Source organism: Psittacula echo (assembly GCF_963264785.1).
Source record: "Psittacula echo genome assembly, chromosome: 1".
NCBI classification, from domain to species: Eukaryota; Metazoa; Chordata; class Aves; order Psittaciformes; family Psittacidae; genus Psittacula; species Psittacula echo.
The window spans coordinates 119,069,808-119,213,986 of record NC_137735.1 but is presented as its reverse complement, the minus strand read 5'-3'; positions in this window follow the sequence as shown (position 1 = coordinate 119,213,986).

The window sequence follows — 144,179 nt, the reverse complement described above, 5'->3', positions numbered from 1 at the left end:
GCTGCTCCGGTCAGTTGAGCTGCCAGCTCCTGGGCAAGTCCTGTTGAGGACTTGAGGTTCCCTCGGTGGCTCTTGCCACTCTGATTTGAGGCTCTTGGACTATCCAGGTCATTTGATATCCTTTTCAATAAGACATATGGAAACAGTTCAGAATATATAATTTTGTATTATTCACAGGATTCTTATATGTTCTGGTTTTTTTTCCCATTAATTCTTAATATTCACTCACTTCACCAATGAACACCTTACTATTCACTTTTCCTCCCTCTATTATATCCTTATAAAGCAAACATGATAGTCTCTTACCCAATGTTATCAAACTGTAAATAGAGATGCTCTGCTCAGTCTTCTCTGCTCATATGACACTGCTCTTGTTCAGGTGATGCCTCCATTCTTCCTACCTATTTTACACGCTGTTTCTCCAGAGTTCTGCTCAGCTGAATTTTTTATCATGCACACTTTACATGGTCTCTCTGTTTTCTTACCAATATAGGAGTCTAACAAGCCATTCCTGTGATGAGCAGGGGATATAAACTAAAAAGAGAGTCCACAAGGGAAAGTCCTGATGAGTGAGATTCTACTGCTGCCTGAACTAACCTAGAAAAATGCATTCAGACAAGCAAAGAAGATAAAACACATCTGATTTGTTCCAGGATGAAGTGGCACTAAATGGCTTTGCATTAGCTGAAACAGAACAGCGCTGAAGCTGCTGAGAATGAAGTAGGGTGATTGGGTAAAGAAACTGAAACTGATGAGGTGAAAGACAAAATCAACAAGGGTTTCATTTTGTCCTGGGTTCAGCATTAGCAGTCATTTTTATTCCTTCTTAGTAGCTGGTGCAGCGCTGTGTTTTTGACTTTCGGCCTGGGAGCAGCACTGATAACACCGATGTTTTTAGTTGCTGCTCAGTAATGTTTACCCTGACCAAGGACTTTATGAGTCTCATGCTCTGCCAGGGAGGAGGGGAAGCCGGGAGGAAGCAGGGACAGGACACCTGACCCAAACTAGCCAAAGAGGTATTCCATACCGCAGCACGTCATGCCCAGGATGTAAATTGAGGGTTACTCAGAAGGGCTAGTTAACTGCTCCGTTGGGCTACGTATCGACGGGTGGTATTGTATCCTCTTCCCTTGTTATTTCCCTTATCATTACTGCTGGTAGCAGTAGTGGATTTGTGTTATACCTTAGTTACTGGGCTGTTCTTATCTCAACCTGTTGGAGTTACATTCTTTCGATTCTCCTCCCAGTCCCTCCAGGAGCCGGGGGGCGGGGGGGTGGGGGTGTTGCCAGGGAAGAAAGAGAGGGGAGTGATCGAGAGGGCTGCGTGGCTGACTTACAGCCTGGGTTAAACCACGACACATTTAGAGCTTCTTCTGAGAGCCACCAGGAACTTATTGTTTAACAAGAAGAATTATTAAAGACTCATGTCTTCATTTTCCATAATGTAGAGTTGTTATACCTTTAGGAAGATTAAGTGAAAGACTGACTGTTGCATGTTTTGCTGAATAGTATCATCTGTGAAACATGACCACAATCACATTCAGGTTTTTGATGTAATATGACCAGTTGAAATATAGGATGACTGACCTGGCCTGTTTTGACAGCTCATGAAAATTGGCAGCATCATCAATGTGCTTATATATGTTAAATAGCACTAAAATAGGGGCAATTAGATGAAGTTTTCAACAACTGAAACATGCAGTGATTCTGTTCTCACTTTGTTTCTGCAAGGCACATGAAAGCTTTGTGCTTTCTTCTAGGTGGCTAAATGCTAAACCAAAAGAAGTTTTAGTAATTTCCATATCGTGTTTTGCTGCAACACTGACTTTATAAACCCAGTACACATTAATACAGTGGCATAATTTTTAATTTGGAATTGTTTGAGAGCTTGCTCACATCCACAAGGGAAAAATTCTGATGACAGCACCTATACGGACTAATAGAAATCTAGACTAGTAGCCTGCCTTTGTAAAGCAGCTAAATCATTCATGGACAAACTGTAACTTGGGGTTTTTTTTTGTCTGCATACAGAGATATCAATTGAAACTGTCTAAAATATTTCACAATATTTCATAAAACATTAGGTTCTACGTTAAGAAGGTAACATAAGTTACAACAAGTAATAATGCAAACTGAAACATAGGTAAATGAAGTGGCAACAACCAAGAAAACTCAGCATCAAGAAATACAAAAGGGACAGTAAAATCTTGGACAAATTATATTATTCAAATGTATCTTGGTTGAAGAATAACAACTTTCTAAGATTGCCATGTTTTAGTTATTACAGACGAATATTCATATATACAATAAAACATGGTGTTGAGCTTTGAACCATATTCCCCTGGTCTGACCTATTAAATCTGAAATTTCAACATGTAGGTATGAATTGTAAATCAAAAGTAGTCTTGAAAATTGAATTAATTTTTGTCCTTGGAAAACTTACTGTCTCTTTGTTTTTCTTGGAACACAAAACTATAGAAAATTCATAGGCAAAGTTTTTCTGCCACTTTCATGGTCATTGTACTGCATATATGATTTGTCTTATGCACCATTTGGATAGTATTAGTACAATTTCCTGCATTTTTCATTCAAGATTTCCTACAAATTTCTTTTAAACTTGCCTTTTCTGAAATACGTAGTTGCTTTAGGATATACTTCCTGAACAACTTTTTAGCCTCAGATTACAAAGAGAAGGCAGGTCAACAGTTTTAAAGTTAGGCATGTTTCCGTTCAGATTTGAGCTGGGGAGAAAATGTAAGTGTGTTTTCTATTTTTAGCTTGCAACTAAAGATGATCATGTCTCAGGGTGTTGTGCATTTGAAAAACCTTTATCATCAAATGGTTGCTTTCTGGCAGGTGTAGTTGCTATGAGAAAGGTTATTTTATTGGGAAAAAAATCACAAACAAATTCTATAGCACATAGCTCAAAAGATAATTGTGCTAACTTTTTTCATAAAACATACCCAAAAGAGGAGAAATTTTCACTGACAGATTTTTCTCAGAAGAATTTTTTTGGAGTTTGACTACCTTAGATAATGAAATCATGGAGTAACCTTGAAAAGTAGTAGTAAGAAGCTGGTATTGCTTCTTGGTTAACTCATACAGGTCAATAAAAGGCAAAGATTTTTTTACTAAGTCTGTGTTGCTCATATTCAGTTTGGACTATTTATCTTTTTTTGCAAAGAAACCTTTTCCTAATTTTGTTCTCTTGACCAATGCAGTACCAAAGTAATACTTTTAATGTCATTTTTTTGAAGTGGTAGAAAATATGCAGAGCACAGTCAATGTGTATCATTTAGAAAATAATCTGAGCTTAGTAATATGTTAGCAAATATTTGGATGTTACAGTTTAATATCTCCATAAATGTGTCAGCTGAAAGTAAAACTGCATTAATATACTGCTGCATTGTAAGGACAATGAAACTTAATCCATCTTCATTTTCATTGTCCAAATGTGCAATTAAACCCTGCCGATGTGTTAAATATAAAGCTGCTTTTTTGCTTCAATGTGAGGTTGATTGTTACATGGAAACAGCCTAATTTGAGTTTAAATGAGAAATCAAATTGATTAGCATATAATTAGAGATAAACAAGCAGGCTCATATAAAAATCTAACCTCATGCTAGCATTGTCTGTTCAGTTAAGTAGGGCTCAAACTGAGCTTTCCATTTATAAACATAAATTGGACTTGGAAAGCTCAAAATTGCTCTGTCTCCTGGCTTTCAGTGATATGATTCAACATATTTGATACTCTGTCATTGTGTACTGACATTTAGAACACTAAATACGAATATGTACTGCGACAAAGTCTACTGAACTTTACATTTGTGATTCAAATTAAAGCTTTTTTTCTAGTGTTTAAAAAGAAAAACCTTGATGGCTTAATGAATAAAATGCTGATCTTTCTCAGTCCACCTTCTAGGCAATGAGCCCAAGTGCGGTTTGTGGTTAATCTTACAGAAGCAGAACACTCAGCAATCAGCGATCACTGTTCAAAGACTTGAAGAGTGTTTACAGTGTCATTCTAAAACTATATTAATGGATTGTAAATATTTTCAACTATATGACCATATATACAACATAATTTTTAAAGTGTAAACTTAAGTGTGTTGAAAAAGAACTCGTAAGATGTTGGACTTTAATTGGAGCCTTTTTTCTAACTGGACTTCACCGAAGTATAAATCAATGTAACAGATATCTCCCATTCAGACAAAGCTAGAAATAGAGAAATGGATTTTAAACTGTTGCAAAGACTGATCTTGCTTGGTGTTCTAAATGCATTCAGTTTTATATTTGTGACTTGCTTTGGAAAAGACTTGTTAAAAGTGTCTTTGCAGGTTTTCTTATATGAACAGCATGAAAAACAATGGCAAAAAAGGCAACTGTATCTTGGGCTTCGTTAAAAGAAGCATGACCTGCAAGCTGAGGGAGGTGATTCTCTCCCTCTGCTCCACTCCTGCGAGACCCCACCTGGAGTACTATCTTCAGGTCTGGGGCCCCCAACATAAGAAAGACTCTGACCTGTTGGAGCAAGTCCAGACGAAGCCACAAAGATGATCAGAGGGCTAAAGCACCTCTCCTATGTAGACAGTCTGAGGAATTTGGGTTTGTTCAGCCTGGAGAAGAGAAAGATCTGGGAGACCTTACAGCAGCCTTCCAATACCTGAAGGGGACCTACAAATCTGGAGAGGGACTTCTTACAAAAGTATGTAGTGACAAGAGGGAATGGCTTTAAGCTAAAAGAGGGTAGATTTAGATTAGTTATTATGAAAAAATCTTTACTGTGGGCGTGGTGAGGCACTGGAACAGGTTGCCCAGAAAAGCTGTGTCTGCCCCATCCATGGAAGTCTTCAAGGCCAGGGTGAACACAGCTTTGAACAACCTGGTTTAGTAGAAGGTAGCCCTGCCTGTGGCAGAGGTGTTGGAACCAGATGATCTTTAAGATCCATTCCAAATCAAGCTATTCCATGGTTCTATGATGATGAAATCAAAATATTAAAAAAAAATTTAAAAAATTTACTTCTGCTTACCTGAGTCCCTCTAGAATTTGCAATCCTATACTCACGAATTACAGAGACTGATGAAATATTCAGTATTTTAACTGGGCCATTTTTATTGCTTGGAATTAAGCTAATCCTTCTTATTACACTGTCCTGGGTTCAGCAGTAGCAGTCAGTTTTTCTCCTTCTTAGTAGCTGTTGCAGCACTATGTTTCTGACTTTTGGCCTGGGAACAGCTGATAACACAGATGTTTAGACTGACCAAGGACTTTGTGAGTCTCATGCTCTGCCAGGGAGGAGGAGGGGCCGGGAGGAAGCAGGGACAGGACGCCTGACCCAAACTAGCCAAAGAGGTATTCCATACCACAGCACGTCATGCCCAGGATGTAAAACTGAGAGTTCCCGGAAGGGCTGGAGATCACTGCCGGGTGGGGGTGAGGTACCGGTTGGTGAGCGGTTGTATTCTCTTGCTTGTTATTTCCTTTATCATTATTATTGGTGGTAGCAGCAGTGGTTTGTGTTATACCTTAGTTACTAAACTGTTCTTATCTCAGCCCGTGGGAGTTGCATTCTTTTGATTCTCCTCCCTGTCCCTCCAGAAGCGGAGGGAAGAAAGGTGGGGGGGGAAGTGGACTGCGTGGTTCTGATTTACGGTCTGGGCTTAAACCACAACATACACTAATAATTGGGAAGGGGTATTAATTAAGTTGTGTTTTTCCTTGAAGATGTGTCAGCGTTTACAGCATGTTACTGTTGCTAACCTCGTGCATATCATTTCGCTTTTGTTTTTCATTGAAGCAACTGAAGGATATATATCTGCAGCTTGATATGTCAAGCAACTAGCAATAGTACACTGGGTTAATACTCAAGATGGAGAGTCACATTGTCATATATAGCAACTTAAAGAGATACTGAGTATACATGGACCATTTCTATTACAGGCATTTTACTTGCAAAACACCATAATGTTATTCTTACTCATAGTCAAACTTCTTGCTTGGAAATTGTGTTGAAATTGTAATTCTTTCAGATAAAGAAATAGAAGTACAAGAATATTCTTCAAACCTCTATGCATAAATTCAAAATTAAGATCTCATCCTTGGAAGGTTTTGGAGAGGGGAAAATATATGCCTCACGATTGATTTAAATGAAAATGTAAGACTGTATTTCCAGAAAGATTTTTTTTTATTCAAGAAAGATTGCATCCAACTCTTTCTTGTTTTTTTGCAACAGATTGTTCTGCATTTCCATAAAGCATTTATTTTTCAGTGCCCCAGCAGACTGCCTGGAGATCTTATGCAGTCTCCACCTTTAGGGGTTTTCAACATTCTAAGGTTCTTTCCAGCTTGATTTATCTTCTGCTTTTATGAGGAGAGCAATGGAAATATAAACATAAAGCACCTCGCTCCTAGAACTGCAAATTTATCTGTCAAATAGATCCGTCAATGTGTGGATTCTTCATGCTCTCAGAACAAGAGAGATTTTTAATTAATATTTCTGTAAAATTGCAAATAAACATGTTGGAAGAATTCTCTGCTAATCAAAGAATGACCTGAGAAGGATGGGATACACCATTAATGGTGGGGAAAAAAACTACTCAAACGTCTGCCAGATTTTTAAAAATACCTGTTAAATGTGTGACAAAAATTGTTATCTGGAGTTTCATGTTTAATTGGACAAATGCTTTTCAGCATGGTGAGGTAGATTTGACATCTCCTTTCTTGATCACTTAGACAATTGTGGTGGTACTGTCTATCATAACCAGGCAGCCTGACCTTTTAAGTCAGCTAAAAAGGCCAAACAACCTAGATTCACTGCTGCACCCTTTGGAAATGACAGTAAATTTGCTGTGAGATCTCAAAGCTGAGCCTGCATTTGAACTGAAAAATGCTTGCCTTTTACTACTTTTCACAGTAATAAAAAGAAAGCCATTCCCTTGTCTTTCAATTATATTTCCAAAGGTTCAAAGATGAAGACTTTGCAAGGTCTGTATAAATTCATATCTATGTAGCAAAGAGTGGAGCAATAAAAAGATTTTATCTATTCAGCACACAGTGCAGGCAGGACTAGCAAATGAAGCAATCAAAATATTACCCAGTTGTCGCAGACATGTTCTTACCTTTCTCCATCTTTTTCCTCACTAACGGCATGCTTTTTAAAATATGAGAGGATGGATGGAAGCATTTTTCTGTTACCTGAAGATGTAAGTTGAAGATACAGATATGAAATTGCTGAATACGGAATTTTTATTTTTTTTTTTAAACTTGACCTAATGTAGAATTATTTACCTCTAAAACTTAGTATTTGATGTGAGATCCTTATTTGGGGGGATTGGAGAGAAAGGTAAGAAAACAAGGAAGCAACCTCTTTGACAAAACTGAGAGGCTATTTCTATCTTTCAAAAAAATAAAGATGGAAGAGATTTATACCTGTAACTGGTATAAATACTAAAGAGATGATTCCTGCTGGAAGAAGTGGATGATGACCTCAAAATTAGACAGAATGACCTTTCTGAATTGTTTTCAACATCTGTTACTTGATATTCCATTTCAGTATTCCATTTCTTTCTATGTTTTATTAAAAAAAAAAAAAAAAAAAAAAAAAAGCCAGCAAGTGGAGGTCCAAGTGAGCAGGGAAATACAAAATAGTTGCAATTTTCAGTACAACAATCAAACTGACAGTCTGGAGAGAAAAAAAAGTAGCCTGTGTGGAACAGGAAATGAAATAAGAAAAGATGTCCTTTGTGAAACTGCTCTTTCTTTCTCAGTCACTAAAGAAGTTTTTGAAAAGGCTGATAATACAGTGGAAAAAAGCTATTTTGTCTGAAACAGGTGAAAATCTTCTTTCATTAGGAGAATAAATACTCTGAAAACAGTAGAATAATTTATGAGTTTTGCCCATTGCCTTCAAAAGCAGCTTAGATTCTAAGGGAGTAAAAATTGCTATGCAACACAAAAGGATAACCAAGCAAAAGATCTATATACAAAGTACTGCAGGACAGCTTTCTATCTCAGAGAAAAGAATCTACCATAGGTCTTAAGAGCAGTATCGCTAAATAAGCACAGGGTCACACTTGTGCTAATAAACCCTACCAAGCTCAGCCTGGTCACACCCCCCTGACTACAGAGCTGTCAAAGGTGGTGTTAGTGCATTCGTTCTATGATATGATGCTCATGTAACTAAAATGTTATTTGGATTTCTTCTGCTTCAAGCCCTGAAATACAGACATAATTTCCTCTTTATTTCTTTTGTAGGTAAAGCTTTGTAATTGAAAATTCACTTACACAGCTTCAAGACCCAGACATCTAAAAATCTTCAAAATGAAATAAATTTCCTAGTTATCTGATAATTATGTGTGCTTAAAAATATTCTGTGCTGTAGATATATATTATCTATTGTTGCTGAATGGAAAAATGCTATAAATGACTATTTAGTTATTATAAGAGCTTATTTTTCCCTAGTAATTAATAATTTAGCAGAGCACATGATGGAAGGTACTTTTTCCCCATAGTCTTGACTTTAACTAATACTTATCGTAGTAGCTGGCTTTTAGTATAGAGATGCTGCGTACACAAGTTCTCCGCAAAACATGTACTTTAAAAATCCTGATTTTTATTTCATAAAAATCATTGACCTCTGTAAGACACAATACTTGCTGATAAAAGCAATGAAGCAGTGTATCTACACATTCAGTAACAATATCTCAATTTAATTTTCCTGAGATACAGGAGTCACACAACATTGCTGTAGGTCATTCAAAGCTGTGTAACCCTTGATGATATAAAGCACTGATCTCTCAGTTTTGATGTGTATTTCTGCCATGAGGCAGAGGTTAAAGCAATGCAAGGACAGATAATATTCTCATTATATTTCAGTGCAGTAACATAAAGAATGAGCCAATGTTGATTAAAAAATAGAAGGCAAAGGCTTTAAAATTACTTTTTGGGAGGAGTTTTGTTGCTTTTTCATTTGTATTTGGGTTGGTTTGGTTTGTGCTTCCTTGAAATTTATGTTGTGATTGTCAAGGAATAAATGACAGTTAAGAAATCAGTTATTTCAGAGAAAAGTGATTACCTACGTTTCTTAGGTGATTTTGAGTCCTTTTCCTCCTCATCCCACCTACAGTTTTCTGTTTCAACAGAAGATATTGTCAAAGGATGCAGTGCTCAAGAGATTATATATTGGTTGAATTCTGTTGTATTTCAAACAATTGTTATTGAATTGAGAAAAAGCAAAACAAACCAACTGCTGTCATGTCTCTGCATTTCATCAGCTACTTTGTATTACCAGAACAGAAACCAGACATGTTATCACTTTGTTCTGCAAGTCCAGTTTGCACTGACAGAATAATATAATTGTAAAATGCTTGTCACTGGGATGAAGTATTCAAGATATAATAGCTGAATAAAAATTCAGCACTTCTACACTTATGACAGATGATTCATTGCTGCTTAGGAAAGCACTTACAGTATCTTTGTAGCCTAAAAATAATCTGTTCCTGAAATACTGCCCTGACATTCAGCATTTCCTCTTCTTCCTTAACTTCTTGTGCAGCCTTTGATATCTCTTCGTTGAAAGCAAGTGCAGAGAATAAAGAAGTAGAGCAGTGAAAAGTCTCCAGACAAGTCTCCATACCAGTCATCACTGGCACATTGTGTTATTATTATAGCCCTTACACTCAATTGTTTGAAACCATGCAATTTCTGTGTGCTCATTTACAGACAGCTGTGCTCTAGGATATTTACCTAAGTCTATCATGCAGGTATAATTCTTAGTCACACAAGAATAAAGGCAAATAAGATATTAAAATTTCCATGAATTGCCAAAAAACTTTTGACTAGGAAAATTAATGAGCATGGCACACAAAAAGTGTGAAAATCCATGAATACCTAAAATAAGTTGCTTAAAGGCAAGAAACAGGTGGTAGGAGTGTATTTTGAGTCTTCCTACAGTCAACAAAGAAACATCACCAGAGCTCTGCAGCAGTCTGAGCTGGGATTTGTACTAATAGACAGAGCCACATGTAACACAGCAAAACAGACCGAGGAGTGAAGTCAGCTACTGAGTCTATCTCACATCAAAGATAAAGGCAGACTTTGAAGACTTGTAGAAGCATCTCAGAAGATTGACTGATGGAGCAATAAAATGTCACATGAAGCTTAAGGTAGACAAACATAAGATGACTTATATAGAATAATCACAGCTTCATGTATTATCTTCATGAGAGATGCTGAAACGACTTTTATAAACCAAGCGAACAAACTTGGCAGGGAGGGAAATGGAAGTGGTGCTGGTGACAGGCAGTTCCATGAAACCACCATATCAATGGCAGAGACATTTCTAACATTGATTTGCTTTGTTATTCGAAACGAAAGACAGGTCAAAGAAAAACTTCATTATTCCACTGTACAGATCCATGAGTTGCTCCTACCTTGATCACTGTGTGCGGTTATTCTCCCTCATCTAAATAAAAATATAGCATGACTTCACATAAATTGTTCAAAGAAGGCAACAAAGATGATAAAAAGCATGGAACACCCTCCATATATTGTAAAAGTTAGTTGTCAAGGACTATTTATCTTGGAAAAGATATTACTTACAGGGGATGTGATAGAAGCTTAGAAAACACAAAAAGCACGACACGGGTGACTAAAGGCAGACTGCTCATTGTGAATTACTATCAAAAGCTTTGTGACATCCATTTGTTAGGAAAAATCATTGTTACTACTTGAGAAGTTAAAAAACATACTTTGCAGTTAAATATTATCAATCTGTTGTTTTCCTCTGTGTAATCACACCACTTCTTATGCATCCTTCCATATTGAAAACTCTGTTTAAGTTTTCTTACATAGTGCTTCTTTAATTCATACCCAGAAGGAAAGTTTAGGAATTGTTCACCACAAAAATGGACATATAATTACAGCATGTAATCAGAAATCAGTCAGAGAGCCAAGAATCAGAAAAGGATGTCAGAAGTCAGGTAAATTCTATGCTAGTATTTTTAAGATGATTGCTAAACTTTATGTATTCTCCTGGAAAAATGTTGTACATAACATGTTTAACCACTTGCGTGGGAGAAGGTTGTACTGGACAGAAAAATCTTCCTTAAGAAATTTTGAGGGGAAAGAAAATCAGACTTTGCGTACCGTATATTTCAGAGACAACTGGAAGTTTCCAGTCAAGATATTTAGGAAGAAAAGTAGTTTTTCCAGTAGTTAATTTAAATTCAAGTTGTTTTTTTCCCTAGTAGACTTTTCTGCCTGTCTGTACTGGAGGCCTCACCATAGCCAGATCTGGAGTCATATTTTCCTGTATGATATATAGGATTAAAATTATTTTTGAAGGCTTTCAAAAGGATACATTACATACATGAAAGAGGAGCAAATAGGTGGGAAATACAGGCATAACTTGAAAAGTTTATGAATCTTTTGTTTTCTATTTATTATTCTTAAATCACTTTATGTACCTCAGTAGCATGTTACACATACCATGTCCTACAGAAAACTGTATCCTATCATATTTTTTCATTCTATATTTATTAAAATATTACAGGCAGCTGCTGCACATTGAAGCCTGAAAGTTACAATTTTATTTTCTGTTTACCATGTCTTCAAGATTAGGCTCTGTACAGAGATAGGTACAGAAACCTGTAATTTATGACTCCCACTGCAGTTTAGGCAGGAGATAACTTCCGAACAGATCAGTGTTGTCAGAATTTCAGCTATCTGTTCATGCTCTGCAGCAGAAAATTAGATGTATATAGGATTTTGCTAGGAGAAACTTGCCTGCCCAAGGAATTGAGTTTCACACTAGACAAGGATTCTGAGGATCTACATTTTTAGATTTTATTGCCTAAATCCTTTTATAAATCAAACCTTCTTGCACGGCCATAGTGTCACTGGGATTACAGAAAAATTATATCAAGTAAAACTTCTTTAATTTTTCAAATTCCAAAGTAAGTATACACCTAAATATGAAAGGAGACCTCACCAAAGGGGTTTTCTTTAAACAGACAAGTGACAATAATTGGCAGCAGACTGTATTTGCTATACTAACTCTTGGCAGATTTTTTTTCTTTTTCATTTTATGGCTCAGCCTAAGAGATAATCCTGGAAAGGATTTTGTCTTACTTAGCAATTATGGCAAGAAATGATATAAGGTCTGCTGTAAAAATGCCAAAAAATGCAATATTTTGTCTCTGAGACAGCATACTGATCTGCATGTTAAGACAAAATGCTGTTTTTTCTCTATGGCTCAGACTTAAAGCTGTATTTTAAAGGACGTTAGAGTAACCACAACTCTCTATAAAGAAGCACACAAAAAAGATAAATGTAAAGAAACAGTGACAGGTTTTACTAGAAAAAAAACAACGACAAAGTCTGTGACTTTTTATAAGATACATCTTATTACAATTCGATTCAAATTGGTTATTGCTATTCATCTTTAAGAATACTTTTTGAAACCTTTCTTGTTTAAAAAGCCTGAAGGATGAAAAGACAATATGACTGCCATACCTGACAAGCCACCAAGTTATTTAATATTCTGGAAGAGATACACAGCAGTTATGAAAATGTATGTACCTTTCGTTTACTTTCCAGGAATGAACTGAAATTTGTCTGCAATCACATCTAAAATGCTCTCTCCTGAAAAGAAACAAGAATCTCTCAGCTTCTTCTGAAACACATGTATACAAAAGTATTATTTTGTAGTTATGATAACCTACTATAAGATGCTGGGAACCCCAGGTCACTTCCCTCTCACTTCACACTGAAATAGCTGAGCCACTTTAATGTTAGCATCCTCCAGAGATGAGGTTCACAAGAATTTTTATCAATTTTTACCAGTACAGTATATTCAACTCTTCTATCAAACACAAATAGAGCAGGAGCCTTAGGAAGGTAATAATTTTTACTGTTCTTAAGCACATCACTGAAGTGAATGGGAAATAATGAAACAGTAAGAAAATAAACTCTATACTGTTAGAGGCTTGAGATTCTAAACACTGTGGCTTGTCATTATTCTTGCAAGGACACTTTAATTAGCAGAGTTTGTCAAATGGAAGGTGTGATAGTGTGCATTTCTGTTTGATTAGGTTTCTTTTTAATTTCTTAAGAGAATAAAAAAGAGATTGCAAAGGGATGACAGTCCTTAGATGTGCTTAATAAAGGCTACATAAGGCAGATGCACTGTTGAATCAGTGAATGAAAATTTGTCTATAAATGGCAAAGTCAGAACTGCAAAAAATTGTGTTATTCTGTTAATTTAAAACCTAAATTCTTTAAGAGAAATCATTGCAACAGCAAGTGGCTGACCTTAAGTAAATAATTCCACATGTTCTGAACGTGAGCTGGCAGTGTGTGCTTGCGACCCAGAAGGCCAACCGTATACTGGGCTACATCAAAAGGAGAGTGACCAGTAGGTCAAAGGAGGTGATCCTGCCCCTCGCTCTGCTCTCATGAGACCACACTTGGAGTACTGTGTGCAGTTCTGGTGTCCTCAACATAAGAAGGATATGGAACTGTTGGAACAAGTCCAGAGGAGAGCCACGAGGATGACCAGGGGACTGGAGCACCTCCTGTATGAAGACAGGCTGAGAAAGTTGGGTCTGTTGAGCCTGGAGAAGAGAAGGCTGCATAGCAGCCTTCCAGTATCTGAAGGGGGCCTATAAGGGTGCTGGAGGTGAACTCTTGATCAGGAACTGTATTGACAAGGGGGAATGACTTTAAGTTAAAAGAGAGTAGATTTGTATTAGATATCACAAAGAAATTCTTTGGGTGGTGAAGCTCTGGCACAGATTACAAAATAAAGTGGTAAATGCTTCATCTTTGGTGGTGTTCAAGGCCAGGTTGGACAGGACCTTTGGCAACATGGTCTAGTCTGAGGTGCCCCTGCCCATAGTAGGGAGGTTGGAACTAGATAATCTTAAGGCCCTTTCCAGCCCCAACCATTCTATGATTCTATGATTCTTAATTCCCTCGCTAGCTTTCAGTGAGGATAATATAGATTTTTATTAACAGAGATATTGCGGGGAAAAAAAAAACCACCTTATTTTAGATATTAGTGCTGGAAAAGCTCAATAGTTATTCAATAAAGCACTGTAAGGCAAACAAACCCATTTAATAAATGCTGCTCTGTTCTCATTAAATATTCTAACAGTGTTCAATGATTATTTGTGTGTGGGTAATCCAAAAATAATCTCTGGTGCATAGGGTGTTTTTTTAATATATTTCTTAATTAAATTCTTTAATAATAATTAGAAATAAGAAAATAAAATTATCCATATATGTTAACAGAGTTATTTCTGAGTTGCACTGTACAAATTTGCTTTTTTAACTTTTAAAAGGTAGATTTGTCTGTTAGCAATATCAAATAGCTATGGTACAAAAATAAAATTAAATCCATAACTGTTGAAATAGTTGAAAAAGCATTTAAAAAAATCAGTCCAAACAGCCATATTTACTACAGAAGAAACAGAGAAGAAATCAAAATGCCAGAGGTTTAAGTCTAGCCAGTTTTACTCTAAGGGACAAGAGCAAGAATAATAATCCACAAATACTGAAAAGAAGTTAATGTACTAAAAGAAATTGTTCAGCTCAGTTCAACCTAAAGTTACAAAACCTGAATAATACGTATAACTAAATAACTATATAAATGCTGTCCCTACACACACCAGTTATATACCTACATATTTACATACTGATATTTTGCATGTATCCCAGCATTTGCTTTATTTACATGTACATATAAACATATGGTGGATTAAAAGAAAGCCAAGACAAAAAAGTTTCCTTTATGGGGTAATGGAAGCAGAAAATCAAATATGAAGGCAATGGAATAAATACAAGATGAACTTAGATATTCTGGATTTTAATCAAAACCAGAAAACCGCTCAGTGATAATTTTAGAATCACATTATCCTTCTGTCTTTCTTATACTCTTATCTTACAATATAGAGCATTATGGAAACATAAAGAGGTGCAGTGAGTCAAAAATCTGTATCGCATTTGCCCACCTATTTGATGATTCAGAGAAGTCTACTGATTCCAGCATTTTCATTTATTTTAGCCTTTGTGAACCACATAAGCATTTTTCTTGATCATGCTGACGTGTCTATTATTTGGTGTTGTTATCAGATATGTACTTCTACATCTCATAACAGCCTCCCCATATATAGAAGTGGAAAATACTTGAAATCTTTATATAAATTCAGCAAAATGAATGTCAATTAACATAAGTAATTGATCACAACTTTAAGGATCAACCTCTCATGCCTCTAGGAGACAAGAGCATGAAAACAGCCATCATTACTGCTGCTCAGCTCTTTCCTTCATAAACAGCACAACACATTACAGAGGAACAGCAAGAACAAAGATATGTCACGACGCTTGTGAGTTAGTCAAGACAGTTATGTTCAGAACCTCAAAGACCACATGAGGAAAAGTAAAATTTACAGTATCATTAGGAAATAGACTGGAAAATGGAGGAAATAAAGTACATTAATGTTCAACGTAAGTTGCCAGTGTTCAGACATGATAAGATGTTTTAAGGGTCAGCCATACATGGCAAATATGGGCCCTAAGAGGAACCACTTAGGTAGACCTATACCTAATAGAAGTTAAAGTTTTGCAGACTGAGTTGCTCCTTATTTTATCTCCATTTCCCTTCATTGGGAGATAGTTGGATCTTCTAAAGAGCTGAATTCCATTCAGAAACTGACACCACAGTTTCATCATCAGCTAGATAACTGTTCACAGTATGTGACTGATCTTCAGTAGTCTTAAGCAAGTCAACTCACTGGCCTTTAAAATTAAAGCAAGCAACATTGAATATCTGTGCTCTCAAACCTGTTCATGTGCAGTTTTCCTTTTGCTTAGATGCAATACTCCATTGCTGAGATTTAAACCCCAGCCGGCAGCTAAGCCCCACATAGCCACTCACTTACTGCCCCACTGCAGGATGGGGGAGAGAATTGGAAGAGTACAACTTAGAAAAATTGTGGGTCGAGAAAAAATAGTTTAATAGCTAAAGCTAAAACTTAACACACAAGTAAAGCAATATAAGGAATTCATTCACTACTTCCAGTCGGCTGGCAGGTATTTGTCCATCTTAGGAAAGCTGAGCTCCATTATACAAAATGGTTACTTGGAAAGACTAACACCTTAGTGCTGAATATCCTCTCTCTCCTTCCTCTTACCCCCCCTTTTATTGTGGACCATGATACCATATAGTATGGAATATCCCTTTGATCAGCTGGGGATAGCTGTCCTGACTATGTCACATCCCAACTTCTTGTGCACCCCCAGCCTGAAGGGGTGGTGTGAGGAGCAAAAGAGGCCTTGACTATGTGTGAGCACTACTCAGTAATAGCTAAAACATCCTTGTATTATCAACCCTGTTTCCAACAAAAAAACCAAATGCGTAGTCCCATACTAGTAACTATGAAGGTAATTAACTCTACCTCAGCCAAAGCCAGTACATCCACCTGAGTCCCTATCATGATCTGACTTGTGAGAAACTGAACAGATGCAATTTATAAATTGTCTGCAAAGATCTAAGATAGAATAAACTTATGACTGAGTTTTACATTTTTCAACAGGTGATTCCAATCCCACTGAGGTCAGTGCAAGAAGTGATTTATTGAGAGGTGCAGTCATTGTTATTTGGCATTTTGCAAGATCTAGTATGATGCTGATTTCATATATTAATACAACTCCAAATAATCACAGAGCTTTGTGGTACTATTAATTCTCTGCTTTATTTTAAGCGGATTAAGAAGGAAAGAAAAGCAGCTTGGAAACAGGCTAGATTCCATTTGTCATTTAATGCTTTTTGACTAATTTCTCCTGTTTGGTTAAGAAAGAAATACATTAGATCTTGACATAGATTATCTTCATTTTAATTAATACTGTCACCCAATCAAATGGCAAGGAAGTCAGGATGTACATGTGGAAGACAGTATGAAATATGAAATCAGAAAATATTTTCCTGGAGGTAGACTGTGCAATGTTGCACAATCATAAAATAAAACCTCCAAATAATTTACTCACATAACAGACTAATTCCAATCTCTCCTTTTCCCATCTTTCTTCCAGTTTTTCTTGCTAAATGTTAATTTCTTTTGGAAAAAAAATAAAAAAAAAGAATGTAGGATACTAAATTAGTAATGTGACTGTTGCTAATATGTAATTCTTTTAAACAAATACAAATATCATTTGCAGCAATAATAATGGTTGTGGGTTTGTAAACAGGAGAATTTCAATCACCAAGACACATCTGGATGCATTTGAAACCTAGAGAGCAACACAAGCCAAGAGAAGAGCTGAGTTTCGTTATTTTTAAAGGTAAGCCAGACATATAGTTAAACAGTTTTACCTTATCAGAATTTATATAAATTTAATATCAGTGCCCTTTAATATTTCAATTTGGTTGCCAACAAAATCTTTTATAAAAAGATCTAATTTATTACCAATATATTACCTAGACAAAAATAGCAGCCATTTTATGCCTTGAACATGTTTGTACATTTTATTGATGCAGGAAGCAGGGAATAAGGGTCTGTTATTACTGCAAGGAAATGGGAAGAATCTTTTCCTGGTTTGTTTTTTTTTTTTTCCCCCAGAGCTATTTTGGATCCTAAAAGCTCAAACTGTCAACATAACACCAGAATTGGTTATAGAAGTTCATTTTAATATGATACGTAAAAGGACTGCTCTGTTGTAACAGTATCTGTCCTCCAATGCCTCTGTATTTTTTGCCTTATAATCAGCAATGTACCTACAAGGCAAATTTTTATGACATTTCTGGATCTTTAAAGAGAGAATAAATGCATCAACACTTATTACCATATAATATGGTTAAACAATAATGTCTGCATGTCAGCACTGAACCATTACCTTGTTGAAAATACTGCAATGGGAACATACATGTGACATCAAACTTGTAATTTTTTTATTTGATTTGGCAGTTAGCGAAGATTAATTGCCATAACCAGAGAAACTCACTTGAAAATACACTGTTTTGTATCTGCAAAATCTGACTAAGTTATATTTGATTTCTAACAGAGATATGAATATTTGCAGCAGGTTTTAAAAAATTTAATTGCATCAAGACTCATATGTCGATTTTGGAAGAATATAATTTTAGTTTTTCACACTAATATGCAATTTGAAAGTCATTTAGTAGTAGTATATAATAGAAGTTATAAGTTATGCTTAAATTTAGCCTATTAGAAAAATAAATATGATTTGTTTATTTATAAATATTAGTAATTTCTGCACAAAGAAAAAAATTAAAGTACCGTTTACTTGGCTGCTGAATATAAGTAATTGTATTTTTGATTGGTACATGAGGGATTCTACCTTCCTAATGAAGAATTTAAATAATTATAAATTCCTAGTCACACACAGATATTTACAACCAAAATTGTGATAGAGAGAAACCAAGGGCAAGAGACAAATTATAAATTAGAACAATGAAGAAGGAATAACTTTTATAACCTTGAATTTACATATCATTTAGATACTCAAAGTGTTTGGTTTATTTCAGAGGTTTATGATGTCTTTGCTTTTGTTACAAACTTATTTTTGTCTACAAATAAAATTTAGATAGCAGACAATATTGAAGGTGACAGAAAAAATTACACTTGATGGCATTTTCTATTCTTTAGGAATTCAAAAACGCTCATATTTTTAAGTGTCAGAGAAATCATGTACTCTAGCTTTACTCCTGTTTCAGACAAGTAGTCTAGGATAAAAAAGCCCACCAGGGAACTTGTGAAGAGAATACTTTAAGCTGTTAGAATGCCTAAACTTAAGTTCTCGGCTGACGCTCAACAATATGAATTTAAAGGCAAAAGTATAGGCAAAAGACAAAACTAATTTAGTGTACAAATCTCTTAGGTATGGCACATTTTTTAATACTGAAACATATAATTTTCTCACACACTTACATTTCCTATGATTTTTAATTACAACATTCTGATTGTAACACAAATGATGAAATCTTCTGTTATTATTAAATGTGTTTAACATTATTGATTAAATCCCTGATCTTTTTCACATACTGTTAGTGAGGTAAAATTTTAAAACACACTAGATGACACAATATGATGAAAAAGGTGTATAGGTGTTCATGATTCATGTATAGGTTAAAGCACTAACACAAACTTCTTTTTTTTTTAATAGAAACTGAAGGGTAAGGACTGTTGAAAGCCAGAATGAATTGGGCATTTTGTGATATTTCAAGCATATTAAAAATGGTACCTTAGTTAGAAAAACAAAAAGAAGAAGAAAGAAACATGGCTACTATTAAGTGAGGATCTCACAGGACAATATAAAAACATATGCATTGTTATGGTGTTGACCAAATTTCTGATTCCATGTCCCCAGTTCTGCCCCAAAACATGCTTCCTATTTTGAGTACAACACATTTTTTAGGTAAATTTCGTCGTATTGTGGATACCTAACACCCTCTATGCAGTTTGACTCAGTCTAAACATTAATCCTTTCTGAATAAAACTCTATTTGCAGTGAAAGCCTATATCAGGAAAAGCCTGCAGTAAATTGTCTGGTGCTCAACAAGAGGAAAAGTTAACAGCATGCTAAACTTTTTGTTCAGCACTTCAAATCATCAGCCAAGCAGAACTTTTGAGAACAAATATGATATTACAGAGAAAATATTGCATGAGTCAGACACTTTTCTGGCGTATTGTCCTTTTCTATGACTTTCGGCCTCAAATAAAGAATGCAGATCAGTGCAGACAACTTTGATGCAGTTATAAACTTTGAGTACTTCTGGCCATCTAGTGGGGTATTTCCTTTCAATTTTGCTCTTAATAGAAAAAAAAGACATAGACACCAGTGAATATACTTGATCATTTCCAGCTGTGAAAACAACGTTTCTGCTACTTACTACTGGTTCAGCATTTTCCAATCTGCGTGACTACCAACAGTATCCGTCAGTCAAACCAAAATCATAATTCAAAAGAATGCAATCAGTGAACGAGTTAGTTCTTATTCATCAGTGATGATGTTCCTTTAGGTGTCTTTGGGTACATTAATAGGATCCAGTCAAAAAGAGAAAGCAGTATGAGAACTGCTAGAGATGAACTAGAAGTATTTGGGGTGCAAAATAATTGTTGGAAACTTCTAACTACAGAAGAAGAGCACAAATTGTAAGTTTTGTTCATGAAGAACTCTTAACTAACTCTCATTAATACACCTAGAACTAGCCAAACATAATCCTAAACAAAGAAATGCATATGAACTCATTTTTATGCTGAAACTATAGTTTAACCAAGGCCTTTAACTTAATGATGAAGCTAACTTTGAATAAGTTAAGGTCACAGATACATAAATTCTGTTAAAATTAGAAGTGACAGCTAAGTTTTTCTAAAAATCTTTCATTTCTGTATATGTCTACAATTTGTAACAAAAGTTCTGTATTCGTGGTTTAGTTTTCATTTATTTTCCCGGTGTGCATACTGCCTATGAATTTTAACACTTACAATAATCTTTAGATCATTGATTTCTCAGCCAGCTGATGTAATGCAACCTGTATTATTGGCAGTCAAAAGTACAAAGTGTATTCATATCTTCGTTTCTGGCACACCACTTTCAAGAGGTGTCCCAAGAAAGGAAGACTGTCCATCATGACTCACTAGTGACACAAAAACACTGAGAAACAAAATATATCACTTTCACTGCTTTGTTCATTGTCCAATTACAGCAAAGCAATTATTATTTAGCATCTGAGCATTGCAGAAGAGGTCTGAACAACCTATTAGCAATCAGAAAATTATCATAACAGATGGCATCAATGTAGCCAGTCTATTGACAAGTTATTTTTACCAGTACAGCTTCCCAAAGGCAAAAATCCCAGTTGAGAATATCCAAGAGGTTTTACATTCAGCTGATATGGAGCTGTGGTTAAAACTTCAGTTTATCTGCTGAATTAATTTAAAAAAAAAAATCAAAAAAAATAAACCCCACCACGTTTTTAGGAATATGTAAATATTAGTAAAGTTACTAAAAAAGTACTATGAAAGCAATCTGTGAAGAAAACCTGGGTTTCTGTTAAAAACAGAAGCTTTCTAAGTGAGTAGGGATTCCATTTGAGATGACAGCAACTAAATGTCAGTGTTAACATACAAGCTAGGTGTGTAAATTCTCATTATGATTAGTGGCAAGCTCACTCCGAATAGATACATATTAGTATTGACCAGAGATCAACTGAGTACCTAAGGTGTCAGTCTAGAACTGAATTCCACCCACAGTAATAATAAAATTAATATGATTTTGGTTTTCATTAATATGAACCTCTAAAAAAAATCAGATGAAATACTTAAGAGGTATTACCTCCTTCCTTTAAAACATAGCAATTAGCATACAGAGTTCATAGAATCATAGAAAAATTAGGTTTGGAAAGGACCTTAACATCATCTAGTTCCAACCCCCCTGACATGGGCAGGGACACCTCACACTAAACCATGTCACCCAAGGCTCTGTCCAATCTGGCCTTGAACACCACCAGAGATGGTGCATTCACAACTTCCCTGGGCAACACATTCCAATGCCCTACCATCCTCAGAATAAAGAACATCTTCTTTATATCCAATCTAAACTTCCCCTGTTTTCGTTTGAACCCGTTACCCTTTCTCCTATCACTGCAGTCCCTAATGAATAGTCTCCCCCCCAACATCTCTACAGCCCCCTTCAGATACTGGAAGGCTGCTATGAGGTCTCTGCACAGCCTTCTTTTCTCCAGGCTGAACAGCCCCAACTTTCTCAACCTATCTTCATACAGGAGGTGCTCCAATCCCCTGATCATCCTCGTGGCCCTCTATTACTTGAATTCACACTACAGGTTGAAAAATGCATCATATAGCCATTGCATAGCATTTACTTATGTCAACTCTGACCCTAACTCACAGCAAGTATTTAACTTAACCTTACATAATACTTACAGAAAAATGATTATATAACACCAGAAAATATTTGGTAAACTATGTAAAGACATATATATTGCTGCTCTATAAAAGATCACATAGAGTGCTTACAATAATCATACTCTCATATAAATGACCATAAAACAGACCTACTTGACCTACAGAGATAAAAGGTCTCAGAATTTAAACTATCATTTTCAAAATTATAGTTTAAAAATCCACTAAATTAATATGAAAAACTTAATCTTATTCCCTTAGAACCAACCATACTTTATTAAATTTTATTTAGTGATTTTTAAACACGAAACATGTAAAGCACTGTAATAAATATAGCACAGAAGGCCTGAGGCTGGTAGCATCACTATGATTGAAATTAAATGGTATCATCCCAATGTAAGATTTTATTGCCAAGCACTTATACTTTGCCAGACTGCCAGTACTTGAACTGAATTTTCACACAGTACTTAGCTACTTCAGTACACAGTTATATTTATGTCTTCTTGTTTTAACATTTTCCTAAGGTGAGGTGAAAAAAAAATTTTTTTAGAAGTCCTTCAATTTTTACTCAAAATGTCACAGCATTGCTGTGAATCAAGGAAAAAATGTTAAATCTTTCAAGAAGTTTGGCTTTTTAATTAGAAGGGTTGTTTTGCCACATCTCTTGATATTTTTTCCATCTTTTCCTAGTTACTTCAAGTAATCCAGTTTGAATTCCTCACAGCAGAATCAACAGCGTTAAAATCTCTCGTGTGTCTTCCTCTTGAAAACAATTAAGCTACACCTTCAAAAAAATTCAGATGTAATTACTGATACACAGTGAATTAACAGGAAAAAAAACTTGAAAAACAGTATTATATTCAGCAGAAAGAATATCATGATTAAGATCTCTCCATTTCCGACAAATGCACTATTGAAAATGTCTACAAAGATGTGTCTGCCACACAAAAGGTTCATTCTTTATAGTAGAAACAGAGAAAATAAGATTAATTATAATAAGTCTATAAAAAACCTTATTAAATTATACAGACTAACCTCAAACTATTTCTTTGACACAGACCTCAATTCACACTTAAAATGTAGATATGTATGATAAAGAGATTCTAATCTCTTTAGCATACAAATAAGTTGGTCGAAGTCAATCTGTCTTTGATGCAACGGTTGTAATTTCTAAAAAGAGCTTAACCACTGCTTATGTATTATTCTTGAAAGAAAAAGTAATTGTGTGCATTTAAATATAACATTTCATTATTATGAGTTGTAACACCGACATAGACAAATCAGAAAAATTGGATAACTTGTTCTTATAGAACTATTTAATTTAAATGAATCCTCCAATCACTTTCTTTTATCCTTTTTGACTCAGAGTATGCTGCTACTGAAAACTATGAATTCCTCATCCCGTATTCTTTTGTACCCTATTTTTAATAACATTTCTCACCTTATTTTTAATAACATTTTCCTTACGGCAAAACGAAAGTACTAGTTTGTTAGATGAATATCTTACTTCCAACCTTGAAGAAATTCCAGGATCACCTATTTGTTTCTATAGTTTTAGTCCTGTAATAGATTCTGGAAATCTAGGTGACATTTTTTATATTTTGTAGTTGCATTTTGTGCATTTTGTTGTTGTAGACTTACAGAAGTCTTTTGTTCATTTGTCAGTGACACCAATTCTGTCACAACTTTGAATAGTTCATCAGATAACTTGAATTCTAAAATTGTATTAGATATTAAGGGACAATATAAAAAAATAAACAAATATCACCTTCTCTTGCCCAGCAAATTCATTCACAGGTTTACTTATGCGATATTCCTATCCTGTGTGACACAGTGTCACTGTGTCAGCTGACGACCTTGGATACTGTGATTTTTTTTATACTACATAACACATAGGTTGTTCTTGTTATCATATGCCTCCAAAAAGAAATTGCATCTGTCAAATCCATCTCTAAGCTTTGCAATGACATTATGACAATACACTGCTATTAGAACATCTTGTCATAAAGCTCTGCTGAGTGGTAATTTGTACAGCAATAACCCTATGTCACAGACCATTTCTGAGTGAGCCGTGAATATACAGTTGCATTTAAAGGAGAAAGATGTTACACTTATATTTTTCACTCCTTACTGTTCCTCTTTCTTCTCTACCCTTCCACCACATATGCACATTTAGATTAAATCAACAGCCCCCAATTGACAAAAACAGACGTTTCTAGAAATATTTCAAAAGTGTCTGAACAGTATGTAAGTATATCAAATCAGGACTTCACAGATTACTGTCTCACAATCACAGAGAAAAAGAAAATGTCTGTTGTAAGTTGTTTACTAAATGGGATTTAGGGATACAACAGAAATCATATACCTTTATCTTTCAAATTTTCCCAAGTGACTACATATACATCCATGGTCGTGCTTGCGAAACTCTAGCACAGAAATGCAGAGATCAGTCTCTAAAACAAGTTTAGTGACACTGGAACACACAGACCAGGAGGGTCCTCATTGGACTAACGGTTCCATGCATGTTTTTCTTTGGTAGGGGTATTGCATTCACTACTTCCTTAAAACTCCCTTTGGCTGTCTCAAAAGCTATAAATATGTGATATAATCTCTAGTGAAAGCACAATTTTTTCCTAGGTGGCAGTTCTGGTTCTTAACCACCTGCCCAGAATTGTGATCAGTCTGGTTCAAGAGAATGGTTGCTTTTCTTCTAAAAGTCTACTCTACATAAAATATGAATGTCATAGTCCCATTAACCCTCCTGACCTTTCAAGCATTTCTTTATTGTTACTTACTGTATCCATTGATTCAGAAACAGGTTAACACAGAACAGACACATATTTTGAAACTGAGGTTAAACAGGTACTAAGTTATTATTTTAACTTGATATTGCTGAGCATTCAGGTATAGAAAGGAAAAGACTCAAGACTATATTATTTGGGTTATTTCCACTCCAAATGTTCTTGAAATGAAATCAAATTGTCCACATTCGTTTCATTCTCTTATTCTCCCAGACAAAACATTTCAGCAAAATCTGTGCAATCTTGGTTTTGTTATAAAAGAATTAAGATTGAAAGGGTGCAGTCACTTTGGCTGACTACGAGCAAAGTGAACAAAAAGGTTTCAATTTGGAAAGAAAAACTTGCAACTGATACATGCTAAATATCCATTTCCATATGGAGATTACAATTTTAAGAAAACCAGTGACCGTAAAAAAAACCCAGCAAGATATACTCCTTATAACTTCTTTAATGAAAGCATACTATGGCCAGCTGCAAGTATTGTCTCTTGTTTCTAAATACTTTCACATTGATTTTGATATATGTCACACTGCATTCTACACTAAAAATCCTGCAGTCATTCTCTTTTGCAGAGGGAAGCTCTTGGATCAGATTCCAGCCTCAGATTATAGTAAAATTGATTTCAGAAGTATATTTTTCCTGCTTAATTTCATCCATTGCATATATTCTCCACACGAAAGCAAGTTATTGCTGATTCTCTGAAAATTTCAAAATTCCACTTGGTAAGAAAATGGTTTGAAGTGTTTATTTAAAGTAGGCAAATATTGTGACAGCCCGTTTTTCAGCAGACTTAATTCAGTCCCTGTACACATGGTCTACTCATCCTTCCAGGACTCCTTCTTTCATACCTATGGTCTTTAATTCAAGCCATATATATCTTCTTTAAAGATTTATTCAAATTAATATACAGAAAAGGCTAAGAAAGCTTAGCCCACATAGGTGGACATATATATTCACATGCTTTCAGCCAGGCAAATTCAACCCATGTAGCTCAGAAGCTGTGCAGCTGCAGTAGCACTGTTCTTGAGCTAACCATACTATGCCTCTCAGCAGAAGAATGACAGTCTATCTTTTAAGTGGAGGATAAATGAATAAGACTTGTTTTGCCTAGCAAAATGAACAGCAAGAGAGAATATGACTACTATCTCTAAACATACTGGGGGGTAAACACTGGAAAGAAATTAGTTATTTAAGCCGAAGGGCACTGTTGGCACAGGAGCAAGTGAGAAACTCACCATGAACACATTCAAGATGCATATCAGAAGATTTATATCCACTAGATGATGAAGTTTTTTATTTGCTTTCCAGCAGTGCAGCCCACTAATAGTTTTTCTAGTTTATCATGGGAATTCATAAGTTTACAAAAGATCCCATGAGTTAGTTACTCATTGTAGCAGTGGTTGGATTGAATGATTCTTTGAGCTCTTTGCTCTCATATTCAGTTGACAGATCTGAATATTTCCGTATTTCCCATATTCTTACATGTTGTTTTGCAATTAGCATGCCTTCTTATTTTCATACGATCAATTTAACTTTGAAAAAAGACCAGAAGCTGAGACAGTGTAACTGTATTCTCCATCCCCTTCCTAAGGAACTGTCTGTCTAAGCTTTCTAAATCTCAACTCCTTCAGATTACCCTTGCAATTTGGACTAAAAAATGTATCATTTAATCAAGATAACATTGCACTGCAGAAGCCAGAATATTATTTAGCCATACGCTTATTGGCCAAGTTCAACTGCACTCATAATTAAAGCAAATGTGGAAAAATGCTGGATCATCAAACTCTTGACTACAAAACCAATGCAGCATTTAATAAAATGAATCATGACCAAAGAAACCCTTCCAATTTGCACTTAAATATTCCCCAGAATCTTGGCACCTATAGCTTTATTCAGTGGATAGAGAGGCGCTACTTAAGATGTAACTTATTATTAATCTTTAGATTAGTTTGACTAAGTGGAAATACCTGCAAAGCATAACGTGAACCAAGGGAGATGGTTCCCAGGGGGGTTTTACAGCCAAAAGGAAAAAAAAAAAAGAGTTTTTTTCAGAGAAGACTTCAGATCAGGAGTGTAACTTAGGTGTCCTGAAATGCACTTTGAAGAGTCATCTGATCCATGAAACACTTGAGGATCATTAGATCATTAATAATTCCTGACTATCAAATCAAACCACTTTCATAGTCTTAATCCAGCTCATTTCTTTTGGTCATCTTTTCCTTTCACCTGATGCTAGATCTGGCATTTTCTAATTTTTCATATAATTCAAGTACTGCTTACGCAGGAGTCTTCCATAGTTCTGTCATGATTTAAGCCCAGCTGGCAACTAAGTCCCACACAGCTGCTTGCTCACTTCCCCCCTACCCCCTCCTCAGTGGGATAGGGGAGAGAATCAAGAAGTGTGAAAGTGAGAAAACTCCTGGGTTCATGTAAAGGCAGTTTAATAGGTAAAGCAAGAGCTGCGCACACCATCACTCTGAACATTGTGTATCCCCCAACCCCTTCCTTCTTCTTTCCCTAGTTTTATATGCTGAGCATGATGCCATATGGTATGGAATATCCTTTCGATCAGTTGGAGTCAGCTGTCCTGGCTATGTCCCCTCCCACCTTCCCAACTCTTTGTGCACTCCCAGCCTACTCATTAGTAGACCAGTCGCAAGCCCATAATGCCAAAGTGCAGACTGCTACACTGACAACTAGGAGGCACAGTTATAGCAAAAGTAAGTTTTGTTTTCTATTGTCCAAGGATGGAATACTCCCAGTACACCTGGAACACATATTTCCTCTAGCATACATATAGGTCCCTTTGAGTATGTTCAAATCACAATGTTCTTCCCAAATGTAACAAATTGAAACAGATTTTTCAAGGTTTTGGTAGAAAATTTCTAGATTTATTTATATTTTGGCTCTTTATCAAAAACTTGGTGTACTTTCTTTAAATTTATCCTGAGAAACCAGTCAGTTGAACACAACAAAATAATTATCCAGATTATTATTAATAATATGTTCAGGTTTTCATAACTTATTTCAAATAATTACAGTTTAGTAAATTTTTATAACCTTAACCTTATAATTCAAAGTGAAGAACAATATTAATAAAATATTACTAACTGGACCATCCAGCTATTTTTTTACACTGAACTTCAGTAGCAAAAATTATTTTTTACATATGAGATATGTAAAATAAGCAAAACTGCTTTGATCAACTTCAGCACCCACAGAACTGTCTTCTTAAGTTAACTTGTACAGTCTTTTTAATTTTTTGCCAGATAAAAGACAAAGAAGATCTACGTGTTATTAGCCTGTTTTCATTTGTGATGTTTTCTTAATAAGATTCCCATTTGTCTACATGGGTAAATACTTGTTCCACAAAATAGTAATTCTATGGCTATACAAGGTTCAAGAACTTCAAATTAATTTTCAAGCTATACATCAATTTATTGCTTCAAAAGTACTTGAAGTATTGAATTTCAAGGTAATTTTGTTCCAAAATGCACTAAGCTGTCATATAAAGCCATGCAGCATGACGTAATGCAAAACTTCAATTGCATTGAAAGTATAAGAATGTAAAATAATGTCTGCATTTTAGCTATTGTTTAGACTGGTTTTCTCCCTATTCTTTAGAGCAGTACACCTGAAAACTGTCTTACTTGGATTAAAAGTATTTAAAAACATAACCTAAACCAGATGGCAGTGAAAATGACTGAAAAACAGGAGAAAGCTGTGAACTGCAAGTTTCACCAATAGACTGTATCAATCACAAAGACATTGCCAATTATTCACTTTAACAGCCAATGTCCATTTGGCATTTTTTTCCAAACAGATTTTAATTAGAACATTACCACATTGGAGACTACACATATTAAGACAGGAGAGGAGACTCAGCCCATCCGGTGTTCTTGCCTCACCTGCCAAAAATCAGTCAGAAAAATCTGTCCTTTCCCCTCCTGATTTGTAGCAACATGGCTCAATTTCTGTTTTTCTCTGAGTTCTTCCTTCAGTTTTGTCCTGGGTTCAGCAGTAGCAGTCAGTTTTTCTCCTTCTTAGTAGCTGTTGCAGCACTGTGTTTTTGACTTTTGGCCTGGGAAGAGCTGATAACACAGATGTTTAGACTGACCAAGGACTTTGTGAGTCTCATGCTCTGCCAGGGAGGAGGAGAAGCCGGGAGGAAGCAGGGACAGGACACCTGACCCAAACTAGCTGAAGAGGTATTCCGTACCACAGCACGTCATGCCCAGGGATGTAACTGGGAGCTACCCGGAAGGGCACGTCCTCTTTTCTGTCGGGCTCTCTTTTCCGGCGGGCGGTATCGTATTCTCTTCCCTTGTTATTTCTCTTATCATTATTATTATTGGTGGCAGCAGTAGTGATTTGTGTTATACCTGAGTTACTGAACTGTTTTTATCTCAACCCGTGGGAGTTACATTCTTTCGATTCTCCTCCCCATCCCTCTGGGGGGGTGGGGGGAGAAGTAGACTGCGTGGTTCTAATTTACAGCCGGGGCTTAAACCATGACAAGTTTCAATCTATTTCAACTATTGACTTTTGGGTTTGAGGAAAAATTTAAATGAAGTTTGGCTTAGACCAGCATGGTCAAGTCTTGGCCAGAAGAATGGTTGCTGGTCTTGACTTTAGTTGGAATACAGCTTCACAGAAATGGAAGTACAGCTTCACAGAATGGTAAATTATCAATATGAGAAGTTTGACAGAAACTGATAGTATTTTAGGGACACTGACAGAGAATGATGATCCTGTTATTCCGAAAGCCTCCAGATTAGTGACAGGAAGAGAAATCAGAAAGCTTAGGTCAATTAACAATGCAGTTCTAATTTAAACCACAATAATAAGATCATTTGCATATATTGTTTATCAGCAATGAACATCTTAACATATTAAGCAATGCACATAAGTAATTTTGCAAATATATAAATAAAATGCAAAAGATACATTTAAAGGAACAGTTCTCTCAGATCTCTGCCAAGACTGCTGTTTCTAGTCCCCATAATATCCCTACTCCTGCCAGGACATGCTAAAATTAACAAGGTGAACAATTGATTTGAGTTTAGCAATATGGCCTCTACATGAAAGCTACGTGATTTCTGCTTGAGTGATCTCCTGACTGTGATTAAAGTTAACATGAGTCAATTGAGCTCTATGTTGTTTTATTTAGTGAGACAAGTGATACCACAGGCAGCAATCCTGAATTTTGACACTCAGAATCACTGATTTTTACAATAGTTGTGGAATCCTGTTTGGATTGAGCCAAAAGAGTATATTTTTTGCTATATACATTGCTGTATATTCTGCGTGTATCATTGTGTTTCTCTTTATTATCATCTAAACTTATTCTGTGCTTTTCTCTGTGCTGCTTTTGAAGTCTTTTTAAAGAAGAGTTTTACTCTTGATCTCCAACCCTAATCTCTGGGCAGTCTAACCCAAATTTCATGGGCTGCTTCGAAATGTGTTCTACTGTTTCCTGGGGCAAGGTATGAAAAGGGTCTCCTCAATAATGGACAAGCTACTCTTTAGCTCACTAAGAACACCAGTTGTGTGAAGCCGCTAGTAGTAATACCTGCCTGAATTGTCACATCTTGTATACGAACTGCCAAAAGCAAGATACTACTAGGAAATCTGAAGGAACCAAAAAATAACTACTGAACTCAGTGTCTATCCTATACGCTTTAAAGGATTTGGGTGGAAGAGAAAACTCAGTGTATGCTGAACATGATAGTGGGCATAATCTCATCCACATATATCTTAACTGATTGTAAGTGAATCATGTATATGACAAAAAGATGCATGTTTCTTCAATTCTGTAAGCTGAAATTTGAGTTGTATGTGCTGACACAAGAAAAGACACATTATTTCCTCATCTTGTCAGAGAAGAGAAACAAATAAATGTTAGGTACAAAACCAATATAAATCATATGTTACCCACACTTGAGACATCAAGATATAGAATTCTGTTTGTATAGAGGTCTGAGATACCAAGTTATGAATGACCTATGGAGCTGGAACATGCTTTTGACCTGCAATATGTCTGAGGTAATTAACTTCTAAAATATTTGATAATCTGGTGCTTCAATATTTTAAATATATGCATTCTTCTGAGTCAGTCAAAAAGGTGATTTTTTTAATACACAAGTAAAAAAAGAGCAAGTGAGCATTACTGCTGACATGTAATACAAAACTGGGCCTCAGGGATATTTTACTATTTTTTTATTTTTAAGTGGCCTCATAATTCAGGCAATTAAATTAGATTTGACTCAGGATGATGGATAGAGTGGATTTATTGGCTGTTCTGACTGACAACATAAGTCTTATTCCATTACTGAGGAATATTTTTTTTGTTGTTTTAAGGGCAGAATATCTATCAACATGTGACAGAAGGCTTACTAATGAAATGTGTTGTGTCATCAATGTCAGTAACTGCCTATTAGAATCTCTGAGATGTGTGATCATTTTGACTGTCTTCAAATTAATAACATGCTGTTTGTCGTCTTGATGGACTCTCAATTAGCATAAGAGATTCACTGAATTTTGCTCCTCTTGAGTGATATTAGGATATCTTAATTAAGAAGGAATATTGGAATTATTAACGCCAGACACTGTTAAAATCTGATACTTTCAGATTCTTCGAGTCAGTTTAGGATTCATGTGTCCTTCACGGCAGAAAATTAATGTTAAAATTGAACTTTGGCCCCTGAAAATCTTATTGTAGACACAGACGAGTAATAGGAAAAATCTCATCTAGAAGTGCCCAGGTAAACATACAATATGGCTATTAACTTCAAGAAAATCTTCCATTTAACCTGAATGTATAAATTAACAACTTGCACATGGAGTGATGATGCCCTATTTGTTTTTTAGAGCAAATTAGAGGAGATGAAATGTTCATTAAGGAAGTGGAATTGCTGCAAGCCATAAGTAAGCACCAAAAATTAATCCCTTAAACTTGTTTATGTTGTATGTCACATACACAAGGCCATATTTTTAGATTTTTCTATTCTAGAGGATGTTTACATTCCTACCTAACAAGGAGAACATATAATCTTCCCATTACTGATTTAGATGGTTTTGTTACAATGTTTATACATATGCAACAACATCAACATCCACATCATTTGTGTAGATGAGAACTCACAGTGCAGTTAGTTCTTCATATATTTGTGAAAATAGTTTTTTTCAATGTGCAATAATACAAACAATTTGATGTATATTTAGATTATGTTCTGCTTTAAAAATATCTAGCAGATCTGGATGTTATTGCCTAGAATGTGGATGACTCCTTGTTGCAAGATATTTATGTCCTCTACAGAGATCTCCAGCTCCCAACATCACCCCCAAATGGATTGCTCAAATAAGCAGCCTAGGCTTAAGCGTGGCTTTTGCTGCTGGGAAGGAGACTAAAGTTTCAATCTTCTCTGGTATTAGCTACTGAGGAATCATGGGGTTTGGCATTGTGTTCAAGCCTGTCTAGTCTATGAGGAATTTGCTCAAGATCATCCATCGAGTGTCTTGCTTAAAAGTGAAGATATTTTTATATTGAGAAGCAAAGATACTTAAAGCCACAAGCCTCAAATTAGGAGATATTCTAATTAAGGCATTAATGGGAGATTATACGCTGACATTGCAAAGCAATATAGCTGAACTCTTCAAGGAGATAAGCAAACCTTTAACAGTATTGGGCCATAATTATTCCAATAAATACAACTTTAAGTATGGGATTTAGAACTGGCTTTTTGCATTTACACTTAGACCTGCATGATGAATTAGATGAAGGGTCTGCTATGATTTGTGTGTAGTTGTTATTTTGACAGACCTTGCGCTTCTTTCTTATCCAAGCAGAAAAGCAATTGGATATCTGTTCTGTAGAGATAACCAGTTATTACAAGCAGATATTCCATGAATACTCTCTATATTACACACACACACACACAGAAAAAAAAAAAAAAGTTATCTTATTTATATGGAAATATTTAAGGACAACTCTGTGAGCAGAATTTAGAGAAATATGCCACCTGTCAGACAAGAGTCATTCTGTTTTAGGAACAGAATACCTAGACATCACCCTGTTCTAGTTTAAATATAATAGTTATATATCTTTGGATGCCTGGATTTGAACAAAGGTCAGTTATTTTGTTCGCTTGTTTAAAACAAAAGGAAAAAAGATACACGCAAAATTTCTAAAACAGGTTGGTGGTTTCTTTTTTTCCTTTTCTGATGATGCAGGACAGACATAGCATAGAGTGCTGAAGTCACAAATATCATCTGCTGCAATGCTTCTTGTGAAAGGAGTACCAAGACAGGATGTGCATAAAGGAGCTAAGAAACGGATGCCATGTCATCCACTTTTGTTGAGACTAGCACATCCATGTCAAGTGTATTTGAGTTACTGAATCTCTTTTTTTTTTAAGCATGTACTTTTTTCCAAACATGCCTTTCCTGTCTCTAAAAACCTAATTTAAAATTGTTTGTCTTAACTCAAGCAGTTTATTCATTCCTAGGTATATTTATATATTTATTACACAATTATCTGAGTTTCCTACAGCATTAACTTTAACAACTTATAAATCACTTCTCAGGAGATCATTTAAAAATTTAATGAAGGTGATTGCTGCATGTAAAGGATACTGAACAGCAATTATGCTTTAGAAGAGATGCATGTACTTATGATATGGAAATTCAGCTATGAAACTTACCTGTCTTCTATTTTAATTTTTGTTTTCATTGAAAATTGACCTTTATATTCACAGAAAAACGAGCTTTTAAAAATTGTGGTAAAAAGAAAAGAAAAAATTTAGAAACCAAATTTTTAAAAAAACCTATTTCATCACGCATGCACATTCCATTGGAGAAAAAAAAAATAAATCTGTAGATAGTTTAAACACATTTTATGGATGTAAATTCTCATGTGTGAAAGCTATAGCATGCAAGAATTTATATTCAAATACACATTACAGTGAAACCATGTCATGATAAAGCATAGAATAAAAAAAATTAATGAAGTCCATTTTCTTGAAGGTCCTCAGGCAGGCCATCAGGCCCAGTTACAAACTTTCTGCTTAGAAAGGGGAAGGAATTTCTTGCTCAGCCAATGTGACTGTGGTGGTTTACAATGCCCCAGAGGGGGCTTATGGAGAAAGGTAGCAGGCAGTCATTAGAAAGAGTAATGGAGCTAAGCTTACACAGCCTTGACTGATGAGGAAGGTGCCTTTACCATAGACTTTCCCTGGCTCTTCCAAACAGCTTTGTTTTGCCCTTCATTCAGGTCAGCTATTAAGCCACAGGCTGTGACAACAAATCTGTAAGGATCTGCAGGTCCCCAGAGGACAGCATTTTTCACAGATAATGTTAGCATATTGAAGGTCATTACATGCATCTGAAACCGAGATGACTCATGTAGACTATTTAAAAAATCTTCTTGTCTTCTGGTTGTCATCCCTCTCCAGTTCTATTATATTTCAGAAAGAAAAATTAAAGCAAAACTTCATAATGTCCTCTCAGATTCTTTCAAAATATTGAAAATCTTTATCATCTAGCAATTTGAAAAGTAGTTACATATCTATTTATTATACTAACACTCTTAAGTAGACCACAGAGACCACTCCTTTGTGGAGAGGATACAGCTAACAAACTGAAGCACCAACTGCTAGTTTTCCACAAAAACCAGGTGTTCCCCCACTGTTCTGAGAATTTCAGAGTTTCTTGATCTCACTTATAAACTTGCAACTTCTGCTATGCTATAATTTCTCATACATCTGTGAAAACGCCAGCCATATAAGTGCAAGAGGGCAATATGCTTTGGAAAGATTCCCTGTGGATCCATCACTCTAACTTAGTAGCATTCTAACCTCGCAAAAGGACATGAAAAAGTAATGTGGAATGGCTGCACCTTCATTTTGTAACCTGAGGGCTTGTGTAATATTTTAACAGCAGGTTGCTGGAACTATTTGTTTACTTGCAGAAGGACGGACAGTTAACTATCATTTTTTCCTCCTCATCTATTTCCTCCTCATCTTATTTCAGCTGATTTCTCTAAGATAGTCACCAAAAATTTACATTACGGTGATTAGATCCTCTAGCATTTACTCAGTTAACATTCACATTCGTTTTGACATGGTCATTTAACAGTCATATACTGAAATTCATTGTAAGATAAATAAATGCATCAGGCATAAATGTTTTAGATTCATCTTTCCAAAACTTAACAAAATAATTTTACTCACAATTGGTTTCAGTGGGACTATATATGGAATGATGTACATTGGCAGCAGATACAGGTTCTGTGTATGTAAAATCTACATCACTCTTCATTAAGCTGTCATTATGTGCCATCATATCTCTAGCAGGTTATTTAATGGGTGCAGATTGCTTTGTGTCATGTCTGTTGCTGTCTATCAAAGATAATCTGCAATATGTATTACCGTCAGGTTATCTGAGAATGTTTGGGTCGCTCTTCTTATTTTTAATCTCTCCAAGTTAATGAAAAATATACAACACAACATCCAAAACCATATATCAATTACTTTCTTGGTTTTAGAAAAAGACATGTCTGTATCCATGTAAAAAACCAAAAAGTATTTTCACGTACCCTCAAAATTCTGAAAATGACACTTCAGAATTACAGTTGTGGTGAGAAATCTGAGGTGCATCTAAATACTAGTGCCCTTTAGTGCATAGGCTGATCACTGCAAGCCTTGAAATTTGTGTGATTCCTCTCTTACTAAAAAATCTGCTCATTCATTTGGCAGTATCTTGACCTTGCTTCAGAAGAAGCTAACTAATGTATCAGTTTTACATAAATTCTTCTCCTATTTGAGATCTTAGATAATCTTCCTGTTGAAAAGTAAGTTCGTGTGATTATCTAGCAACTGCTCTTTTCCCAGCCCTCTGTAGAATTTCATGTCACAAAGTAGTCTGTAGTCTCTAACAATGCTCCACAACTAGCTAGAAATTTTGAAGAAAATGAAAGACAAAAAAACAAGGTAAATTACACTTTTTTAAAAAATCTCCTTCTTATGTAGGAAATAAGTTTAGAAATTTGAGGACTTATTTAATTTCATTCTTGCATTTTTTATGGTCTATTACTAAGTGAAATGGGAAAAAAAAAACCAAACAGAACTAATTGATAGAATTAAAAGTTTATATATTTCATAATCTCTATTACATGTAGCAAGCTAAAAACTGTTGATTTGAAGCACTGAAGAAAGCTCACCTGTTTGGTTTTACATCATGATGTTTATGTCACTGCACCCTGCATAGAGAAAACTTCAATAAGTCACCTTTCTCCCAGAACTCCTGGTATGACCAAGTGTGAACTATTCTATTCACATGAGAAATAATTCTTTCATTACCAGTGCAATGCCTACCCTCTGTCTAAAAGAATGATATTTTAATATCTTTGGCACAAACTCTGTGGTGCTTCATCAAGGAAAACTAACTTATAATTAGTGTTTGACCTAAGAACCAGCCAAAACAAATTTTATCATCTGAAAGTATGAAAGTAAAAGCTGTGCTAATAACAGAAACATCCTTAGTTACTAATCTTGTTTCTGAGGTGGAGGAATTGGCATCTACTTTTAATTCAACAACCTGTAATTCATGAAAATGAAACACACCAAATTATACCAGTTAGATTTGAAAAGGTTTGTAAGAAAGAGTTCCCTGTGATGCACAGAATTTATTCTCCTGAGTCAAGAAACTTGGTATTTTACATGTTTGAGTTAAAGCATGTGCTCTTCTAGATTAGACATAAAATGGAAATCTGGTTGCTAGATTTCTTTCTGAAAACAGCCAGAACATTAGCCTCTAACTTGTGTAGTCACTGTGCCACTGTAATTGAAGATAAGCAGTCAACAACAAAAGCTTTCTGCAATCAGATGCCCTTTGAACTTCCATCTCTATCTGTTCCATCACCTGCTTCTGGATTCCTGCTTCTACTTTCCAGCTGACATAGTGAAACAATTGGCTGATGATAATGTCGAGAGTACGACAGAAATAGGGGTGACAAGACTCTTTCCATGTAGTGACTTTACCTGTATCATCAAATTGAGCCAGAAGTTGGTGGGTTCAGAAAATTGAAGTAGTATGCTGTACCACTCTGAATAAGGACCCCATGAAATACATTAACGATTTTATCACCTATTCCTTGCCAAAATAAATCTGAGGATGTATCTTAAACTGTATACGAACACCTAATAACCATTGAATTACAAGTTTAATTTATATCAAATTTTAGTTAGTCTATTTCACATAATGTTAAAAATATGCTTATAAAAATATTTTCCAAGTTCTAAAATCAATTCCTTTGTAGATTTGCATACAAGCATTAAAAAGCCTGCAGCAGTGGACTTGATATAAAATTTGGGAAGAACATCTCAAATGCATTGTACTTCGGTAATGATTCCTGTCAACTTTATAAATTACAAAGTTTATGAAAGGATATATATGGCTCTACCTGACAGGTTCATCTTATTATAATGATCTTAAAGTCACACTGTAATCTCTCTGCACAGCTATCAATTTATGATAAATTTCTCTTTGACTTTCCTCTATTCCTTTCTAGTTATCTTTCTCCTTATTAAAGTACTGCCTCATGTTTCTTATGCATTTAGGGAGTTAATTTTTACTGTTTCCAATTATTTTCCAGCAAAGTGCTGTACCTGAAGTAATGTACATAATCACAACGCTCATTTATTTTAAAGGATATTACTAGTGCAACTGAACTTTTGAACTCAGATTTTGATTATCAGGAAATTCTTTGCTGAGGTAATTCGGCTTTATAAAAAGGTACCAGAAGCATTTGAATAGTAAAGAATTCCTGTAATACTCTGACCAGTGAGTTTTAAGATTAAAAATTTGTATAAAAAACTAAGATATCAGACCCATATCTTAAGAAGCAATATGCTATCTGCCGTTTTCTTCCTTTTCTACTCTACCAATACTTTTGAGTTCTTTTCATAATACTTTTCTGACAGACAGCTTGCTTCTCATTTCTATGCTTGCCCACTCAGAATGACACTTTATGGTAAACTGGCAATTTAAACTCCATTATTATTCTGCATTATATTGCTGCAGAGTGCCAGTCAGGCATTATAATTTTTTTTTTTTCCATCCAGCTGTGCTGAACTACAAGTACATATGAAGTAATTGACCTTGTTGTTCACTGAATTGTACAATGTTTTTCTACCTACTGTTCTGTGCCACTCACTTGACTTCATGCATCTTCACAAGTCATGACCTTTGTGGTGGAAACTAGTCTCCAACATAGACAAAAACAGCCTTTACAAACATAAAACGTTAACCATGATCAGCACAAAATTTAGGCAACAGGGAGGCCAAACAAACCTGCAGTACTAAGATTAGAGATTGTAGATGAGACCTTTCTAACAAGAACGAAGAAAATAAGAATTGCTTTTATGAAAATAAACACTTGAAAATCTCCAGTGGACAAGTTAATCCTTCCTATTCTATCAGAAATGCATGATTTTTTTTTCTTTTGCATGTGGGAAAACTAAGCTTATTGAATGTACTGCTCAGAAAATTAAACAAAAAGTAATAAGAGCAATAATGGTAATAATGGTAATAATAATGGTGGTAATAATAATAATAGTAATAATAAAGCTGTAGAAGCAGTCCTGTCTAAATTCTATAGAATTGCCACAGGATTTAAGCTAGCCATAGAGAACTGTTAATACCTTTCCATAGTAGAGACTGTGAAAAATATAAATCACAGTTTATTAAATAAAGCCAATCACCAACATGTGCATTTTGTTTCACTTCTAACACAGGTAACAGTTCTAGGAGCTGCAAAGAAAACATGTACCTGTTCCTCTTTAGTTTCCTAACTGCTATAATTTGACACCAGATATCAGCAAACAATCTTTCTGAAGATACAAGTGCAATTTTCAAAACATATTTGAGACGAACTTTGTATTGGGTGTATCTCTACAGCAGAGCAGCTGTGGGAGAGGAGTGAGAAAAATGTGAACACCAAAGTGAGAGAAGAAGCAGGAGCGGGAGGAGGTGCTCGAGGCACAGGAGCAAATTCCCCTGCAGCCCACCATGCCAGAGCAGTTGGATGACACCAAACTCGGAGAAGCGGCTGACACACCAGGAGATTGTGCTGCCATCCAGGGGGACCTTAGCTGGCTGGAGAAATGGCTGACAGGAGCCTCATGAAGTTCACCAAATGGAGGCACTAGGTTCTATACCTGGAGAAGAGCAACCCCATGCACCACTATATGCTGGGTGCTGACTGGCTGGAAAGGAGTTTGACAGAAAGGGATCTGAGGGTATTGTTGGGTACCAAGTTGAACACAAGCCAGTAATGTGCCCTCATGTCAAAGAAGGCTAGTGGTATCCCTGGCTGCATGAGGCAAAGTATTACCAGCAGGTTAAGGGAGGTAAACCTTCCTTAAGGTGAGGCCATACCTGGAGTATTGTTTCTAGAAATAAAACAACTGGAATTTAGGATAGGGTAGGATAAGGTAGGGTGGGATAGGGTAGGATAAGGTAGGGTGGGATAGGGTAGGATAGAGTAGGGCAGGATAGGGTAGGTTAGGACAGAATAGGACAGAAAGAATAAACTTGAGTCTATTCGATCTGATTCTGTTAGGATATGTACTAATCTAGATGAAAGCCTGTATAAATGCAATGGGTCCCCATATTTCTTATGCTAAGAAATGTCTTCAACTAAAAGAAGACCACTTTTGAATAGTTCCTTAGTATTATTAACACAAGTTTATATGATCACTATACACCAGACTGACAAAAACTTAATAAAGCATTTTATTTGATATCATAGAATTTAAAAAAAACAAAAAAAAAAAAACAAAAAACGATCATGAACTAAGAAACTAAGTGTTCCCTCATGTTTTATTTCTTGAAGTGACACAATATAAATTTAATCTTAACTTTGCTTTGGCTTGCTGGCACATGCTATTCATTTTCAAGAAATGAAGGAATATGGTCTCAAAACCAAAGAAGGAAGCCTAGAAAAGGCTGATGATGATGGTTCTGACTAACCACCAAATCCTTATGCTGTTATCTTTTTTCTTAATTTAATACAAGTAGGATTGCTTACTTCAAAGAATGTGTCATGTGCCTAGCTTAATAAATGTTAATAAAGTGCTTAGAGACTCATTCTATTTAAATGCCAAATATTAATATAAATAGCATCCTTCATTTTATGCAGAACATTCTTTTCAAAAACTCATTTCTTGATAGTACACTGGCATATCCAATTTCTAGACTAATGCTATATGGAATTTGTAACTGTTCCACAGAAAAAAAAAAAAAAAAAGTAACATATTATTATTTTTCTATCAAAATATATCACACATTCTTACAATAATTTTGACAGGACTCAGAGGGTTAGAAACACAACATAGCTGACCATCTCCCTTTTATCATTTACCACATGGCAGATTTATCTACTCTGAATAAACAAATCTGACGTTCCCAAAGAATGCAGACATGAAAATAAATGAGGCTGAAATGAGCTGCTGCACAGAATAATAATGTGGCTTTAGAATGATCCTAATCTTTAAAACCAAGGTATTAATTGAACAAAAAGTAATGGCATCTCAACAAAAGCTGCACTCATTTAAAATGACAGCACGGAAATTGCCTGGTAGTAATAGTCACAAGATGTCCATCATGTTTATGTATGTGAAGTACATGGCTTCACAGAACCAAGTGCTTCTTAATACCCTTTATATAGTATTTTTCTTGCAAGGTTTTAAAAACTAATAAAGCCTTATGCTTATTAAATTGATTTTATCAAAAATACTGTTCAGATTCCCAAGTTATCTGTTTTACTAGGACCTGAAATCTTCAGTAGCATTTTAGTCTGGGTTCCTGAATGGTGTTCTAGTAAAAGAAAATCCTGTGGAAAGAATAATAACATTTTACAATTAATTATCTTGGAGAAAATGTTTGTTTCAACCTCAGCTGCCTTTCCTGAAAACTTTACAAAATCCCTTTAGATAATCCTGTCTCCAGGAAGAATTCAGTAAGATTTGTTTTCAGTATGCTTTCCAATTAATTTCCTAGGAATTATTCTGTTGTAGAAACATGTTCTCTCTTCTTTGTGTCAGTGTAAATGTCTACGTTTGTACTTGAGTTTTTATCATGCATACATAGAGTATTCAGACTGGAAGCCTTTAGGCAACATCATGAGCACCTCACTCTAGCATGGAACTGAAGTAGGGCCCATTAGACCTCTTCTAGGTTCTTTTTCACCCAGATCATGGACGTCAGGTTCAGAAACGTGTATATGCATGTGCCAGGGTGTACAGACAGCAGGGAGCAGGAGACCCAGAAATGTAAGCACATCTCATTTACAATTGGAGTAATTGGTTTTGAATATATACATATATATATATATATCACCCCCTTCCAGCAGTTACTAAGCCCAAATATTAACAGTCCACATGAAGTTAAGATTAAAACCCTAAGTCTGCTTGAGGAAGTAAAGACATTATAAATGACAACTGTATTAATGGGTGATTATGTTCATTCTCAGAACATATCATCGTACTTGCCAGTAATCCTTCCTGAACACACAGAATTAATGGAATGAGAAAAACAGAAACACTGAACTATGGGTGAATAAAGCAGATTCCCACATATAAGAATATCTAACTATGAATGCAGTGGAGTTAGACAACATCCTCTGGGGTAATAAAAGAAGTACTTTATAGGATAATCAAGATTTCCAAACAAAACCTTTGGCTTTTTTCTTCCCTGAAAACCCTTCTTGGTCATACTCATTTCGGAATTCTAAGGAGGATTTAATGATAACAAGGAGTATCTTTCAACACAGTATACTTCTGCAAAATATGTTTCATCTGCTTGCAAAAAAGACATGGATTCTGCTAATAAGAAGTAAGGGAACACTTTTTCAGCGCTTCAAAACACTCTTCAACAGCTTTGCAATTGAACAATGAAGTTCACAGCTGTTTCCTAAAAGGAAAAGACATAAGGCAGAGTAACTGCTGAATTACTCCTGAAAGGCAGTTCATTCTGTCTGCTCAGAGAGGAGGAACGCAAAGACTTGAAACAGAAGTTGAAGTACTACTGTAAGAAATATTTCCTCTACAAATCAACTTGCTACTCATAGATGCACTGAAACCTTTGTCCTATTCATCTCTACACTTTCGAAGCATGAAATATTGCACCAGAAATTTTTAACAAGTTTGAAGCAGAGGGTGTTTTTTTCCCAGCACAAATATATCACCCTTCATTAGTAAATATTGTCTAGTCTTCTCAGACTCCCGCATTATCCAATGTGCTAGCCAGCATGACTTCTGTTGAGTCAGCCTGGATGCTACCTCTGTTACATTTGCCTGCAAATATCAATTTTTCATCAGTATAAACTATATACATTTTTCTGCAGAAAAGACAGGCTTCTGGGTACTCAAGTCTCTCTTCAGTCATAACCCTACAGCCCCATAGTACACTGCTGGCATTTTAATAAAAAGGTTGCAAGCTTCCTATGGAGTTTGCAAGGCCTCAGAACTGGGGTTTGACAGTCTTGTTCTGTCAGGTTTTATTGAACTGCCTGATTTAACAGTAAATGCCATTTGTTTTTTCATAATCAGGCAGGTGGCTGTGGTTAATTTGTTTTATGTTTTTTATCTTTGTATGGCAGTACCAAAATAGGTTTATGACTAACATAATGATGCTGTATTGAGAAATAGGCCTGGTGTCACAGCCGAGACCTTGGGAAGTGGAGACACAGCGTATGGCACAGGGGTGCACAGGCATAATAACATGGGATAATAAGAGATTAAGCATTGGAGACATCATGTCTGTAAACATCTCACCCATGGTCAGTTAATGACATGCAAACCTTAAGCTTGACAAAACTGATGTGAGGAATAATAAGAATAATGAAATACATACTGACATACGTAGAAGGTGCTATACATGGTAAGTTCAGATGTAAAGTGGAGCTGCAGTCTAGTGAAAAAATGAGCAAAGATATAGAAGTATGCTAGAAAATGAGCGAGCAAGAAGACATCATCATGAAGTAAGTAAAGACTTCCAAGTGCTGACAACTCAACGTAACACCACTGCCCCCAGTCACTGAAATCAGACTATTGACCTTGGTACTCAGAAGAACAGGGGATATGTGGATTACTATGAAAAGGGATAAAAACTGAATATGTGTATAACAATTTTAACTCTATTACTATTATTAAGAGTTTTTCTCTATACAAGCATATTCTTTCTTTTTCTGAAATAATCAGATATGGACTTAAAATTTGGATTAGGCTATAAAGACATCAATTCTACTAACACTCTATTCTTGACTTTCACATAAGGTGGGCTTTCTCTTCGCCCATAAACTAACATAACACAGCCTCCTAAGTAAGGATTTATGGAAAAATAGCAATAACAAGTCAGAAGCAAGCAAACAAAAGTCTGTCCCATCAGTGAGAAACAAAAAGCGAGGGATACATCAAAAAACTAAGAATAAATATTTATATTTCAGCTAAACTCATATTAGCAGACTATTTCTCTGATAAGATAATTCAAAAAGAAGAGAAAAAAACATGTCAAAGTTCTTACAAGAGGTTCAGACTCTAGCCATAGAAACGGATCTGTGAAAACTGAGCAGTCCTGCACATGTCATGTCTTGCAGCCATGGGTACTGAGTCTCTCTCAAATAGCACCTGATAGCTAGATTTAAGCAACTAAAGGCTAGCTTTACTGGCCAAGGAGTCGTCGTCAGCAAAACAGCTTCCTGTAAGCTACCTTTAGGTGCAACTGCCATGACACAGGATCTTCAAGAGACCTACATCCTTCTGTAAAAACTGCTGGAAATGAAAAGCATGACTCAAAGAAAACTAAAACAGCATTTGAGACTGTTTTTGAGCAAGAGGATTCAGTTAAGCAACTGAATCCTATCCTGAGTGCACTGCAGTGTAAGCTGAATAGTTCTCTTGCACCAACTGCTCGTATCTAGGCATTTAAATATAGGTATCTTATTCTTGAACAGAACTTCACTAAGGAAAAAAAGATTTTTTTCAATTTTTTTTTTTTTTTTTTTTTTTTTTTGTTATCTAGGCTGGAACTTTTATGTGTAGATTCATGAATTTATCTTCTGATTCCTACCCAAACCTATGCTCTTACATAGCATAGCAATTCACATTAAAAAGATTGACATGAAGAAACATTAAAGTATGCATGAAGAAGAACCTCAATAAAATAATTTCATTTTAAGAGCAATTCTACAGGTTACATTTAAAACAGTCTAGCATAGGGGATAAAGCAATAGTTCAAACTGCCAAACCAAAGACATTTGCAACAGAATCATTAAAATAACTCCCAAAACAAACTTCAGAAAAACAGCCATTTATTGGATTAAAACATCCCTTCATATGAAAATCTGCTGTACAAATCTTTACTATAAAATCATCCACTGGAGAAAAACCTGTGCTTTAGAAATCAGGATAGGGATGAGTAATAATTATATGGAATGTGTAAGCACATTTTGGAGAATATTTTCATTTTTTTAAAGCTTCTACAGTCAGCTCAGCAGAGTTTCAAATACATAAAATATGTTTTATGATCACCAGTATTCTCCTTCTGAAGCAGCATTTTCCTGGCTCAAACAGAAGGAGGATCAGAGCAATTCTAGTTGTGAGAGACTCAATGATTTATTCGCCCTATGCAACGATGCATTCCTCCATCTACTTATTTAGTTACAAAATTCTAATAGAGCTATTGAAATATTTTAGAACATACATTATAGGGCATAATAAATATAATTGTGATGCTTTTCCTGGTGCTACAGAAATTAGTATATTTCCAGAAGGACATTTTGAAATATTCATTCTCCCAAAAGACTAGTTGAAAACAAGTTAGAAGTCTTTAAGAAAAAGTTTTCAGCTTTATCTTATGAATTCTGAAGGAGTTTCTGAAGGCTAACTCAATACTAAAACAAAATGCTAAAATAAAAGGCGAAAATTATACATGGAAAAAGGAGAAACAAAGAGCAGCATGCTTCAAGCAAAACACATAAGCAGCATATGAATGTTATAGTCCCATCTGATTCAGCGTGTTAGTGTGATGCAGAATCATAATTTTGGGTTTTTTTATGTTTTTCTTTCACTTTAAGGAGAATGTGATGGCACACAATAAAATGTGCTGAATTTGTGTTTATGGTCTGGTACTTAATTCCAGAGGCACTAACTGTTGATGACGGACTTGCCTAGAGAACTACCAGTGTTTAGCATGCTCTTTTCTTAGGATTTTGCTTTATATGCATATATGAAAGGTATAAATTTTCAACATACTGTAAAGAGCTCAAATCTGTATTTATATTGGATATGTTTGGAAAAGTATCACAGAAATGTAATATAAAGAAGAACAACATGATTGTCTAACACAGATTTTCATGTATTGCCTGAAGGGAGTAACACATAATACCCATGTGCTCATAATCCCCTCAAAACAAAAGCTTATAAAGGCAGTAATGACCTTTCTGTGGTGATTACAAATAGAAACCAGTCCTTGGATGCCTCCCTCCTGTCTTTCAAATGGTAATGCATCCTTGCTCTCTAGACATCTCTACCCTACATGAGAAGAAGACATGCAGTTACATTGGACCAGAAAACTAAATATGAATCCCACCTTAAAACTCATCTTCATGAAATATACTCTCAGTTTTTCTTCCTGACAGGAAATTAGCATGGGCTCCAGGTCAAGCATTAACAATTCAGCAAAATATTAAAAAAAAAAAAAATCTACTGAAGAAAAATACACAACATGCAAGATGATATCATATTGCTGTTTTACATTAAATATCATAAAACCATCCACAGATATAAAAACACAGTCAGACACTTTTGCCCTCACTTTGCCTCAGCTGGATACATCTCAACTTACAAGGTAACAGTGACAACAACAGCATCATATAACTTAATATGTTAAAAATATCAAAGTGTTTTAAATGTACCTTTTCCAGAAGCATTATGTTACTAAGAGGTGTGTATTTAATTCAGATGTCTTGTTCTGGTCTGAAATTTTTCAAAGAGAACTGTTGTGGTTTAAGCACAGCAAACAACCCAGAACCATGCAGCCACTCATTCACTACCCCCACCCACCCACCCTTCCTCCCCCTGCTCCTGGAGGGATGGAGAGGAGAATCGAAAGAATGTAACTCCCACGGGTTGAGATAAAAACAGTCCAGTAACTAAGGTATAACACAAACCACTACTGCTACCACCAATAATAATAATGGTAAGAGAAATAACAAGGGAAGAGAATACGACCACCCACCACCCCCCGACCGATACACAGCTTGACCCGAGCAGTGATCTAGCCCTTCCGGGTATCTCCCCCCAGTTTATATAGTGGGCATGACGTGCTGTGGTATGGAATACCTCTTCAGCTAGTTTGGGTCAGGTGTCCTGTCTCTGCTTCCTCCCGGCTTCCTTTCCTCCCTGGCAGAGCATGAGACTCACAAAGTCCTTGGTCAGAGTGAACATTACTTAGCAGCAACTAAAAACATCGGTGTTATTAGCACTGTTCCCAGGCCTAAAGTCAAAAACACAGAACTGCACCAGCTACAAAGAAGGAGAAAAATGTCTGCTACTGCTGAACACAGGACGGTAACTTTGCTTGAATTCTGCTTTTACTGTGTCACTGGTAGAAGAGATCAAAACAGAAACTATTAAAAGGACTCAAAGTAGGATTCTACACTGGAAAAATAGTGAAAGCATACAGCAGCATCAGATTTCTTGCTTTCAACTGTCAAAATATTTCAGCCGAGGAAAAAAAAGTAACACAAATTGATGTTAGTCCTGTCATTCTTCATTAATGGCAAATAAAACAGCAGACAGCAATACTCTTGTATTAAAAAATTAGAAATCCAGAACTTATTCCAAACTCCTGTGTTAAACCAGCAAAGTCCTATACTATGCTCATAATCATAATTAGGTTATAATTAATATGCCTTACATCACTGAAGAGTTACACCCAGTTCCTTAACATTCTAGTTTCCAATGGAAGCTACTATTTTATTCTTAGTGTTGATACCACATACAGTTTCTTCACTAATGAAAAGATAAGCAAACAGGGAAGGCCTATTATCTCTCCAAAACCATAGCAATTCTGACTAGAACAGTCAGATTACCTTACCTGCAAGAACAGACCTCTAGCAGTGAGATAAGTCATTACTGTATCTTAAACTAAAGTATGTAAAGTATCTTTAGCTGATTGTCAAGCTTCTAATTATCTCCAGTAGTCTGAAGATAAAAAAACCCTAGGATTTTCTACCTCCAAGATTGTTTGCTATGCTCAAAAATTGATGTTTGTTCCCCTTTAATCAAGACAATGTTGATATCATCACATTAAAAAAAATGTTTGAGATAAAATATAATTTGGATATGTCTACTTGCCTCATTTACATGTTTCCAATTAAAGACAAATATTTCTATGTACTCAAAATGTTCTGTTCCAGATTTACAGCAATCTGTATCACAAAGAACGATTTAGGAAAGCTGCAGTTTTATCAATTTCTTTTCACATTTTTTCAGTGAATTTTCTCTCCAGATGAACTCCCATTTTATAGAAGTTTCTTCTTATTAGGTAAGCATTTTAGATAGAATATTCTTTTCAACTGGATATTCATTTCAGTGGATAGAATATTTAAAAATTTAAAAATTAAAATCTCAAGATGTTAGAAATAATCTTTTGTTACCAGCAAATATTAATTTAATAAGAATTATTTTATTATTGTTTAGTTGGTTTTAGTTGATTATATGTAGTAGTTGACAGTCTGGAAATAATTCGTTTAATTACAGTTCCAGTAGTTTCCTTCCTGTGCCAGTAAATTTAGACATTATCAGATACCACGAATCAGATTTTGTTTTTTAGTATCTTATCTTGGTCCTAAATGTGAGTAATCTTTTTTATTACTGATCATAAGTTTATGAAAAATTTCAATATTACAAAGCTTTCGATATCTTCTGCGGAATACACATGAAAAAAACATTTTTAAATGAATGAAATCAAACCAATAATTTCCAATGAAAATTCAATTAATGTGTCTTATTTTACATTGTTGCTGGCATAATAAAATAGTGTAAAAATAAATGAAAATATGTTATAAACTCTTTTCATTTGACAATTTTATTTCTGGCCTTTATCTTATATCTATAAATATATGTTTATATATATTATATAATATATAATAATATTTTATCAGTGACCTCACCAAAATCAACTTTATTTCTGGCCAAAAATCTGACTGTGGCAAAACATTTCAACAATTTTTTTCTGATCAGCTTTAATCCAGTAACAGTGTGTCCCTGAAAGTAAACTAACATGCACTAGATAGATGATCTATATTTGAAATGACTGATTTTCCATTTCACTTCAATTTGGGTTCAAGGCTTTCTGGCAAAATAAAGAAAATAGGCTCAAAGTGTGAAAGCATACAGAAGCAGAGATTAAATTCTATACTGGCTTGCAGAAAGTAGACCTACATCATCTTTCTGCCAGCTGAATTCTGCCAGCCAAATTCTTCCAGCTTCTAGACACAAGCTACTACTGCCGTGGCCCTATGTGTCTTGGTTCAGAAAACTGGTGAGTGATGGCTAAAAAGATGTTATTATTTCCTGAAACAATAATATTAATTAGTGTGGTGATGAGAAATATGATCTTATTTCTAAGCTTACCAACTTTTTAGTTATCCGTATTTGTCAGCCAAGTTCAGCAAATTATAAAAGAGGCATTAATAAAATGATGCACTTCAAAAGTCATTTTGTTACTTCAGTGAATAAAATGGCATTAACCTACTTTATAAAATAAAACTTATACAAAAGAGTAAATCAAAATGACCTAGGGTGTTATTTGAGTAAAAGTGTACTTTATTATGAATATTTCATAATGTGATACATAAATCATTGTAGAAAAGCCTGTACTGCAAGTTAACTCAGGGAATGTTGGAAAGGTTAAAGCCTAGATAAGTAATAAATGAGGCAAGAGAAAAAAAAAGTATTGGTAAGATAAGGTATTGTATCATGACAGATTTTTCCTAGAATAGAGTTATTAATAATGTCAAGCAAAATTTTGCTAAGGACCTTACTCATTAAAGGGGAAAAATGGACTCATGCTGTCATTACCCCCTGTTTCTACAGTTAATGTTATGACAGATTTTTCTTAGTCCAAAGTTCTGCTACGTGTCTACAACTGAAAAGTAACCTTTATTTATTTCTTCTCTTTCTTCCAATGTTCCATCCTCTTGGCTTTCCAACCCCCACCAGAAAAAAAAAAAAAAGGTCAAGATTTCAGTAGCGTTTTGAAAAGAAATAATCATTCTGCGCTTTTCATATTTTCCAAGTTCATGTTATTAAACAAAGTTGGGGTTTTTCTAATAAATTACAGCTCATAAAAGGAATGAACATTTGTCCAAGATGGTATCACATCAAAGTTGAGGGAAGAAAAAGAAAACCTTTATGATTTTGAAAAGTTCAGAATAATACAATATGCTTTGCTGTAAAAAAGAACTATGGATAATGTTTGCAAAATATTCTCAAAAAGCATCTCAAATAGCTATGTTAAATTATTTTTTACATTACATTTCTTGAACTAAGAAGCATTTTAAAATCATTCAATATCAGTGATTTACACCACTGAAGCTTAACAAGCTTATTTAAGTATGATTATAAATTCCAATGTATCACTAGACATTAGAAAAAATGTAAAACCATGAAATGTATGCAAATTGAACTTCACTTACGCAGCTCTAAGAAAAAGCATAATCTTATTTTATAATTATTCTATAAACGTTCACATAAAACAATATTCTAAAATATATTTAGTTCTCACTTCTACTGTTATACATACGGAACTGTAAAACTCCCAAATTCAGTGGATGGCTAAATGTTAATATTTCCAAAACGGTATTTAAATAAATATAAAGAGTGCTATCAAGAGCATGAATGGAAAAAATTTTAAAAATAACCAAGAAGCTACTAATTCAGTCCAGAGACCTCAATAACATGTCTGACCATGATAACCAAAACAGGGGGTTTAATGGTACATATTGGAAAGATTCTCTGAGTAGCTTTGCTGGGGAATTCAATGTGCATGTATAAATATGGAGCACAACGCAGCAGCACTTTTCAGATTACACCACACTTAGTAAGAGCTTTCATTCATGTTGGAGACAGAGTATGACTGGATGAGGACAGCAGCTGTATGCTGTACAGGCCTGAGAGGCTGACAGACAGCCCTCACTCTTTTCTTGACTGCTGAACAATATGGTAGAGAACAGAGAAACAGAGGTGAAGTACTTGAATTATTGACAGCAGAATAACCAGAATCTAGGTCTACATAAAACAACAAAGCAAAAAGAACTATCGAGCCTCTTCTCACAAGGATGACATGGGATTTGACTGTGTTGAAGTCATTTATTTTACTGGAACTCTTCAGTACTCAGCATGTCAAAGGAATGCACAATTTGGAGAAAGAGAAAAGGATGGCTGAAAAAGAACATTTAACTTACTTTTGCAGATCAATTATTATATATTGTCATGCTTATTTTTAAAAGGAAACAAATAACAATCACATAGACTACAAAAATAAATGTAGATACAACACAGTGCTTTTAGATGCTCAGAATGTGATCCTCTCCAGAACAGCCATAGTAGGGTCACATATTTTCTACAGAAAAAATAAGCTATAACTGTTTACTTCTGACCAAACACAAGTGAAAATATTGGATTTACATTAGAGTACTCCCTTAAAAAAACAAACAAACAATCAAAAAACATCCTTAGTACCTCTGGTTTCAGCTGAAGATGAACTTATCCATTTTAGAAAGAAATCTGAGGTACAGATCAAGCAAAATTTGACCACAATAAAGACAAGATTGGGGGTGGACTTTTAGTTTCAGAAAAGAAGAAAAGTTTAAATATTGTATTTATTTCAAACATAGTGAGGAAAAAATCCTAGTGATGAAAATGATGGGGAAAAAAATGTTATAAAAAATGTTAATAAATTTTACTTGCAGGGTCTATTTCAGAGTTTAAGATTGACCTTTTAGCCACACTCGTAATTTCTCCCCACTGATATATGACACAATCCAAGCAGTTGCAATCCATGAAATGTGTCATTCAGCTACAGACACACTCCAAGAACTTACTCTGTTATTTTTTTCCCTGGTCTGACTGACCTAAGTTTACCTTACTCCAGCCTCCCATCTGTTCATTACCATCTTGAAACTGCCCTTCTTTCCCTTTGCTCTTGGCTCACCACAGTCAAAGCTGATTCAAATTCTTTTCTGTACCATTAAAACACTCAATTGTCCATATCAAGATTTTTTCTGTATTGTCAATACTATGAATTCGTACAATTATTTTCCTGGGTAAAAAATAAAAACTTAATCATGACTGAAGCAAAGGAAATTTGCTACTCCTGAATCATCTAGCAGCCAACAAAAAAAATAATAATTTTATACTTTCTTGCAGAAATCTCTTTATGACCAATAAACTATGGTGAGTTGGCAAAAGGGTTTAGCAATTTGTTCTGAGTTCTGATTCAAAGAGTTTCCTGCAAATTTCAAAGTTTTATTACTGATTTCAGTTCATTTGCATTTTGGGGCTACAAGCCTCCACTCTTTCAGTAAGCTCAGGTCCATAGCATTCAAGCATTATGAGAGATATTCAGATTCAGATGTTTGTGGAGGCAAAGATTTGAATCTTTTTATTTAAATAGTGTCCTAATGAATATAGTAATATCTTTTTTCAGTTTTTCTAGCTCACGTAAATCTGCTCTGGCTCAAAAGATATCAATTCTATATCCCACTACATAGGCCGTGTGCTTCAGGTGGTGAAGAACTTTGTTCCTACTCCTGCTTTGAACAGAGTGCACATGGATCATGTGGCTTTCCAGCTCTTTGTGCGTGCTCCATATAGCAGGCAAATGTTTACTCTCATCTGGTCCAGAAATATCACCTTAGTGATATTTTGTAGGAAGCAGACATATGAAAGGTATAATTCTTCCTCATTTTTTTCTCCAGACAGTTCTAGAGACAGTCTTCTCCTGCCTTGAAGAAAGAGATCCAAGTGGTGTGTTATGAAATAGCAAGTAAAGTCAGAAAGTGTTCTTTAATTTCTTTGAATTTTAGGTTTCATATGCATATTCCAGCAAGCCATGTTTGCTTCATTATAAATGCATGTAAATTAATGCATGAAGAAGCTCTCAAAGGTTTAGCAGTTCATTTAAGAATCCATTCCACAAACATTTACCAGTGGAACATTTTATGTCCATCTAATTATCTGAGTTATAAAAATGTGTTCATTAGCATTCATCTTAGGCGATCAGACATATTAAGAAGTTATATGCTGTTAAAAAACCGCAGGTTGAAGCCTTTGCAAATTCAGCCTTTCCCATAAGATGTTTATATTCATCAGTGCAGACATGCTGAACAGTCAGGCTAGCATACACATTTGCTAATCCAGCTTGATAATGCCAGCATTATTTAGGTTAATCAAGTCATTAGGTACACTAAACAGGAACTGCAAACACATGAGGTTTTTTTCCACCCTGATTTTCTCTAGTACTTAATCCCCGCAGTTTAAGAGATTCTACTTGTTTTCCTTTTCAGTTATAAAAAAATACCTAATTTAACATTTCCATACTTAAAATTTAGCATATTGCATGCAATATGAGGCATTCTATTGGTTGTGCATTGTAACTCCCTTTTTATAATGCAAATTCTGTCGTCAAGACCTTAGAGCTCTATCAGCAGCTCCTGTCAGGAATATAAACCCGTAACTATGCTAAAATTGTTCAGAACAAGTGGTAAAACTCACAAATAAATTGTGAGGTACACCTAAAAATTTTCAAACACTCAGGCAGGAAACAACTGGGGGGAGGAATACCCACCAGTTCTCAATAATCACTGATGAAGAAATAAGCAAGCAGTCATAAACCACAAAACCAGTAAAAATCAAAAAATCTAAGAAATAAAAGAAGTGGATGAGAATTCATAAGCAGCTTCAGAATCGGACAATTTTCTAAAAGGCGATGTGTTACCCCACAGAAGTGCTATATAGCAATTATCACACTTTCACAGAATATGAAGTTTCTGTAAAGCAATTCTACCTCAAGCCTGTTAGTAGATTATCTTAAAACTAAGAAAAGACTTATGAACCCACCCAGCAAAAGTATCAGAAAAAGACAAAGAGGATGAGCATTCTCCTGGTCAGGAGACAGGTGGCAAACAAAGTCTCAGAAAATGGAACAGGTGAAGCTGAAACAAATATAAAATAGGATGTGCACACAAAAATAACATGATCATAGGAAAAAAGAAAAAAAGTGTTCCAAATGTTCCTTAGGATAGTTAGGCATGGATTATGGCTTGATAGGAGAAATTGGTTTATGCCAGCCCTGAAATAACAGATCCACAGATAAGCAGGTCTTTTGAAAATGCATAAATTTAACTTGCAATGGAAGAAAAGGGGAGAAAACTGACATTGGTAGAGTTGCCATAAAATGCAAGAGGTCCACAGAGAGAGCATGCAACTCCTAGACCTGTTGCTTACTTTTTCAGTCATTCAGGTAAGACTTAATTAGGAGTCATGTGCCAGGATCTGTGTTTTATAGACAAAAATCATTGCAGCAGAGGAATTTATAAGCTCTATATAACAAATAACTTCAGTAACCTCACAAAAGACAAAAGTCAGAGAGCCTGGATCATTGTACTGCCTTGGGGCTGAATATGCACTTTCTGTTGCTGCTTTTCTTTCACTCTCCCTCTTCTCTTTACTTCCTCCAGAAGCAGGAGAGAAGTCAGTCTTCAGCTCTGTTCTATGATGTCCCTTCCGTCAGCAGCCTGGTCTACTGCAAACCCGGAGACCATATCAACAATGTGATACACTAGCATCCAAAAGCTCAAACACAGTAATAACAAGTATAGAGGTCGCTCAGGAGTCTTTATATAATTTTGACATATGTTATTCAGTTATTTTATGTATATAGACATCATAATGAAAGAAAAAAAGAAAAATGCTAAGATAGTACATATAGAAAAGTAGAGGCTGTTAAAATCATGTACTTTATTCACCATTGTTGAAGCAATTACTGTTCTGAGAAATGCCATTTTCTAAAAGGAGGTTTTTTCTCCACTTCCTCTTGACTTAAATGTCTCCACAGATGTTTCCATTCAGCATTTGAAGTTTATACAGAAACAAACACAAATGAAGTTGACATTAAGTGTTTACTATGAAAAACAGTATTCCACAGGTATCAATTTGTTCAATATAGCAGCTGAAAACCAGAAAACACAGACCTTCAAAATGGAAGATTTTTCTGAAAATCCAACCAAAATAATTCTCTTTGCAGAAAGACACATTAGGTTTTCCAGCTGAGATGCATTAATATTTTAGTCAAGTCTTTCATGGCATTTAGTGTAGCATGTATAATGCAGCATTTGAAAAGTTGCCTGACTCTCTTAGGATCATAATTATTTCTGTAATTTTGAAACCTGGTAGGGTGTGGGTAACTGCAGTAATTATAGGCCAATTTTCTCTAATTAATGTAGTCTGCAAAATACTCACACAAGCAATAGCAAAAATTATTAGAGTTGATTCCTACAAAGATTAATTCATAAAATAGACAGTCAAACAATAACATAAGACTCATCCTTGACCTCATTAATGACATTTACAATAAAAGTAATGAAGTGATAGATATAGTATCAGCTAGAGCAAAGGGGCCAAATTCAAAATTTAATAGTGTAATATGCTTTTATGAGGGTAAAACCAGAATAATGCAATGGAAAAGAAAACTTTTTTTCTGGAAACATAATTTCCTAATTAGTTTTAGCTACTACTAATATCGAAAATATACATCAACAGAACAGGATTCTGTGACTTTTTGTTTATTTTTGGCAAATAAAATTCCCTGCAACACAACTGAAATTACCAAAGCATTTCATATCATTAGGCTTAAGTCCAAACTAAAAAAAAAAATACAAAAAACAACCAAAACAAAACAAAAAAACACAAAAAACAAAAACCCAGTCTTGCATTAATTCCAGAGGAATTTTGATCAGAATTAAAACTAATACACCTTAATATATTTAAGAACCAACATGAATAATTATCAACATTGGCTATGGAGACTTATAATATCCAAAGTAGTGTTATTAAAGACAAGTGTGTATTTACAAAAGAGATGAAAAAAAATTGAAAGTGATGGTACAGGAAAATATCTATCAAACAAAATTTTGTAGGGTTGTTTTTTTTTTTTTTTTTGTTCTATCAACAGGTGCCTGTCTTTCTTACTTTAAACTCTTATGGAATCAAAAGTTATAGATTATGAAAATTTATATAAATTCTTACATTGATAAATAAAAAGATAGCTATTGATGCAATCTGAGAACAAGCCTAAAGACATGGATACACATCAAGAGATCTGGTATTAGCTAGGACAGATTGGTTCTACTTTGTTGCATTTTGCACAATTATGCTGTCATGAAATGAATTTACAGTGAGCTCAAATTGCAACATGTAATTATCCAGTACTAGTAACATACAAATTTGTAATCTTATGCCAGCAAGCGCACTCTATTACTACTCGGTCAGCAAAGCTTTGAGATGTTTAGAGGTAAGAATTTTGTCATTAATTGTAACTTAGGGTCTTAGACAACCAGCTTCTGACTTATGCAGACCTCTGCAGTTGCCTGCCTGGCTCAAGGAAAGCTTCCGAGCTGCAGTGGAAGGCAGGGCTTCTGACAAAGCAATCTTCACAGCAGCTCTGTTAAACACAAGTGCAATACTGAGATCAGCTCATCTCTGAATCAGTTCATTGACTAGCCTAAAGAAAAGATTGATTAATGGCACTATCAAAACAAATAGCCAAACATGCACAAAAAATATAAAACACATAAATATGCTTTTATTCATGAACACGCAGTGTGCTAATTCAACTCTGGAAATAACCCACAAATGCCATGTGATTTAAAGTCTTCCTGGTTCCTACACAAAATTTCATCCCTCAGTTTGCAAGCTTTATTTGAGAAAAAGTTACTTGATATCTTGCGCTTTTACACTTGATAGAACTCAAGAGCTATTTCTATTTAATTATCCTTGGTAAGAGACAAGTTTAAAAAACATGGTAGACAGCTATATCTAGCCACAGTATCATGAAGGATTTGCTGTAAGTAATGTTTAAGATATTGCAGTTCCACCTAACTCTGGTGAGAACAACTCCAGTGTTAGCAGGAAGTAACAAGGTAGCATACTCCAAAGAGTTCTGTTCCCACACTGCATCCACAGAATTATTACAGAGTAATGGTTATAGACACCATCTCCTTTTTATCTGAACTCACTTACTATTTATGAGACATTTGTAAAAAAAAAAAAAAAAAAAAAAAAAAAAAAGAGCAAACTTACTCTGTATTCCCATGCAATTTCCTAATACCAACCAAAGTGCAAATACGACATTTATTCAGCAGATAAAATGCTCTTCTTAGCTTTCCAAAGATATCTTTTATATTGATAATTTATTCCTAAAAGTCATGCAGAGTAAAACAGGAAGAAGGGTTTGGCTTGCTGTTTAAATACAATACTATACTAACTATGTACATTTATCTTTTATTTCTTATGTATTTATATTTTAAAACAAACAAACAAACCAACAAAAAACAAAACAAAAACCAACACCAAGGAAAAAAAAAAAAAAAACAAAATACTACCAACAAAAAAACCACCTTTAATTACCAGAACATCCTTAACTGTTTGATTCTGCTGGTGAGGAAAGCAAGCTTGTTTCTATTTGTAACACATAGTCTGACCAGTTTTCTCTTCACTTGAACAGCACTGCTTTATCTCACTCGTGCTTGGTTTCCATCTGGAAAAATCTTTCCATGCAATTTTGTGGAACTGATATGTTTGCCTTGGATTTTCAGATGTGCAAGTTACCCATATGATATTTATTTCGTAGCTAATAGCATCAAACATTTCATCAGTGGCTGCCAATCATCCCAAAATATCTAACGTACACACACTGTAGCTGTAGGACACCAGAAGTATGTCTGACAGTATCTGAAAATATTTGATGTAGTGGCCATAACCTGTGCTATACAGTCAATGTGCATACAGAGAAGGTCTGATGCTTCGAGAAAGCATCAGACTCCTTCACACATGACAAACAGCACAGTTAGGTTGATCTGGGAGATTCAATCAACATATGGAAATCTACTCATGCATTAATAGATTTGAGAGGCTTGAGATTAGATATAGCTATGTTGCTATAAGTCCCCATCCATCGTAAATCCTCATTCAATTGTAAAATACAGATTGCTTCAGCACAAACTGTGGGAATTCTATTAATACATTTGAGTTGAGCTAATAATACGAGAACTTGTAGCATCCTTCCATCATGATCTATAATTATACGCAAGATCGATAGGATTTTTTTAGTTTTGTCTGTAAAGGGAGAGAGGAATAGGTTTACTTGCATTTCTAAGTGTCATTTAATCTTGAAGGGAGGGCATTAAGCACCAGAATATTTGTCTTTTCAAATTAAGAATTCAGCAATTTATCTTGATCAAAATATGGGAGCTGTCTTCTGGTTCTTTGTCAAAGTTTGGAAAAAAAAAAATAAAAACAAGTTTCAAATTTAAGACAGCTCTGCATGATTAGTATTCATATTTTTGTAACAGTCAGATGATCTAATCAAGATCAAGGCCAGGAGACAGTATTATGCAAACTAAAATTAAAGAGTCAAGGAACTAAAAGCAAATCAGTCACAGATCCTCTGCTATTTGCTACCAGTAGTTTCCTGTACACTGCCAGCTCCGAGCTGCTAGAAACAAACATTGTGATGCTGCTGTGCTCACTAACTCCAATGGACTATGCAAACAGATTAGTGAGCATATTTAAACAACTCCTTGGAAGTGCACTGATAAATAAAAAAATCCTATGTAATAGATACTGTCTTTGAAATTTCCCAGGTTTGTAAAATCATCTTGACAGCACATCATGCCCCATTACACTGGCATGTTAGGTAAGGGTGACTGCCAAAATAAGAATGCATGACAAGCCAATTATCCTGGCTTGAATGCCTTCTTAACTTGTGGTATGTCTTCAATACTACAAAATTTGCACTAAATAAGAACCAAAATTACACTGTTGCCTATGTGCAACCACAGAGGATGTTACAGTTCGCACAGGTTAGAATTCATTTTCAAGAGTACCAACTTTGCATCTAATGCCAAACCTGAGTGTGCATTTCAAGTTTCGAATGTACACCAAGCATGGGCCGAAGAAACCAATTTCAATCATGATTTTTATCATTAATAGGAACTTCATAAAATAGTTACCAGATAAAGCTCACACTAGTCATAGCACAGAAAACTCACGCTGTTTTACAAAGGAGTTTGAATGTGAAAGATTTCAGCGGGGGTGAGGTGATAAGTGAAGATCTAGCAGTGAAGACTGACATAATCCTAGCTGTTTATAGGATGTTTCTCTGACACTTAAAAAGAATTTCCTACATTAATTCCCTCCCCAGCTAGTTCATCTCAGTCTTAAAAAATTAAGTAGTCTCTACTTGTTAGCATTTTGCTTTAACATTGACAGTCACACTTGACAAGACTGGCCAGCTACAGAAGGTGGTCTCCTTTCCTACCCACAGTGGAAGGTTCAGGAACATTCCATTAACTAGGTTGTTGTAGGGATTGGTGCACGGACAGGAAGTTGCCAGGAGGGACAGGAACCAGCTGACTCTGGGGAGGTGCTTGGGCAGCAAATATAAGGAATTCTAACTGCGCAATTAATCGTTGTTGACCCGCATTCCGTGAATGCTCTATGTCTCAGCCCTAGTTCGGAGGGAACTAGTGCTTCCGTCCCTCACCACAGGAGTAGCGAGAAACTACAGGTTGTTACTATCAAATACTTGCTTACTATAGCTAACTACATTAGATAGATAACCTGAAAAAGAGACATATGACAACTCAAGCCCATCACCATAATGATGATTTTTCATTTCTGCCTTTATAACTTTAGATTTCCAATGTCTCCAATTGCTCCTTTTGAAAAATAGTCAATTCCTTACACAGGAATTCCAATAACATGACAAATTTCGCTCTGAAATTTAAAGTATATAATGAATAAACATAACACAAAATCTATCTACAGAAATACTGAACTCTGAAAGCTTCTCTTATTAATAATCAAATCACATCATTGTTTAAATAGTGTGCAGGCTTAATGAATGCACAAAGACTCAAATGTCAATGATATCAACTGAAATTGTATTTATATAAAAAGTAGAATTAGGTATCAGCTAAGAAATTATTAAGATAAGTCAATGATGAATCACTAGCAACTGCAAGCGACAATGAAACAGAGAATGAGCAGATAATCATCTTCAAAGCTGATGACAAAAGAAAAAACATATAACTTCCTGTGTTTTAATGTTTATAATAAATGAAATATAAATATCCATCTCTTTACACTTGACAATATTTTTTTCCTAGTATAAGCATTACCGCAAATGACATTAACAAAAATAACTATAATGAAGTTGGTTAGAGGTATTTAATTCTTGGAAACTTCATTTACCTTGTTCTCAGGTTAATTGTTTCAAATCATTCTTTTCATTGTTGTCCTGGGTTCAGCAGTAGCAGTCATTTTTTCTCCTTCTTAGTAGCTGTTGCAGCACTGTGTTTTTGACTTTCGGCCTGGGAACAGAGCTGATAACACCAATGTTTAGACTGACCAAGGACTTTGTGAGTCTCATGCTCTGCCAGGGAGGAGGAGAAGCCGGGAGGAAGCAGGGACAGGACACCTGACCCAAACTAGCCAAAGAGGTATTCCATACCATAGCACATCATGCCCAGGATGTAGAACTGAGAGTTCCCAGAAGGGCTGGATCACTGCGGGGTGGGGGCGAGGTACCGGTTGGTGAGCGGTTGTATTCTCTTCCTTGTTATTTCCTTTATCATTATTACTATTAGTGGTAGCAGTAGTGATTTGTGTTATACCTTAGTTATTAAACTGTTCTTATCTCAACCCGTGGGAGTTGCATTCTTTTGATTCTCCTCCCCGTCCCTCCAGAAGCGGAGGGAAGAAAGGTGGGGGGGGAAGTGGACTTTGTGGTTCTGATTTACGGCCTGGGCTTAAACCACGACAATTGTCAAACAGAGATATTCTTAGGTGATGTAATACAAGCAACACTCTCCACGTGACTGGCACCTTCAATAGTTCTGGAGCAGTCTGTATCTTAGTAAACATGTATCTGCTTTGGAGTTACAATATATTTTTCTAAAAAGAAGTTAGCCCTTAGTATAACTGAAAGCCTGCCCATGAAATTTATTTTAGATAAAAATTCGCCGAGCAAAACAGAAACCTGAACATACATAAAGAAAAGTTTGTTCTAGGTAGCCTATGGGAAAAAAAAACACTAAGGTGGTAGCACTTAATAGCGAGTGCTATTGAGTGAAATAAGCAACACCAGTAGCATTGATATGTACGCAGAATGGAAAAGCTGTTTCAGAAATGATAGTGCCATGATGTCACTGTTCTTACCCTTACATTTCTGTAATCATGCCTCTTTTCAAACTTTCATTATCATTTGTGACAGTAAACAGGAAGGAGAAAAACAGGAATGTCATTGATGTTTACCTTATTTGCCAAAGAATTTTGGGTTTGAGTTTACAAGAGTATTTACAGAACTAGTCTTCCTAGATAATCTTTTCCACTCAATGAAAAAACCACCTACATAGATAATGACTCAGCATAGTAATTAACTATTTGCTCAGGTGAAACTCAATCTTTAATGTCTGTTAATTTCAGTGACATTTAAAGTTCAGGACATTTTATGTACACTGCTAAACTGGATTTCCAGATTAGCCTGCTAACATATTGTGTACATCCCATCACAGCCATTCTGCCAGTTCAGTGTTCTTAAATATCAGATATAATATTGTCTAGTGTATGCCTCCCATTTAATGTTATCAACAGGCACAATTTCCAGATCAAGTACATCTGTCTACCTTTCTAAGAGAAACATATATGTATTAAGATATATAATGAGTTTTCACTGTTCTAATGACTTTTAAATGTTAAACATGAAATATTGCCTGAGGTAGTTTCTCTAGCATATTTCAGGAACAGTTGTAATTGTCTTCAATATTTGGAAACAAGAATGATCACAAAATTTTCACTTCTTCAGAACAGCTTGCCATGGGAAAACTGCCAGTATTCTTCTCTGCAATGAAGAATGATCTAGCATTTAAAATTATGATAACTTGATACTATTAATTAATAACATTAACATCTGTAGTCCTACTACTTGGGTTATATTTGCAGCACATTGTTGGTAACATGCTAGCAAACATTAATATCTAAAAACACAGAGTCAAGGTTTGTATTTCTTAATCAACCTGACAACAGAAAACACAGATCAGTTGTTTTTTTCTTCATTATTATAGCAGGAGCCAATATCAGTATGAACATAGTTCCACTTGGAAATCCAGAGAACGATTTTGCATCCATAAGACAATAACTTTTCATCCGTAAGACAAATATGTAAGTCAGCTGGTTTATGACAATCTGGGTTCTTGTAAATTCTGTCCACCTAAATCAAGCAGAGCTCAGACAAGAAACTGAGCAGCAGCTGCACAAGAGTGAATTTTTTTCTCTCCATAGCACAAAGCTCAGTCGTTCTTACAGCAGTTAAAACTACATGCAGAATCTGCATATAGTGGGATGTTCACCCACCATCACCAGAGACTTTAGCAGAATCTGATGCTCAACAAGTAAATAGCTCTAAAACATAGAGCTAAAGCCTATGACACAAATACTTGTCAGCTCCTGCCTTTTGGCTCCTAACTGAAACCAAGACTCCTCAGTGCACAGTGAATACTCTAAAAGCTGAACTGGAGTCTCTCTCATGCTCATGCATTTACAGAAAGAAGTCTTTCTGCCCAGTCTCATACTATCAGTAGGGACAGTGATATGCACAGTCATTTCTTAGCTTCTTGCTTTCCATGTAGTCTTGAAAAAGTAAAACTGGATGTTTGAATCTTTCAGCAGAGGATGCAACTGAAACCACATTTCTTATTTTTCTGGAAAGCACTCTGAGCAGAAGACCTTTAATGAAAAACTTATACAATCCACATATTCTCCATTACCACAGTGTTAAAAGAAAATAGTGAGCTATAGTAGTTTCTTTGAAATAATTGCGTTGGTAACCACTGTCACAGGAATATTCTGGACTGTGAAAAGTAAAGCACCCAGCCCCCAACAAACAGAATTACTTTAAATACATGCTTTTCCCAAACATGTCCTATTATGCATTTCTAAATAAGCTTTTTTTATTCTTTTTTTTCTTTTTTTGCAGTATTTTGATATTTGTACTTCTTTTTCTCATGTTTTTTGCAGAAAAGATTAAAGAAAATTTCTTTTCAGACCTGGAACATGTATCAGTCAATGTCCTGCTGATGCATAAAATCTGAGGGTGCCACCTAGTTTCATAAAACTGTCACTAAAGTACAAACTCCATGATATGCATTACTTCTTGATACTTATCAAAGTTGACACACAAAAGTTATGTGGCTGCACTTTACTACCAGTGCAGCAGGCAACTTGAAATCTGGATGTGGGGCAGATTTTCTCCAGGCAATGATTTTTAGATTTCAAGTTCTGGCCTGCATTCTGCTGTAATTTATCGTTTGAGTATTTTCTCAGACAAAAAATAAACTACATATTTGTCCACCTTTTCTCTTTCTTTGGACTTACTACATGGCTACTACTTACTACTGTTACTTAAATCACCACATGATTGTGAGCCCTCACAATCACGATCAACAACTGAGCTCTCTTTTTTTTTTTTCCTCACTTCAAATAATCATCCAGAATGATAGGCGATGTACTTGCAGATGCAGAACTGACTTTCCTGCTCAAAATCCGTCAAGGTGTTAAAAAAATCTAGTGAAGAGTATGTATCTGAATCCTTGTCTTTAGGTCTACAGCACTAAAATCAAAGCAACCAGAAGATATGTACAGTAGAGTACAAAGATACATGCCCTTCATTCTTCATCTTTGTAATAACTGGCCAGCCAAATCCTCTCACCTAAAGGTCTATCACTTTCTTCACACTATGTACACAAAAGAGGGAATGACAAACACAGTAGCCATTCAAAATTATATACCATTTCAGCTTACATGATAAGCACCATTTATGCTTAGAAAGAGAATCTTCCTTTATTTCATCAAGCAATGAAACCACCCTGACTTTCTACCCACAAAAGCCAATACTGAGTAAGTTACTGCAACCATATAGATTTCCAGATGATGTGCTAGGACCTGAAGAGATCTTCTCAAGGAAAAATCATAAATATTCTGGATCCTTGTAACATTTGTCATTCTTTCATCTCACTTAGGACAAGAAATCCCTTAAAAATGGAACAACAATTAATTTTAATGTAAACCTCCCTAAAACAGTGCAATGAGGAACAAAAGTCTTGGCAAGTTCTTATTCTTATCAAAGATATAAAGTAGAAGGAGAAAGGAAAGAAAAAAGAAAAGAAAACAATGAAATAGGATCACCACCCACCCATGGATCCAGCGACATCCTCTAGGTCTGAGAGTGGAAATTCTTTTAGCTGTGGTCCTTGCATTCAGTGACCCCTCTGGTACCCAGGGTGGAGAGTTGCGCGCAGACGACTGCTGGACGGTTGTATTTTCATAGGGTCAGGCTCTCTTGGAAGCCTCCCACAGGTGGGGGACTCATTCGCAGAGGATCTGGTTCACGTTGTGCTCTGGCAGGCGCCTCAATGCCAGTACTCTGTCTCCAGGCAGTTTGTTGCCCGGGCAGTTGATCTTCATGGCCTCAGGGCAGACAAGACAGGGAAGTATCCTCCACCTTGCTGGAGCAGGATCCCTGCTCTGCCCCCCCAGGCGTTTGCCCAAGTGATAACAAAGCTGTCATTTCGAGTTGTTTTGAGCCAAATACAAAAAAAGTGTCTCTTGACCATCACAAATACTCATTCTGGAGATCATAGAATCATAGAACAGAACCATAGAATAGTTAGGGTGGGAAAGGACCTTAACATCATGTAGTCCCAACCCCCCTGCCATGGGCAGGGACACCTCACACTAAACCATGCCACCCAAGGCTTCGTCCAACCTGTCCTTGAACACCACCAAGGATGTTCAGTATTGCTATTACATAGACAGGTAGTAAACCAAACCCTTATGAAAAGGGTTATAATGCTTTCTGGGATTTGTGTAGGGTTTTTTCTTTTGTTTGTGGGGTTTTGGTTTTGGGGTTTCTTTTTTGTTTGTTTTTTTTTTTGGGGGGGGGGGATTGGTGGGGCTTCTTTGTTTGGTTGGGGTTTTGTTTGGTTTTTTTATTATTATTATTCTTTTTCCTTATGGAGATTATTAGTATTAGTTTTCCCAGATAAAAAAACTCTTTCAACTGTGATACTTTTTCTCTGAGCATTCTCAATTCTATGCATGTAAAGCAGTTGTTCTTGTAAAGAAATGCCAAGGTCATGGTGTTGGTCAGCAGCTGCAAGGAGGCACAAAAGCATAAAATGTAATCAGTTCTAAGTAAGGTTAAGTTTGATGGCTTTGTAATGGAAAATAACTGAGGTGCTTGAAGGTAGTTGACATAGTCTTAGGTCCTTATGAGCTTAGTACAAAAAGTATAAGATAAACAGAATAGGAAAACAGGACCTGGGGATGGGGAGTATCTGGGACTAGTAGACGTCCAGGATGGGCACGGTCAAACTAACTGATAGGTAGAAGGACAGGATGATTGCTATGTTTGTGGTGTTAATGAACCCATTAAGTTGGTGCAGACATCTACTGGGGAGTATCTGGGACTAGCAGATGTCCAGGATGGGAGCAGTTAAACTAACTGATAAGTAGAAGGACAGGATTATTGCTATGTCTGTAATGTCAAGTAAGTTGGTGCTTCAAAGACTGCCAGAAGTTATGAAAATTGTTGGGAGAAGTAAACGACTCTCAAAGAGCACCACCACACTTTTGTATGCATGCGGGAAACTTTCTGGAAAATGATGTAAATCATGTGTACCCTCATGAATATGTATGTATGCCCAGTGACCATATAAGGTTGACCGGTGTAACAATACGGTGATACGCGTTAGGAGGAGCTATCCCCCATGTCTCAAGGCGCCGCAATAAAGAATACCTGCTTGTCAACTTGAAAACTTTGTTGGCAAGTTTGTTCCTGGAGTTTTCTCCAAATCACCACTGAGAATTCCTCCAGGTCAAAAATGTATCCTATCTAGCAAAGAGTGCATTTATTTGTCTTTTATCGTTTGTTTGTTTGTTTGGGTTTTTTTTGTTGGTGGTGGGTTTTTATGTTCTCAGTCCTGTTCTGGAAAATAAAGGGAAGGGAGGGGGGAGGGAAGGATGTGGTGTATTAATCTTTATATAAAGCACTAATATAACACAACCACTTATGAAGCTGTACTGAAAATAACAAAATCAAACAGAATTTTCAGATTTTACCACTTGGGCATATTTGTACCAAGAAAAATCAGTTAAGTTTTTAATACACCAGACTATATACTTTAAATACATGGTGGATTTTACTTTACAACTATTTTCAAAATCTTTTGAAAAAGAGCCAAAATAATTCTATAACCAACAGATGGACATACAGTGCTTCATCCCTGCTTGTGATACGCAGAGAGACTCCACAACTCGTTAAAGTTGTAAAGTAGGTATGCTTTTATTCAGCGCTGAGGTGCATCGGGATCGCTCCTCCAAAGTATGCACACCTCAGTGTCGTTTCCCGCTACATTTATTCTCCAAAGTTACAGGCCTATACATATTCATGATCTATCCCCGCTTCGTATTATGATGAGCTAAAAAGTCCTTTGCACATGCGCAGTACCTCCCCGTGGTCATGGGTGAGGGTCTCAGGATGAAGTAAATGAGTCTTCCTCTTGTGGGTAGGGGTCTTCAAGATGAAGTAAACGAGTCTTCCTCTTTTTAAACTTTTCACCTTTGTCACATCTGGATGCCCCAGTGATTACACAAGTAGCTGAAACCAGCCCTATCTGTCTGTCTTTGGATTAACTGATAAGTAGAGAAGAATGAGAAGGAATGGTAGAATGGGCCAACTGATATGTAGATGTGGTAAGGAGAAGGAGAAGAATGGTAAGGAGGATGGGTCAACTGATAAGGAGGATGGGCAGAAGAATGGTATGTAGAAGGCAATTTATGTTTAGTGGGGCCCCTAAATTCCATAGCCTTCCAGGCGCTACCATTTCTTATATCAAGCCCCCTGTATCACTTGCACTACAACTGCTATCTTTAGGCTACTCGGTAGTGGTTAAACAAATTTCTTTCTAAATAATTTCATTGGTACAAATCAATAGAAAACCCTACATCTGCTTCAAAGAGGGGGGAGAGGAGAGAAGAAGTTTTCTACCAAAGCATTCTTCTTTTTATCCCTTACATAATAATAATTTTTAAAAAATTGAGCTTGAATCTGTGTTATTCCCTATAAAAAGGAGATGACACACAGAGGAAAGAACATGAGTTAAAAACAACAAAGCTAGAAGACAGAAGTTTTTCTATATGCTATTTAATATGCTACTAAACTTACAAAATGGAAGGGTACAAAAATAAAACATATTATGAAACAGATTATGTTAAACACATGCTTAAATAACACTTCGAAGCAGTATACCTCAATCTACACTGGGGGTGGAATCTTTTTTTTATTTTCTTAAACTGATTTTACATGCAAAAATCACATTTAGTTATTATTATAATTTCATACCACTTTTTGTAGAAGGAGGGTTTATTTGGTATAATTTTACTCACACTTGTGTTCTGACTATGGAAACTTCTGAAAATGTATGCAAATATCAAAAAGATTTTTCTTTTCTTTACATTTAGATTTGGTATTGAAGGAATATGTATGTCAGCAGTAACAGTAATTCTTTGGGTTATGAGAAAGGGTATCAAAGCATTAACCTTGCAGTTTGAGAGCAAAATGGAGGCTATTAAAAGTTCTCAAGGTAGGAAAGAGATAATGGATGTTCAAATGTGTCTTGCATTTCATAAAATTCAATTTCTACAGTTAATATAAATTACACAAACTTGCACATAAAATTCCATGTATTTTGTAATGATGAACTGCACATTTATCACAGTTTGAGAATGAAAGGCAGCAGAGATTGGAAAAAATATATATGAGAAATGTTTAGTTTGCTTATAAACACAAACGTTCTTTGAATATTTAGAAAGAGTTTAGGCCTCAACTAGTGGTTTGAAGGCGATTCTGGCAATTTATCCAAAGGATAATCAGTACCCGTTGAAGACATACTCCTCCTTCTCAAGGCAGGCCTCCTACAGACAGTAATTGTCAGCTCACATCTGTGCTTGAATCAAAACTTCAGGCCTGAGCAGTCAGCATCTGAAATATGACAGGGAAGAAAACTTTAGTCTGCCATAACATTTAGAGTCAATTTAAGCTTGACTTGACCTGTCCCTTCAACTGGGCAGGTCAGCTAATTCCCTCAGCATATATGCCATTTTACCTTGCAGTGATGTTCTAAGGTAAGTGCAATTCAGAATTGCTGGTGTTGCTTTCAGCAAACAGGGCAGGATGGAAGTCAGGAAACATGCTTTGCTTTAACATTTATCTGCAATGAGTAAAAAGTGTCTATGCTGTCACAAGTAATTTCAGTATGATAAATAGTGATTCGTTATCTCTTGTTAATTGATATTAATGTCAGTTCTGGTATAAAATTCTCTGAAGTCTTTGACAGACAGATCCTCTCATCACAAATTTCCCTTTCATTGGATGTAGCATTCTACATCCCAGACTTTTCTTCACTAAGAATTAGAATTCATCACAGCACTGGCAAGTGAATCCGGGAGTGGCAGAACCAAAACTGTGGTTTTCTATAGATATATATCTCATGTAGAGTTCTCTAGCATATAAAATAATGCAAGCCCTGACTGAACTTTTTCATCACTGAAACATCCACAGTATCTCTCTCACATCTGACATTCAGCAAGAGGTAAAACATTGAAGCCTGCGTTCTTATTTTCAAAGGGGTTGGAAAAAATCCCTCCCTAAGGATAATCTGTGATATTTCAGAAACAAAAGATCATGATTTAAACTCAGCCAAAAGCAACAACAAAAAAAAAAAATAGTCTTTTGCTGAAATAACACAGAATTTAAGACCTAGTGCTTTCATAAATTCAGCAAGCATCATCTCAACAAAGAAACAAATGCTCTGATAAATAGAAATCACTTAGGATTTTTTTGCAAGATCATAGAATGATAGAATCATAGAATCATAGAATAGTTAGGTTTGGAAAGGACCTTAACATCACCTAGTTCCAATCACCCTGACATGGGCAGGGACACCTCTCACTAAATCATGTCACCCAAGGCTCTGTCCAACCTGGACTTGAGCACTGCCAAGGATGGAGCATTCACAACTTCTTAGGGCAACCCATTCCAATGCCTCACAACCCTTACAGTAAAAAACTTCCTCCTTATATCCAATCTAAACTTCTCTTGTTTAAGTTTGAACCCATTGCCCCTTGTCCTATCACTACAGTCCCTGATGAATAGCCCCTCCTCAGCATCCTTGTAGGCCCCCTTCAGATACTGGAAGGCTGCTATGAGGTCTTGTCCTGGGTTGCAACTGGCAACGCAGAGGTAAACCCATCTGGGCTGCTGCACTGTGGCAAGATATCGCTGCCCGGGTGCAGAACCTGGTGGTGAAGGTACGCCATGTAGACGCCCATGTACCCAAGAGTCGGGCCACTGAGGAACACCAGAACAACCAACAAGTGGATAAAGCTGCTAAGATTGAAGTGGCTCAGATGGACTTAGATTGGCAACATAAAGGTGAATTATTTTTGGCTCGGTGGGCCCATGACACTTCAGGTCATCAGGGCAGAGATGCAACATACAGATGGGCCCGTGATCGAGGGGTGGACTTAACAATGGACACTATTGCCCAGGTTATTCATGAGTGTGAAACATGTGCTGCAATTAAACAAGCCAAACGGTTAAAGCCTCTTTGGTATGGAGGACGATGGCTGAAGTACAAATATGGGGAGGCCTGGCAGATTGATTATATCACACTCCCACCAACCCGCCAAGGCAAGCGCCATGTGCTTGCCATGGTGGAAGCAACCACTGGATGGCTGGAAACATATGCTGTGCCCCATGCCACTGCCAGGAACACTATCCTGGGCCTTGAGAAACAGATTTTGTGGTGACATGGCACCCCAGAAAGAATTGAATCAGACAATGGGACTCATTTCCGGAATAACCTTATAGACATTTGGGCCAAAGAGCATGGCATTGAGTGGGTATATCACATCCCCTACCGTGCACCAGCCTCTGGGAAAATCGAACGGTATAATGGGCTGTTAAAAACTACACTGAGAGCAATGGGTGGGGGAATTTTCAAGCATTGGGATACACACTTACCAAAGGCCACCTGGTTGGTCAACACCAGAGGATCTGCCAACAGGGCTGGCCCAGCCCAGTCGGAACTTTTACATATTGTAGAGGGGGACAAAGTTCCTGTGGTGCACATGAAGAATTTGCTGGGGAAGACAGTCTGGGTTATTCCTGCTTCAGGTAAAGGCAAACCCACTCGTGGGATTGCTTTTGCTCAGGGACCTGGATATACTTGGTGGGTAATGGGGAAAGATGGGGAAGTCCGATGTATACCTCAAGGGGATTTGATTTTAGGGGAAAACAGACAATGAACTCAATTGTACGCTGTTGCCTGCTATAGCCATCAACTAGAAGTCTGCAGGGCACCAGCGACTGGCCCTGACTTCCCTCCGACCATCATCCCAACAGAGAATGAACTTTGATAGAACCGGATGAGTTCTACAGTAAAGGAATGATCAGCATCAGCAGGCAATGATCCAACACTGCACACAGCTTCTCCTGCTCTGAAAGACTGTTACAAGAGATGGAGCCCAACATCATGAACCGAACGGACTCAGCAGCTTTATAGGAATTGGTCCGTGCACTAAGATAACAGTGCACTGAAATGAGAGTGAGGGTATATGGAAAATGTGGGATCTGAGCATGACGTGAATGGTATGGAATAAGGGGTGGATACTGTCCTGGGTTCAGCAGTAGCAGTCAGTTTTTCTCCTTCTTAGTAGCTGTTGCAGCACTGTGTTTTTGACTTTTGGCCTGGGAAGAGCTGATAACACTGATGTTTAGACTGACGAAGGACTTTGTGAGTCTCATGCTCTGCCAGGGAGGAGGAGGGGCCGGGAGGAAGCAGGGACAGGACGCCTGACCCAAACTAGCCAAAGAGGTATTCCATACCACAGCACGTCATGCCCGGGGATGTAACTGGGAGCTACCCGGAAGGGCACGTCGTCTTTTCGGTCGGGCTCTTTTCCGGCGAGCGGTATCATATTTTCTTCCCTTGTTATTTCCCTTATCATTATTATTATTGGTGGCAGCAGTAGTGATTTGTGTTATACCTGAGTTACTGGACTGTTCTTATCTCAACCTGTGGGAGTTACATTCTTTCGATTCTCCTCCCCATCCCTCTGGGGAGTGGGGGGGGGGAAGTAGACTGCGTGGTTCTAATTTACAGCCGGGGCTTAAACCACGACAGGTCTCCACGCAGCCTTCTCTTCTCCAGCCTGAACAGCCCCAACTTTCTCAGCCTGTCTTCATACGGGAGGTGCTCCACTCCCCTGATCACCCTCATGGCCCTCCTCTGGACATGCTCCAACAGTTCCATGTCCTTTTTATGTTGAGGACACCAGAACTGCACACAATACTCCAAGTGAGGTCTCACGAGAGCAGAGTAGAGGGGCAGGATCACCTCCTTTGACCTGCTGGTCATGCTCCTTTTGATGCAGCCCAGGATACAGTTGGCTTTCTGGGCTGTGAGTGCACACTGCCAGCTCTCATATTAAGTTTCTCCTCGACCAACACCTCCAAGTCCTTCTCTGGAGGCCAAAGATATATTAAGATATAGATATATTAAGATGTATTAAGCTGATTGCTGAGGTGAGTAGCTTGAGAGAAGACACCTTCAACACCTGCGTGGGGGGAAGCTCAGGAACAGAAACCTCAACTCAGAGCGGCCAGAGCCACAGAGGGAGCCTCAAGTCCTCGACAGGACTTGCCCAGGAGCCAAGCTCAGCTGACGCGAGCTGGGACTCACAGGGGACAGAGCCAGGAGGGATGACGCCAGCCCTGACTGGTTAAAAACCTGCCCCAGGGCGGCAGACAAGGCAGGTTGAGGCAGTTTGTGCAGGCAAGCGAGCAGGATGGTGAGCACTCGCCTTACGACCAGGGCCCGGTATGGCGGCTCTGCTCTGGCTGCCCAGGCAGTGGCCAGCGTAGGCACCCAGACAGAGCCGATGAGAGGGGAGGCTGCAGTGCGGAGCTCGGAGTGTAGAGAGTGTCTGCACTGGTCTTGTGAGGGGAGGGTGCGCAATGGTCAGGGCTGCACTCAGTGCTCCCTGGTGGAGGTCCTCCTGCAGCAGGGGCTGAGCTGCGGGATGCTGTTAATAGGCTGCAAGATGTCAGGGAAGCTGCTAGGAAGCAGGACTGCTTGCTCCTGGCCCAAACTGTGCAGGGGCCTCAAGCATCCCCTGTAGCTCATGGTGGAAAGAAGGAGGCCATTAACCAAGCAAGTTGGGAACTAGCAACAAAAAATAAAACCAACAAAAAATGGAGGAAGAGGACAATTAAAAGCAAGGGGCTTCCTCCTAAATCTGATGTCTCCACCCAGAACCACTTTGCAGTTCTGCAGGGAGCTGATGAGGAAACACACACCTGGCACCAGAAACAACCAGCTGGTGCACTGGTAAAGAAGATAACAAGTGGTGCTGCCAGGAAAAAGTGGTGGGTCATAGTAGTAGAGAGCTCTACTTGAAAAGGCACAGAGATACTCATCTGTCGGCCTGACCCAGTCTCAAGGGAGGTATGTTGCTTACCAGGGGCATGGATCAGGGATGTTGCGGAGAGGCTGCCTGTTCTAGTAAGTCCCACTGACTATTACCCACCCCTAGTGGTCCATGTGGGTTCTAGCGATATAGATAGCAGTAGCCTGGAGAACACAAAGAGGGACTACAGAGCCTGGGAGAGGTTGCTAAGGGCTCTGGAGCTCAGATTGTCTTTTCGTCAATTCTCCAGGATACAGGGGAGGATCCTAAAAAAGTTAGGAGGATTGGCCAGGACAGCCTCATGCTCACAGTTCGGTTGAGATGCTGGAGGGAAGAAATGCCATCCAGAGGGACCTCGACACGCTTGTGAGGTGGGCTGATGCCAACCTTATGAAGTTTAACCATGCCAAGTGCAAGGTCCTACACCTGGGTCGGAGCAATCCCAGGCACAGCTACAGGTTGGGCAGAGAAGAGATTCAGAGCAGCCGTGCAGAGAAGGACTTGGGGGTGTTGGTCGATGTGAAACTGAACATGAGCTGGCAGTGTGCACTCACAGCCCAGAAAGCCAACTGTATCCTGGGCTGCATCAAAAAGAGTGTGACCAGCAGGTCAAAGGAGGTGATCCTGCCCCTCTACTCTGCTCTCGTGAGACCTCACTTGGAATATTGTGTGCAGTTCTGGTGTCCTCAACATAAAAAGGACATGGAACTGTTGGAACAAGTCCAGAGGAGGGCCACGAGGATGATCAGGGGACGGGAGCACCTCCCGTATGGAGACAGGCTGAGAAAGTTGGGTCTGTTCAGGCTGGAGAAGAGAAGGCTGCGTGGAGACCTCATAGCAGCCTTCCAGTATCTGAAGGGGGCCTACAAGGATGCTGGGAATGGACTCTTCATCAGGGATTGTAGTGATAGGACAAGGGGCAACGGGTTCAAACTTAAAAAAGAGAAGTTTAGATTGGATATAAGGAGGAAGTTTTTTACTGTAAGGGTTGTGAGGCATTGGAATGGGTTGCCCTAAGAAGTTGTGAATGCTCCATCCTTGGCAGTGCTCAAGTCCAGGTTGGACAGAGCCTTGGGTGACATTATTTAGTGAGAGGTGTCCCTGCCCATGTCAGGGTGATTGGAACTAGATGATCTCAAGGTCCTTTCCAACCCTAACTATTCTATGATTCTATAATTTTACGTATATTAAGATATAAAAAGAAGAGATAACACTGGATTTTTTTAAAAATTATCACACTAGATTAAACATGCAGCCAAATTAAAAGTTTACAATGAATGGCAGAAAGGATAACAGTGTTAATGAATGCAAATTATGAACTACAAATTGAAGAAAACTGGTAAGGTAAGAATAGGGACAGGAGAGGAAAATAGCACAAACCACCTAAAAACGTGAGGAGGGTGTTTTGAACACACATTTAAAAAAATAGAAATCCTGATAAAGGCTTTAATATATCTACAATGGAAAGAGTAGATAAAATCAGATAGAACAAATAATTTCTGTTGTATACTAGAAAAAGGGGAATGGGAGGAGAGAACCGAGGCATCAATCATAAGAACATTTTTTAAAAATATGGTATTTCATTCCCACAGTCCAAACGCAAATCAACTAATCTATACCTTTTTAGACACATATTTTTGAAACTCAGAACTATAATTAATCTTCTAGTATGGGAAAGATCATGTCTTGTAGCATCCTTACACATCCTTGTAAGCTCCTAATCTGTGATCTATCCCCCTTAAAATAATTCAATCTGAATATTACTTCCTTTCTATTTTCTGAGTTCAGAGACTATTTTGCCATTAATTAAACCCTGTTTCTAGTTATTTGGCATGCAATTTCAGGGGAGTAAAATTAGCATTATACATTAAACTGATATAATACGTAGATGGAGAAAATCATTACAGCTTTCTTTCTTGTGCCATCTGAAGGTCATCTTTCTCAATATTTTTCTAAGACATATTTCTTTAGTAAACTAATTTACATTATCTATAATACTTTCACAGCTATGGTTCTTAGCAACAGCTAATTTTATTACACATATTTCCCATCACAGTACCCTTAGAATATGATCTGGAGTTACCCCAATACTTTAGAGTTTAAGGGAAGTGAGCAAGACTGACAGCAGAATTGCAACCCTGGATTTCAGAAAAGCAAACTTTAGCCTCTTCAGGGACCTGCTTGGCAGCATCCCATGGGAAGCTATCTCAAGGGGGCAAAAGGATGCAGGAGAGCTGTCTGATATTCAGGAACAGTCTCCTCAGAGCAGGGGAATGGTCCTTTCCACTGTGCAGGAAAGCAAGCAAGCATGGCAGAAAGCCAGCATGGGTGAACATGGAGATCCTGTCTGAGCTGAGATGAAGAAAAGTGGGTGGGACGTAAGGTGGAAACACCAGTACAAAAACATAGCCTGCACATGTAGGAACAGAGTCAGGGAAGCTGGAGGTCAGTTGAAATTGGAATTACGAAGAGAAAATGAGAAAATCAAAATTAAAGGTGTGTGCATCAGTAGAAAAGGAAAGGTAAGAAGAGTGCAGCAGAAGAAAGAAGTTCAGTATCACATAACCCACTTGGACACACACAAATCCCAGGTATCAGATGGGATACATGTAGGGTGCTTAAGGAGCTGGCCCGTGCCATTGCAAGCCCACCCTTTACTATCTTTGAAAAGTGACAACAACTGGGGGATGTTCTTGTTGACTGGAAAGATGCAAAGGCAACGCACATCTTCAAGAAGACCAAGGACCCTTAACTCAATCTCAGGGAAGGCCATGGAGCAAATCCTTTTCTAAGGCACTTCTCAAGAAGTGAAAGACAATGTGATATACAACAACAGCCAGCATGGTTTTATCATGGGAGAGTCATGTCTGATCAACACCATGGCCTTCTGTGATAAAGTTACTGGTGCTGTGGGCAAGGGAAGGGCAGGAGATGTTTATAACTTGATTTTAGCAAGGTCTCTGAACGTCTCCTCTAGTTGCTATCACAACCGCTTGTTGTCACAACATCCATGAGCTAGAGGCTGGCTAAACAATGAAGTGGATAGAAAATTTGCTGTACTGAAAGATTCAAAGGCTGGGGTCACTGTGCAGAAAGCAGCTCTGCAGAAAAGGGTCTGGAGGTCACAGGAGAAGACTAGCTAAGTAGCAGCACCTCTTTGCAGCAAAGAAGCCCCTACACCCTGGATTGTAGTGTCAAGAGGGTAGCCAGCCAGTCCAGACAAATGTATCTGTAGTACAGCGTCCAGTCTTGGGCTCTCCAGTGCAAGTATAATGTTGGCATACTGGAATAAGTGCAGAGCAAGGCCGCTATCTTGGGATGGTTGAGGGCTGGAGAACATATGAAGAAATGTTGAAGGTTCTGCCTTTTCACCCTGGAGAAGAGAAAGCTCAAGCAACAAGAGGGCTCACTTTTGTCTACAGCTACTTAATTGGAGGATAAAGTGAAGGCAGTGCCAGACTCTTTTTGGGAGCACACAACAACAGGCCACAGCCCTGAGCAACCTAATCTAAATAGACCTCTTTTATAGCAAAAGCTTCCACTAGAATACCTCTGGACAACCCTTCCAAACCAAATTACCATTCCCTTCCTTTTACATACATAGAGCAGAACCAATAAACTTCTATGTCTAAAACTAAATCATTATTCTAAATTTCATTTTAGTCCTTTAACAGTCTACATTTTAGGTAGTGGTGTCCTCTACACTGGCTTTCATTAATTACTGCAATCACTAATGATTTACATCAGTTTTGTGGATGAGATCATAACTTCATTGGAAGTGTAATCTAGCTTGCTGCATCCTATTGTACAAAAGGACAAATCCTAATCAACACTATTTTTGAGATTTAAAAGTGTGATTTGATTAGCTTAATATTGACCTAGATTTCTAGAAGCTGCTTCTCTGCTGCTCTCAGAGATGAGAGTTCTTAATTTTTTAAATGAAAAAGCTGAATTTTTTAATGCTGTATTGGAGCTCGGCTCAGATGCCTCTATACAAACGCCCGTAGCATGGGAAACAAACAAGAGGAATTAGAGATGTGTGCACGACTACGGGAGTACGATATAGTAGGCATCACAGAAACATGGTGGGATGGCTCCTATGACTGGAGTGTTGGAATGGAAGGTTACAGGCTCTTTAGAAAAGACAGGCCTGGCAGGCGGGGAGGGGGAGTTGCTATTTACGTTAGTGATAGGCTGGAGAGTATGGAACTCTGTCTGGGGACGGGTGAGCAGTCGACAGAGAGTTTGTGGGTCAAGGTTAAAGGGAGAGCAGTGATGGGGGACATTACTGTGGGGATCTGTTACAGACCGCCTGATCAAGAGGAATCTGTGGATGAAGTGCTCTATAGGCAGATAGGAACAGCCTCACGCTCACAGGCCCTTGTTCTCATGGGGGACTTCAACCACCTTGATATCTGTTGGAGTCAAGGTACGGCCTGGCACAAGCAATCCAGGAGGTTCCTCGATTGTGTGGAAGACAACTTCCTTCTGCAAGAAACAGAGGAACCAACAAGGAGAGGTGCCATGCTTGACCTCGTGCTCACCAACAGGGAAGGGCTGGTTGGAAATGTGATACTCCAGGGCAGCCTTGGTTGCAGTGACCACGAGATGGTTGAATTCGAGATCCTTGTGACAGTGAGAAGAGCATGCAGCAAGCTCACTGCCCTGGACTTCAAGAGAGCAGACTTTAGCCTCTTCAGGAGCCTGCTTAGTAAGGTTCCATAGGATACAGCCCTAGAGGGCAGGGGGGCTCAAGACTCTTGGTTGTTATTCAAGGATCACCTGCTCCAAGCTCAGGAATGTTGTATCCCGACTAGAAGGAAGTGCCACAAGAGGGCCAGGAGACCTCCTTGGATGGATAAGGAGCTGCTCAGGAAAATTCAAAGGAAAAAAGAGGTTTATAGAAGGTGGAAGCAGGGACAGGCGGCCTGGGAAGAATACAGGAATGCTGTCCGGGAAGCTAGGGACCAGGTGAGGATGGTTAAGGCCCAGTTAGAATGGAACTTGGCTAGGGTTGTTAAGGATAATAGGAAGGGATTCTATAGGCACGTAGTGAGTAAAAGACAGATTAGGGACAACGTAGCCCCCTTCGGAAGATATCGGGAGAACTGGCTACCCAGGATTTGGAGAAGGCTGAGGTTCTTAATGACTTCTTTGCCTTGGTCTTCACTGGCAAAGTCTCTGACCGCACCACCCAAGTCTTGGAAGGCGAACTCAGGGACTGTGAGAATGAAGACCCTAGGCCCACTGTGGGAGAGGATCTGTTTCGAGACCATCTTAAAAACCTAAACGTACACAAGTCCATGGGACCTGACGAAATCCATCCGCGGGTCCTGAAGGAGCTGGCAAATGAAGTTGCTAAGCCACACTGGCCATCATATTTGAAAAGTCATGGCAGTCAGGTGAAGTTCCCGACGATTGTAAAAGGGGAAATATAACCCCCATTTTCAAGAAGGGGAAAATGGATGACCCGGGCAATTACAGACCAGTCAGTCTCACCTCTGTGCCTGGCAAACTCTTGGAGCAGATTCTCCTGGAAGGCATGCTAAGGCACATGAAAAACAAGGAGGTGGTTGGTGGCAGCCAGCATGGCTTCACTAAGGGGAAATCCTGCCTGACCAATTTGGTGGCCTTCTATGATGGGGCTACGGAACTGATGGACAGAGGCAGAACAGTTGACGTCATCTACCTGGATTTGTGCAAAGCATTCGACACTGTCCCACACAACATCCTTGTCTCTAAATTGGAGAGACATCAATTTGATGGGTGGACCACTCGGTGGATAAAGAACTGGCTGGCTGGCCGCACTCAAAGAGTTGTGGTCAATGGCTCAGTGTCCGGCTGGAGACCGGTAACGAGTGGTGTCCCTCAGGGATCGGTGTTGGGACCGGTCTTGTTCAACATCTTTGTCGGTGACATGGACAGTGGGATTGAGTGCGCCCTCAGCAAGTTTGCCGATGACACCAAGCTGTGTGGTTCGGTTGATATGCCGGAGGGAAGGAATGCTATCCAGAGTAACCTTGACACGCTTGTGAGGTGGGCTGATGCCAACCTTATGAAGTTTAACCATGCCAAGTGCAAGGTCCTACACCTGGGTGGGAGCAATCCCAGGCACAGCTACAGGTTGGGCAGAGAAGAGATTCAGAGCAGCCGTGCAGAGAAGGACTTGGGGGTGCTGGTCGATGAGAAAATGAACATGAGCTGGCAGTGTGCGCTCGCAGCCCAGAAAACCAACCATATCCTGGGCTGCATCAAGAGGAGCGTGACCAGCAGGTGGAAGGAGGTGATGCTGCCCCTCTACTCTGCTCTCGTGAGACCTCACTTGGAGTATTGTGTGCAGTTCTGGTGTCCTCAACATAAAAACGACATGGAACTGTTGGAACAAGTCCAGAGGAGGGCCACGAGGATGATCAGGGGACGGGAGCACCTCCCGTATGGAGACAGGCTGAGAAAGTTGGGTCTGTTCAGGCTGGAGAAGAGAAGGCTGCGTGGAGACCTCATAGCAGCCTTCCAGTATCTGAAGGGGGCCTACAAGGATGCTGGGGTGGGACTATTCATCAGGCACTGTCGTGACAGGACAAGGGCTAACGGGTTCTAACTTAAACAGGAGAAGTTTAGATTGGATTAGATTTAGATTAGATTTAGATTAGTTTTTTACTGAAAGGGTTGTGAGGCCCTGGAATGGATTGCCCAAAGAGGTTGTGAATGCTCCATCCTTGGCGGTGTTCAAGGCCAGGTTGGTTGAGGCCTTGGGTGACATGGTTTAGTGTGGAGTGTCCCTGCCCATGTCAGGGGGGTTGGAACTAGATGATCTCAAGGTCCTTTCCAACCCTAACTATTCTATGATTCTATATTAAATTATATTTCTTAAGATGTTTTAGGAGATCATAAACAGGAAGATTTTCCAATTTCGAGGAGACAGCTCCCTCTCAAACTCTTCATAATTTGAACTCAAAATGGCTTAAAAATACTAAAAGGCAGAAAAAGTTACTTTTTGCTTATTTGATGTATTCCTAGGAAGATTAGAAATATGTAGGAACATTATCATCATCAATTCTACTCTCACTCCCACCACTGTCTTTTGTATATTTAAGTTGGTGAAAGCACTGTGTCACCTGTATTCTCTTCCATACTCCATGCAGTAAGTTTCCAAAGGTGATATTTGCATAATTACACATGCAGAGCAATGAAGATTAATTACTTCATATCTAGTAGAAAAACATTCTCTATTCACACTGTTGCTCAAAACTGTTTGGCAGAACTAAGTAGGAATGTAGTAGCCCAGATGTTATTTCAATGACAGGATCATCTAAATTCAGTGTAAATTTAATAGGCAACAGTTAGAGAAGTTATTCTGCACTTATGCTTGTATAGCTGGCAGCTGTACAAGATGACATTTAGAAAGACATTTAGAATGGCAAGCTTTAAGGAACAAAAAAGGTGAGAAAGAAGAGGGTATGTAGGATCTAAGTAGTGTAAAGGTTCAAAATCCTTAAGTGATGTGGGGGAAGACCTAAGAAAAAAAAAAGCTAACATAAAAAGACTTTTATAATGTTGTTTTCTCTGAAGTTTACAATTTTGCAAAGAAATTCAGTGAGACAGCTGATGGTAGTTAAGCACGTAATCCTTTTTGGATGTTAATTCATCACAAAGTCAGCTCAGAGGATTAAAGTTTTCAAGGTTACCTAGTGTAGGCCATCAAAATGAAAAGCTGTATCTGACAGCAACTATTTCCTCACAGATATGCCACTTTGCTGTTGCAAAGTCTTCTAGAAATGTGTTCCACAATTCTTTTTGCATGATTTATTCCGGTTCCTTCCCAATAAACTGTGAAATAACTTGTCAGTGTTTCTGAACTCTTTGGAATGTGATGGAAGAAGATGAGAATTGAAGTAATTTAGCTTGCTGTATCACTGGCAAGACCGAGTTAACCACATGTGTAAAACATTGAACCAAGTGTTAGTCATTCTACACACCTCTGCTGGAATTTCTGTGTTAAGAAACACATTATTTACTCACTTTTTCATAAGACCACTGTGTGTTCCAGTATATAGTGTGACATTACAGGTGCAAATACTTTAATATGCAAATATACTATTAGCTAAACTGTTCATCTTTTCATTTCAGATCACTGAAAATATTGCATAAGCCATTAAAACCAAAACCTTATCATCCAGATCAGAACAGTCAAATATATGCTTGCAAGTGTATATACATACACATGCATATAGTGAATGAAATATTTTACAAAAATTGAACTATTTTAACCATAAGCATAAGAATATTTATGTGGTTAAAAACAGATATATCTGCTGGGCATACTATTGCCCTTAGCAGATCCTAGCCAGAGATATCAAGCTGTACCTAACATAGGATCGTATCTAAGTTAATGAGCCCAGAGCGCTTGCAGTTAAGAGTGGAAGCTTTGCAGAATGGCCAGATAGCTTGCTTTATTTCCTGGAAATAATTCTATAGCCATTCTAAGAGTGAAGATTCTATGCTCGAAATCAGTGCCAAACTCACATAATTGAATCTAATTCCCCAAAATAACAAAGAATATCCTCAGTTTAATCTGGTGTAAACAGCCATTCTTTACAGAAATCAAGAAACTGGGACAGTGATGGAAATTCTTCATTAAAAGGGTCATCAGATGAAAACAACCAAAGATGGAAAACAATAGATATTCCCAAGCACATCTACAATGGAGTAAATAATGTTCAGAGAATATTTTTGTTAGGCAAAATAAATTCTAAAAAAAGCGTAAAACTAGTGTCATTACATTAAAACATTCTGTTTGTATGTAACGTATGCTGGCAAGACATTGGAACAGGTTGCTCAGAGAAGCTGTGGTTGCCCCATCCCTGGCAGTGTTCAAGGCCAGGTTGGATGGGGCTTGAAGCAACCTGGTCTAGTGGAATGTGTTCCTGCCCGTGGCAGGGGGTTGGAACTGGATAAGCTTTACGGTCCCTTCCAACCCAAACCATGCTATGATTCTATCTGAAGACTTTACAAAGTTACAATATTCTAGTGTATCTGTTACATACGTAGACCTCACTAGGAGATCATAGGGTGCGCTTTATTTCCAAGATATATATTTAGAGACACAATTTGAAGATTCTTCCCCTTTTTGTATCAAAGTTTTACTATGATGAGCAGCAGGTTCATGCAATTATTTTAAAACAATAAAAATACACCAAAACCTCTGTATCCTTTTTTATTCATTTTATTTCCAGTTTTTGCTCTTTTCTCTTGTGATCCATTTGAGAGATGCACATGAAACAATTTACAGTTCAAGGTGAATATCAAAATTCATCTCATGTTGTTCCAGAATCTGTAGGTTCTCTCAGCCATATTCATGTTGTATGTGATTCTCCGCAATCAGCAACTGTCACACATATGCCTCTTTACCCAACATGCCCAGATGACAAAAAATGCATACAATTGGACAGCACATCACAGTTCTGACATACAAGATTATGTTCTCCACCTATTGAAATTATCTCTACAGGATACCATCAATCTTCTCAAAAACAAACAAAAACCCCATTAGTTTTCAAAACCATATTCAATTATGTGGATAATGGAACTCCTAAATTATTCCCTAAATTTAGAATTCCTGAATTATTTAAAAAAAAAAGAAAAGGAAAGTAACTTTAATCTTGTTTTTCTACCCTGAAAACTTGATGCATATGACTAAGTTTTTCCTTATTATTCCTTGAAAAAAAGACATCATTGTTTTTTACTTTTCTAATAAACACTTTTTCATTACAATTTAGTATTCCAGTCACTGCAGCTCTTTCAACCTCTAAACATTAGGATGCATTGCTAGAAAGAAGAAAATCACAAAACTCTGAAAAATTAAGTTGATTTTTGTTAATTCATCTACATAATTCATAGGAAAAAGTGTTCTTTATTAGCTCCTTCACTGAGAAATGCCTCATTAATTTTAAACACATCAATCTGAAAATGCTACCCATGTTAGATAGAATAATGACTGACATTAGAGAGAGCACAATAAACTGCACAGAAAATACAATCACCCATTATTCACTGTCATGTGAATTTATACCCATGTGTAAATACACATGCTTTTTTTTCACTATGAAAACTTTGAGAAGCAGAAATCTCAAGAGTAACGACGATGTAGGTGAGGAGTGAGGTAAAGAATGTGGATTTAGAAATTCATAGACAGATAAAATACTGACTTTTGAATATCTCTGAAATAATTGATGCTATCATGCATTCAGTCCTCACCCTTGGTCCTCAGACCTAGACATTTCTTGACAGAAAGCAACCAAGTCAGTCAGGTTCAATTTATTCTTGTTAAATCCATGCTGGCCTCTTCCCACTCACTTCTTTCTGTCAGTTCTGGAAGTGACTTCCATGTGACAGGAATGTTACATTATATAACTAGTGTCAGTCTGTTAAGTATATCTAGCTGTCTTATTTAATTTTTGAAATCGAATCATTTCAGAAGTGCATTCTTCCTTGAGGTTCTTCCAATAGACGTTGTCATTTTGCTTTCTCTTTCTTCTTATACACAGCATGGAAACAACAGAAATAGCCTGACTGTTTTTCTGATGAAAAGCCTTAACATCTGATTGAATGGACGGAAGGTGGAGAAACAAATATAATTTAATATAGAATCATAGAATAGTTAGGGTTGGAAAGGACCTTGAGATCATCTAGTTCCAATCACCCTGACATGGGCAGGGACACCTCTCACTAAACAATGTCACCCAAGGCCTCATCCAACCTGGCCTTGAACACCACCAAGGATGGAGCATTCACAACCTCTCTGGGCAACCCATTCCAATGCCTCACAACCCTTACAGTAAAAAACTTCCTCCTTATATCCAATCTAAACTTCTCTTTTTTAAGTTTGAACCCGTTGCCCCTTGTCCTGTCACTACAATCCCTGATGAAGAGTCCATTCCCAGCATCCTTGTAGGCCCCCTTCAGATACTGGAAGGCTGCTATGAGGTCTCCACGCAGCCTTCTCTTCTCCAGCCTGAACAGACCCAACTTTCTCAGCCTGTCTCCATACGGGAGGTGCTCCCGTCCCCTGATCATCCTCGTGGCCCTCCTCTGGACTTGTTCCAACAGTTCCATGTCCTTTTTATGTTGAGGACACCAGAACTGCACACAACACTCCAAGTGAGGTCTCACGAGAGCAGAGTAGAGGGGCAGCATCACCTCCTTCCACCTGCTGGTCACTCTCCTTTTGATGCAGCCCAGGATACGGTTGGCTTTCTGGGCTGCGAGCGCACACTGAAGCCGGCTCATGTTCATTTTCTCATTGACCAACACCACCAAGTCCTTCTCTGCACGGCTGCTCTGAATCTCTTCTCTGCCCAACCTGTAGCCGTGCCTGGGATTGCTCCCACCCAGGTGTAGGACCTTGCACTTGGCATGGTTAAACTTCATAAGGTTGGCATCAGCCCACCTCACAAGAGTGTCGAGGTCCCTCTGGATGGCATCCCTTCCCTCCGGCGTATCAACCGAACCACACAGCTTGGTGTCATCGGCAAACTTGCTGAGGGTGCACTCTATCCCACTGTCCATGTCACCGACAAAGATGTTGAACAAGACCGGTCCCAACACCGATCCCTGAGGGACACCACTCGTTACCGGTCTCCAGCCAGACATTGAGCCATTGACCACAACTCTTTGACTGCAGCCAGCCAGCCAGTTCTTTATCCACCGAGTGGTCCACCCATCAAATTGATGTCTCTCCAATTTAGAGAAAAGAATGTCATGTGGGACAGTGTCAAAGGCTTTGCACAAATCCAGATAGATAACGTCATTTCCTAATATATGCAGATGTCAGCTAGGTAAGCTTTTTCGAAGATATCAGCTAGCTAAATGGATTTGAAAAAAAGAAAAGGCCTGTCAACATACCTTTACACCCCCACAACAACTTTTTGTAGTCCCTATGGAAGCTTGCTCATTTCATCCTGCATTAGTAATCACATTGTGTTACTTGATTTATTGTACCTAATTAAAGGTGGTGGGGAAAAAAAATGGTCACTCGGGGTAAGAGAAAAACAGTAATTCTCAGAGAAGGAAAAAAAACCCAACAACAAAGTAAAATAAGATTTGTAGAGAGGAAAAAAATAAGTCCTAATATGAGGTTTGTTATTCACCAGCATATACAGGCACGTTGCACGTTGATGCCTGTCGTGATTTAAGCCCACGCCGTAAATCTGAACCACGAAGTCCACTTCCCCCCCCACCTTTCTTCCCTCCGCTTCTGGAGGGACAGGGAGGAGAATCAAAAGAATGCAACTCCCATGGGTTGAGATAAGACAGTTTAATAACTAAGGTATAACACAAATCAGTACTGCTACCACTAATAAGAATAATGATAAAGGAAATAACAAGGGAAGAGAATACAACCGCTCACTGACCGGTACCTCGCCCCCCCACCCCGCAGCATTCCAGCCCTTCCGGGAACTCCCCGTTCTACCTCCTGGGCATGATGTGCTGTGGTATGGAATACCTCTTTGGCTAGTTTGGGTCAGGTGTCCTGTCCCTGCTTCCTCCCGGCTTCTCCTCCTGCCTGGCAGAGCATGAGACTCACAAAGTCCTTGGTCAGTCTAAACATCGCTGTTATCAGCTCTGTTCCCAAGCTGAAAGTCAAAAACACAGTGCTGCAGCAGCTACTAAGAAGGAGGAAAAATGACTGCTACTGCTGAACCCAGGACAATGCCTCAGTTACGTTCACTGTTCTAAAAGCATGAGTCATTCTTGTCTTGTCTCAATACCTACCCCATTTACTAATTTATATATAATAAACAGGTCACCCAACCATTCAATTGATATGAAGGAAGATCACACCTAAGAAGATTTGACTTATTAAAGACTTGCAAATTTTTATCAGCTTTGTATCAGCTATTACATCTCTGTTTCTCTATTAACACAGGTTATTACTTCTCTGTAAATATAATCTTTAATGCCTGACAACTAAGGTCATTTGAAAGAAACTTACACTCCTACTACAGGTCTCATGTTTCTCAAGTAAAACCAGCTATCAGTCTAAATTGACATACATAAGTTTGAGAGAAAAGTGTATCTGTTCATAGAAGTGTAGACCAGTTCCAGAAGCAGTCTATGTATGAGAACTTTAAAACTTTACATCCACCCAGCTCATACTTAACTGGAACTTTCCTCAGTTTATTAATATTTTCCCTGTGTTAGGTGGTGTAAGACTGCATGCAATATTCTAGATGTGATCCAACAACTGATGTCACAAGCAATGGCATATCTGAAATTGAAGGAGTGAGAGACATGTTTTTACAGTACCACAGAAGTCAGCACAAGTTCACATGCAGGGACAAGGCTACCCTTTCTCATTTCCCCAAAGGGAAATTTCTTAAGAAAGCCTTCTATGTTAATTATTTCTTTCAAATAGAACACAGTGCTGACACCAGCAAGTTAAGAAATATTATAGGACATTTCTGAAGATATAGTTAACATGCATTTTCTTTTGTTTTACTTCTCCCATGTTCTACTACTGATTCCTGGCAAGACACAACAATTGGTTACAATAGTTACGCATGCAATATGCATTGATCGCTCTAAATGGATATAATGCATTGCATTTCACAATTAGTATGATCTTTGATCCTGTTTCACAGGAATTTGAGCGGCTCTGAAGTGATGAAGTTAGCAGGTTCCACAGATTCTATTAAAATATCTTCTCTACCCACTAGCAAAGAAGTAATTCTTGCCCACTGCCAACTTTCTTCTCCCATATTACGTTTTTCACACACATTAAAGAAAAAAATAACGTATGGCATATTCTACAAATAGCCTGACATTCAGTTTATGATGAGGCAAGTGTGGAAATCTCCAAGTTGAAAAGACTTTTTTAAAGCAAATGATTTTATCAAAGCTATTTCTATCAGAAATCCACTATTCTCAAGTATTTCAAACTAGGGTGTTAAAATACAAGACATCAAGAATTATTTAAAGATGCAAAGAAACTGTACTAGCATTACACTAACAGAAAATATACACACAGATATATGCCTTTTTCTTGCACAGAATTTAAAATGTCCCTTAAGTAATTTTTAAGACTTCTTCATCTACAAAGCGAAGCTGGCTTGTGGTTCTCTCCATCATCATTTTCCTTTTGTAAAAATGAGTCCAATGTTACCTTTTTGCAGTCATTGGGGAATTTTGTTAATGCACACCATTTCAGAAATAGTAGAGATTTCTGACTTGATTGATTTCCACTGCTTGTTCCTCTGTTTGAAATTTGTGTCTAGACATAAAAGTTTGGGAACCCTTATAGTGAATATAGAGGCAAAGAAGGCTCTGAATGTCTCTACCTTATCTGCATCCTTTATAGCACTAAATGCCTGACTCATCACAAATCCACATTCTCATTTATTCTTTCACTGCTCAATTCTTATTATCTACAACATCCCTTGTTATTTCAATTCTAACTGAGCTTCAGCTATTCTGATACCACCCCTGCAACCGCAGGCAATGTTTCTAAGTTCCTCCTCTGCAGCCTTTTCTCATTTGCATCTCCAGTATACGTTCTTTTTGTCTTGGAGCTTGGTCAACAGCTTCCTGTTCAGCCAAGCTAGCCTCCTAATACACAAATAAGCACTTTTCTAAGCATTAAGATGAGCTATTCTTATACTTGAAGGTGCGTTAAGTATGTATGGGAAGTCTCAAGGGAAAAAAGGAAGTATAAACGTTACCCAAATTATTTATTTTAAAACATTTTTAATATACACCACAGAAATAGGATAATTTTTCCATAAAACTTAAGCTTTTTCTCATTTTTTTTCCTGAAGCTTACTGCAAACTTAGAACTAGATTTCAAATTTCACCAGGTATAACCCTGTATGTCCTATAGTATTTACAGACCTGAATCCAGCATCTATGAAATTGACCAAACTTCATTGACTTCAGAAAATCTCAGATGGAAAGCATTAATGATAAGTAAATAATTGAAATTTCAAAGCAGGTAAAATATTAGAAAATAAAAATTGACCCATATGAAAGATATTGGAAGATATGTAGCCTTTTATTTAGTTCAAATAATTAAAAGATATTATTTTGATTTATAACGACGAAGTTTAAATACTAGTTGCAAAATTCCCTGGAAAAAGTGTCTTAAAGCATAAGAATTTTAACAGCGATAAATGTACACAAATACTGTTTTAGAAGCTAATTATAGAGAAATTAATAATACATAATAAGTTATTATTTTTTTAATCCTTACAGCCACGAGAAATCATATCCAGGACAACTGACCCAAATTAGCCAAAGGGATGTTTCATGCCACAAAATGTCCTGCTCAACCTAGAAATTGGGGGAACATGGCTGGGAGTCACCGATCACTACTTGGGTCAGGCTGGGTATCAGTTAGCGGGTGGTGAGCAATTGTGCTGTGCGTCACTGTTATTTGCTGGGAGATTTTTCGTGGACACACACCCCCCCCTCGCTTTTTGTTATCCTCTTTTTTATTATTATTACTATTAGTATGTTTTACTTAATTTTAAATATTAAATTGTTCTTATCCCAACCCACATGGAGGTGGGGGGAGGAAGGGGCGGAAGGGAAGTGAGATGCTGCATGCTATTTAGTTGCTGGCTGGGGTTAAGCCATGACAAGGTCTCACCAGAAATACTGAGAATGATCAATCTCTCTGTGCCATCAATATTTCCAAGGATCATCTTAATGAAAAAAATCCTTATTCTTTTTTTTCTTTTTCCTGCTAACAGTAACAGTTCTCAGTAATTATTCAATTTTTGCATGTTCCAAATCCTTTCGATCACGCAGCAGTCAATCAGGTGAACACATCTTTTCCAGTGCTTCAATTAGTAAGCCTGTATTTTATATTAGCTTCTTAGCAACAGACAATTAGACATTTAACTTTGCCTAGCATCACATATTAAAATCAAGACTAAAGCTCAATATTCTCAGCATCTGATCTTGTTCAGTTTTTCCCTTAATAGACCCAAGTTAATGGACCATGGGTGAGGGGTTATTTATTGACTTGCTTTCTGAGACTCCAGAACTGACACAAAACGGCTTTCAACTACTTTAATTTCTTCTGTCCCTTTACCAATGATTTTTGGTGGGTTTTTTTTTTGGTTTTTTTTTTTGTGCTTTTTGATATCGCCTATTTTATAGAATGATTTTGATTAGCAAAACAGTTGTCATGAACCCCATCTTTCTGAAAACTGCAAGTATGTTTATTTATCATCTTTGGCTCTTCAGTTTAAACAGAAATTGCAGTCATGCAGAAACAACATGTTCGGTTATTTTCTTAAAATAAATAAATAAATAAATAAATATGCTTTTTTGACTACTACTGCTACTAGATATTTGTGCATATTCAATCAAAAAATATATAGTTGAGTTCATCCTTCACTACAGAGTTCTTTGAATATTCAGATAAAAGAATAGATGCATAGCTATCTGCCTTTCATATGTTCATATAGGAAGTCTATCCAGAATTCACGTTGTTATAGTTTTTTAAGTTCAATTAATTTAGAATCAGAAATCAGGTAGTTTAATTAATAATTGGTTAATATTCAGAAATACTGATCACCAAATCATACACAACTTTGAAGCAATTGCAATGATAAATATAAGCCATCTCATTAAGGACCTTACAAAGTAAAAAACCCTGTATTTCAGACGGGCTGATGCCAGACACCACATTACATAGTCAAAAAAAAAAAAAAAATTCTTCTAATCTTAGATATAAGGCAGAAGTTCTTTACTGTGAGGGTGTTGAGGCACTGGAACAGGTTGCTCAAAGAAGTGGCAAGTGCTCCTTCCCTGGCAGTGTTCAAGGCCAGGTTGGACAGAGCCTTGGGTGACATGGTCTAGGTGTGAGGTGTTCCTGTTCACAGCAGGGGGGTTGGAACTAGATGATCTTAAGGTGCTTTCCAACCCTAACTATTCTATGATTCTACGGTCTTGCAATAACAGTATTTCTAAAATGAAGATAGAGTTACATTTGACAAATATAGTAGTGCAGTAAACTCTAATCTTGAAAGCTCACCTATGTACAATCTTCTCAATTCAAGAGGAAGGACTGCTGTGCATGGTTGAGAAGGTGATGTACATCTAGAGTAAAACATATACTATTTTGCCTTGGACTCAACTTCACACAGCTCAAGCTGTTATATAGATTATACTACAAAATCTGATAGGTCAATATTAACAGTGTTTGGACAGAATTTAGGTCTATCACTTTTATAGACATGATAATAATTCATAAGGCTACTGTCTCATGCTCCTTAATAAGGATTCATTAGGAGATTAACTGATGTTAACAGCCAGCTTCTCAGAAATACTTCTGTCTTCTTTATACTGCTAACTACCTTCAATTTCCAGCTCGCAGCTCTTCCACAAGACAGCAACTACTACTTGCCTCGGCACATTCAAGGAAATGGGGCAACTAAAGCAAGTCTGTCATCAGAAATCCAAAGGCAACTGACTCCTAATTTACAGACAATTCACTACTACATAATCCAAACGAAGAGAATGATGGAGACAGAGAATGGAACAGCTAAAGAGAGACCAAGTACATTTATAAAGAACATTTAATGTCTTCACAATTCAGATTATAATCAACTATCACAGAAACAAAGCTAAAATTCACACTGAAAAGGACTCTGGAAGTGAGAGTTAACTTACTTATTTGAGTCTAAAAAGCTAAAAGCAAATCTTTCAAATTTCTAATTACTTCAACTCATAAAACAGAGACCATATCCCAACTGTGCCGCAATCACAGAGCAAATGAATAGATACCTCATGTTCCCAGGATCTCTTTTGAACTCGGATGCACCAGGGGAATATCTTCTAATTATCCGTTCATATACAGAATGTATACAGTCTTCACAGGAAAAAAAAACCCCACAGTTTTCCAGATAAAAACTACTTCACATATAAGTCTCTAGGTCAAATTTGATTAAATATTTTGAGGTGCTATTAAAAAAAAAAAAAAAAAAAAAAGAAAAAGAAAGAAGTAGAGCAACAGAGAATAACCAAGACAGAGTAAGACAACAAGGTAGAGACAGACAGAGAAATGGAGGCAGGGGACAACAGAGGCACAACAGAGAGAGAGGCAGCCCAAGTGGCAGATAACTGAAAGCCTACCTAGGTTCAGTGATGAATTCATGACCCTCAGGCAGCACTGGCACTGCAGCCACTCCCACACACCTTTGTCCCATGCACTTAATCATTGGTGCCAAGGGAATTGTTGAAAAACAGGAGCCCAGATAAACTAGAGCAGTCTTTAAAACAGAGAATAAAGAGATTGCTTCCTATTTGCACCTCTTTACAGAATATGATCTACCTGCAGACTTTTGCTTTATTTTCCTCAAGTTTTCTCAACTGAAGGAAAAAAAAAAAAACAAACCCAAAACCAAACAAAACTTAAAATTAACTTCTGATCATAAAGGGAACAAGCTGTGCTCAGAAAAAGAGAGAAAAAGAATTGTGTTTCTCTAAAAACATCAGTACATCCCATCTCAAAGGCCAAATAATTCACCTTGGAAGGCCTAGTACTCTGGATGAATGATTTCTTTAAATAATTACCTCTGCTGAAAGAAACAATACCATTAGTAAAGCTGGATTTGAATCCTACAATAAATTCTGGTAGTAAATGTAATGTGTAGAGTTTGTTCATCAAAAGTTTTAAAGAAGGATATTGTTTGTTACATTTTGGGAAGCTCTCTGTGACTGTCACTTTGTGTAGAAACATGTTTTCTTTTGTAGCTGTTGTATTTCTGCATTATGACTTCTGTATTGGGAGGGAGAAGTCAGTTGTGTTACTGCAGGGGATTGTGAGAGGGAAAAAGGGGGGGGTTGAGTAGTTTGAGGTAGTGTCTTGTTACAGCATATGGGGGATGGAGGTTGCTATGACAACTGAGCTGGGGGCGGGAGCTCCTTGAAACTTCCAGCAGACTTCTCGAAACTTCTGGGAGCTTCGCGAGGCTTCTGGAAACATCTCGAAGTTTCTCGACGGTGAGACCCCAGCGGTGGGGAGAACCAGTGGAAAAGAGCCACGTCAGGATGTCCGGGTGGGGGGGACCACAGGATTGGCTGAAGTCCCGAGCCGAAAAGGTATAAGGGACAGCCTCCAAAAAGACCCGGTGTGCGTTCCGAGGGGGGCGGAGCGGAGCCTCCCGGCGCACCCAGCGCTGTTTTTTATCTGCTATCGCTTGCTCAAATGAATAAATTTATATTTTAAAACGAGATTGGCTCGCTCGTCAATAACAGTAAATAACCCTTACATTAGGAATAATTTCTGAAACTGATCTAGAGTTTTCACTTTCTAGAAGGCTCAAGTGGATTGAACAGAGTCCAACTGGATATTCCTGCCTAGATGCACAAGATGAATGCTCTTCAAAGTGGAAAAAGAAATAGAGTCCATAAGCATTTGGTGAGCACTGACTCGGAGAAAACTCCAGGAACAAACTCGCCAACAGAGTTTCAAGTTGACAAGCAGATATTCTTTACTGTGGTGCCTGGAGACACCAGGGATAGCTCCTCCTAACATGTGTCCCCATATTGTTATACAGGCCATTCTTATATAGTCACTGGGCAGATATACATATCCTGATGCTACACATGGATTACATAATTTTCCAGAAAGTTTCTCACATGCATACAAAAATGTGATGGTGGTCTTTAAGGGTCGTTTACTTCTCCCAGTCTCTCTTCTTCATAACTTCTGGCAGTCTTTGAAGCACCCACTTAATTAACATTACAGACATAGCAATAATCCTGTCCTTCTACTTATCAGTTAGTTTAACTGCTCCCATCCTGGACATCTGCTAGTCCCAGATACTCCCCATCCCCAGGTCCTGTTTTCCTATTCAGCTTTTCTTACACTTTTTGTACTAAGGTCCTAAGGACCTAAAACTATGTCAACTACCTTCAAGCACCGCAGTTACTTTCCATTACGAAGCCATCAAACTTGTTACTTAGGACTGATTACATTGTGTTTTTGTGCCTCCTTGTCTCAGCACTTCAGAGAAATAACATATATAGATAACAGCACCTAACAACATGCCAGTAGGTAAATACAGACAAAGCAATTGCTATAGATGTTAAGACAAGAACAATATTCTTTCTGAAGGGATTCATTCAACTTCCCCTCCCCCATTCCAACTATTTAGGGCCTGGTTTCAAATAGAGTGTAGCAGGATGCTCCTGTCTTTGGTATACATAATTACTGTGTTCCTTAATCAAACTCTTGGCAAAACTCTTAGGCAAAAAAGAAAGCATGATTTGCTTTTAAAAATGTAATTACAGCACCATGAAGGGAGGCTTCCCCATGTAGTAATAGTCAGACTGCCTGTTGCTCAAACATGTTAATTTGCAGCTTCCTTAAAATGCAAGAACTAATTTAGTGAATTAGACCTGGAACAGATAATTACTCCATGGTGTTTTATGTTATCAAAATGGTGGTTATTGTATCATAATTCTAACCCTTCTCTTCTGGAATACGATGAAACACTGTGCTTCAATTTCTTCCTGAAGAGAACAACCTTAGATGCTCTGTCAGTGCAAATCTCAGCCAGGTCATTACTCGTTAAATACCTTAAGTACCATCAGTTCTCCTTGGAAAAAAAAGCACACAGGTAACACAAGGAAAAAAAAGCTTAGATTTAGATTTGTCTTTCACAGAGAAAGAATTGCCAAAGTTTAACAAAAAGGGCTTGCATAACCATATATATTTGCTACTGTCCTGAAACTCCCTCAGAGTATCCCAGTAAGCACTACATTTAAGAAAGATGGGGAATCAAAATACCTTATTCAAGAAAATTAATTACGGGCACCCTTTACTGGTTCCCTTCCATTTTCAGGGTCCTAACTGTTATGCTGAGGGCACTATTTCCAAGGTTTTCTTTCCAAAGATACTTCCTTGCTTTTAAAGTGCACAGCATCTACAGTTCACATTTATAAAAAATTGCAAAAGGCAATCATCGAGGTCTTTGCACAGACAAAATTGTTTTTCAAATATATAACAAAATGAAAGTATATTAAAAGAAAACAGAGGTATCCTTAAATGTATGAGGTGATACTTCATCCACAGACACAAATTCCTTATGAATCACACATTTTTACTTTATTGACTAATTTATCTTTGGTCAGTCAGATATTTCATTGTTCTTTCTCCCTGCACGGATAAGTATTTTAAACTTGCAGAAGACCTCGATGTATAGCAGGTGCATTTTTTTGGGTTGGGTTTCTTTATAATCAAACACAGCTGCCAGTTAAAATCAAATTTATTCAAGATTAGGCACAGTATTACAATAACAATAGTAAATAATAAAGAATAATATTCAGGTAACTAGCTTGATTTTTGTCTTTAATTGTTCACATCTAGCTATTAATGATCTAAGTTTGTGATACTGCTCTGTTGCCCATATATCGGCTGCATCAAAAGTTTTAAAGTAAACATTCCAAATCACCCAGCCTTCAGCTGACAAATCTGCTGGTTTCCAGAAGTTTGTGTGTGAGACAAACTGGAAAGTCTGTCTTTCCTGGGAAGATCAAAAGAAGGACATAAATTTAGCCTTTTCACCTCAACTGTTCTGCTGCATACAGGTATAATAGATACCCCTTCTATGGTAGCAGAAACAAGGGCCAGGAGCTGCTGGCTAAGATTTCTGCCCAGCTGAGAGGCGATCAAATTTTCACAAGCCTTTTCTTACCAGTTCATTGGGGCAATCTCTGGACAGCAGATAATGAACCTCTGCCAGCACAGCCTGTCAGAAACTGAAAAAATCTCAGTAATAAGAGCAAAGGGCAGATTTGAAAAGAAATGTTCTTCTTTAAGAAAGACACATGGTGATAAGAAATGTTCTTCGGATGATATTTTCCCAGAAAATATTACCAAGATGCAATAAGAGAGGAAAATAGCGGAAAATTCACAAGTGTGTTTTTTTGTCCCACAGAGCTGAAGCTTGCTTTTGTGTCACTGTTGTCACTGTTCATTCAATGCTTCTTTTGCAAAACATACAGGTTCAAAACCTTAACGTTAGCAAATTGTATGGTAGGTAATGAGTGAATTGAAAGTTCCATCAATCTGATGTTCTGTAGCTGGTGGAATATTAAAAGGGGTCAGTTTGGGATCTCAGGCAGCAAAGTCAGAGACCTCTATTTGAAATAAAATACCAAAGTGAAACACTGAAATGCATTCGGGCAGGATTTGTCCTCCTCTCTCTCTGTCCAGTATTTTGCCCTTCCTTAAATGCACCTTCCTAGGAGGCCACCATCTTAGGTGAAGGGCTCAGCTGTTTCTTGCAATACCAGAACTTGCTTCTGAAAATGTGGTCAGGTTTTGTCCAGAAACAATGGTGTGTGCCAAATAAGACTGCTTGAACTTATACCCTCCTCAAACTTGCCATACTGCTTTTGAAAACCTTCACAGAATTGAGCTCTTTAACAAACTGATACTTATGAGCAATATTTCCTCTGAGATATTGTTGAGCAGCATTTTAAAATGGTTGTTTGAAGAGGTATTGATATGCACACATAGGCAGAACATAAGTACGTTATTTCCTTCAATACTTAGAATTCACAAGACATTCTAGCTGAAAAAAGTATTTACTACCTCAGCTGTGTTTATAACACCTGAGAATAGTTGGAATTTCAAATTATCCTGTAAAAGGTCAACAGAAATAATAATTATAGCTATAGCTATGTGTGAAAAACTGTAACTATGCTTTTTCTAAATAATAATAAAAATAGTCTATAGAAAAGCAAACTAAATCCTTGGTACTGGATACAGCAATAATTTTTTTTTGAAACCATGTGTAAAACCCAGTCATACCCCATATTTTTCTATCAATCCACATTAATTTTCTGTTCTTCAGTGCACTACTATTCATTGTGTGAATGCAAAGTTACTTATGTGTACTTGCTATCACACTGTTCATCTTTTCTCTTAGCTGTTACTAAAGATCAATAATTTTCAGATAAAGCAAGCAGAATGCTGAAGAAGAATCAAAATACTGACAACATGACTTGTCTTTCAGATATGAGATCTCTTCAGAACCTCTCTCAAGATGTTACTCTTCCTGCTCACTGAAGACAGGCAATAATATTTGCCTGCTGAACAGTCAAGAGCCCCATGTAATTGTCAAAGGATGTAAAAATGTTCTCAGCTATTTTTCAGTCAAAGTACAAAATCTAAAGTTATTCCTTTGAAATTACAAGTATACTCTCCCATCTGTCCATAGCCTGCTCCCACATTCCTTCAACACTCTCTCTTAAGATGACTCTGAGTCCTATTGTCCAGGCCACTGGCTCCACAGCCAAGCTGATATATGAGCCCCAATCTTGAACCTTTCAGGATATTTTAAATCTAACATTAATTCTCCTTTGAAATGCTTAACTGCCTTTAGTTAAATGTAATAAAAGCACTAAAATTTTTCTCAAATCTTTTCAAACAATGCAGATACTAAGATTTTTTTTAATCCCCATTTCCTGACTTTGAGAAGGTAGAGTCTGGGTTTGCATGACTTTTTTCTCTTCCTTTCTAAGCAAACATTTCTTTTCTCTATTCTTACCCCACATCTTGTGTTGACTTCTATAGATTCTACAGGAATGACAGTTCCCAGAAAGCTTGTGCTTGGGCTCAAAGTACTTTTTACTACCTTAAAATGCCTATAAAAGGGTAATCACTTTTGTTGATTGTCAAAAAAACCCCACACAAACAATCCATACTCACTATGGACTCACAAACTATCTGTAAGGATTCAGTGAACTCTTACTGCTGTTCACCACTCTAGGATCTAGGTACAAACAGTTTCTCAGTCAACTGCAGGATGTATCTGCCTACCTTTCATGGCCACTACAGGTATTCAAGAGCAAACAGGAAAGGAATAATTAGTGCTCCTAGAAAGTAAGAAAAAGTTTTTCAGATTATTCTCTTTATCAGCTTCTGCAAATGAACACCAAAGGGGGGGGGTGGGGGGGGGAAGTTGTTACAGAGAATTACAATCCTGTGATGGTCACTGTGTCTTCATTTCCCTGTCTGCTTGCCTCTAAATTCAGATGAAACCATGAAGGAATACCCTCCACACATCAAAGAGGAACTCAGTGTGCTTATCTAGTAGAAAGCTGATGTAAAGCCATATGCCCCATGGATGATAAGCGTACTTCCAGAAGGGGGCCAGGTCTCTACCAACTCCAAAAGTAAAGGTTCCCAAACTAATAATTGGTAAACATCAAATGAGGCAAATGAGAACATGCAAAATTTACATCCCTATAAGGCTTAGTAGCAGCAGAAGACAAAAATCATAATTTGTTGAAGAAATGCCAAGGAATTTAAGAGAAAAGCATAAGCCATCTACATATTACTTCAGCTACCTTCCTATAATTCTTCTTTTGTTCATTATAAAAAAAACCCAAAAAACAAAAACAAACCAAAACTACATGACCTCATGTCAAGAGTTTATGTGCTTACTCAGAGTAGTCCTTACAAGTCATATTGAGCTAGAAGGTATTAAAAAAAATAAATAAACCACAGAATCGTGCTACACCAAACGAAGGACTATTCTTTCATAAAACACACTAAATCTGAATGGACTGCAACAAAAAACACTAAGAAAATTTCCAGTTCACAGAAGATCAACCTAAGTGAATATTAAGCAATGGGACAAATAAGTGTTAAACAAATTAATCAAACTTGAAATTTCCCCCAGAAAATTAAGACAAATTCTAATAGTCTGAAGGGCACTGTCAAGATGTTTTATAAACGCATATAATGAAATGAGAAGTGGCAGCTCCTTAAAAATGTTTCTTTCATCAAGCAGTTTTGTACAGTGAGGATGCACCTTGAGAGACACAATTTAATCTTTTTTGCTGTATTTACTTTCCTTACCTTTTCTGTACCTTTCTTAAAAATCCATCTGAATACATCTATTAACAATGTGTTGATGGCTTATAAGCAATTAAAAAGTTGCCAAGTTAACAGATTTTTGTATAGCAAATCTTGTTATATTACAACACATTTACTTACAAAATGAATTAAAATGGTAAGATAGAACATCAAAGCATAATATAGTAACAAGAGATGTTAAGAAAATTACAGTGAATACATCAAATAATCAAAGCTATGATATGTAAGTGGATGTGATTTTAATGTCACGTGTATAGCTCAGCGTACCTATGAAAGTATTTATCTTGTTCTGCACCTCTGATACTGAGCAGATGCATGTTTTCAGCTGTAACTAAGCAGGCGCCTTGATTCTGGCACCAGCTAGAAAGGTTCTTGTACTTAATAGCTCTTGGAAAGGAAGAAAAACAATACCATCAGCCATTATTGGCCCACAGAATAACTTCATCTGGCAGATTAATAAGCAGTCAGGTTCAACGGAAAGATGATTTATTTTTTGAATGCTTGTATAGTCAGTTGGAAGTTCCACATAGGATAAATTCAATTGATCTAACAATTGGCAATTTGAAAAAGAAAAGGTTTATCTAGAAGAGTGAAATTAATTTTCAAAATGAAGCATAGGCTAGCATGTTCTCATTCAGCAAAAGAAGAACAGAAACTGCATGAATGATATTAGGAGAAAAAGAGACAAATCAGTACTTTCACCATATCTTTTTCAACAAGACTGGATTTTAGAAGCCACACAAGCTTCAGTCAGAGCCTAGCACTTTCTGAAGCAGAAAGCCACAGGGAGAGGACTCAGTACTTCTGACCTAAGCCTCTCCTCTGGAAAAAGGATTTGCTAGCAAAGTATACTCTTGGGGCAGACAAACAACAGCATGGCATGCTCCCAAAGTCTTGACAATTTGGTCCTTGAAAGCCTACATGACATCAAAGAGCACATATGCTTTCTGGGTTTGGATAAGGGTTTGGCGAGAGATAAAGCACGGAGTCCCAGTGTTTGTAAGGCTGTGAAGGGCCTGCCAAGGGAAGGTGACGGCTGCCAAAAGCTTTCAATCCTGGCCACTTCTGTGTAGAATTCATAGATGGAGGTCTGTGTTGGACCAGAGCTCTATCTACATTTATGGTTACATTTCATTTTCAGACAGAGAAGCCATAGCTGCAGGCCTGTGCTTTCACTTCAATCTTCCACATATAACAGCAAAAGCAGATCAAGAAAAGATGGAAAAAAATAAGCCTTTTTTTATCCTGTGCTTATGAGAATTGACACTGTAATTCTATTCATGTTGCTGCCATACCATTCTAGCTACTGCTACTAGAGATCACATACAGTCTCAAAAAGCTGCCCAGACTGCAACTATATTAAATGAAAGTTTAAAGACCTCAATTTCAAATTCCTTAGCCATTAGAATTACAATATCTATTTTGCTTTGCCTAGACAATTTCAACTCTGTTCCAAAGACTGGATCTGCTCAAAAGATTTGGTCTCCTATATGTTGATTAAGTAATCAAATTCCACCTTATATTTCCTTCTATTAACCTTTTTGTATTTTGACTTTCTGGAAGGAAAACTTTAGCCAAAGCTTTGAAATTTTATTTGAAGACACCAAGAACTGAAGAATAGCTCATCTCCTTTGGTGTCATATCCAGATGGCAACGGGTTCCTAAACTTTAGTGTTTTAGCTCAGACTAGGAGTGAGCTTTTGAAGATCTCCCAATCATCACTACTCACAACACATCGGTTTGTGTTGCAGAAAGGCCTTGAGGTGTACACTCTCTAGTCTTTCTGTTTGAAGCTGTACTAGCAAATGTGCTCTCTTAGTGGATCTTGAGGACACGAAATCTTAGTTTCCTCTTTGATCTTTTCTTTGCACAAGAGCTGTGTTTGAGAAATTTCAGATAAGATGGTCAAAGTTTCCCTCTCAAACATATAAAAAACAGTTTCTTTAATTTTTACTTTCCTATAAAATATTAAAGATACCACCACAGATAAAGTTTCACACCATGTAAAATTAATAGATCCAGTATTTGAATAACTCTTTTTATTTGTTTCTGAGTCTGTCTAATAATAATGAAAAACACATACTGTACCATAAAGAGGAATGTGATCAGAGGTGCTTTAACTTCTTATAAATTATAAACTTCTCATGATAAAATGTGATGACTTAGTCAAACCAATTCTAGATGAAATGGAAATAATTCACAGGAAAATTGGAAAGTTCTGGTAGTTTCCTGTAAACTTGTCAATATTTCTGTTCACCCTTCAACTGGTTATTCAGACCACTCATTTTTTAAATCCTTCAAGATATTGTGTAAATATAAGGATAAGGACAGATGTATTGGTTATTGAAGCAATGAACTTCTCACATACATTGAGAAGAAGAGCTGTAATAGGGAGCATGTTTATGTTTTATTATTTGCTATCCCTTGTGAATAAAATAACACATCCTCAGGTCAGACAAACATTAACAAGACTAGCCATTTTTAAGACTGAGATGTTTCTGTTCAGTTAGCAAAGCTAGATTTCTCTTCCCTTCAAGTTTCATCTCCACAGAAACCAGACATACAGGTTTATCTTCACTTAATGCATGATGGAAGAAAACAGCCCCCACAGGGAATTCATATCAGGCTGGTAGGAAGGCCCGGAAATCAGACACAAGTAGTAAGAGATACTAACAGTGCAATCTCTAAATTGAATTAAGAATGGAAATAATCAAGAACTGAAATAGAAAGTGGTTTCTTCTGCCCATCTCACAGGGCATATATTATGTCCTTAAAAGAATGCTGAATGCTTATTTCACCACCAGATTTTTTCAGCACTGCTTATGAATTTGTTATGTACTTTCCTAGCTGGAAAAACAGTCTCAGAGCAGCTACTCAGATCGGCAGCTGCGTATTGTATGGAGGAATGAGTCAGCCACAGGGCAGTCAGAAGTGCCTGTTTACAAAGGTAAACTTCTGGTGGAAGCCAGAGAAGTTCTGCTGGAAGGGCTGTCACTGCTCCTCTGGACTCCACTCAGATGCAGGTTCTGAGTCAGCTGAAAGCTGTAAAAAAACAGCCACCCGTTTCTCCTCCCTTCCTTTCCTAATCTTAAACATGCGAGATTCTGCAGTACAACTGTCCATTGATAGTCTAGTGAGAGTAGAGCAAATTCTCTTTGTACTGATGTCGCTGTTTTGTGCTACCAGCAGACCTTCTGCAAGTGAGTTTAATTTAGCTTTTCAGGTCTAAATGACAAGATGTTGGGCAAATAATGAAAAACAGATCACAGGAGATTGCAATCAGGCTGTCAACATATGCACTCCCTAGTGATATTTAACACAATATGATCTGATGGACTCTGACTCCTTTTTATTCCCTCTGTTTTCTCCACCTATTAAGGGTATTGGTAAGACCCATTACACAAGAAATTGTATTCATAATTTCTCCATGATGCTTCAAGGAAGTCAAAACAACAAGCGGTACTTAGTATAAAGGTAATTTATATTACTTTAGTATTAACTCACTTGTGTTCTCAAGGTAACATACAGCTTTCTTTAAAATCCTAACATGCAAGTCAGCAGTGACTCAAAGAACAAAGCCACAAAAAACTGAAACAAAGTAAGCAAAGGGAATAAAGAAAAGGCTTTCAGTTCTAAAGTATTCAGTATTTTCTTATAGTCAGAGGGATAAGTAATTGAACTAATCCCTGAAACACAACAGAAACTGTTCAGGAGGGGATACTTTTGTCCAGAAAGGGCTCTTACAGGATGAGGACTTTAAATTTTTCTCCTTTGATATTATCTGTATAATATAGGAAAATTGAACGGATTTTACATAAATAAATATTTTGTTCTGCTAATGCAATGATTTTATTCTGCTTAATAGATATGATCACATTTCCACAGTACAAAATATGACATACAATACCTACCTATATGGATATTGTCAGATGCCGGCTTGACACACACCAAAACATTCTCATTCAATTTCAGTATCCCAGCAGAAGAGGTCGATAAGTCTTTTGGGCAAAATACAGAATATTTTACAAGAAAAGTAATATTAAGTAACAGAGCAGTTCACCTTTTATTTGTTTTCATGTTTATCCCATTTTTACTTCCCTCTTTACTGGGCACAGACATATAACATTTATCAAGAAATCATTGTTGCAATGCAGCCTTTATTATGCTTTCAGTACAGCCATTTAGAAAAGTACGTACCATGCTTCGAGTGATTTCCAGTTTATACAATTACTTGGTAGGAAAGAAATACAAGTACATATGCTGGAGTTAGTGTGTTTCTTCATACAAACCTCAGTGTTGGAGTGGTGGGAAATGAAGTACAAGCAATAGACATGTTTTTAAATGTTCTGGAATTAGGTATTCTTGCTCTACAAAGCCTCTCACCAGTCAGCCTAAAGCAGGTAATTTTAGACTTCACAGAAAGTAAAGAAGCAATCTCTGCCCTTGAGATATGAATAAAAAACTATTGTAGAGACTTCATCACATTAGACTGTAGTTGAACTAGAGCTAGATTAAATATTTCGAGCCATGTCTGAACACACTCAGGCCATTTCTAAGCTGCATGAAAAATTGAAATGGCAACACTTAGTTCATTAATTCTTTATAAATACATAACAGATGTGATTTTAGGATATGAATGGAAAATTTCTCAGAGGTGACCTGTCTTATCAATCTTCTCATCGCAAAACCTTCCAAAACCCTCACAGCAAGAAAGTGTAAGTCACAGAAAACAACCGTAAACTGGAGTTGAATTACAAGAAATATTACACATAAAATTCAAACTGTAATGACACTGCAGACGATCATCTGTCTGTTCTAGTTATCCAACAGTCTGCTTTTTCCTCTAAGAACTGCTAATATCAGCTAATTGCCATAAATTTTTTAAACTTAGGTAATTATATATAGTATTCACCAATATTTTTGTGAACTAACAATCCAGCCATTAAATATTTCACTTGTGCAATTTGCATGCCCTTAGAAAGGAAGTACAAAGTCAGCAACACATACAGTCTATTTTTTCACCCCACACATACAAAGGTTACATACACACACAATAAGGCACATTTTGCCTTTCCCCCCTTCAGATATTTCCACTTAAATACATTATTAGTTAGAGGATAGAAGTAACTAAATTCATATATTAAGGTAATCTGAATTTCTGAATCTCCTGAAAGAAGAGTACAGTAATTTTCTGAAACATAATCTCTAAGGTCTCTGTCACAGTCCTAACACAAATTAAGATTTCCCCTCCCTCCGAAATGAAAATAATACCTTTAAAGAATACACAACCAGGTTTGGAGTAATTATGTTAGTTTTCACTTTTAGTCCTAAATATATAAACTCATATTTTGTGAAAACAACTTTTAAACTAAATAACTATAATTTTAAAGTTTGCTTCTTAATAGTTCCTTCCAGTTTTCCAGTGCCTGAGGAAGGAGAAGCAACATTGACTAGCCAAGAGAAGGTAAGAAGAAAAGAGCATCCAGTTTCCTGGGAACTAGGCTGGCTGGTTTTAATTTTCTACTTGCAAAAAAAAAGAAAATCATTATAAAGTAGATGGGAGAAAGGAGCTGAACATTGAAGTGAGAGGTTTCAACACAAGTCTGCCTACATAACTGAAGGGGCAGAGCTCAGCTCTGACAACTCCACTTATTGCTTCCACTGCCACTCAAATACAGACACACATCACTAAAAGGCACAAAGGCAGTGGTATAATGCTATGCCTAGGCCCACTCTGCCTATTCAATACAGCCAGCCGCGTTACATCTCCTGGAACTCACAACCCATGGTCTTTTTCCATTCCTTGAAGACAGTAACAAAATGGGTGGCTGGAGAGTGCACACAGGAATAATTCAGCTAGCCTGAGTAATGCTGTATTACTGAACCTGCAAGACCCACATCATCACCTCAGTACTGTCTTCTACGCCCACCTCCCTCCCTGCCATTGGGCCCATGCACAGCTCTTTCTCGTACTACCAATCCAGCCCAACACCCAAATTACCCAATACCATTCCAGTGCTTAGTGTATCTGCCCCCACCTCAAACAGAGAGAGATGACAAAAGCAGGATCTCAAGATAAGGGGAGAAGGATGAAGCTGCGTGCTGGGATCGAAGACAAGGAGAATGAAAGATCAAAGTACATTTGTGAGAGGGTCAGGAACCACTTCAGTATGGAAAGAGATATAATAATCACACAAGAAATTATTAAAGAGGTCTCATTCCAGGTGTCATGCTGTCAAATTAACTCCTTAGTTGATACACACTTCTTGTATAGAGCACCAAGTGAGGAAATGTCTTTTTTAAATTTTTTTAAAATCCACCATGAAGTGAAAAGCTAGGGCACACAAATCAGAGTGCAGCAACCATCTTAACCATTCTTATTTTCAAATAGAAAGAATAGTTAAGTGCTGTTTTCTGAGCTGTGCTCTTGATTGATGGACTGCATGGATTAACAGTCTATTCTGTGTCTCTGGAAATAGAAATGTTTATTTTGCAACGACTCTAGTTTCCAGCCCTCACAGCTGAAGACTTACAGCGACACTTGCCCCAATCAATGTGTCCATTTCTTCCCCTCAAATTTCTTATCTTATATTTCTATAAAACTTTATTATTCCCTGCCATGTTGAGGAAAGACAGAAAAATATTGATAAAATTAATATACATAGCAAGATGCAAAATAAAGATATAATTAAGATTACTTCCAAATCTTAAGTGTTCAGTGCTTACCACAGCTTTAAGAGATTTCACATAGGGCTTTTTTCAGTAATGTATTGTTTTTAGTGTCACTGTCAAACATAAGATTTAGAATTGACAATAGAATAGACCCCTGCCTAACACATGACAAGTCCTGTAAAAGTACCAAGGCAGCATTACCTGCTCACGTTCAGTTAACAAGAAGCTGCCAAAGAGTAAACACTGGGCCAAATCCAAATTATTTTTCCCTTCTCTAAAACCTTTTTCTGCTACACTTTAACATAGCCCACCACTCAGAAAAGTATAGTAACCAACAAATGTTTCCAACAAGCCAACATGCAACTTTATTTAGAACCACACAGTCAGTAGGGGCTTGAACCCTTCTAAGCTGGCGCAAGTCCGGCTGGTTGCGTAGAAGCCAAAAATTTTCATATCCCTAGTCTTCAGCTATCCTGTCCCAGGGAAAAAAAAAAAAAAAAAAAAAAAAAATCATATATATGATCTACCTGAATACTAATTCAAGAAGTTTATTTTTTGGAAGAAAGTTCTCTATGGGATCACCAAAAAGGATCTATAACTGACATACCAACATCATTGCACAACCATTTATACACACTATTCAGTTTTCTTGAAGTTTGTTTCTTTTTGGTGTTTTTTTTTGTTTATTTGTTTTGCTTTTTTGTTGTTTTTTTTTTTAAAGGAAAATATGGTGATAATGGACTATTTCAAGATGCAGAAAAAAGAAGAAAAAAGAACGCTTAATTCAACTGCATTTAGAAAGCACTTTAAAGCTATGTAACTTGTAAAACTCAACAATTTTATAGTATTATTCAGTATTCAATGTAGGCTATAGCATAAATAATACTTGTCAGAAAGATTTTAACTGCCTACACTTTCTTCAAATCAGTTTATCGTATCAGTCTTTTAAATTTAACATGCCTATGGTTGTGGGGGCACCTAGTGGCAAACTAAACATGTTTGTGTATAAAGTAGGTGATCATCAACTACCAGAAATCTGTATTCCTTCAGTGCTGGAGAACTATTCTCTCACTTGCATAAAAACTTCCACTCCTCTGTGCAAAATGAAATTCAACACAAAGCAACATCAAGAAATCACAACTGAACATAACACACTGGCAATTCCACTGACTCCCCCACCCCAAACTGACATGTGTCTGCAGGAGTTGAAAAAAGATTTTGCAAATACAAACCCTTTTTTTCCTGTATATTCTCTCAGAACCCATTACTCTCTGAGCAGCTTCTTTTAGACATTCAGCATGAGAAGGGTTTATGTTTAGTACCAAACTTGCTTAATTGAAGATACTACGTGTTACACTGGATTTTGATTTAGCGGAGGGATATGGCAATGTAGCAAAGTCACAATACAAACAGAACATAGCAATTGGACATACAGTTGTATCACAATACAAATACGATTTCTACTACTGGTCTGTGTGTTCACTATCATGGCACTGGGTATCCCCATTTACCAGGAGGGAATACTTAAGTAGGATCCAGCTCAAGCCCACCGCCATCTTCAAAGTTCGTTCTGTTGGCTGCTAAGTTTTTATACTCTATTGCACTTCCTTCATGCTGGTCTGGCTAGCTCAAGAAAACATTCCTACACTTGATTAACTGGGGAAGAAAAAAATAAAAATCAATTACACAGCCAGCTGATCCACTCAATTGATACAGCCAGTTGATCTAAAACAAGCCCATCCTCTGGTTCCTGTTGTGTTGACCTAAATTCAGTTTTCCTTACAGTAGATGGAGTCACTCCTTGCTTTCTTCCCTGAGCTACACGAGTCGAATACCTATGCCCATCTCCTCTGAGCAGTCTTCCATAGTGGTGGGGTTGTTGATCAGTCACACCACCATCTCTTTCCTTTCCTACATCAGAGAGGGACCATGAAGGGACAGATTGCCAATTAGGTCAAAGCTGTGCTCAGATACAGAGAGGAGGAGACCATCTGGAGAGCAGTTTCCTCTCCTTCATCCCAAGCTGTGCAGCATAGTATATTCAATTGTTACAAAGACCAGAAGAGTTTTTCATTTACAAACCTTTCCTAAAAATTGAACACCTTGGCCATAACAACAAAAAAAAAGGTTTTCAGCATAAACGGCTTTTGGTGTTCCCCCGTGTGACGGAGCAATATTCTTAACTGCCTAGATGAGAGATCATTTTGAGCATCCTAGACAATACAAAGGATCTCCATCTGTATGTGAGGCAAGTTCTCCTCTCCCCTTCTTACTGACATTAACATGAGGTATTTTCTTCTAGCAACCCAGCACATTGTCACAAAATGTTATTCACGTATTTAGATCTTAGAAACTATTTCTCATTTCAAAAATTAAGTATGAATAGTGAATGCTTTCTGTAGGTTTTAATGGTTTTTCTATTCAAACTCTAGATGCAGTTTTCTAATAAGGATCCTAAGTTGTCTTCTTCTCCCTGACCAGTTGCTCAGATTCTTCTGCCAAATTGTTTTTCCTTTCCTTGTTTCTGTCCAAGGCAGAAAAAAAAGCATCCACGACTTCTTCAGGCAAGCAGCCTAGCTAAGCCTTTATTCTACAGAGCAAATCCCCAATATTTCCCAAAAAGGCATCATACAAGGATACTTTACTTGCTCTTCACAGTGTCCTTGGCACCAAATTTTGGCCTGCAGATTATTCAATGCACATTCTGGATGTCAAAGACACTGACACTACAATTATTAATATTTTACCAACACCTTTTCAGCTGTTCAGAAGCCTCATTCACTGGCCATATTATTACAGCACTAAGTCATGAATGCCAGCTTAACTAGACACCTTTTCTTATAGGGGGAGTGGAGGGAGGGAGGAAGAGAGCAAGGAGCAGGGAGATGGTCTTTTACCTAGGTATATCCAGCAGCAAGTAATATACCTACTCCATTTCCACTGAGCTGCACAGATCCTGCACAGAGTTTTCAAAACTGGTAATATACACTATGGGTGCTCTCTTGGAAGTCAGAGAAACAAAACCAAACAGAAGCAGATTTTTCTATGGAAATACAGCACAGTTTCATCATGCTTAGGATCAGAAAAGACAAGCTAAACTGACAGTCTAAATCAAAATACATACCTAACATATGATCCTGTACTAATACCTCCAGGGGTTAATCTCCAAGAGCCAGGAGTTTTGCCAGGACTCAGCAACCACAGAATCCTAACCACTCAACCTACTCCTCACAAGCAAAAAGGAACACTAATTATATATCCTCAATTACCTCATGTAGCTCAGTCATCCACATCATTTTGACTAACAACTCTTATCAGCTGGATTTCATCATCAGCTACATAGAAAGTTCACTGAACCCATTACAGCCAGCAGATAGGAATCACTTGTTCATTTTTATGTCAGGATACAGAAATTTTGTGCAACTATGCTGTTGCATTGTAGGTTTCTTTCTCCATAAACCTGCATGTTTTCACACACCTCTCTTAAGCCTGCTTTATCAAAGAAGTCTTTTTATCAAAAAGCTAGCAGCATTTATCTAGATATAGAAATAATTGATTTTTTTGTCCAAATTATTCTATCAAAACAGAATCTCCCCATTATAATGAAGCATTATGAAGTAGCTATAAAACAATGAGTGAACTGCTTTCTGAATCTCTGGTAGGGTCTTACTGCTTTATCTAGGACTTTTATAGATAAACTAACTAAACTCAACACTGCTTAAAATCATAAAGTCAGTCTTTTCCAGCCCACATTAAGATAGCATAATTGAGTAAAGCTATTAACATAAACAAACACAGAAAGTGATTAGTCAATTAGTCAACCTGATTTACACTGCTTATACAGCTGTAAGGCAATAATTTCCATGCCTGAATGAAAAAACTAAGATATGTTCAGCCAGAGAAGGACAGCCATAAATGTACAAAATACAAATATTTGTGTGAAGGTTTTATTTTAGTTCATATATATAAAGACATTGCGTTGCCTCATCTGTTGTAATTAAATTATTTTTATTGTACAAGTGTTGTAGTGTTGAAAAGATGGCACTATTGTCAAAGTGCCCAGAAAAAAACTTGCTGTACAATGTAAGTGTTGGAATTAACTCTTTCCTATATTAACTACATCAGAGGTGGTATCCCTTCACAATGACAACAGAAAAGGGAAGGCTCATTTTTATCTGCAAGTATTCATAAGTGTGGAAAATCAAAAGAAATATAAAGTATAAAACACATGAACAAACTTAGAAAAATTAATGAGATACTACAGAAATTTCAAATGTATCCATAGGACCTATTTCCAGTATTGCTAAAGAGTATTCTGTCATTGTTACCTTTTCATCTTTCCTTGCCCATACTTAGCTATCTTTTCTCTGTTGAAGTGACATATCTCCTATGCACCCCCTGCATTGCACACATGCTATGGTCTTATCATTGCACTACAAAAAGCATACAAGACAAAGTTGTTTTTCATAATTCAAAACTAGGATGCCGTGATTTATGAAGCCTGCAGAGCAAGAAGAAGTACTATTAAGACTCGTTTTCAGCAATGAGGAGCTATTCTGGTGCATTCATTCACACGCGGATCAGGTTATGCCCTAAAAATGGAGTCAAACATGTTAGAACTTCACATTTTTCTCTTATGAACACTCAGCTGTATTTATTGTTCTACCTGTTCAAATCAATCTTTCCTAGTTTCAAGTGCCCTCTAATTCTTGCATTATGGGACTTAGTGAATAATAGCTCAAATTCAGCTTCCTCCCCAACCTTCTCTAAGGTGAGATTTCCCAGTCTTTCCTCATTAGGCAGCTGTTCTACTTCACTGATGGTTCCAGTTGTCTTTTTCCAACTTGTCTTTTCTCCTTACAGCACTTCTGTCATGGTTTTCATGCCCTTCTTGATGATGTCCAACATTCTGTCGACCATTTTGGTTGCTGCTGCAAATCATTGCATTAAGGCAATGATTTCAGATGACTATCAAAAATTACTCTAAGATCTCTTTCTGAATTGTAAAGACCAATTACAAATGTAATACTGTGTCAACCTGGATGCATTCATTAGATGCTTTACCTTCAAGTAGTTTAAACTGAAGCTCAGCAGCCACCTTTTCTCCAGTCTTTCAGTTTTGTAACATTCTACTTGAAGCCCCTGCTGTTGGAACGGCATTTGCCTGCCCAGCACAGTATCTATTGTACTTTGTGCAATAAATCTAGAATCCTTCATTCTACTGGGAGACTTCTTGGGTTTAGAAGTTTGTATTAATGTAATTTCTCTTTTGAAGCAATGCTTAGGATTTCCTTTCTCTTACTGAGCTGTACGCATATTAGGCTAGCTACCAATACATGTGAAAATATCCAAGCATATTAAGACAACAGGAACAGGCTGACCTGAAGTACTCCGCACCTTCACCAGTGCATACACCCACTGCAAGCCACTCTTTTGGTTGGTTGTCTGCAAATCACTAAGCTATTTCCCTTTATCCTCACCTGAGCATGGTAAGGCTTCATCCACTTTATAAAGGTCTTTTCTAAACCTGTTCATACTCTTTTTGCATAGTCTTGAGAGGCAAGTATGCAGCTAGCCTTCAGCTATTTGCCTCCTGCAAATTTGACAGCTGTTCTTTCAGAGTGCAGGACTGCTACCAAAGAAGCATCCTCTGTTCCCAGAGGCTAAACCTTCCCTGAGTTTCCCTGTCCTCCAAACTAAGGAGTTCTTTCTTCTGCCCTTCCCAAGCAAAGCTGCTGCGCAGACTGCCCTGTTTTTTTGAATTTTCTCATCATCACTCATCTACAGCTTTTTAGTGTTGCCTGAGCAAGCTATATATTTCCCCTTAGAGGCTTCATTAACTGACAGACAGGGAAGCCTAGTTCCAGCTATCACTCATCTTACTTAAACATCTGCCAAAAAATGATCACAGTTTTGCCATTTAAATTAATTGTCATTTAACAGTTAATTAACAGAGATACAAGCATCCTATAGCATGAAGAAGAGTGGACATTTCAGCTTCCATACTTTCCTTTCTGGGATGAGTTAAGTGTTGCCCACGAACAGCCTTTCCCGTTTTTAAATGTCTTTCAGACTAACACAATTTACTCTCCGGGGTTTGCTTATGTGATATCAAAATAAGTATTGAGAGTTTCCTCAGGGTTGATATCAACCAGGGGCCAGGCTTCAGTGTTTCTTTTGCTTCCCTTCTCCCACAATTTTCTATTCAGCAAGTATCTGAAGTCTACTATCCTGTAAGTCTATGTGCCTGTGTACCACATTGTCTTCTCCTTATAGCACCTTTTCCTTCTGTCCCTATGCATGCATGGAAAAGGCCAGGATCTCGATGCAGAGGGTGAATGTGCACAGATTGAAAATTATTATTTCAGGGAAGAAGTAGGGAATGTGAGCTAAGATCCCCTTGATTCAAGCATGTTGTGGAAGGATGAGTAGAATCACAAAAAACTACTATTGATAGTGTGACATGGGAGCAGAAAATGAAAAATTAACAAAAGATGCTATCCCAAGAAATTTTCCTGTAAATGCAGATAAATTGAAGATTATGAAACTGGCACGGACATGTTTTACTGAAAGAGGATTCGAAATACCAGGTTAGCCAAAGCACATATTCATATCCAGAGAAGAAAAGGCTACACCCAGTTATGAAGAAGGTGTGTATTTGTCTGACAGGAAGAATGTGTTTCCAATTTCTGCTTATTATCCGTTTCTGTCAAAAACTTAGACACCAGGAGGGATAGCTACTGGGTTGTAAATGAAGACAAAAGGACAAGAGTTGCCTGAATTTGAAACCACCTGACATGTGCCCAGGACACATTTTATAAAATTAATGTGAAGATTTCTCTTGGCTAAATCTGCCATCAAAAGTCATCACCCCACTGAAAAGACGCAGGTTGGGAAATAATCAGCTACAAGAAAAGGAAAGGTAAAATGTTGACCCCTAGGTCTTTAACTTGCTGACGTTTAACTTCATCCCTACATGTTTTCCTAACTGTAGTACTCAGAACTATTCAAAATGATATGGTTAAACTTGCGTATGTATATGCATGTGTCACTGAAATCTGGAAAATAAACTCTCTAACCAGAATGAAAGGTTAGGAAGCCGGCATTACTTTATTATGGTACCAGGTGCATGGGGTATCACTCCACCTATCATGCACACAAGAAGAGACAGTTTACAGCTCATATATATTTGTCATATACATATTCAGTACAATTCCACGAAATGCCCACCCAATTCTCTTTACTCATGCATATGGTAATTTGGGCAGATAAGTCTCCAGTGCAAGTACTGTGAAATTTGAGGAGTGGTCTCTGTGGGCTGTGGGGGGTCATTTTGGGGAGAAACACCCCCACTCATTTTATCCTTTTATGGAAACCCATTAGTTAAGGACATGGGAATGTATTTAGTCTTTCCAGCTAACTACATGTTCTTCTTTGGTCTAATTTATGACCCTGAGACTCTCTGTGAGTTCTTTTCTTTCACAGTATCACAGTATCACAGTATGTTAGAGATTGGAAGGGACCTCAAAAGATCATCTAGTCCAATCCCCCTGCCAGAGCAGGAATACCTAGATAAGATTACACAGGAATGTGTCCAGGCGGGTTTTGAATGTCTCCAGAGAAGGAGACTCCACAACCTCCCTGGGCAGCCTGTTCCAGTGTTCTGTCACCCTCACTGAGAAGAAGTTTCTTCTCAAGTTTAAGTGGAACCTCTTGTGTTCCAGTTGGTACCCATTACCCCTTGTCCTATCATTGTTTGCCATTGAGAAGAGCCTGGCTCCATCCTCATGACACTCCCCCTTTATATATTTATATACACTAATAAGGTCCCCCCGCAGTCTCCTCTTCTCCAAACTATAGAGACCCAGCTCCCTCAGCCTTTCCTCATAAGGGAGATGCTCCACTCCCTTAATCATCTTTGTCGCCCTGCGCTGGACTCTCTCCAGCAGGTCCCTGTCCTTCTTGAACTGAGGGGCCCAGAACTGGACACAATATTCCAGATGCGGTCTCACCAGGGCAGAGTAGAGGGGAAGGAGGACCTCTCTTGACCTACTGACCACCCCCCTTCTAATACACCCCAGGATGCCATTGGCCTTCTTGGCCACAAGGGCACAGTGTTGGCTCATGCTCATCCTGCCATCCACTAGGACCCCCAGGTCCCTCTCCCCTACACTACTCTCTAACAGGTCGTTCCCCAACCTATACTGGAACCTGGGGTTGTTCCTGCCCAGATGCAGGACTCTACACTTTCCCTTGTTATATTTCATCAAGTTTCTCCCTGCCCAACTCTCCAGCCTGTCCAGGTCTCGCTGGATGGCAGCACAGCCTTCTGGCGTGTCAGCCACTCCTCCCAGCTTAGTGTCATCAGCAAACTTGCTGACAGTACACTCAATTCCCTCATCTAAATCATTGATGAATATATTAAATAATACTGGTCCCAATACCGACCCTTGAGGCACTCCACTAGATACAGGCCTCCAACTGGACTCCGCCCCATAGACTACAACTCTCTGGCTTCTGTCCTTCAGCCAGTTTGCAGTCCACCTCACTACCTGATCATCCAGACCACACTTCCTCAATTTAGCTACGAGGATGCTGTGGGAGACTGTGTCAAATGCTTTGCTGAAGTCAAGGTAGACCACATCCACCGCTCTGCCATCATCCATCCACAATGTTATTTCCTCATAAAAGGCTAGGAGGTTGGTCAAGCATGACTTCCCCTTGGTAAAGGCATGTTGACTGCCCCTCATAACCCTCTTATCCTTGACATGCCTTAAGATGGCATCAAGGATAAGGTGTTCCATCACTTTCCCAGGGATGGAGGTGAGGCTGACCGGTCTATAGTTACCCGGGTCCTCCTTCTTGCCTTTTTTGAAGACTGGAGTGACATTTGCTTTCCTCCAGTCCTCAGGCACCTCTCCCATTTCCCAAGACTTGGTAAAGATGATGGAGAGTGGTCTAGCAATGACTTCCGCCAGTTCCCTCAGCACCCGTGGGTGCATCCCATCTGGACCCATGGATTTATGGATGTCCAGATTGCTCAACTGGTCCCTAACCCATTCCTCATGGACTAAGGCAAACTGCTCCAGTGACCTGACTTCATCTGAGGTCTCAGGAGTACAGGGTTCTTCAGGACTGCCTCCGGCAGAGTAGACTGACACAAAGAAGGCATTCAATAACTCTGCCATCTCAGTATCTTCTGTCACCAGGGCACCCATCCCATTCACCAGTGGGCCAACCTTGCCTCTGGTGTTAGTTTTATCAGCTATGTATTTGAAAAAGCTCTTTCTGTTGTCCTTGACCCCTCTTGCCAGATTTAATTCTAAGGCGGCCTTAGCCATCCTAGCTGCCTTCCTACATCCTCTAGCAGCAGCCTTATATTCCTCCCGAGTGGCCAGCCCCTCCTTCCATGATCTATAAACTCTGCTCTTCCACTTGAGCATACCCAGCAGTTCCTTATTCAGCCACGCAGGTCTCCTGGCCCTCTTCCTTGACTTCCTACGTGTCGGGATGCTCAGCTCTTGAGCTTGGAATAAGCAATTCTTGAATGCCAACCAACTATCTTGGGCCCCTTTACCTTCAAGCAGCCTTGCCCATGGGACTTCCCCTAGCAATTGCTTGAAAAGGCCAAAGTTTGCCCTGCTGAAGTCCAGGGTTGCAATTCTACTTGCTATTGTACTGGTCCTACCACACAAGATCCTGAATTCCACCATCTCGTGGTCGCTGCAACCAAGGCAGCCCTCAACCCTTACTGCTTCGACCAGACCCTCCTTGTTAGTGAGGATGAGATCCAGCAGCGCTCCTCTCCTGGTTGGCTGATCCACCATTTGCATGAGGAAGTTATCATCCAAACACTGGAGGAACCTCCTGGACTGTGGATGGGTTGCTGAGTAGTCCTTCCAGCAAACATCAGGGAAATTAAAATCCCCCATGACGACCACGGCCTGTGACTGTGAGGCCGCTCTCAGCTGCCTGTAGAAGGCCTCGTCAACTTCCTCACCCTGATCTGGTGGCCTGTAACAGACACCCACAACAGTATCGCCCCTGTCATCCTGCCCCTTAATTCTCACCCACAGACTCTCAACTCGCTCGTCCTCTGTCCCTGGACAGAACTCAGTACATTGTACCTGCTCTCGCACATAAAGAGCAACCCCACCACCCCGCCTGGCTGGCCTGTCTTTCCTGAAAAGGACATAGCCCTCCATGAGTATATTCCAGTCATGTGAGCTGTCCCACCACGTCTCTGTAATTGCCACCAGATCATAATCTCCTGACTTAACACAGGTCTCCAACTCCTCCTGCTTATTTCCCATGCTGCACGCATTGGTGTACAGGCATTTCAAGGAGGGAGCTGAGCTCACCAATTTCACCCTAGGATTATAGGAGGCCTCCCGGTCTTCATCAATCCTAGAGTGCTGCCCCACTGGGGCAAGCCCAGTTACAACCCCATCCCCCTTCGAATCTAGTTTAAAGCTCTCCAAATGAGCCCTGCTAATTCATGCCCCAGCATCCTTTTGCCTCTGTGAGGCATCCTTTCCCACGTGCCATCATCCAGACTGGAGCCTTATAAAACCAGCCGTTATCAAAGAACCCAAAGCCCTGCCTAAAGCACCAGTCTCGTAGCCAATTGTTTACGGACTGAATTTTCCCATTCAATCCCACATCATCACCGGAAGATGGAAGAACTGAGGAGAAGATCACTTGAGCCCCAGACTCTTTCACCATCCGCCCCAAGGCCCTGTAGTCTTTCTTCATCCCCCTCAGACTGCGGGAAGCAGCTTCCCCCCCACCTGTCTGGAAGACCAGCAGCGGGTAGTAGTCTGTCGGGTGCACCAGGCTGGGGAGCACCTTGGTGATATCCCTGATCCGGGCTCCAGGCAGACTACACACTTCCCTATGATGAGGGTCAACTCTGCATATCGGGCCCTCTGTTCCTCTCAGAAGGGAATCGCCTACGACAATGACTTTTCTTTCTTTCTTGTCAGAGGCAGTCTTGAGGTGCGAAGTCGACCGCCCTTTCCTATGTGACCTTGTAGTCTGGCCTTGCACCACATCCTCACTTACCTCTCCATCAAGATCCAGGGCCTCAAACCTATTACTGAGGGGCACCTGGGGAAGCAGGGCAGGAAGGGAGGAAACAGCCATTTACCTGTTTCTCAGGCCTTATCAACAGGAGGAAGGCCTACACTGGTTTGAAAGAAGACATCTGGTTCTCTTGTTGCATGCCTTCCTTATCTTTATATCCTCTATACACAGTAAAATTATAGCTTAAGGATCCTTGTAGCCTTGTCCATGTCTAAGTCCCTATATTCAATGAGATACTAATTTGATATTAATTATACAGTGAAATACTAATTTAATTCAGTATCACGTGCAGTATTAGAATTTATGCCTGTGTGAAATCTATAAAATCTAAATGGAATTATATTAGTCACAGGTGCTAAAAAAGCAACATATAAATTTAAAAATGCCTTAGGAAAAAAGGTGTATTATTAAGGATACTTTTTTCACTAACTTAGGTGAAGAGGTAGGCAGGAGATGAGGAAAAATAAGTGGTGACTTTTTTTTCAAGTAAATATTACGTTTTCAAGGACAAGTAATGCTTTTTTAAAAAATAGTATATCTAGAGATTACTTTTTTGTTTTCAACTCATTTTGAAATAAAGAAATTCTCAAAGTGACATCGTGAAACAAAACTGTGACAAGTCTTGTGAACAAAGGCCTGGGCCCTGCAAAGATTTATGTACATGCTTACAGTTACAACATTTGGCTATTCTCATTGACTTTGATAAACCTTTTCAATATCCAAGATCTTCTGTGTCTACACAGAGCATATCTTTCAGTGTGTGTGTGTAAATTTCATCTTCTTACATTTTTAAATTTGCTGCCTGTCCAACTTTGATCTTTCCAATTCTGAAGCTGGCAAAGTCTATGCTTCGCTTTGTTTCTTTCCCATAACACATTTCCAGAAGACTTCATGTAAATCAGAGAAGTTGCTGGCAAGCAAAATATAATTTCCCTAAAACTGTCAATGATCCAAGAATACTACTATTAGGAATACCAGCAGGATTAAACAATGCCTCTGTGAGTAAATTCAGCATTCTAGTCATTCTGTCTCAGACCTAAGCTTCCTTAGTTATGTATAAAACAAGCACAAAATCAAACACAAAGATTTCTGTCCTTTCTTTTGCAGTAAACTATACACTGATAAAAGTTAGTTTCTGCCTTAGCTTCCAGATATATGTTAGTTTTCTCGAAAAATTTGATTTTATGTAACTCAGATGGAATTTGTGAGTAGCAAAGTAACTAATGTGCTGATTTCCAGGGGAAAAAAAAAAAGTGCTTTAACAATATCACATTTGCCCGCTTAAATTTTTGAGACAGAAGGGATATCATAACTGTGACATGTGTGCCAGTGAAAGCTTTCTAAGAGAGGAAAGTATGTTCACTAGCCATTTGTTTTATTAGCATTCTTTGTGGGTTATTTACAGATAAGGAAATTGTCAGACAGAATCAAGGACCTTATTGCAACTATTGTCAGCCACTGCAGTGCGTCTCATGGCAAGATCAGTTAAATAAATGTATAGGAATTTGCGCAGCTGCAGGGAGTCAGTTGACCTCAGGTTGCAATATGATAATAACTAGAAGTTTATTTTAATCAGTAGCCCCAAATACACTCTAGGACCTGAGAATAAAACTGCAGTGGTTGAGAACAGGTGAAATTCACTGGTTGACTCCACCAAGATAAGCAGAGTCACAGTAGGAGTAGTTACAGTCATATCAGTAAGATATGAGCTTTGATTGAAGAGATTTGATTTGACTTAAGAGCTTTGATTTATAGACATTTAATTATTTTTGGTGGATGTGGAAACACTGACAGTTGCCTTGCTTTATAGGTTGTCCATTATATGCTTCAGTCATTGTCTCTGATACCAGTTAGAAAGCACTACTAGTGCCTAGACAGAAAGACATCAAAAAAACTCACCATTACTTTCTCAGTACCATAGTTTGGACACCTAAGATATGCTTTAGAGACTTAACATCTAAGAAGGTCTGATTACATCTAACAAATGCAGGGAAAAAGCAAGAACCCTAGTTCTTCATTTGGATGAAAATCTGAAATGGTGTAAATACTTTTTTAAATAATAAATTATTACATCTCAAATTGTATTCCAGCAACACGGTGATATAAAAAAAATCATTCTCCTTCTGCTTTTAGGCTTATAACTGTTTTATCTTGAGTATTACACTCATACAGAAATTGTAAGAGATTAAAGAAGGAAGGGCAGAGGAGCTTTGTTTTCTTTTTATTTATGTCAGTAGCATTTGACAATTCACTAGGTTGCTTTTTTTATGTACTAGACTTTGCAGACCATGTCAAGGCAGCTTACAGACAGTACATTTTTTATTTAGGAAATGTATGCTTAATGGCTTTAGTGTCTGAATCAAATTTTGTGTAGTGTCAGCTTTGGTTTCATTTCATTTGGAATCTGGCAGAAAAGAAGTCACAGAAGGGAAAACAACAAAACCCCACATTCCTTATTTATGTCCTTTACACAGCCACAGTTGAGGCAGACTATGAATTAATTGTGAGTCCATACGAAGCCAATACCTTGGTGACTGAGGTTTTTATGTGTTTTGATGTTTTATTACAATATTACATTCAGTGATTGTATTTCCCTTGGTTTTGTTTACATTCAGAGTTGCAAAGATCTACGTGCATGTGTTTCTCGGGGTTTCTTTTAACAGATGAGTTATCTGAATGTAGTTAATTTAAGTGCTAAATATGTTCATTTGGTACATATTCAAGTAGTTGCTCTAAAAAAAAAAAACTAAAGAGGAATGCTGAATAGCTTATTTAGGTCTAAGAATTGCTATTCCCCTGCAGGTCCAAATGAGCTATGGGAATTAATACTTTTTTTATCTCTGGAAATAAATACAGACCTGTGACATTAATTATGGATGTATCTCTATGGAAAGTATGAATCAAAAGAGAATATATACAAATAATTATATAGCAAATGTACACAGTACTGTCCTAGAAACAGATGCAAATCACATTGTAACTTTGCAATAAATAATTAGAAAGTTACTATTAAAGAGGAACATGAATCATTGAATAAGCATTTACAGTGCTACAAAGTTTGTTACAATGCAGTCAAATACTGGAGACCTGGGTTCAAGAATTCAGATGCAGGTTACACCCTTAGAATACAAATACAAATACACCCTTAGGATACTCAGAAGGGTTTCGAAAAGCTTGTAAGTAATTGTCTCACAACTCTCCAGATCTTCTAAAAGAGGTAACTATAACTTTAAAAGATCTAAACTAGGAATATTGAGTTTATGTGTGAAATGAAGTCATGTCTCTGCAACAACAGACGCTGCTTGGGCTGTCTACCATGTCTCACATAATTTGTTTCTCCTACTTGGACATTGATGCTGCAGCTTTGCAGTATCATACAGCACAGCTTGATACAGCACAACTACATAGCCAAGACTCGGATCTGCTAAAAATTGTTATTGCTAAGCTGAAAGAAAGTTACTAAGCTAAGGCCACTGCAGATAATAAAAGTAAAACCAGAGTGTAGTTGTTGAGATAGTGAGTGGCTCAAGGATTCAGGAGGAAAAATACTGACATGAAAGGATATAAAACTCTTAAGCTGCATATAACCTGTTTTCATTGTACACATAAAAAAATCTCAAACAAAAGTGACCTACTGAGCTAGATTGCAGATAACATCCTACCACAAGCAGTGTAAGACTTCAAGCCTTAACAAGCCTTTGGGTTTGATGTAAGACAGCAGTGTAAAATTTGAGAGCCTCTCATACTGAGTAGGTAAGACTACATGATTTAGACATCCTTTTTGAGCTTAGCTTCATGAATTTAAGTCTCTCTCAATGAAAGGGTAGCTTTGATTTTTAAAGAGAAGTAGTAATAACATTAGAATGCCTAGATGCTAACAGCAGCATCTTTCCCAGGCTAGCAAGGACTTTGTAAGCAGAGGATCCAGAATAACTGTGTGAATAGCTGCCATAACAATACAGGATTGTGTTTGACAGTGGTATGAAAGAAAATTATGCTGTAGAATGCCTTAACTGCCTGAAATAAATAGGATTTTTTAGTCATGTTCAAAATATGTGTGTATATTATTTTCCAAAAGCAGAAAGAGCATGCCAGGAGAATCAGCCTACAAAGACAACAGCCTAGCCAATGCCTAGGTGGCCCTGAAACGGTAGTATCAAAGAGGTCAAAATATTTCATATTTTGGCCAAAACAACCTTCCTTGCTGCCATATTTTTTTTTCATCAAGAAGCTTTGAAAGTGCAAGTGAGCCTCCTACACATCTCAAGTCTCAAACCTTTGAATTCAAAAAGTGACTTAGAAGTAAGCTAGACAAAATTTCATATGAAGGCATTTTCAGAAGTGCAAATATTGTCGAGACAGGACAGTATGGAGCTCAGTAATTTAAGAGTAAAAATACTAACAGAAAAGGGTAAAAATCTTATACGGAAAAAAAATTTAAAGAATAGATAGCAACACAACAGCATGAAGGATTATCCTATACAAGACAGCTGCAGAGGCTAATACCTCCTCACTTCACAGGCAACTGTTGGGTTGGCACAGTCCTTTCCTTGGACCTGGTGAGTACATTAATACTTACCCTCCTAGCTAAATAATCTTAGCTATCTATCTGTTGTGTCCAGTCATCAATAAACAATTGCTGCAAAGACCCTCTGTGACTGATAAAATATCCTGAAGTGGCCCAAGCTGGGTGGAAAGACAGCTCTCAGCACAGTGTGCAGGTGACCTGGCTCTATCTTATTTTCTGTCCAGCTAAGTTAACCCTGAGTTATTTAAAAAGAAGGTGAGATAACAAAGCCATATTTTCCACATCCCATTATTTTAACTATCAGGAAATAATGTAAATGCAGTACCAGGCTGTCACTACGCTCTCCTTCTACAGCAGTTATGCTTTGAAAATTCAGTGATTATCTCTTTCTGTCCTTTCAGAGAGTGCTGAAAAAAGGTTAGGGGATTACTCTCAGGATAAGATTCTGCTTTCTGAATTTCAAGCAGAATCACGGCTTTTGCAATGAGTACTCTGACTTCAGCACTAAAGCTCCATAGAGGAAACAGAGATTATGCATTGTACATAGCTGTTTCCAACCAGCTCTAGGAGGCCTCCAAGCAAGCTTGGGATTTTTTTTTAATTCAGTTTCTGAAGTTCTAGTTCTCCCAACACATTATATAAGAATCCTCATCAGTCTTCATAATTGTCCCTGAGGCCATTCAGCTACAGCTTAGGATTCTGAGTATGTGAAAGTATGGACATGTGCAAGCTGTTGCAGGATTGCAGCCTGGCCTAATGTGTATTTGCAGAGATAGAATAACTGATTAGTTTCACTGATTTCAAGGACAAGCCATTAACATTAAGTCAAATATATACAGTATACATTTAAATCCACATACATAAAAAAGCATTGAGTCTTAGTAGTAGTCCTCTTTCTTCAAACTTCAAAACCATGAAGGCAAAATTAAAACAAAGAAAAAACAAATAAACAAACACAATAAAACACTACCCCAAAACCAACCCTCTTTATTCCGTTGCAATCTTAAATATTTATTACAAATTGGCAGGATTGAACCACTTGGGGAATCAATAATTAATCAGTAGAAATGTTTCAGATCTCTTATAAATATCAAAGGCTTTTAATAATTACTTTACAAATCCAGATCAGAACAAGTAGTGAAGACTTCAAACACTGTGGGAGGTGGAAACACAGTAAGAAGTTGAGAGCTTTAAAATTTATAGAATATGAATCAAATATGTTTTGATCCTATACTGTCTTTTTACAAATGAGAAAAATACTATAAATATGATGTAACATGGATTTTCTGATGCTCACTGGAGTTACCAGCAAACCTTTTCACAACTTTAATGATCCAGAACTAGACCCATAGAAAAGTCACTATATTGATGATAAACAGTTCAGGTATTAATAGCACTTCAAAGCAAGTGAACTTGCAGTTGCTGTTAGAAAATAACCTTATTTTTGAATTTTATAAAAACACATTAAAGGTTTCTAAAGTACCATTTTATGGGAGCAAATTAGTAAAACTCTAGCAGATTAAGTTCAACTTTAAAAAAACCCAAAATAAAACTAAAACCCCAAACCTCCCCTCTCCCCCAAAAGACTGAGAAAAACCCCACGTGTATTCTGAAAGAAAATTGTTTCAACTGGAATGTCAATGCTGACAATTTCCAATTATGAAGAAAAGCATAAAAAATTCATTTAAATTAGACAATATTACTTAAACCATAGTTCTGACAGATGTCCTGCAAAGGCAGGATATCCATGAAGAGTCTTTTTAACTGCATGCAAAAAGTAGGAGTTTTCTGTATAAATGATGTGAAATCTTCTTCTACAGTTTTGAAATGTATGCTAAAAAGACCAGAATTTGAAATCTGTATTTGTCACTCTTTCCTTCCATTCTTCTTTCAGTTTAGGAAACAAAAACACATTTTCATGATAAGATATTTGGAAAAGCCTCTTTCTCTTTGGTTTTACTTTCCTTCCTCTTTGCCAAAGTCCACCAGTCATAGACATTATCATCAGCTAACCTACAGAAGACATCAAAATCTTATGTTTCACCTCAAGTAAAGCAAAACACTACAGTATAACTTCCCTTGTGTTTTTTGTGTGTTTGCATTTTTTTCAGGCATCCAAAAGCATAAGGTATCACATTTCTGATAAGGCAGGTATTCCTCACATAAATCATGCATGGTACCAAGTTCAGTATTAAGTTTACCTTTGATCTATGCATACTTAGCAAACCTGACACATCAGATATTCTCACCATGCAATAAAGAATTTGTTAGAAACAGTGTAGTATATCTATCTCAGCCTATAAACACCTTCAATCAGTACCACAGTCAGTAACCAAGACGATTAAAAGAAGTGGGGGAACAAAAAGTAGCTGGTAACAAGTGCATGATCCTGCAGTGAGGTGCAGACATAAGGAAGTCCAGACATTTATTTTAACCTGAGCAGTTGAGTCTATTTGTCACTGTCACTTTATTCAGTTGCCAAAAATCTCTTCATTGTCAAAACATACCCTGTTACTAAGGTATGCAATTATATATTACTTCTTTGCTTGCAAAAGAAGGCAAAAGCGTTTCTCTCTCACATTCCATTATACTTCAGTAGGTTGAATTTGCACCTAGTATTTGGAATTTATCTATGTTCCTTCATGCAAAAATTGCAAGGTGTTAATAAATAGACATTTATAATTTAGATCTTATGCTATAGTCCACCCTGTTTAGTTAAGAAGCAAATGCAATTAACTGGAATAACTGGCATAGATTTATTCTGGTTATTTATTAGGAGGAAGCATCAGCAGCAATAATAGTCTAGTAGACTAAACTAAACTAAACTAAAGCAATTGGATAGAAAAAAAATCAGTCCTGGTCTTAACTGTAACAGTAGTACAGGATGGCTCTAACTTTTATTTTTCAGGAGAGCCACAGTGTATGGCCCACCCTATAACATCACGGACACCAGTGAAGGAGAAAAGAGCAAACTAAGAGGTCTGGTGCATTTAAAAGCATTTGCCAGTGGAGTTCTTGGTAGAACCCACACAGAGCTTCTATTTCTTTGTGAAAAAAGATCACTCTGTTGTAGAGCTATTTTCTGGTTCACAAGAATATATGGGTTGTGCCTACCTGGTATAACGTGAATGAATCCTGTGCTGTGTCTGTCCACATTTCACCAAAGAGGTTGCATTGTGTAAATTAGCTCTTCACTAATTAGGGTTTTTCTTTCTTACTTCTGTCAGATTTATATGTCTATTTTCTCACACTCTGTATTTTGTAACAGTTTAAATACAAGCTTCCTACTTGGAAGTTAATGATTCCATTTCCAGCACAATCTTTTGGTTGAAGTGGATATCATGCAATGAAAATTGAAGTCTTAATCCTCTTAAACTTAACTCTGAAGTTGAGGTTATATAACAGCATTCATCTCAGGAGTGATTTATTTGTAGAGTGAAAGCTGGACAGAAAGTAATATAATTACAATGATTGCCTTTGAGATCTCAAAAGGCAGGATCTTGCAAGACCTAAGAGTTTAACCTTATCAAAGATATAGCAGCATCTCAGAGGAGAAGATCAGGCAAGGCCAGAAAAGACTGGCCACAAAATAAATGTTTGATTGTTGCTGAACTCTTTTCTTTTGGCAAAATGAAAATGATTTCTTATTTATTAAGTACTGATGCAATGGTGACAGCAGACATTCATAAAAAGTTGGGTGAAGTACAATAGCACTGTTTTCTCTACTTCAGTATAGAGTATCAAGGGCAGAGGATAGAAAGAGTAAGACTTTGATCACTACTTAGCAGCTCAAATGAAGCAATTATAATAGCAGTATTTATTTTAATTTGAAGACCTACAAGTATAAATCAACAATACCTTCTGTTTTATTTTCTAGCTACATTATGATTTGTTCTAGTTTTTAATCTTCTTTCAGAAAGAAACCAGCTCCAAAAAGAAATGGCTACATTAGCATCATATTTTTCTATTTTTTCTTCCATATTGTGCAGAATAATGTTTTGACTGCCAAGAAACTTGTATAACAAAAGAAGAACAAGAGTGTAACAAAATACCAAAGTTCCCATAAATGCTGTTATAAAGTAGGTGGCCAGCTACAAGGCAAAAAACCAAACCAAATCAAACCAACCTCCTTTGCTTAATTCTGCTTCCTCATCCCAAGTCACAGTAAGTACTGAGTTGATATCAAGCATCAAAGAACCCACAGAAATCCTCAATCTCAAGATGCATTTCCAGGAAAAGCTCTTTGAAAACCTCAGGTTGTTCATCTCTTTGGTTTGTTTGTTTGTTTTGCTTTGCTGACTTTAAACTTTCTAACATATAAAAGCCACTTGTAGGCTATAAACTGTAGTTGTAAGCATCCCGCCCAAACCGAATGGCCACAAAATAACACCTATTCATATCTGTGGATGACTTGCTGGCAAAGAATGGCCATGTGCCCAGATCAGCAAGTGCCTATGTGAAGCTCGACAGGGACCCAGGGTCATCCAAGAGCGAAGGAGGACACGAATGAGGGAGTGAGAACAATGGTAAAAGCAAGATAAGAGGGAACTGGAATTTACTGAGTTATGAAACTGTGGACAGTTGGCAAGCTTTAGAGGTCAAGTTCTCATACTTGTGCTTGACCAATGAGCTACTGAGAGCTTTAGGAACATGAGTCCAATCATAATGTACCACATTACTGTAAACAGTTTTGAGCTACAGTATATAAGGAGCTGATACCTTGTGATAAATGGCTTTTTGTCTGATCACATTGATCTCTGACTGAGTCCATTCCGTGGCACACATCAAATTCACAAAATGATTTCTCCTCATCCTCTTGACTTGTTCTCCTTCAACTCCCTCACCTGTTAGTACTTGTCTTGTACATCTCAATCGTGCACATATTTTCAATTATTTCCTTCTTGGTCTTATGTTAGACTTTTCCCTCCTTCCATTTTCAATGTTTTTTCTCCCTATTTAATCAAACAATTAAAATTTCATAAACTCTGTTAGAGCAGCAAGTCTCAAACATTATTCAAGATAATTATAACAAGATTATAACAATATTATATTCAATATTATTATGTTCGATATTATAACCACAGCAGTTAGACCATAATCTAAATGTGTTAATAAACCCCTGGGTGCAAACAGGTGACACACACTAGGTAGACAGGAGTGAATTTGGGTTGATAATCAGAGGTCACTAATATGTACCTGCAATGTACCACACAATAAGTATGCAGAGAGAAGGATGCTCCCATTCCTTACAGATGGAAAGCTAAATACAAAAGGCAATTCAGAGTACTAAGAAAGAGGAGGTATATTCAGCTTCTGCAACAGGTTCAAAACCTCTGCTGCTTTTATTATATTTAATTTCTGACCAGCTTCCCATCCAGCTGCTCATGTGGACTTTCTCAGAGGCATTTTCACTACATCTACCTGGCAGCCCAAGTGTCTATTCATGCTTGGGAACTGTATAAAGCAGAAGTTGTCAAACGGTCACGTAGTGTATCATTTGAGTTATCCAGTGAATTTCTTCCCCCACAATGAGTCTTCCTCAGCTATTTTGCCTCCAACATTTCCTAAATAAATTCTGTGGTTCATGCTTTGTCTCTACCTGTCCCACACCTGGCCCTTTAGTTATCTTGATTAACATAGCTACCTCAGTTTTTTATTCCAGAAATTAGGTTAAATCTTCATCACTTCTCCCTCCTCACAGTTTTTGTGCAGTTACACTGAGACCTCACTTCTTTCCCATTAGCCGAAACAAGACTGTAGGGTACCTCCACACCCCAAATCATGCCTTGTACAGTGACTGTAAACTGCTGCAGCCTTTTACCCTACCTAGAGTTTACCTTTGTCTAATTCACAGCTCATGCTGCAAAGAAAACTCTCCTCTTAAGATGTGGACCAAACCAGCTGTCCTCCCTGATGCTCCGGAGAGTATTGCAACTGTTCTGCGTTTGTAAGTGAAAATCCTGGGAGCGGGAGAGAAAGGAGAAACAGGGGAGCAGAAAAGCACTGTCTTATCTAAAGGTAAGGGAAGTGTCACCTTACACGGAAGGCGCCATTTACCCAATCACTGTCACACTTCTGCAGTTAAATTCCATTAAGCTACAAAAGAACCTATGCAAAATAAACAATGTTTGTGCGCTCCTTCCCAGCACAGCAGAGAGGCTGAGCAGGATGCCACCACTTCTTATGCTACTTCTTACAGCAAACAGAATGTTAGGATGCCGACAGAGTGATGTTGAAAATGGCACTGGAAGTGAACACCATCATATAAATCAATGAGAGAGATTCCTCTGAATCACAGTTCTGTGCTGATTACTTCATCAAAAAAGGATGTGGCAAAAAGCTTACAGACAGGCAAAAAAAATGAAGAGAGGTTTGGGAAAACATTGATTATGTCGAGAATGAAATGACTGGGACATTTCAGTTTTGAAAGTTGTGGTCAATGGCTCGATGTCCGGCTGGAGATCGGTAACGAGTGGTGTCCCTCAGGGATCGGTGTTGGGACCGGTCTTGTTCAACATCTTTGTCGGTGACATGGACAGTGGGATAGAGTGCGCCCTCAGCAAGTTTGCCGATGACACCAAGCTGTGTGGTTCTGTTGATACGCCGGAGGGAAGGGATGCCATCCAGAGGGACCTCAACACGCTTGTGAGGTGGGCTGATGCCAACCTTATGAAGTTTAACCATGCCAAGTGCAAGGTCCTACACCTGGGTGGGAGCAATCCCAGGCACGGCTGCAGGTTGGGCAGAGAAGAGATTCAGAGCAGCCGTGCAGAGAAGGACTTGAGGGTGCTGGTTGATGAGAAAATGAACATGAGCCGGCAGAGTGCGCTCGCAGCCCAGAAAGCCAACCGTATCCTGGTGTCCTGGGTTCAGCAGCAGCAGTCACTTTTTCTCCTTCTTAGTAGCTGGTGCAGCGCTGAGGTTTTGACTTTCAGCCTGGGAATAATACTGACAAAGCCGATGTTTTCAGTTACTGGTCAGAATGTTTACCCTGACCAAGGACTTTGTGAGTCTCATGCTCTGCCAGGGAGGAGGAGAAGCCGGGAGGAAGCAGGGACAGGACACCTGACCCAAACTAGCCAAAGAGGTATTCCATACCATAGCACGTCATGCCGGGGGATGTAACTGGGAGTTTCCCGGAAGGGCACGTGCTCTGCTCTGTCGAGCTCGTTTTTGGTGGGTGGTATCGTATTCTCTTCCTTGTTATTTCCTTTATCATTATTATTATTGGTGGTAGCAGTAGTGATTTGTGTTATACCTTAGTTACTGGACCGTTTTTATCTCAACCCGTGGGAGTTACGTTCTTTCGATTCTCCTCTCCATCCCTCCGAGGAGGGGGAGAGTAGAAACTGCGTGGCTGACTTGCTGACTGGCTTAAATCACGACAGTTCTTTTTAGCGCACAACATGGGGCTCGAAGGGTTGAGATAACGACAGATCTGACCGGAGTGTGTCTAATCGTATTTGTGATAAGCATTCAATGTTTTGGATTAATAGTCACTTGTCACAATGCTGATTTATTGGCTCTCAAAGTTGTTGGTTTTGATCTCACAGTTTCAATATGCTGTAGCTTACTTAGAGTCAGTATTTGCTGTGTTAATGTTTTTCAAGTGTGGGGCTTGGGCTAAGGTTATTGTCTCATTGCATTTTATGGTAATGACTTGTAATACAATAGAAAAATTGATCATGAAACTGATCTGGCTTATGTTCCCAGTGTGGTCACCACCTTTATACTTTGGGAAGTATATAATACAAGTGCTTAGCAATTACACATCTTTTTTCTCCTTCCTGGGTGGTCAACCTATGAAGGAGACATTCTCTTACCCTCCCAGCGCCCCCCCCCCCAGACCGTTTACAGCATCGTTTGAGAGTTTTGAAGTTTTTGAATGGCCTTTTAATATTGTTGAGACCTGTTTGCTGATTGTGATGGGGGTCACCATGTTGGCACGCATACAGAGTGTGTTTTGTCCACAACCATTATGTCTGATCTCAAGAGTTAAGCAGAGTCAGGTTTGGGTCTTGTCTGGGGTTAGACTACGATATAGGGGGACCGAGAGATTTTCCCCGAGGCTGGACAGCCATGAGTGGCAGGGTGTGTGGGATAGTATGGGCAAGTATCTAGGTCAGTGGGCCCCTCCAGTGTTTTGGAACTTCACCACTGAACAACTGCAAAATCCAGAAGAATTAGTAAAACACTTAAATGAGGTGTGTTGTCATCCTGGTCATACCAGAGAGGGACAAATCATGTCAACGTGCTGGGGCTTGGCCTATGCTTACCGGGCCTTGTTCAACACTATCCAGCACCTTCAAAAGGAAAAAAATGTCCCTGGATCTGAGGGCAAAGCAACAGACAGCGCAGCTACTCCAGCTCCGAGCACAGCAGCTACACCACCCCCAGCGACAAGTACAGCCACTACTCAAACTTTGGCTGCAATGGACATCGCAGCTACCGCAGCAACAAGTACAGCAGCTACACCAGCCTCAGTGACAAGTACAGCAGCTACTCCAACTTCAACTGCAACAGTGAAGCTACCCCAGCTCCAAGCACAGCAGCTACACCACCCTCAGCAACAAATACAGTTGCTACTCAAACCACAGTGACAATCACTGCAGCTAAACCAGAGGACCAATTCGTACCAATATTGGTTGCCCCTGTACGCAAGAAAAAAACCAAAAAAGAGGCAAGAAGGGTGAAGCAAGATGAAGAAACAATGTATTCACCACCCGGGCCACCATCTGATCAGGAGTCATCATCACATGACGAAGAAGAAGAAGAAGAGGTGACTTCTCTACCTCAGACCTCAACCGAGCTACGGAATATGCGAAAAGATTTTACCCGTCAACCAGGGGAGCACATCATCACCTGGTTGCTCCGATGCTGGGACAATGGGGCTGATGGTCACGAACTAGAAGGTACGGAAGCCAAGCAGATGGGATCACTTGCTAGAGAAGGGGGAATTGACAAAGCAATTGCAAGAGAGAAAAGGTCCCTCAGTCTTTGGAGGCGGCTCTTGGCAGCTGTGAAAGAAAGGTTTCCATACAAGGAAGATGTTATGAGTCATTCAGTCAAGTGGACTACTTTAGACAAAGGCATCCAGTCTCTGAGGGAATCAGCCATCATAGAGATGATCTATCACATCAAGTCAAATAACGGGGATATATCCATATACCCAGATGAAGTCGAATGTACACGACCCATGTGGCAAAAATTACACGGAATGCACTGTCATCATATGCCCATTCATTGGCAACAGTAACTTGGAATGACATAGCACCACTAACAGTGGATGAAATCATAGAATCACAGAATCATAGAATAGTTAGGGTTGGAAAGGACCTTAAGATCATCTAGTTCCAACCACCCTGCCATGGGCAGGGACACCTCACACTAAACCATGTCACCCAAGGCCTCATCCAACCTTGCCTTGAACACCGCCAAGGATGGAGCATTCACAACCTCCCTGGGCAACCCATTCCAGTGCCCCACCACCCTCTCAGTAAAGAATTTCTTCCTTATATCCAATCTAAACTTCCCCTGTTTAAGTTTGAACCCATTACCCCTTGTCCTGTCACTACAGTCCCTGATGAAGAGTCCCTCCCCAGCATCCTTGTAGGCCCCCTTCAGATACTGGAAGGCTGCTATGAGGTCTCCACGCAGCCTTCTCTTCTCCAGCCTGAACAGACCCAACTTTCTCAGCCTGTCTCCATACGGGAGGTGCTCCCGTCCCCTGATCATCCTCGTGGCCCTCCTCTGGACTTGTTCCAACACTTCCATGTCCTTTTTATGTTGAGGACACCAGAACTGCACACAATACTCCAAGTGAGGTCTCACAAGAGCAGAGTAGAGGGGCAGGATCACCTCCTTCCACCTGCTGGTCAAGCTTCTTTTGATGCAGCCCAGGATACGGTTGGTTTTCTGGGCTGCGAGCGCACACTGCCAGCTCTCATGTTCAGTTTCACATCGACCAACACCCCCGAGTCCTTCTCTGCAGGGCTGCTCTGAATCTCTTCTGTGCCCAACCTGTAGCTGTGCCTGGGATTGCTCCGACCCAGGTGTAGGACCTTGAACTTGGCATGGTTAAACTTCATAAGGTTGGCATCAGCCCACCTCACAAGCATGTTGAGGTCGCTCCGGATGGCATCCCTTCCCTCCGGCGTATCAACCGAACCACACAGCTTGGTGTCATCGGCAAACTTGCTGAGGGCGCACTCAATCCCATTGTCCATGTCACCGACAAAGATGTTGAACAAGACCGGTCCCAACACCGATCCCTGAGGGACACCACTCATTACCGGTCTCCAGCTGGACATCGAGCCATTGACCACAACTCTTTGCATGCAGCCATCCAGCCAGTTCTTTATCCACCGAGTGGTCCACCCATCAATTTGATGTCTCTCCAATTTAGAGACAAGGATGTCATGTGGGACAGTGTCAAAGGCTTTGCACAAGTCCAGGTAGATGACGTCAACTGCTCTGCCCCTGTCCATCTGTTCTGTAGCCCCATCATAGAAGGCCACCAAATTGGTTAGGCAGGATTTCCCCTTAGTGAAGCCATGCTGGCTGCCAACAACCACCTCCTTGTTTTTCATATGCCTTAGCATGCCTTCCAGGAGAATCTGCTCCAAGAGTTTGCCAGGCACAGAGGTGAGACTGACTGGTCTGTAATTGCCCGGGTCATCCATTTTCCCCTTCTTGAAAATGGGGGTTATATTTCCCCTTTTACAATCGTCGGGAACTTCACCTGACTGCCATGATTTTTCAAATATGATGGACAGTGGCTTAGCAACTTCATTCGCCAGCTCCTTCAGGACCCGCGGATGGATTTCATCAGGTCCCATGGACTTGTGTACGTTTAGGTTTTTAAGATGGTCTCGAAACAGATCCTCTCCCACAGTGGGCCTAGGGTCTTCATTCTCACAGTCCCTGAGTTCGCCTTCCAAGACTTGGGTGGTGCAGTCAAAGCTTTTGCCAGTGAAGACCGAGGCAAAGAAGTCATTAAGAACCTCAGCCTTCTCCAAATCCAGGGTAGCCAGTTCTCCTGATATCTTCCGAAGGCGGCTACATTGTCCCTAGTCTGTCTTTTACTCGCTACGTGCCTATAGAATCCCTTCCTATTATCCTTAACAACCCTAGCCAAGTTCAATTCTAACTGGGCCTTAGCCTTCCTCACCTGGTCCCTAGCTTCCCTGACAGCATTCCTGTATTCTTCCCAGGCCACCTGTCCCTGCTTCCACCTTCTATAAGCCTCTTTTTTCCTTTGAATTTTCCTGAGCAGCTCCTTATCCATCCAAGGAGGCCTCCTGGCCCTCCTGCTGCACTTCCTTCTAGTTGGGATACAACACTCCTGAGCTTGGAGCAGGTGATCCTTGAATATCAACCAGCAGTCTTGGGCCCCCCTGCCCTCTAGGGCTGTATCCCGTGGAACCTTACTAAGCAGGCTCTGAGAATTCAAAGACAATCTCACCCCTTCCATCATCTCAGCTGTGGAAAAACTGTCCCAGGATCTCAAACAATTGAGGGACGATCTATGTGATTTATCCAGCTCCTCACGTGTACCAACACACGTCTCAGCTATTAACAAAAGGCATCCCATTTCTTGAGAGAGAAGATATAGAAGGCATATTCCACGGGCCACCCTGTGGTCTTACCTGCGGGATCACGGAGAGGACATGATGAAGTGGGATGGAAAACCTACTTCAGCTTTGGGGGAACGGGTGCATGAATTGAAAATAGGAACAAGGGTCAAGGCTGATCATCCCATGAGAGCTGCGGCTTCAGTCTTTGGTGAGCAGGTTCCCAGATGGAGCGGAACAGCTGATTTTACTCCAGCTCATGTGATAAAGAAGAATAATCCCTTTCTACAAGACTTAAGTGCCCAGCGCTGTGATGACCATCAGAGGGGCCCTGCCTCCAGCCAGGTGGAGGTAGGGGACAATCGGATTTACTGGACTGTGTTGATCAGATGGCCTGGCACATCAGCCTCACAGAAGTATAAAGCTCTAGTAGATACCAGTGCACAGTGTACCCTGATGCCATCAAGCTGTCAAGGGGTGGAACCCATCTATATCTCTGGAGTGAGAGGATGATCCCAAGAGTCGACTGTACTGGAGGCTGAGATCAGCCTGACTGGAAGGAAATGGCAAAAGCACCCCATTGTGACTGGTCCAGAGGCTCCATGCATCCTCGGCATAGATTACCTCAGGAGAGGGTACTTCAAAGACCCAAAAGGGTACCGATGGGCTTTTGGTATTGCTGCTTTGGAGACTGAGGAAAATGAGCAGCTGTCCACCTTGCCTGGTCTCTCAGAGGATCCCTCTGTTGTGGGGTTGCTGAAGGTCGAAGAACAACAAGTGCCAATTGGGACCACAACAGTGCACCAGCAGCAATATCGCCCCAACCGAGACTCCCTGATTCCCATCCATAAGCTGAACCGTAGACTGGAGAGTCAGGGAGTGATCAGCAGGACCCGCTCACCCTTTAATAGCCCCATATGGCCAGTGTGAAAGTCTAACGGAGAGTGGAGACTAACAGTAGACTATCGTGGCCTGAATGAAGTCACACCACCATTGAGTGCTGCCATACTGGACATGCTAGAACTTCAGTATGAACTGGAGTCAAAGGCAGCCAAGTGGTATGCCACGATTGATATTGCCAATGCATTCTTCTCAATTCCTTTGGCAGCAGAATGCAGGCCACAGTTTGCTTTTACTTGGAGGGGCATCCAGTACACTTGGAACCGACTGCCCCAGGGGTGGAAACACAGCCCTACCATCTGCCATGGACTGATCCAGAATGCACTGGAACAGGGGCAAGCTCCAGAACACCTGCAATACATTGATGACATTATTGTGTGGGGTGATACAGCGGAAGAAGTCTTTGAGAAAGGGAGGAAAATAATCCAAATCCTGCTGAAAGCTGGTTTTGCCATATAATGAAGTAAGGTCAAGGGACCTGCACAGGAGATTCAATTTTTGGGAATAAAATGGCAAGATGGACATCGCCAGATCCCCACAGATGTGATCAACAAAATAACAGCAATGTCTCCACCAACTAAGGAGAAAGAAACACAAGCTTTCTTGGGTGCTGTGGGGCTCTGGAGAATGCACATCCCAAATTACAGCTCGATTGTAAGCCCTCTCTATCATGTGACCCGGAAGAAGAATGATTTTAAATGGGGCCCTGAGCAACAACAAGCCTTTGAGCAAATTAAACGTGAGATAGTTCATGCAGTGGCCCTTGGACCAGTCCGGACTGGGCCAGATGTAAAAAATGTACTGTACACCGCAGCTGGGGAGAATGGTCCTACCTGGAACCTCTGGCAGAAAGCTCCAGGGGAGACCCGAGGTCGACGCCTCAGCTTTTGGAGTCGGAGATACAAAGGATCTGAGGCCAGCTATACCCCAACTGAGAAAGAGATACTGGCAGCCTATGAAGGGGTTCGAGCTGCTTCGGAGGTGATTGGCACTGAAGCACAGCTCCTCCTGGCACCCCAGTTGCCCGTGCTGGGCTGGATGTTCAAAGGCAGGGTCTCCTCTACACATCATGCAACCGATGCGACATGGAGTAAATGGGCTGCACTAATTACACAACGAGCTCGAATAGGAAATCCCAGTCGTCCAGGAATTCTAGAAGTCATCATGGACTGGCCAGAGGGCAAAGATTTTGGAATGTCACCAGAGGAGGAGGTGATGCGTGCTGAAGAGGCCCCACCATATAATAAACTGTCAGAAAGTGAAAAGCAGTATGCCTTGTTTACTGATGGGTCCTGCCGTATTGTGGGAAAGCATCGGAGATGGAAGGCAGCCGTATGGAGTCCTCAACGACAAGTTGCAGAAACTGCTGAAGGAGAGGGTGAATCGAGTCAGTTTGCCGAGGTGAAAGCCATCCAGCTGGCCCTGGACATTGCTGAACGAGAAAAGTGGCCAGTACTTTATCTCTATACTGACTCATGGATGGTGGCAAATGCCCTGTGGGGGTGGTTGCAGCAATGGAAGCAGAGCAACTGGCAATGCAGAGGTAAACCCATCTGGGCTGCTGCACTGTGGCAAGATATCGCTGCCCGGGTGCAGAACCTGGTGGTGAAGGTACGCCATGTAGACGCCCATGTACCCAAGAGTCGGGCCACTGAGGAACACCAGAACAACCAACAAGTGGACAAAGCTGCTAAGATTGAAGTGGCTCAGATGGACTTAGATTGGCAACATAAAGGTGAATTATTTTTGGCCCGGTGGGCCCATGACACTTCAGGTCATCAGGGCAGAGATGCAACATACAGATGGGCCCATGATCGAGGGGTGGACTTAACAATGGACGCTGTTGCCGAGGTATTCATGAGTGTGAAACGTGCTGCAATTAAACAAGCCAAACGGTTAAAGCCTCTTTGGTATGGAGGACGATGGCTGAAGTATAAATATGGGGAGGCCTGGCAGATTGATTATATCACACTCCCACCAACCCGCCAAGGCAAGCACCATGTGCTTACCATGGTGGAAGCAACCACTGGATGGCTGGAAACATACGTTGTGCCCCACGCCACTGCCAGGAACACTATCCTGGGCCTTGAGAACCAGATTTTGTGGCGGCACAGCACCCCAGAGAGAATTGAATCAGACAATGGGACTCATTTCCAGAATAACCTTATAGACACTTGGGCCAAAGAGCATGGCATTGAGTGGGTATATCACATCCCCTACCATGCACCAGCCTCTGGGAAAATCAAATGGTACAATGGGTTGTTAAAAACTACACTGAGAGCAATGGGTGGGGGAACTTTCAAGCATTGGGATACACACTTACCAAAGGCCACCTGGTTGGTCAACACCAGAGGATCTGCCAACAGGGCTGGCCCAGCCCAGTCAGAACTTTTACATACTGTAGAGGGGGACAAAGTTCCTGTGGTGCACATGAAGAATTTGCTGGGGAAGACAGTCTGGGTTATTTCTGCTTCAGGTAAAGGCAAACCCACTCGTGGGATTGCTTTTGCTCAGGGACCTGGATATACTTGGTGGGTAATGGGGAAAGATGGGGAAGTCCGATGTATACCTCAAGGGGATTTGATTTTAGGGGAAAACAGCCAATGAACTCAATTGCATGCTGTTGCTTGCTATGTAATACTTTTATAGCCCATCAACTAGAAGTCTGCAGGGCACCAGCGACTGGCCCTGACTTCCCTCCGACCATCATCCCAATAGAGAATGAACTTTGATAGAACCAGACGAGTTCTGTGGTAAAGGAACGATCAGCATCAGCGGGCAATGATCCAACACTGCACACAGCTTCTCCTGCCCTGAAAGACTGTTACAAGAGATGGAGCCCAACATCATGGACCGGATGGACTCAGCAGCTTTATAGGGATTGGTCCATGCACTAAGATAACAGTGCACTGAGATGAGAGTGAGGGCATACGGAAAATGTGGGATCTGAGCATGACGTGAATGGTATGGAATAAGGGGTGGATACTGTCCTGGGTTCAGCAGCAGCAGTCACTTTTTCTCCTTCTTAGTAGCTGGTGCAGCGCTGTGGTTTTGACTTTCAGCCTGGGAATAATACTGATAAAGCCAATGTTTTCAGTTACTGGTCAGAATGTTTACCCTGACCAAGGACTTTGTGAGTCTCATGTTCTGCCAGGGAGGAGGAGAAGCCGGGAGGAAGCAGGGACAGGACACCTGACCCAAACTAGCCAAAGAGGTATTCCATACCATAGCACGTCATGCTCAGGGATGTAACTGGGAGCTACCCGGAAGGGCACGTGCTCTGCTCTGTCGGGCTTCTTTTTCGTCAGGTGGTATCGTATTCTCTTCCCTTGTTATTTCCCTTATCATTATTATTATTGGTGGTAGCAGTAGTGATTTGTGTTATACCTGAGTTACTGGACTGTTCTTATCTCAACCCGTGGGAGTTACATTTTTTTCATTTCTCCTCCCCATCCCTCTGAGGGGGGGGGGAGAGTAGAAACTGTGTGGCTGACTTGCCGACTGGCTTAAACCATGACACCTGGGCTGCATCAGGAGGAGCGTGACCAGCAGGTCGAAGGAGGTGATCCTGCCCCTCTACTCTGCTCTTGTGAGACCTCACTTGGAGTATTGTGTGCAGTTCTGGTGTCCTCAACATAAAAAGGACATGGAACTGTTGGAACAAGTCCAGAGGAGGGCCACGAGGATGATCAGGGGACGGGAGCACCTCCCATATGAAGATAGGCTGAGAAAGTTGGGGCTGTTCAGGCTGGAGAAGAGAAGGCTGCGTGGAGACCTCATAGCAGCCTTCCAGTATCTGAAGGGGGCCTACAAGGATGCTGGGGAGGGACTCTTCATCAGGGACTGTAGTGACAGGACAAGGGGTAATGGGTTCAAACTTAAACAGGGGAAGTTTAGATTGGATATAAGGAAGAAATTCTTTACTGAGAGGGTGGTGAGGCACTGGAATGGGTTGCCCAGGAAGGTTGTGAATGCTCCATCCTTGGCGGTGTTCAAGGCCAGGTTGGATGAGGCCTTGGGTGACATGGTTTAGTGTGAGGTGTCCCTGCCCATGGCAGCGGGGTTGGAACTAGATCTTAAGGTCCTTTCCAACCCTAACTATTCTATGATTCTATGATTCTATTTAGGGTGCATGAATAATGCATTCACTAAATGGAACTTAGGGAGAGCTGGTGATTTTCTAACTGCTTTGGTCCAGTAGAAATTGTGAATGTGTCAAAACAAAATGTTTTTGTTGGAATGTATCATTTAAAAAAATTATTTTAAGGGAATCACAGTCAAGGTTTCTGCCTGTCAAGAACTTTTCTCCCATTAGAAACATGCCTTATTTTCTCCAAGCTGGCTGTCTGCGATCTCAACTTTCTGTGACAGATCTGTGTCATGAGCCTCCTAGACAAAAGACAAGGGACTATTTATGTTCAGAACTCCAGGGCAAAGCCACTCTAGAGGCAGCCAAGAATTTAAAAATCAAAATTTTCAGTGCTCAAGGAGCTTGGATCTGGCAGCTCCCCCCAAGTGGAGTCTCTCAGGATTTCATGAGTATGGCTTGAGCACATATGACCCTTTGTGGCTCATGTAGCGTACATAAAGGCAAATGAGTAGGCACCTACAGACAAGAATCCAGGGGGAGCCAAAGGATGAAGCACTGTGTCTTTCCCAGAAGCCTGGTAAGGCAACAGTGACCCTGCATGAATAGTCCTCCAAACCCAAAGAGCAACTTAGTGGTAGATCTCACAGTTTAGGTCTGCTCCAGTGGCTTAGGTGCTGGACTGGAAAAGCATGATATCTGCAGAATCCAAACAGTTCAGGCACTCCCAGTGAGAAACTGTCTTGATGATCTCATTTATGTTTCCCATTAACATGATCCATAAGAATGGAGCTGGAGAATGGCTACAGATACCTTGATGATAGCTTTTTATGTCTTCATTTGTATTTATCTACCTCAAAATGGCCAGTTGCTGAGCAGTCAGGTTGGGTCAGTCAGGCTATCCAGGGTGATAACCACCGTCTTGAACAGCTGCTCCTGAAATGCTGTTGAACAATGACAAAGTCATGGTGCTGTTCTTGGCAGAAGGCCATATAATAATATAATAATAATATTATAATAATATAATAATAATATAATTTAATATTATATATAATAATATTATATTATTATAATTTAATAATATAATATAAATATAATAATAACTCTGCCCCTCCACATGCAAAGGGCTTCCAGCATCCATTGCTAGTCATCTCCTGTCCTGAGGACGTTACCTCACAAGCTGGATGTTGCCTTATTCTCTAGACACAATCTCTGATCAATAAGGGGCAGAGCAACTTCAGAGACTCTGAGGATTTTATTAACCCATCTTCCTGATTTGAGAAAGTTGAGAGCAGATGTCATGTGAGAAGTATGCTTCAGCTGTTTGAGTAAGCTTGTCATTCCCTCATCTATCGTTGGGCCTTTGCAGTGGTCATCAGCATTTCAGACAGCAAGCATTTCAATGTCATCTATAAGAAAGCTGGAAATGAATGAGCAGGAACAGAATTCACACTTCATTGAGGGTGATGGTTATCGGGACAGTAATGTGCAATCATCATTTATGCAGGACAGGTGAAAGGACACAGTAGCAAATCCTCATGAGGTCCATTGTCCTGATGGCAAAGGTTTCAGTAAAAAATTTCCTTTGTGAGTGCTTGGGAATGCATCTTTTCTCCAGAGCACTCTAATATGCACAACTACAACTTTCTACCCCAAATCTGGGGAACACCCTACTTTACCCTTAAATCAAAAAAAATTTACAATTTCACAGTTTTCTGACAATAGCCTGTGGAAAATTGCCTTTGCAGGGAAACACAGGTATAGTGACATGATAAAATTCCTAAGAACTGAGAAAGCAAAGTGCTCTGATTTCAAAAATTATTGGGGAGGTATCAGGAAGGGGTAACATGATGACAGAACTTGTACAAAATGAAACATTTAATTATAAACTTTTTGAAATGTCAGAATTTTTAACAGATAAAAATACCAATTGTCTGTCTTCAGTGTAGTTAGTCGTTTATACAAAAAGGACACATCATCTAAGGGAAAGGAAAATCAAGAAGCTGAAACCTGATTATAAAAAAGAATATGTTAAGTACAACAGGGGAAAAAAGCTGTGGAATTCACCATTCCAGTTATATTAGGCAGGAGGAAAATATATTTGGAAAGAAAATAAAAATCACGCACTTCAAGCTGTAAGATCACTCCTAAATAAAGAAACTTTCCAATGCAGGTATTGCTCATCATTTCCCTGCTTTGGAAATGCCTGCAGTTTGCCTGAAGCACCCTCTTTCGGTCACTGCTTGATACGGATTATTGGAATATCTGGACTGGTCATCAGCCTGGAAAAATCATAGTTTATGAGCTTGTAGAGTTTCAATCAGCATAAATATCCTACACATGCAGTGACTACAAATTGCAAGCATTGCCAATTGTAGGTTCTAAGAAGAAAAAGGTACAGTTTAAGAATTTACATTACAAGGTCACTGAAACAAGCCATGTAATGTGGTAAATACCACTTCTATCAACAGTAAAATAGTGTACATTTAAAAAAATATCAAAATCAGGAAACCTGCTTTTCAGGACATTAGCTCTTTGCTACTGTTTGCCTGGAGCTTACATGGGACTTAAGAGATTGGTTTTGTCTAGAGCAGCTCTGATGAGAGTCATGTATGAAATTCTTGAGAGATGAATGACATGACCTGGTAAATTAAAACTTATTTCAATTATTTACCCTAATAAAAAGTGGTTGCTAGTGTATTAGAGTAGATCTTATGCACTGCTATTCCTTGACTTTTAAATAACATTAGTGTATATACTATTCAAAGGATTTTCAAATAATGGCTTTTAAAACAGTTTTCCAGCAAATCAAATATTGGATCAATCATGCTGGAATAAGGGGAGGGAAGGCTCCTGTGAGTCCTTGAGGTGTGCCACTTTAAAATAGCGCAGTGCACTCTAGGGCAAATAAAACATTTGTAAATCAGGAGAATTCAACTTTTGTGGCTATTTATTCTACAGCAACTTCATGTCAAGCTACACTGGCTGTTTTTCTAATGCCTTAAATCAAACAACAGGTATCTGTGGCCTCAAGGTAAGAAATGCTAAACATCTGCCAGTTTCCAGACTTGAAACATTGCAGCTGCTTTATCTGAAGGAAATTTCACTGTTAGTATACAGGGAATCTCAGAGCATCATTTTGTACTTTTTCACTAAGGAATACATGATTGCCACGTTATAAAATACTGGGAAACTCCCTCTCCCAAAGATTAAATTTTAAGCAATTTGAAAAATATTTTGATTATAATTCCCTATACTGGCCACAAAAATACAGCCACAAACTATTCAGTTTTAGTTCTTTAACAACCTCAAGACTTCTCTTGACTGCTGGCAATGACATTAGTGTCTGTTTCAGCAGTCCACATGTCCAAGCTGCACTGACACTATTCCTACTGACTTCTGCTTTCGCCCATGAGAAAGACCTGCAGATGTAAACATAATGGAGTAAACTGAATAATCCCCTCAAATAAATATTTAATTTCTTGATGTTAATGATCTTGTACTTTTGAGCACAAGCTATTCATGTCTTCTGTCTTCTCTTCACCATCAGGTTCTCTCTATGCCAAAAGAACAAAGGTTTTGATTGGCACTGACCAACTGAAAGAGCTGGTTCAAAGCATGTTTTATCTAACTTGCAACTGGTTGTCACTTTTCCATAATTTATTGCTCCTCCTGCAATCCTCTACTATATTTGCCCAGTCTGCAAATTTTGCTTCGAAAATTAAAGTCTTGCTGCATTATATGCTTTCATTTATCTCCAAGAGCAATACCAATTTGGCAGGTTGCAAAGCGTGCTGCAATGAAAACCTTGGAGGTCACTCTGCTATGATCACTCAAAATACACTTGGATTTAAGAACAGGAATAATTGTGTTGAAATCAATAAATTACCATTGGTCATGTCAGATTATGTTGTGCTTGGTGCATAGTCCTGCAAGGTAGAATAATCTTCAAAATCTGATCTGCAGATTCTCCTGGGGGGCAGAAGGAGTTGCAAAGGTATAAGCAGCATATTTATCCTTACAGTGGAAATCCATTAATAAAACTTCATCATGTAGGAACAGCAACAACAAGGATACCAACCTTGAAAGACATTGCTTTGCTTTTGTCCAAAATGAGCCATAAAACCCCCCAAAAGTGTATTTTGTATATGTGTTCTTAAACCAAGTGAAGTCTTGGCTGTTCACCTTACCTTCTCAAACAGTCCATAAATTTAAATATTTAGTTATGCCTAACTACCTTTTTCTTAGTAATTCAAAAAGAGGAAAGAAGCAGGAGGAATTCGCTTGTGTTTGAAGCATAACGGGTTTCTTAAATATTACATATCATAGTAACATATTTGTATTATTACTTTCACCTGTAAAACCAAAACCAAACCAAAAATCAGAATGTGAAAAGATATATACAATTATCTAAAAGGTTCCCAGACTGGAAAGGATAAAAGAGGCTCTTAGTATTGGAACACCTCTTTTGAAAGACTATTTCCCTGAGAAGAGGGCTGTCCAGATCAATAGGTAACAGAAATGCCTTTTGGAAAGCCTGTAGGAAGAGGGAGAAGTAGGGTTATGTCATGCCTGTGTTCTAAGAGGCTAAAAATAGCCATTTAGTAATTTTAATTACAGGTTGTTGTACCACTCCCCTGAATTAGGAAGCATAACAAGCCTACTCCACCCTTTTCTCTTAACTTAAAGCTATTACAGAACACTGCAGAGAGGCTTAAGCTCTGAAAAGCTGGAAAGTAGTTCACGCTAATTAAAGTTCGCTCCTGGGCGTTGTTCGAGCCCATTCCTGTGGTTGCACTGACCCCTAGTGACTGCAGAGATAGTTGAATAATCAACAACCTTTTTTAAAAATAAATGTATGAATTTACATAAAGCATTGCTATACAAAGGATATTTTATAAGCAAATGTCTTCATTAGAAGGATATTGTAAAAATCCGTTTTTAAGCAATCTTTATAATTCCTGGGGAAGTTTCATTTTGTTTCTATTTTACAACAACCAATTTTTTCATATTTGGGTGTTGACTAGAGATGGACTTTGCTACCTTAATTAATAAACAGCTTATTTAAAATACCAGTGCTGCTAAGATGCTGGGACTTAGTGGTTTCAATTCAGCTGTATAAGTTTATTCAGGAATGTAGGATCTCTGGCTGGAATCTTTGCAAACTATTAATAAAATACAGGTGGTACCTCTGTTAATCTGGTTACTATTTAAGATGATTCCCCTATTCTAGATGTCTGATGTGCTGTTAGAAGTACCATCTAGAAAAAGTGTAGCATACTTTAACATGTATAAGCTGAAAGCAACAAATTTCTTTCCTCTTCTTTCAATTCAGCAGCAGATAAAGCACACGCATACAGAACACTTGGGTAGATTCAACTCTCTTGCAGTCGCCCTCCAACTCTGATCTTTGGCATATTATCTCAGAACTTACTTTCAAGTACTGTTAGTTTAAACCAGTGTGGGTGATCTGTCATGCAGTGGGTATATGAAAACAGAAATGCAATCTTTAGGACCTCACTGCATGAAATAATGAATATCCCCCAGTTCCTCTGGTTCCTCCTTGGAGCCCTAATGACAGACACAACTAGGCAAAAGGGGATTAACGAATAGAAGAGGGAATTAATCTGTGATCTGGATGTATGTATACCTCCACTAACATAATAAAAATGCATGTATTTTTATTATGTTAGTGGATCTTAGAAGGTGTTACAGGAAAATCTTACATAAGGATTTGATCATACAACCCACTGATCCCTTTCTTTCCTCTGATGTCAGCCAAGAGTCATAAATACCTCACAGGAACTGTTAATATGTTGTTGAACTGTGTATTTATTGTACAATGGTGAGGTGTTTCGTACTGTGACCTGCCAGCTTGAGCAAGTAACGACTAAAGAGAACTGTATCTGTAATTTCTGTGAAGGAAGATCCAGTGAAAAAAGAATAGATATTGTAATGAGGCTCTGGTTCCACAACAATTCATGATCAGACAAGTATTGCTCTCATGGCCAAGTCATTCTCCTCCTGCATTTCTGCTTTTTTCCCTTGAGCTGGGCCTGACACTCAGCCTGATACTCTGCTGGGAATAGTGGCATGTTAAGAGACTTGAGAACTATTTTCTTTTGACTTTGGCTTGGTAGGTTGGCTTCTCAGGCTGGGGAGGTGGGTTAAATTGCACCAGAAGGTGTTGTTTCTTTATGATCTCAGTTGGAATGATGCTTAGGTTCTATAAAGCAGCCCTTACAATGCTGGTTTTTGGAGATCACACCAAAAAGACCAGGAGGATACTATAGATAATCATATGACCATTCAGATGCTGGCAGCCCCAAATTGTCCAACATCAAATCCGACCAATGCCCAGAAAAGCCTGCAGATCCCGTCCAGAGAAAAGTGACCCCATTTGAGATCTTACAGGATTTCCCCCAAAAAAGCAACTCTATTCCTCAATTCTACTGTCAAACAGAAAGGATGATCATCTGAGAACTTCTCGCTGCACTGTCAGAGAGGAGGACAGGCAGGAGGTCTTATGTAACTGGACACAGCATCCCTTAGAATTCAGATTTTAAATTGCCTGGAGCATACACTATATAAAATATTGCTGCAAGGCATCATGTACTACAATGATGTCCACAGTTCTTCTGCCCTGCTAAAACGTCAAAATCTCAAGATCAAACTCTGACTGAGCCCCAAAACATCAGCCGAACCACTAAACCATCTAAGAATCTGGTTTTCACACCAAAACAGCTACTTTCTGGAATGCAGTATTGTTGCGATTAACATTAAGTCCTCTGCAATTGCTAAGTAAAACTAATTGTTTTTATTCATAATACTAATTATGCATTAAAAAGCTTTGCAAAAATCAATTCACAGAACAAACTTTTGTAACAGATTAAACTTCTTGAATGTATTTATAAACTTTATGCGTGACAATTCAGGGCACACTTTCAAAGTTTCTGAACAGTTTTGACACATCATGTGTACTTCCTGCATCTTATTATTTGAATTTGCAGTATTATCATCTTTGTGTTTTCCATTTGAGAATTTCCTTATTTCAATTCAGATTTTTCTTGTGAATTCAAGTACTTCCTTCATCTCCCTGCTGTCTTCATATCGTTTTCCTTTTCGGTTCACTTCCATGTCTTCTTGTCTCTGCTGTCAAAATAGAAACACAGAACACCTTGTGCATAATTTCCTATGGCAAAACTATATGCTCTTTCAGAAGCAGTTTAAGTAGTAAACTGTCAATACAGGAGACAAGGTCAAGTTGTCATCTCCGCTTTCTGCTCAGTTGGAAAATCTATTAATTTTAGGCCCTCAGGGCATCCTGTGAATGTTTACTAGCCTGATTTCTTTCATGAATTCGAACCGTGGCTGATCAACGTTTGGCTGTTGGAGATGCTTCACAAGCAGTCAGAGACAAATAGACCACGCTCATGTAATGTCTCTGCTCTGCTTTGTCCAGTGCTACAAGCCAAAACCCCTCCTGTGGCTCCTCACTTTAAAGGCAAGTACAACTTTTGCTTTCAGATCCGTAATGCTGTACAAAATTAGGAATCATGGATTAGTGCTACAGGCCAAATTTCAGGTCTGCAAATCAACACAACTCTTAACTGTTCTTTCAGACTGCTCAGCATTGCCTGAAATCTTTTGGGATCTGGTTAGGGAAGTTGTTACTGTGAAATTTTGGTTTCTAGGTGGGGAGAGACCAGATGGTCAAAACCTCTATCAAGCAGTTACCTGAATGTTTGTTTTAGTCTTGGAGAATGTTTTTGCTCGTGAATTTCTTTTCCTCCAAGGTGGTGCATTATAGGATCCTGAAGTATATTCGCCTGTAGGAAGAGCATAGACATGGTTTCCTCATTTGAGATGCACTTTCTGGGAAGACTTTCTTAGCCTGACAGGTGAATCAGATACTACATTATTACAAATACTACGTTATCTGAAGTACCCATGAATGCATCGGGTGAGTCCTGTAGCACCTCTAAAATAGAAGCTAGGATTAAGTACAGACTCTCTCTAGTTCTCTTTTCAACGAGTTTTTGTAATCTTGCAGGCTTTCCATGAGGCTCTGAGGACCTTCCAAGCAAGGTGTGGTTTAAGTCCAGCCAGTAACTCAGAACCAAACAGCCGCCAGCTCACTTCTCCTCCCCTAGCTCCAGGAGGGATGGAGAAGAGAATTGAAAAAATGGAACTGTTGAGGTAAGAACAGTCCAGTAACTAAGGTATGACACAAAACTACTACTGCTCACCACTCGTCAACTGATACGCAGCCTGACCTGAGCAACAATCTGGGCCTTCTGGGTTACTCCTCCCAGTTTATACACTGGGCATGACGTACTATGGTATGGAATACTCCTTTGGCTAGTTTGGGTCAGGTGTCCTGTCTCGGCTTTCTCCCAGCTTCCCTTCCTCCCTGGCAGAGCATGAGACTGAGAAAGTCCTTGGTCAGAGTAAACACTACTTAGCAACAACTAAAAACATCAGTGCTATCAACGTTGTTCCCAGGCTGAAAGTCAAAAACACAGGACGGCACCAGCTACTAAGAAGAGGAAAAAATGACTGCTACAGCTGAACCCAAGACACTCTGCCATGGTCATCCTGGAATTTAACTAAGTGCATGTTCCTGTGCTGAAAATCTTCCCAAAGGCATCAACTGCTTTTAGAGGAAACTAATCCATAATTCAGTCCTCCTGTTTTATCCCTGCTTGTGAATGCACTTAGATGCAAGGTAATGTTATGTTTAAGTACCCTTG